Genomic DNA, 144,179 nt, shown 5'->3' with positions numbered 1-144,179 from the left:
TAAAAACCATGTAGTGCCAGGGTAAATTTGTGAAAACTGGATACTATTTCAAAAATGGTCCCTCCCGTGTATATACCATGACGAGTTAGGGAAATTTGCAAAACCAGGAAACTTTTTGAAAAAAGGCCCATACAAGATAATAACCATGAAGATCAGTAGGGGTAAATATCCAAAAACTGGATACTATTGAAAAAAATGCTCCTCCAACTTAATAACCTTGTGGAGTCATGGTAAATTGTCAAAAATAGGATATTATTTGCAAAAAGGCCTCTCCTACATAAAAACCTTGTAGTATCACTGTAAATTAGTGAAAATAGGATACTTTTAAACAAAGGCCCCTCCTATGTATTTAAGACGAGGAGTCAGGGATAATTTGCAAAAACATGATTTTTTTAAAAAAAGGCCCCTCCAAGGTACTAACCTTGTAGAGTTGGGGTAAACATCAAAAAACTAGTTACTTTTTAAAAAAAGGCACCTCCTAGGTAATAACCTTGTAGAGTTATGGTAAATTGGTGAAAACTGGATACTTTTTGAAAAAAAATGTCCCTCCTACTTAAAAACCATGTAGTGTTAGTGTAAATTTGTGAAAACCGGATACTTTTCCAAAAAAGGCCCCTCCTAAGTATATACCACGAGGATTCGGGGAAAATTTGCAAAAACAGGAAACTTTTGGAAAAAAGACCCCTCCAAGGTAATAATAACCTTGTAGAATAGGGATAAATATAAAAAAACTACATACCTTCGAAAAAAAGGCTACTCCTAGTTAAAGCCCTCGTGTAGTCATGGTAAATTGGTGAAAACCGGATACTTTTTGAAAAAAGCCCCCTCCAAGTCATGGAGAAAGCACAAAAACATGAAATTTTTTTAAAAAAGACCCCTCCAAAGAAATTAATTTGTAGAGTAGGTCTACGGATAAAAAAACCGGATACTTTTGAACAAAGGCCCCTCATACATAAAAACCATGTAGTGCTAGTGTAAATTTGTGAAAACTAGATACTTTTTTAACAGAGGCCCCTCTTAGGTATATACCACGAGGAATTAGGGAAAATTTGCAAAAATAGGAAACTTTTTTAAAAAGGGCCCCTCCTAAGTAATAACCTTGTAGAGTAGGGGTAAATATCCCAAAACTAGATACTTTCACAAAAAGGCTACTCCTATTTAAAAGCTTTGTGCAGTCATGGTAAATTAGCGAAAACTGGATACTTTTTGAAAAAAACCCACTCCTAAGTTTTTACCATGAGAAGTTAGGGAAAAAGTGCAAAAACTTGAAGCTTTTTAAAAAAAGACCCCTCCAAAGTAATTAACTAGTCGAGTAGGTGAGAATATCCAAAAACTATATACTTTTGAAAAAATACTCCTCCTTGGTAAAAACCTTGCGGAGTCATGGTAAATTGTCGAAAACTGTATACTTTTGGAAAAAAGAGGCACCTCCTACATAAGAACCCTGTAGTGTGAGTGTAAATTTGTGAAAACTAGATACTTTTTCAAAAAAGGCCCCTCCTATGTATTTACCATGAGGAGTCAGGGAAGATTGGAAAAAACAGGAAACTTTTTGAATAAAGGCCCATACAAGATAACAACCTTGTAGATCAGTAGGGGTAAATATCCAAAAGTTGGATACTTAAGAAAAAAAAAGCTACTCCTAGTTAAAAACCTTGAGGAGTCTTGTTAAATTGTCAAAAACTGGATACTTTTTGAAGAAAGGCCCCTCCTACATTAAAACCTCATAGTGTCACTGTAAATTTGTGAAAACTGGATACTTTTTAAAAAAGGTCCCTCCTATGTATTTAAGACGAAGAGTCAGGGATAATTTGTAAAATTTGGAAACTTTTTGAAAAAAGGCCCCTTCATGTTAATAACCTTGTCGAGTAGGGGTAAATATCCAACAACTGGTTACTTTTGAAAAAAAGGCTCCTCCTATGTAAAAACCTTGTGGAGTCATAGTAAATTGGCGAAAACTGGATACTTTTAGAAAAAAATCCCCTTCTACATAGAAACCATGTAGTGTGAGTGTAAATTTGGGAAAACTTGAAACTTTTTCAAAAAAGGCCCCTCCTATGTATATACCATGAAGGGTTAGGGAAAATTTGCAGAAACAGGAAACTTTTTGAAATAAGGCCCTTGCAAGGTAATAACCATGTCGAGTAGAGGTAAATATCCAACATCTGGATACTTTTGAAAAAAAGGTTACTCCTAGTTAAAATCCTTGTGGAGTCAAGGTAAATTGGTGAAAACCGGATACTTTTTGAAAAAAGCCCTCTCTTAAGTATTTACCATGATGAGTCAGGGAAAAAGCACAAAAGCATGATTTTTTTTGGAAAAAGACCCCTCTAAGGTAATTAACTTGTAGAGTAAGTGTAAATATCCAAAAACTGGATACTTTTGAAAAAAGGCTCCTCCTTGGTAAAAACCTTGCAGAGTCATGGTAAATTCGCGAAAACTAGATACTTTTTGAAAAAAGGCCCCTCCTACATAAAAACCATGAAGTGCCAGTGTAAATTTGTAAGAACAGGACAATTTATCAAAAAAGGGCCCTCTTATGTACATACCAAGAGGAGTTAGGAAAAATTTACAAAAACAAGAAACTTTTTGAAAAAAGGCCCCTCCAAGGTAACAAGCTAGTAGAGTATGGGTAAATATCCAAAAACTGGTTACTTTTGAAAAAAAGACTCGTCCAATGTTAAAACCTTGTGGAGTCGTAGTAAAATGGCGAAAACTTGATCCTTTTTTAAAAAAGGCCCCTCCTACATAGAAACCATGTAGTGTCAGTGTAAATTTGTGAAAACTGGAAACTTTTTCAAAAAAGGCCCCTCCTATGTATATACCATGAAGAGTCAGGGAAAATTTGCAAAAACAGGAAACTTTTTGAAAAATGGTCCTCCTAAGGTAATGACCATGTCGAGTAGGGGTATATATCCAAAAACTTGATACTTAAAAAAAAAAGGCTACTCCTCATTAAAATCCTTATGGAGTCATGGTAAATTGGCAAAAACTGGATATTTTTTGAAAAAGCCCCCTTCTAAGTATTTACCATGAGGAGTCAGGGAAAAAGTGCAAAAACAAGAAACTTTTTGAAAAAGAACCCTCTAAGGTAATTAACCTGTAGAGTAGGTGTAAATATCCAAAAACTAGATACTTTTGAAAAACGGCTTATCCTTGGTAAAAACCTTATGGAGTCATGGTAAATTGGCGAAAACTAGATACTTTTGGAAAAAAGGCCCCTCCTACATAAAAACCATGTAGTGTTAGTTTAAATTTTTGCAAACTATATACTTTTTCAAAAAAGGCCCCTCCTATGTATTAACCATGAGGAGTCGGGGAAAATTTGCAAAAATTGGAAATTTTTTGAAAAAAGGCCCATATAAGATAATAACCTTGTAGATCTTAGTAGGGGTAAATTTCCAAAAACTGGATAGTTTTGATAAAAAGGATACTCTTAGTTAAAAATTGGAAACTTTTAAAAAAAAGGCCCTTCTAAGGTAATAACCATGTCGAGTAGGGGTAAATATTCAAAAACCACGTAGTGCCATTGTAAATTTCTGAAAACTGGATTCTTTTTCAAAAGAGGCTCCTCCTATCTATATACTATGAGGAAATAGGGAAAATTTTCAAAAACAAAAAACATTTTTAAAAGGGCCCCTCCAAGGTAATAGCCGTGTAGAGTAGGGGTATATATCCAAAAATTGGATACTTAAAAAAAAAAAGCTACTCCTAGTTAAAAGCCTTGTGGAGTCATGGTAAATTGGCGAAATCTGGATACTTTTTGAAAAAAGCCCGCTCCTAACTATTTACCATGAGAAATCGGGAAAAAAGTGCAAGAACTTGAAATTTTTTGAAAAAAGACCCCTTCAAGGTAATTAACTTGTAGAGTAGGTGTAAATATCAAAAAACTGGATACTTTTGAAAAAAGGGTCTTCCTTGGTAAAAACCTTGTGGAGTCATGGTAAATTGGCAAAAACTGAATACTTTTGGAAAAAGGCACCTCCTACAAAAAAACCATGTAGTGTGAGTGTAATTTTGTGGAAACTAGATAGTTTTTCAAAATAGGCCCCTCCAATGTATTCACCATGTGGAGTCAAGGAAAATTTGCAAAAATAGGAAACTTTTCTAAAAAAGGCCCATATAAGATAATAACCTTGTGGATCAGTAGGGGTAAATATCCAAAAGCTGGATACTTTTGAAAAAAAGGCAACTCCTAGTTAAAAACCATGTGGAGTCTTGGTAAATATGTGGGAACTGAATACTTTTTGAAAAAAGGCCCCTCCTACATAGAAACCTTGTAGTGTCACTGTAAATTTATGAAAACTGGATACTTTTTCAAAAAACGCCCCTCCTACATAAAAACCATGTAGTGCTAGTGTAAATTTGTGAAAACTGGATACTTTTTCAAAAGAGGCCCCTACTATGTATATACCATGAGGAATTAGGGAAAATTTGCAAAAACAAGAAACTTTTTGTAAAAAAGCCTCTCCAAGGTAATAACCATGTCGAGTAGGGATAAATATTCAAAAATTGGATACTTTCGAAAAAAACGCTACTCCTATTTAAAATCCTTGTGGATTCATGTTAAATTAGCGAAACTAGATACTTTTTGAAAAAATCGCCCTCCTAAGTATTTACCATGAGGAGGAGTCAGGGAAAAAGTGCAAAAACCTGAATTTTTTTGAAGAAAGACCCCTCTAAGGTAATATACTTATAGTGTAGGTGTAAATATCCAAAAACAAGATTCTTTTGAAAAAAGGCTCATCCTTGGTAAAAACCTTCTAGTGTCCTAGAAAATTGGTGAAAACTGAATACCTATGGAAAAAAGGCCCCTCCTACATAAAAACCAGGTAGTGTTAGTGTAAATTTGTGAAAAGTAGATACTATTTCAATAAAGGCCCCTCCTATGTATTAACCATGAGGTGTGTGGGAAAGTTTGCAAAAGTAGGAAACATTTTGAAAAAAAGGCCCGTACAAGATAATAACCTTGTAGATCAATAGGGGTAAATATCCAAAAATTGGACACTTTTGAAAAAAAGGCTACTCTTAGTTAAAATCCTTGTGGAGTCTTGGTAAAATGGCAAAAACTGGATATTTTTGAAAAAAGGCCTCTCCTACATAAAAACCATGAAAATTATGATATTTTAATCCTTTAATATTTAGTCTTTTATACTTATTTAGTGTCTAAATGGACTCATTATTCTTATATTTTGATTTAGGACAAGAAATGGGGCGTTAAGTGAAAAACAAGGCTAATTAGGTAATTCTGGACAGTTTCGGCACCGCGTCATAATTTGGGCATAACTCTCTCATCCGGACTCCGATTGAGATGATTCAAGATGCACTGGAAAGATAAGGAAAAGTTATACAATACATTTTGAGTGTTTTGATATATACGGACCGAACCGAGCTCAAAATCAGGCCCGAATTATCTACAACCGCACTACTGACATGCTGGAGCCATTCCTTAGCCTGCAAGTTTTCATTTGGGAATTCACCACTCTCCCACTTACACGATAAATTGGTTTTTGAACTCTTTCTTAATGAGTCAGACTTGGAGACTGTTATCTCGAGAAATTTTAGGAAATTTTGTAGGCTTCTCTTGGAGGCTGAAGAGGAAAGGTATAAAAAGAAAAGAAAAAGAGAGGATTAGGGTTCGAACCCCAGGAAGAGAATTGGAGAAGAAGGACTGGTAGAGGGAAGAGAAGGCTGCTGAATGTGAACTAGAGAAGGATCACAACATGGAGATGAAGTATGATGCCAAGATTCATAAGTTGTCTTCTTCTATGGTTCTGCATTGGTAACCTAGATTTGATTAGGGTTTCTTGAGGTTTCTCTATTGAATCTTTCTTCTTTCTTTCTTTTATGCGAACCATGATGAGTTTTAATTCTGATTTGTAATTAATTTTTAGAAGATCCGATTGAGTGTGATTTAGTCTTGGGATTCTCGATTAGGGTTTTGATTTATAGAACAATCTTGGCCAAATTGTTCTTATATTTGTGATTACTTGAACTGCTTGAGAAAGAGTTAGGTAATTAGATCATCTAATCAAGAAACGGACTGAATGCACCTTAGAGATAAGTTGCATGGTACAGTTGTCAATCATTCATACCTGAATTGATGACCTATGAATTTTGTGTTCTAAATGCATCTATGGTGATTCAATTTCTGATAGAGATATAGGAATTGTCATCGTAGATAAGGTGGGCTGTGCTCGAGAGAGACTGCTCATAAATTAGGGTTTCGCCAACCCAAGACCGAATTCACTTCGGTTGGACAGCTTAAAGATTTGATTGCTGAATCAGTTCTGTCAATTTTTGTATGTAGTGACTCTTCTTATCATTAAGAGTGGTTTGATCTGAAAGTAATTAGAGTAGTTTGCTTGTTCTTAATTATATCATGGGGGGCTAGGTTTTTATTGTTAGGGACTAATGCTTGATCATGCATTGAATTTCATTCGTTAATAAAACTGATCCAATTCTTATTATATTGTGTTATTTGTGCTCATTACGTGTCATTGGCGCCATTGTCAGGGAGTGAATTTTATTTAACACCATAATTAATTTAGTTTCTCTTGATTTAAAGCGCAGTTTTTTTTTATTAGTTTTTGCTAACTTTGTTTGTTTGCATTCTTTCTTTAGGTAGTGTTTCGGCATATACGAAGAACTCGAAGTTCACAACCCGAGCTTCCTCCTTTCCGACTTGAAGTTGAGAAGTTTGTTAGAGAAAACAGGAGAGCTCAGCAAGGAAGGGTTCCAGAGATGGCGGAGGATAATGGAGGTAACCAAGTAGATCGGCATGATAATGAGAGAACTCTTAGAGATTTTTCTATGCCTAGACTGCATGTTGCACAATAGAGTATTGCAAGGCCGAACATCAATTCCAACAACTTTGAGATTAAGCCAGCTTTACTCCAAATGATCCAATCAAGTGTGCAATTTTATGGCATGGGCAATGAAGATCCTATGCTCACATTGCAAATTTATTGGAAATCTGTGATACCTTCAAATACAATGGAGTTTCAGATGATGCTATTAGGCAGAGGCTTTTCTCTTTCACCTTGAAGGATAAAGCTAAAGTGTGGTTAAATTCTCTACCAACAAATTCTATAACCACATGGGCACAACTGGCACAAGCTTTCTTGGCTATGTATTTTCCCCCAGCCAAAACTGCAAAGATCATCAAAGACATCACTACTTTTCAGACTTTCTACAATGGAGCCACTCGCACTACTAGAGATACAACTAATGCTGCTGCAGGAGGTTCCTTGATGAAGGAAAACTATAGATGTTGCTTTTGATCTCTTAGAGGAAATGGCAGCTAATAATTGTTTATGGCCAGTCGAGCGGCTGAATCCACCTAGATAGGGAGGCAAATCAGAAGCGAATTCCATAGCATCCTTGCAGGCTCAAATTTCAACCTTAATCAAGCAATTGGGCACCATGAATGTGCAGGCCAATGCCATCAACAATTCTATGCAACCAATTTGTGAGTATTGTAATGGTATAGGTCATGTTAGTTCTGATTGCTGTGTTGGAAATTTTAATTTTGCAGGTGAAAATTTTATGTAGCAATGCAACTTTGTGGGGAATCAATTCCAAGGAAGGTAGATCAACAACCTATACTCCAACACATATAATCCAGGGTGGAGAAATCACCCCAATTTTTCATGGAGTAGCAATAACAACAATGCAGGCAGTTCCAGTTTCCAAAACAACATGCCTAGATAGCAAGGACCACCAGGATTCCAGCCACATCCTTAGTAGGATAGGTCAACCTATTTTGGTGCCTAGCTGGATAAATTCATGGACATGATGAATAGTAATATGTGCAGCCAGGATGAGGCCCAGAGAAGGATGGAGGCTAAATTTGATCAAATTGCAAAGATCCATTCATCCTTAATTCACAACTTGGAGGTGCAGATAGGCCAACTAGCCAATGCTATTTCGGCTAGGAACCAAGGCAATTTACCAAGCAACACTGAGACTAATCCAAGGGAGCAGCTCAAAGCGATTTCACTAAGGAGTGGGAAAGTGCTGGAGCCAAAGCAAGATGTGCAAAGTAAGAGGACAAGTACAGATGTCGAGAGTCCTTCATCAACCAATGCTGAAATCTATGATGAAGCAACCGGTGATAAGTCAAAGGGGAACCAAGGTGACAAGGAGAATCACTCTAATGCCCAACCTTCGCCCTATGTCGCACGAATCCCTTTTCCTCAAAGACTGAAGAAGCAACAGACTGAACAACAATTTTCCAAATTTTTGGATATTTTTAAGAAGTTGCAAATCAATATTCCTTTTGCTGAGACTCTTGCCCAAATGCCTCAATATACTAAATTTTTGAAGGAGATCATCAATAATATGAGGAGATGAGAGGATGACCAAACTATCCAATTGATTGAAAAGTGAAGTTCAATCATCACCAGCAAGATGCCTGCCAAATTGAAAGACCAAGGGAGTTTTACAATTCCATGTGTTGTTGGTAGCATTGAGTTTCCAAAGTGTTTGTGTGATTTGGGTGCTAGCATTAATTTGATTCCTTTGTCTATTTTTAGGAAACTTGGCCTGGGAGAAGTGAAACCTATCTTGATGGCTTTGCAACTGGCGGATCATTCCATCAAGAAACCTCATGGCGTGATTGAGGATGTACTTGTGAAAGTGGACAAGTTTATACTTCCTGTGGACTTTGTTGTGCTCGATTTTGAGGAGGATCATGATTGCACCTTGATCCTTGAAAGACCGTTTCTAAACACAGGGAAAGCCTTGGTTGATGTGAATGAAGGAAAGCTGACCCTTCGACTTGGTGATGACAAAGTAGAGTTTAACATGTCCAAGACTATGAAGCATCCAATGGAGAAGAACTTTGCATGAGAATTGATGTGATCGATTCGTGTGTGAAAGAAGTATGTCAAGTTAGTGAGATAGAACAAGATTTTGAAGAAGATGTCAATGGTTAGCACCTCAAACCATATGTAGCGGATGAAGCATTGCCTGCCCCACCAACTGTGTACCTAGATTTTCATTGATCCCACTGCAACATCGAGCTTTAGACAGAAAACAAGCACTTATTGGGAGGCAACCCAATGCTGATAAGTAGTTCTTATTTTTATTTGTTTTCTGCTTTTCTTTTTCATATCATTTGAGTTTCTTTTCTAGGATGTTAATTTTGTAGATCGCTGATTTTTCTGAGTGTTTATCATTCTCTCCTCCTAATTTCTTTTGGTTCTTAGCAGCTAGAGGGTCCAAACGGAAGGAGCCATTCTAGATTTCAGAATGCTCTTCAGGGAAGTTCTCTAAACCCCTTCAATTACTTGAAATCCCACTGCCCTCATTGCTGAATTCATCTTCACATTCTATCTCTATGAATATTGAGAGCAATGTTCATGTTAGGTGGGGGGTGATTAGGTGCAATGTTTTATTAATAGCTGCATGTGTTCTTTATTAATTGCAGTAGTCTTTTCTATTTAATTTCTCTGTTCTAGGCAAAGCAAATTTTTTGCAGAAATTGTGTGAACTATGCTCAGTACTAATAGTGTTACTTTTTTTGAGAGTCAATGAAAGAATGCTACTCATGCTATTTTTAGGACGTATCAAGTTAAAAGAATTTAGGGTGAATTTACTAAGTTGTAATGTAAAGGCCATAAATTTAGGAAGTCAATTTAGTGTGTATGATACTTTTGAGATGCGGATTAATGGGTAGTTTAGCAAGGTAGCTGATGAATGAAGTTACATTTACTCTTTTGGATGCTATTGATTGTAACTGTAATGGAAGTTAAATTATTTACTTCAGAGACATGATTTAAGGTCAAGTAAAACAAAATGTGTCTACTCCAAGGTTTTTGGTTGCTTAGTAACCGGGAATCTTCATCACAAATGTCGATTTTTGCGTAAAACGGCGATTGAGAATAAGAGTATGCAAAGCATTCTAAGTATATTATTATGTTGAGTAACCAGGTGCATTCGCCACCCACGTTTGTATTTGCGTCAAAATACATATTAATAACTTAAGAAAGAATAAAATGCCCCACAAGTGGTGTGTTGAAAAGCTTAAGTGTAAAGGCTGACCTTCAAGATCTCATCTGTTTGTTGGTGACTCTAGGCTATTTAGTTGGTTAAATCCATGGCATTTGAATTTGCCTTTGTAATTTCTTTTGTTGACAATCTAGCTGAGTTGCTTATTATGAAGTGTTTATAAAGTGTTCATATACACATATTGATGTCTCTTGATTTTTCTTGAATTTACATTGTGAGTTGGTGATTTATCCTGGATTTAGTTGACTAGTGTAGTCTTAATTAAAACATGGGCAGTGCATTAGTGAGACTCCTGTGATTAACATAGTGAACCGAGTATAGTTGTGTTTAATTTGAATCTTTTGCAAAGATTTCGCTTAATTTGTGTCTTTGTTACTTGGGGACAAGTAACAATTCAAGTGTGGGGGGATTTGATGAGAATGAAAATTATTATATTTTTATCCCTTAATATTTAGTCTTACTTATTTAGTGCCAAAATGGACTCATTATTCTTATATTTTGATTTAAGACACGAAAGGAGGCGTAAAGTGAAAAACAAGGCTACTCGGGTAATTCTAGACAGTTTCGGCACAGCATCGTAATTTGGGCATAACTCTCTCATCCGGACTCCAATTGAGAAGATTCAAGATGCGTTGGAAAGATAAGGAAAAGTTCCATGTTTTTCATTTTGATAGATATGAATTGAATCCACGTACAAATTGGGCCCAAATTATCTGCAACCGCACTGCTGTCATGCTAGAGCCATTCCTTAGCCTGCAAGTTTCCATTCGGGAATTCACCACTCTCCCACTTACACAAGAAATTGGTTTTTGAACTCTTTCTTGATGAGTCAGACTTGGAGACTATTATCTAGAAAAAAATTTAGGAGATTTTGTAGGCTTCTCTTGGAGGTTGAAGAGGAAATGTATAAAAAGAAAAGAAAAAGAGAGGACTAGGGTTTGAACCCCTAGAAGGGAATTGGAGAAGAAGGACTGGTAGAAGGCTGCTGAATGTGAAGTGGAGAAGGATCACAGCAAGGAGATCAAAGTATGATGCCAAGATTCATAAGTTATCTTCTTCTTTGGTTCTGCATTGGTAACCTAGATTCGATTAGGGTTTCTTGAGGTTTCTCTAATGAATCTTTCTTCTTTCTTTCTTTTATGCGAACCATGATGAGTTTTAATTCTGATTTGTAATTAATTTTTAGAAAATCCGATTGAGTGTGATTTAGTCATGGGATTCTTGATTAGGGTTTTGATTTATAGAACAATCTTGGCCGAATCGTTCTTGCATCTGTGATTACTTGAAATGCTTGAGAAAGAGTTAGGGTTGTTTGCTTGTTCTTAATTATATCATGAGGGGCTAGATTTTTATTGTTAGGGAGTAATGCTTGATCATGCATTGAATTTCATTCATTAATAAAACCGACACGATTCTTGTTATATGGTGTTATTTGTGCTGATTATGTGTCATTGGCTGATCACCAATGAATCGTTCTTTGATCAAGATTTTTCATCGAGAGATGATAATTGAGATGGAACTTGATGCAGCGCAATCCGGGCACTCCTAGCTAGCAGACGTCTAACTCCTATTTGATGACGAACAGTACCTGAGAAGAGGAAGGTGAAGGATTCCCGAGGAGCTCGCCCGACGGGAATACTCCGATGCTTAAGTTAGAACACTTGAGAGAGCCGTAAAGGGTGCAAAGAGAGCTAAGAGTGCAGATAGCGCTAGATCAGTTAAAGTTCAAGACTAATTCAAGATTCATTCAGATCTCTTTGCCTCTTTGACACTGGGGCCTTTAAATACAGATGTCCTTGTCAAATCGGGCATAACCGCCACTGGCTCTCTGGCGCAGCCGTTATTTTCTAGGGCTGCGCAGGTAACCATTGTAGAGTATCGCCCAATCAGATGAGAGACACCACCCGGGAAGGATAGACACGCCACCACCTGTCGTTAGACGTGGGCATAGTCCGCTGGGCTGCCAGGGACTGCACCGTCAGTCAGGAGACGTGGTGCAGTCTGACGGGTACGATCTCATCAGATGAGAAGCTTCCTAAAATTGCCTCGTCGATTAGTAGCAAGCTACCTTGTAGCGAGCTCCTAGAGGTATCCCGAGGTGGCTCCGCTTGAGTTTGCCTTTGGGGTAGTGCTCTTGCCTATGTATTGGAGCGAGCTGGTTATCCGAGCTCGTGAGCTGGGATAGACTTGACCTGGAGTATTCCCTTTTAGTACACTGGGATCCTCGAGCTCGTGCTATAGTGAGCTCATTCCACGAGGACCTAAGTGAGCTCGTTACTCAGTTGTAGCCAGGCTATCATGCTGTGTTGTTGCTTATGCTAAGTCACATCCACGTGTTGCCTTCTTTGGAGGTCAGGTCAAATCACCCTCCATCAATTGCCCCCCACTCCTTGGGCTAAGGATTCTACTTTAGCGCGAGGAGTTCATGGAGTGTGACGGGTGGATTTGACCCAAAATTTAAACTTGATTGACTGATCGCATTAAATACACACGCGGCTGTCAGGCGATTTCTGGACTTTGTAAATGCCCAAAAATGCGCCAAAATGACTCTCAGTTCTAGAAGACGTGTAGCCGGCATTACCTTAATCATGGAAGACGTGCAACCAGTCACATTTCGATTTCAAAAGACGTGCGGTTAGCTTGTCTACTAACCGTCAGATTTGCCTTTATCTGAGTCATCGATTTGTGGGCATAGTGGCTATAAATAAGAGGGCCCCAGGCCTCATTTCCTTTACGCCAACTTGCTTAGATTTCGGATTTGAGGTCATGCCTTCACCTAGCTACTCGAGCCCTTCTCCTGTTCACACCATCTTTTCGGTTCAGCTTTTTCCTGGTGAGTCTTATCACTTTGTCAGCAATGTCTGGGTACCCATACAATGTCTTTTCCCGGGGCGGTAACCAAGATGAAGCCCCTTCGAGCTCAAGGGGAGCTTGGGGGCAGGCTCCAAAGGCTTGGGAGGCCTCGGGCGAGATGGCTTCCACCTCCCGGGACAGAGAGCCGGACAACTTTTTCCTTCCTCCATGTTGATGGAGAGACTTAGGACCTTGGTTCTTCAATTCAACCTTCCCAGAAACCTCATCTACAGTCTCCCATCCGGTAACAACCCTTGGGAACACAGTCACGATCAGATCGTGATTTTCTAAGAACAATTCATCGCTGGCCTTCGTCTTCCTCTGCATCCTTTGATAGTGGAGGTTTTAAACCATTTTAACGTTACCATAGACCAACTTCACCCCAACTCAATCCGAAATTTAGCTGGGACAATTTCTTTGTTTTATGAATATTGTCTTCCTCTTGACCGTGACATCTTCTCCACCATTCTTTCTATCAAGAATGCTTCCCCCGAAGTGCCTCCAAAAAGGCATTCCTATTACTTCTCTCCCCGTCCTGGCTTCAAGCTCTTACACGAGCTGCCGAACAGGATCCCGACTTGGAAGTTCAATCCAAAATGTAGTTGGGACAATTTCTTTGTTTTATGAATACTGTCTTCCTCTTGACCTCGACATCTTTTCCATCATTCTTTCTATCAAGAATTCTTCCCTCGGAGCGCCTCTAGAAAGGTGTTCCTATTACTTCTCTCCCCGTCCTGGCTTCAAGCTCTTACACGAGCTGCCGAACAAGAACCCAGCTTGGAAGCGGGATTATTTTGTAGTTTGCAACCCCGAAGGGTGGCCCTTCCCAACCCATTGGAGGGCCGCCATCAAGGATTCGGGGGCTGACTTGGATCCAAAAGTTTAGGAAACACAACAATCCTGGGCAGCGGTTGGCTTCCATTGGTCGGACTACTTGACCAAGGACAAGCTCGCGCAGGCCGGCCTGAGCCCCGGTAGGTTGCCTTTTAGGTCGCGCAAAGCCTTGTGATTTTTATTTATATTTTTAGTTGGACTAATGCCTTATGATTTTTTGGCAGCCAACATGTCTGGTGTAGATGTGCGTCGCCTTCTGTCGAGCAACCAAAAGCGCAGGGCGAAGAGGTCACGCCCTGATCGAGCTTCCACTTTTGGGAGTGTTGAGTTCGAGGCTGCTGATGCAGCCTTCATCCCACCAGTCCCGTTCGAGGGAGTAGCCACAGAGGGTGGCACAGATGAATGCGAGGTCCCGGCGCAAGGGCAGTACCCTCCGTCTGAGCAGTCCCTCCCCTTCGCCTTCCCGTAGTTCCCTATCGGAGGGTGGGAAAGTGTCACTGACTTCACTGTGGCTTCGCGAAGGAGTCAGAAGGCGGTCACCCACGAGGAGGTTTCCAGTTGGGGAGGGATGAACTCTAAGCAACTTGCCAGGTTGGCCTCAACCCATTGCATGGTGGTAAGTGACTGCTTTTTCCTTCTTTTCCCTTCTTCTCCTTCTTTTTTCTTTTTTGACCTCGGCCTTTTGTCGGCAGGTGAACTCCGTCATTCATGCCATGGCCCTCTAGACCAACATTCACTCCGACGATGCTCTCGCTAAGAGGTCAATCATGCAGAAGCTCAAGGGCGAGCTCGATCAGGCCCGAGGTGAAGTCCTTCAGGCTCGAAAGGGGAGCGAGGCCCAGGAACTGCTCGTCCAGGACCAAAGGCAGAGACGGACTAGGGAGCTTCTTCGCCAGTAGGTCCAGGACCTGGAGTCCACGCTTCAGGATCGGACTAGGAATTTCAACGCCATGGTGGAGGCTGAGCGAGCTAAGGCGGTGTGGGTCTTCAAGGACTCCCAGGAGTACCATGACCTTCAGGTGGAGTACGGATCGAGCTCCTACCATTCTGGATTCAAACTCTGCCATGGCTGGTCCGAAAGAAGGTATTCGAGCTCAACCTTGAGGGCATAACGATGAAGGGTTTGGATCCGGAGATGGCGGACTTGGCGGAGGAGGAGGAGCCTGAGTCTCCAGAGGATTACGAGGATGTGGAGGTGGTGGATCCTTGAGGCTGGCTGCTCTTGTTTTTCTTTTCTTTGAATGACTTTCTGAAGTGGTGGTTCCCGGGTGTCTAAACCCGGTTTTAAATATTTCTTCTTTTGATGCTCTCCCGGGCGGTTGGGCCCGGTTTTTTCTTTCTTTGATGTACTTCTCTCGGGTTGTTAAGCCTAGTTTTTTGTTTTTAAGAACTGGTAATGAGCTGTTTTTTCTTTCGGCTAAGTGTTGTATGCTCTTTACTTTCTACTGAAGCGATTTTATTACTTGAGCTGTTAGAGCTATGTACCCAAAGTAGGGCCTTTCAGTAGTTGTTACCTTGAACTGTTCCCTAGTACTTGGGGTAGTTTTATAGTATACCCCAAAGTGTTTATCATATATGCCCGAACTGTTCCTCCCTTATTGGGTTCAACTAGTATACCGAGGCGAGCTACACTCCATAGGGTCCACACCCAAGCTACCTGTGCCTTCGGTATTAATACTTAGTCTTTGCTGATGAAACAGTTGTCTTACATAGTGCCAAGGTCTTAGTTAGCTTGGCGTTTTAGCCCTTAGGTTGAGTCCACTCTTGGAGTTTGCCCATACCATGGAGGCAACTGGGTCTTATGCGTCGAGGCCTTCGTTAGATTGGCATTTTGGCCCTTAGGCTCTGGGAGTGACTCATGGTCTACCCAGTAATTTATAGGTAATATTGCCTTAAGTTGACAATATTCCATGCTCGAGGTACTTGTTTCTCTTCTAGGGTTTCGAGATCATATGTTCCTTCCCCGAGCACCCGCTTTACTCGGTAGGGTCCTTGGCTCCAGCTTACCAACACCAGGCTCAGGCACCATAACTTTATGGAGGACCATGTCGCCGACGCAGAGGTTCTTCTTCTTCACCCTAGCGTTATAGTACCGAGCTACTCTCTGTTGGTAGGTCGCGGTCCTAATATATGCAAGGTCTCGTACTTCGTCAAGTAGGTTGAGGTTGGTACACAGCTCGTCTTCATTTGCCTTGTCATCATACGCTTCTAGTTGTAGTGAGGGAACCTCGATCTCGGCTGGGATGATTGCTTCAGTGTCGTAGGTGAGGTTGAAGGGGGTCACGCCTGTAGCGGTCTTCACTGTGGTCTGATAAGCCCATAGAACACTAGGTAGCTCGTCTGCCTATAGTCCTTTAGCTCAGTCTAGGCATGTCTTCAGTCCACGGAGAATAGCTCTATTCGTGACTTCCGCTTGACCATTTGCTTGAGGGTGTGCTACTGACCTAAATTTCTGTTGAATTCCCATGTCTTGGCACCAGTTCTGGAATTTAATGTCCTTGAACTGCTTACCATTGTCGGAGATCAGTACCCGAGGTAACCCGAAGCGGCACACTATACTTTTCCAAAAGAAGTTTTGCATGTTCCGAGCAGTGATTGTTACGAGAGGTTTAGCTTCTACCCACTTAGTGAAATAATCAACAACTACCACTACGAACCTCTTTTGGACTGTTGCTGGTGGAAACGGTCCAAGTATATTGATCCCCCACTATGCAAAAGGCCACGGGCTAGTGAGATACTTTAGGTCGGCGACAGGTTGATGGTGGATATTGGCATGCTTCTAGCACTTGTCGCACTTTCTAACGAGCTCGATCGCATCTTCTTTCATTGTTGGCCAGTAGTACCCCTATCGTAGCGCTTTTGGGTGAGGGCCCTGCCCCCCAAGTGTCTACCACACAGACCCTCATGAGTGTTGCGGAGCACAAGCTTGGCTTTGGAAGGTCGCAAGCAGCGCAGGTAGGGGAGCATGTAAGATCTTTGGTACAGCCGTTCGTCTATAAGGACGTATTTGGCCGCCTGATGCTCTACCCTTCTGGCGGCATGAAAGTCTACAGGGAGGGTCCCATGTAGCAGGAAGCTCACGAGCGGATCAATCCTGCTTGGCTCCGCTTGAACGACAGGAGTGACCTCCTCTGCCCCCCCCCCCCCGAGAATGCTAGGCCAAGGCAGGTTCTCTATGTACACAATTCTCATGGTATTATCACTCGTGCTGGCTAACCAGGATAGGGCGTCGGCCTCAGCGTTCTCCGATCTCGGAATTTGCTTGATGAAGTGTGACTGGAAGTTGAGCAGAGCTTCTCTCACTTTGGCTAGGTAGGCGATCATGGTTGGTTCACGAGCTTCGTATTCGCTTGTGACTTGATTGACCACGAGCTGGGAATCACTACAGATGACGATATGCTTGGCTTTCACTTCTTTGGCTAGAGCAAGTCTGGTTATTAATGCCTTGTACTCCGCTTCATTGTTGGATGCCGCAAACTCAAAGCGTAGTGCGTACTCCAATTTTGTGCCGCTTGGGCCATACAGAACAATTTCGGCTCTGCTCTCCTGCTGGTTTGACAAGCCATCTACGTGAAGGATCCAGGGCTCCTCATCCCAGTTTGTGCTTGGCCTAACTAGGAGAGTTACCACACTGGTTACTACCTCACGGTGCTCGAGCTCAATCGGCTTGGGAGCTTTGGGCTCGCCCGAGCTGGGGACCTTGCGCTCGACCGGCTTTGGGACTTCAGAGCTAAAAGTGCATTCTGCGACAAAATCTGCTAAGGCTTGGGCCTTGATAGCAGTTCACGGCTTGTATTGGAGGTCGTACTCGCTGAGCTCAATGGCCCACTTCGTCAATCTACTGGAGACCTCGGGCTTGAGCAGAACTTGCCTCAGAGGTTTGTTGGTGAGGATGATGATAGTGTGAGCTTGGAAGTATGGAAGAAGCTTCTGGGCTGCAATAACTAGTCCATAGGCTGCAATAAATAGTCCATACGGACTAATCTTCAGATCTACCTCTTTTATCAGTACCGAGCTAACCACCTCGTCACTTTCTGAGAGGTACAACTCTAAAACATCGCTCTTTCGGGCCGAGTTAAGACTGGTATACTAGCGAGGTACTTTTTGAACTCGTCGAATGCGAGCTGGCACTCTTTGGTCCATTCAAAACCTTTGCTTTTAATTGCTTTAAAGAAAGGTAGGCAGCGGTCTACCGACTTGGACACGAAGCGGCTCAGAGCAGCTATTCGGCCATTCAGCCTCTGAACCTCCTTCAGTTTTCGGGGTGGTCTCATGTCTAGGATGGCCTTTATTTTATCCGGGTTAGCCTCAATGCCGCGCTGGTTAATGATGTACCCTAGGAATTTACCCGAGGTGACACCAAAGACACACTTATTCAGGTTCAATTTCATGTTAAATCTATGCAAAATTTCAAAAACTGAATGCAGTTCTTGTATTAAATCATGCAAAAATTAGGACTGGACTGGCCCTTACCAAGTGCATCTGGGACTGGAAGGCATCTACATGGTCATTCGGATCAAAGGATCCATCAGGCTTATCTAGAAGAGGGAGCTTGAAGTCCTTTTCCATAGGAACAACAAGAAGTTTTGGCGATAGAGGAGAAGGAACTGAAAGGAGAAGAGTAGCTTTTACTTCACCTGAGCTTACTTCTTCCTTATCCCTAAGCTCGGGCAGGATGTGGGTAGCAATTCGGTGAGCTCACCGGCGCCTCCGTTGTTGCTTCATCGGCTCAGTGTTGGTGCTGCTTGCGTCAGTATTACCAAGCTCAATGGGCTCGGACTGCTGATGATAGTTGTGAACCGAAGGGCCCTGCCTGTAGTCTACGACTAGAACCTCAAACTGGTTTTCTGCGAGTGGGAGCTCGAACTAAGAGTGTTGGGGTGATGCGGACTTGACCGAATGGGAGGCCCCCGACCTACCTGCAGGCTACTGGGCGGGGGTGACTGGTCTCTCCTTCCTACCATGGGATGAGGCTTGGCTCTTGGAAGGATTCTGGGTTTGAGAGGCCTCTCCCCGGCGGGGACATTCGCTCCGATGGGAGGCCTTGGCTTGCTTCGTGGCCGGATGCCGGGGAGGAAGTGACTGCTGGGCCTGAGGCAGTGAAGGGAACTGCTGTTGGTACCGGTACTGTGAAACTTGATGCAGCATTTGCTGCTGGTAGAGTTGAAACTATTGGAACTGTTGCATTTGAGCTTGCAAAGCTCGCATGCACTGCATCAGGTTTTCCAACTGGTTTTGGTTGGTCACTGGGGGAACAACGGAAGGTTTAGTGAAGGTTGCTCCAACTGTGGAAGGGAGTGGAGCGTTCACAGGTGTCATTGTGTGAGGCACATTCAAGCTGGGAACTCCGTCCATAGAGAGGGGGATGATGAATTATGGAGTGCAGACAGTGGGGAGCTAAGGTTGTTCCCTAGAAGCATTCTGGTCGGCACCTCGTCCGACGTTGCTAGAGGAAGCCATGAATGCAGAGTTCTTAGAGAAAGTTGTAGAGATTAGAGGAAGGCTTTTTGAAGCATTCCCACAGACGGCGCCAAATGATGCAGCGCAATCTGGGCACTCCTATCTAGCGGACGTCTAGCTTCTATCTGGCGACGGACGGTACTTGAGAAGAGGAAGGTGATGGATTATCGGGGAGCTCGCCCAGCGGGAATACTCCGATGCTTAAGTTAGAACACTTGAGAGAGCCGTAAAGTGTGCAAAGAGAGCTAAGAGTGCAGATAGCGCTAGATCAGTTAAAGTTCAAGACTAATTCAAGATTCATTCAGATCCCTCTTGCCTAAGTATTGGAGCGAGCTAGGATAGACTTGACCTGGAGTATTCCCATTTAGTACTCTGGGGTCCTCGAGCTCATGCTGTAGCGAGCTCGTTCCACAAGGACCTTAGTGAGCTCGTTACTCAGTTGTAGCCAGGCTATCATGCTGAGTTGTTGCTTATCCTGAGTCACGTCCACGTGTCACCTTCTTAGGAGGTCGGGTTAAATCACCCTCCATCAGAACTAATAACACTTATTTGGCCAATAATTAGGTAGAGATATCAATTGTTGGCAGGATTTCCATATAGGTGTATTGACAGCTTGTGTTTATGCAAAGGGGATTTTGATTAAAAGAATGAGAATTCATTGATCGTAATTCCATTTAATTGAACATAGATTTAGCTAATCGACTCTTGAGAAAGATCGATTAGTGCTTTTAGGTAACACCATGGAATATGACAACCCTCGTAAGATTTTATTGATGTTGAACCTTGATGATTGTGATAAGATTATTCCCTAGCAACTTTGTTATTGACTTTGTTCAAGGTACTTGTTTTTGTCATTTAATTTCCTTAATCAGTAGCACTAGTTTGAATTCCTAAATCGCAAACTAAATTGATTATTGCTTTAAACAAGTTGAGAAGAAATTAATAGGTGGCTAAATAATTCATTCCTCGTGGGAACGATTCCAAACTCCTTACTATATTACTTGCACGACTCTATGCAAGGTTACTCCTAGTTAAAAGCCTTGTGGATTCATGGTAAATTGGCAAAAACTGGACACTTTTTGAAAAAAGCTCATTCCTAAGTATTTACCATGAGTCTGGGAAAAGTGCAAAAACATGAAATTTTTTGCAAAAAGACCACTCCAATGCAATTAACTAGTAAAGTAGGTGTGAATATTCAAAAACTGGATACTTTTGGAAAAAGGCTCGTCCTTAGTAAAAACCTTGTGGAGTCATGGTAAATTTGCGAAAAATAGATACTTTTGGAAAAGAAGGCACCTCCTACATAAAAAGACCCATACAAGAAAATAACCTTGTAGATCAGTAGGGGTCAATATCCAAAAACTATATACTTTTGAAAAAAAGGTTACTCTTAATTAAAAACTGGAAACTTTTTTAAAAATGGCCCCTCCAAGGTAATAACCATGTCAAGTAGGTGTAAATATTAAAAAATAGGATACTTTCAAAAAAAACACTACTCCTACTTAAAATGCTTGTGGAGTCATGTTAAATTAGCGAAAATTGGATACTTTTTGAAAAAATCGCCCTCCTAAGTATTTACCATGAGGAGTTAGGGAAAATGTGCAAAAACTTGAAATGTTTTTAAGACCCCTCCAAGGTAATTAACTTGTAGAGTAGGTGTAAATATCCAAAAAGTAGATTCTTTTGAAAAAAGGCTCATCCTTGGTAAAAGCCTTCTAGAGTCCTGGAAAATTGGCGAAAACTAAATACTTATGAAAGAAAGGCCCCTCCTACATAAAAACCATGTAGTGTCAGTGTAAATTTGTGAAAAGTGGATACTTTTTTCGAAAAAGGCCCCTCTTATTTATTTACCATGACAATTCGCGGAAAAATTGCAAAAACAGGAAATTTTTTAAAAAAAGGCCCCTCTAAGGTAATAACCTTGTAGAGTAGGCGCAAATATCCAAAAACTGTATACTTTAGGAAAAAAGGCTACTACTAGTTAAAATCCTTGTGGAGTCATGGTAAATTGGTTTAAAACGGATACTTTTTGAAAAAATCCCCCCCCCCCCGTAAGTATTTACCATGAGGAGACAGGGAAAATGCGCAAAAACATGAAATTTTTTGGAGAAAGACACCTCCAAGGTAATTAACTTGTAGAGTAGGTGTACATATTCAAAAGCCAGATACTTTTGAAAAAAGGCTCCTCCTAGGTAAAAACCTTGTGGAATCATGGTAAATTGGCAAAAACTAGATATGTATTGAAAAAAGGCCCCTTCTACATAAAAACCTTGTAGTGTCATTGTAAATTTATGAAAACTGGATACTTTTTAAAAAATGCCCCTCCTTTGTATTTATGACGAGGAGGCGGTGATAATTTGCAAAAATGGGAAACTTTTTGAAAAATGCCCCTCCAAGGTAATAACCTTGTAGAGTAGGGGTAAATATTAAAAAACTAGTTACTTTTGAAAAAAAAGGCTCCTCAGTAATAACCTTGTAGAGTTATGGTAAATTGGTGAAAATTGGATACTTTTTGAAAAAAGGCCCTTCCGACATAAAAACCATGTAGTGTCACTGTAAATTTGTGAAAACTGGATACTTTTTCCAAAAAGGCCCCTCCTATGTATATACCATAAAGAATCAGGGAAAAATTCCAAAAACAGGAAACATTTTGAAAAAAGACTCATACAAGATAATAACCTTGTAGATCAGTAGGGGTAAATATCCAAAAACATCATACTTTTGAAAAAAAAAATGGCTCCTCCGAGATAATAACCTTTTAGAGTCATGGAAAAATGTCTAAAACTCGATACTTTTTGAAAAAAGGCTCCTCTTGCATAAAAACCTTCTAGTGTCACTGTAAATTTGTGAAAACATGATACTTTTTCAATAAAGGCCCCTCCTATATATTAAGACCAGGAGTCTGGGATAATTTGCAAAAATATGAACCTTTTTTAAAAAAGGCCCCTCCAAGGTAATAACCTTGTAGATTGGGGTAAATATCCAAAAACTACTTACTTTTGAAAAAAAAAAAAAGGCACCTCCTAGGTAATAACATTGTGGAGTCATGGTAAATTGGCAAAAACTGGATACTTTTTGAAAAAACCCCCCTCCTACATAAAACCATGTAGTGTCAATGTAAATTTGTGCAAACTGGGTACTTTTCCAAAAAAGGCCTGTCCAAAGTAAATACCATGAGGATTCAGGGAAAATTTTTAAAAACAAGAAACTTTTTGAAAAAATGCCCCTCCAAGGTAATAACCTTGTAGAGTAGGGGTAAATATCCATAACACTGGATACTTTCGAAAAACAAGGCTACTCCTAGTTAAAATCCTTGTGGAGTCAAGGTAAATTGGCAAAAACATGATACTTTTTGAAAAAAAAAAAACCTCCTAAGTACTTACAATGAGGAGTCAGGGAAAAAGCGCAAAAACATGAAAAAATTTTAAGAAAGACCCCTCTAAGGTAATTAACTTGCAGAGTAGGTGTACATATAAAAAAACCAGATACTTTTGAAAAAATGCTCCTCCTTGGTAAAAACCTTGTAGAGTCATGGTAAATTCATGAAAACTGGATACGTTTTGAAAAAAGCCCCCTCCAACATAAAGACATGTAGTGCTAGCATAAATTTGTGAAAATTGGATACTTTTTCAAAAGATGCCCCTACAATGTATATACAACGAGGAATTAGGGACAATTTGCAAAAACAGGAAACTTTTTAAAAAAGGGCCCCTCCAAGGTAATAACCTTCAAGAGTAGGGGTAAATATCCAAACACTGGATACATTCGAAAAAAGGCTACTCCATGTTAAAGTCCTTGTGGAATCATGGTAAATTGGCAGAAATTGGATACTTTTTAAAAAATGCCCGCCCCTAAATAATTGCCATGAGGAGTCAGGGAAAAAGTGCAAAAACCTAAAAATATTTGAAGAAAGGCCCCTCCAAGGTAATTAACCTATAAAGTAGGTGTAAATATCCAAAAACTAGATACTTTTGAAAAAATGCTCATCCTTGGAAATAACCTTCTAGAGTCCTGGTAAATTGGCAAAAACTGGATACTTTGAGAAAAAAGGCCCCTCCTACATAAAAATGATGTAGAGTTAGTGTAAATTTGTGAAAACTAGATACTTTTTCAAAAAAGGCCCCCCTTATGTATTAACCCTGAGGAGTCGGGGAAAATTTGCAAAAACAAGAAACATTTTCAAAAAATGCCCATACAAGATAATAACCTTGTAGATCAATAAGGTTAAATATCCAAAAACTAGATACTTTTGAAAAAAAAGGCTACTCTTAGTTAAAAACATGTGTAGTCTTGGTAAATTGGCAAAAACTGGATACTTTTTGAAAAAAGGCCCATCCTAGGTAAAAATATGAATTTTTGAAAAAGACAGGGATAATTTGAAAAAATGTGAATTTTTTTTGAAAAAGGGCCCCTCCAAGGACCTTGTAGAGTTGGGGTAAATATCCAAAAACTGTTTACTTTTGAAAAAAGGCACCTCCTAGGTAATAACCTTGTGGAGTCATGGTAAATTGGCGAAAACCATGTAATGTCAGTGTAAATTTGTGAAAACCGGGTACTTTTCCAAAAAAGCCCCTCCAAAGTAAATACCATGAGGATTCGAGGAAAATTTTTAAAAACAGAAAACTTTTTTAAAAAAGGCCCCTCCAAGGTAATAACCTTGTAGAGTAGCGGTAAATATCCACAAAATTGGATACTTTCGAAAGAAAAGGCTACTCCTAGTTAAAGTCCTTGTGGAGTTAGGGTAAATTGGCAAAAATCAGATACTTTTTGAAAAAAGACCCCTCCTAAGTACTTACCATGAGGAGTCAGTGAAAAAGCGCGAAAACAGGAAAATTTTTGAAAAAAGACTCCTCCTATTTAATTAACTTATAGAGTAGGTGTACATATCCAAAAACATGATACTTTTGAAAAAAGGCACCTCCATGGTAAAAACCTTGTGGAGTCATGGTAAATTGTTGAAAACTAGATACGTTTTGCAAAAAGGCTCCTCCTACATAAAAACCATGTAGTGATAGTGTAAATTTGTGAAAACTAGATACTTTTTCAAAAGAGGCCCCTGCTATGTATATACCACGACGAATTAGGGAAAATTTGTAAAAACTTGATACTTTTACAAATTTGTGAAAACTGGATACTTTCGAAAAAAGCCCACTCCTAAGTATTTACCATGAGGAGTCAGGGAAAAAGTGCAAAAACTTAAAATTTTTTGAAAAGAATCCCCTCTAAGGTAATTAACTAGTAGAGTAGGTGTGAATGCCAAAAATCTGAATACTTTTGAAAAAAGTCTCATCCTTGGTAAAAACCTTGTGGAGTCATGGTAAAATGGCAAAAACTGGATACTTTTGTAAAAAAGGCACCTCCTAAACAAAAACCATGTAATGTGAGTGTTAACTTGTGAAAACTAGATACTTTTTCAAAAATGGCCCCTGCTATGTATTTACAAGGAGGAGTTAGGAAAAATTTGCAAACACAGGAAACTTTTTGAAAAAAGGCCCATACAAGATAATAACGTTGTAGATCAGTAGGGGTAAATATTTCAAAACTGGATACTTTTGAAATAAAGGCTACTCCTAGTTAAAAACCTTGTGGAGTCTTCGTAAATTGGTGTAAAGTGGTTACTTTTCGAAATAAATCCCCTCCTACATTAAAGCCATGTAGTGTCAATGTAAATTTGTGAAAACATGATACTTTTTAAAAAAAGCCCCCCCCCCTATGTATTAACCCTGAGGAGTCATGGAAAATTTGCAAAAACTGGAAACATTTTGAAAAAAGGCCCATACAAGATAATAACCTTGTAGAGTAGGGGTAAATATCCAAAAACTGGTTACGTTTGAAAAAAAGGCCCATCCTCTGTAAAAACCTTGTGGAGTTGTGGTAAATTCGCAAAAACTGGATACTTTTTGAAAAATGGCCCCTCCTACATAGAAACCAAGTAGTGTCTGTATACATTTGTGAAAACTGGATAGTTTTTCAAAAAAGGCCCCACCTATGTATATATACCATGAAGAGTCAGGGAAAATTGGCAAAACCAGGAAACTTTTTGGAAAAAGGCCCTTCTAAGGTAATAACCATGTCGAGTAGGGGTAAATATCCAAAACCTGGATACTTTCGAAAAAAGGCTACTCCTAGTTAAAATCCTTGTGGAGTCATGGTAAATTGGCGAAAATTGGATACATTTTGAAAAACGCACCCTCCTAAGTATTTACCCTGAGGAGTCAGGGACAAAGTGCAAAAACCTAAAATTGTTTGAAGAAAGACCCATCCAAGGTAAATAACTTGTAGAGTAGGTGTAAATATCCAAAAACTAGATACTTTTGAAAAAAGGCTCATCCTTGGTAAAAACCTTCATGAGTCTTGGTAAATTAGCGAAAACTGCATACTTTTAGAAAAAAAGCCCCTCCTACATAAAAACCATGTAGTATTAGTTTAAATTTGTGAAAATTATATACTTTTTCAAAAAAAGCCCCTCCTATGTATTAATCTTGAGGAGTCTAGGAAAATTTGCAAAAACAATAAACATTTTGAAAAAAGGCCAAAGATAATAACCTTGTAGATCAGTAACTGTAAATGTCCAAGAACTTGATACTTTTGAAAAAAAAGGCTACTCATAGTTAAAAACCGTGTGAAGTCTTGGAAATTTGGCGAAAACTGGATACTTTTTGAAAAAATGCCCCTCCTATGTATTTAAGATGAGGAGTTAGGGAAAATTTGTAGAAATAGGAAACTTTTTGAAAAAAGGCCCCTACAAGGTAATTACCTTGTGGAGTTGGGATAAATATCCAAAAACTGGTTACTTTCGAAAAAAAGGCACCTCCTAGGTAATAACTTTGTGGAACCAATGTAAATTGGCAAAAACTGGATACTTTTTAATAAAAGCCCTTCCTAAATAAAAACAATTTAGTGTCAGCGTAAATTTGTGAAAACTGGATACTTTTTCAAAAAAGGCCCCTCCAAGGTAATAACTTTGTAGAGTAGGGGTAAATATCCAAAAACTGGGTACTTTAAAAAAGAAAGCTACTCCTAGTTAAAATCCTTGGGGAGTCATGGTAAATTGATCCAAACTGGATACTTTTTGAAAAAATCCCCCTCCTAAGTATTTACCATGAGGAGATAGTGAAAAAGCGAAAAGACATGAATTATTTTGAAAAAGACCCCTCCAAGGTCATTAACTTGTAGAGTAGGTATACGTATCCAAAAACTGGATACTTTTGTAAAAAGGCTCCTGCTTGGTTAAAACCTTGTGGAGTCAAGGTAAATTGGCGAAAACTGGATACATTTTTAAAAAAGGCCGCACCTACATAAAAACCATGTAGTGCCACAATAAATTTTTGAAAACTGGATTCTTTTTCAAAAGAGGCCCCTTCTATGTATATACCACGAGGAAATAGGGAAAATTTATAAGAACAAGAAACATTTTTAAAAAGGGCCCCTCCAAGGTAATAGCCATGTCGAGTAGTGGTATATATCCAAAAACTGGATACTTTCGCAAAAAAGGTTACTTCTAGTTAAAAGCCTTGTGGAATCATGATAAATTTGCGAAAACTGGATACTTTTTGAAAGAAGCCCGCTCCTAAGTATTTACCATGAGGAGTCCATGAAAAACTACAAAAACTTGAATTTTTTTGGAAAAAGACCCCTCCAAGGTATTTAACTTGCAGAGTAGGTGTAAATATCCAAAAACTGGATGCTTTTGAAAAATGGCTCCTCCTTGGTAAAAACATTGTAGAGCCATGGTAAATTGGCGAAAATTGGATACTCTTTGAAAAAATCCCCCACCTAAGTTTTTACCAAGAGGAGTCAAGGAAAATGTGCAAAAATCTTGAATTGTTTAAAGAAAGAACCCTCCAATGTAATTAACTTGTAGAGCATGTGTAAATATCCATAAACAAGAAACTTTTGAAAAAAGGATCATCCATGGTAAAAGCATTCTAGAGTCCTGGTAAATTGAAGAAACCTGGGTACTATTGGAAAAAAAGGCCCCTCCTACATAATAACCATATAGTGTTAGTGTAAATTTGTGAAAACTAGAGACATTTTAAAAAAAGTCCCCCCTATGTATTAAACTTGAGGAGTCATGGAAAATTTGCAAAAACTAGAAACATTTAAAAAAAAAGGCCCATCCAAGATAATAACCTTGTAGATCAGTATGGGTAAATATCCAAAAACTGGATACTTTTGAATAAAAGACTACTCTTAATTAAGAACCTTGTGGAATCTTGGTAAATTGGCGAAAACTGGATACTTTTTGAAAAAAGGCCCCTCCTACATAAAAACCTTCTAGTGACAATAAATTTGTGATAACTGGAAACTTTTTCAAAAAAGGCCCCTACAAGGTAATAACCTTGTAGAGTTGGGATAAATATCCAAAAACTGGTTACTTTTGAAAAAAAAGGCACCTCCTAGGTAATAGAGTTTTGGAGTCATTGTAAATTGGCGAAAATTGAATAATTTTTAATAAAAGGCCCCTCCTAAATAAAAACCATTTATTGTCAGTGTAAATTTGTGAAAACTATATACTTTTTCAAAAAAGGCCCCTCCTATGTATCACCATGAGCATTCGGGGAAAATTTGCAAAAATAAGAATTTTTTAAAAAAAGACCCCTCCAAGGTAATAACCTTGTAGAGTTGGGGTAAGTATTAAAAATCTTGGATACTTTTGAAAAAAAGGCTACTCCAAGTTAAAAGACCTGTGGAGTCAGTGTAAATTGGCGAAAACTGGATACTTTTCGAAAAAAGACCCACTCCTAAGTATTTACCATAAGGAGTCAAGGAGAAAGTGCAAAAACATGATTTTTTTTGGAAAAAGACCCCTCCAAGTTAATTAACTTGTAGATTAGGTATACATATCCAAAAACAGGATACTTTTGAAAAAAAGGCTCCTTCTTGGTTAAAACCTTGTAGAGTCATGGTAAATTGGCGAAAATTGGATACATTTTGAAAAATGGCACCACCTACATAAAAACTATGTAGTGCCATTGTAAATTACTGAAAATTGGATTCTTTTTCAAAGATGCCCCTCCTATGTATATAACATGAGGAAATAGGAATATTTTGCAAAAACAGGAAACTTTTTTTAAAAAGGCCCATATAAGATAATAATCTTGTAGATCAGTAGGGGTAAATATCCAAAAGCTAGATACTTTTGAAAAAAAGGCTACTCCTAGTTAAAAGCTTTGTGGAGTCATGGTAAATTGGAAAAAATTGGATAAGTTTTGAAAAGACCCGCTCCTAAGAATTTACCATGAGGAGATGGTGAAAATGTGCAAAAACTTTAAATTTTTTGAAAAAAGACCCCTCCAAGGTAATTAACTTGTAGAGTAGGTGTACATGTCCAAAACCTGGATACTTTTGAAAAAAGGCTCCTCCTTGGTAAAAACCGTGTGGAGTCATGGTAAATTGGCGATAACTTGATACTTTTGGAAAAAAAAAAGGCACCTCCTACATAAAAACCATGTAGTGTGAGTGTAAATTTGTGAAAACTAGATAGTTTTTCAAAAAAGGCCCCTCCAGTGTATTCACCATGAGGAGTCAGGGAAAATTTGCAAAAACAGGAAACTTTTTTAAAAAAGGCCCATATAAGATTATAACCTTGTAGATCAGTAGGGGTAAATATCCAAAAGCTAGATACTTTTGAAAATAAGGCTACTCCAACTTAAAAAACTTGGGAGTCATGGTAAATTGACGAAAACTATATACTTTTTGAAAAAAGGCACCTCCTAAATAAAAACCATGTACTGCAAGTGTAAATTTGTGAAAACTGGATAAATTTTCAAAAAATGCCCCTTCTATGTATATACCATGAAGAGTCGGGGGAAATTTGCAAAAACAGTAAACTTTTTGAAAAAGGCCCCTCCAAGGTAATAACATCGTTGAGTAGGGGTAAATATCCAAAAAACTTGATACTTTCGAAAAAAAAAGCTATTCCTAGTTAAAATCCTTGAGGAGTCATCGTAAATTGGCGAAAACTAGATACTTTTTGAAAAAAGCCCCCTCCTAAGTATTTACCATGAGGAGGTAAGGAAAAAGTGCAAAAACCTTAAATGTTTTGAAGAAAGACCCCTCCATGGTAATTAACTTGTAGAGTAGGTGTAAATATCCAAAACTAGATACTTTTCAAAAAAAGGCTCATCCTTGGTAAAAACCTTCTAGAGTCTTGATAAATTGGAGAAAAATGGATATTTTTGGAAAAAGGCCCCTCTTGCAAAAAAAAAAAAAACATGTAGTGCTAATTTAAATTTGTGAAAACTAGATACTTTTTCAAAAAAGGTCCCTCCTATGTATTAACCATGAGGAGTCAGGGAAAATTTGCAAAAACTGAAAACATTTTGAAAAAAGGCCCATACAAGATAATAACCTTGTAGATCAATAGGGGTAAATATATAAAAACAGGATACTTTTGGAAAAAAAAAGGCTACTCTTAATTAAGAACCTTGTGGAGTCGTTGTAAATTGGTGAAAATTGGATACTTTTTAATAAAAGCCCCCTCCTAAATAAAAACCATTTAGTGTTGGTGTAAATTTGTGAAAACTGGATACTTTTTAATAAAAGGCCCCTCATAAATAAAAAACCTTGAGTGTTAGTGTAAATTTGTGAAAACTGGATACTTTTTCAAAAAAGGCCCCTACAAGGTAATAACCTTGAAGAGTAGGGGTAAAGATCCAAAAACTGGTTACTTTTGAAAAAAAAACCACATCCTAGGTAACAACCATATGAAGTCAGGGTAAATTGGCTAAAACTAGATACTTTTTAATAAAAGACCCCTCCAAGTTAATAACCATGTCGATTAATGGTAAATATCCAAAAACTTGATACTTTCGAAAAAAAGGCTACTCCTAGTTAAAATCCTTGTAGAGTCATGGTAAATTGGCGAAAACTGGATACTTTTTCAGAAAAGCCCCCTCCCAAGTATTTACCATGTGGAGTCAGGGAAAAAGTGAAAAAACATGATATTTTTTGAAGAAAGACCCCTCCAATGTAATTAACTTGTAGAGTTGGTGTAAATATCCAAAATGTGGATACTTTTGAGAAAAGGCTCCTCCTTGGTAAAAACCTTGGGGAGTGATGGAAAATTGGTCAAAACTAGATACTTTTTGAAAAAAGGCCCCTCTTACATAAAAACCATGTAGTGCTAGTGTAAATTTGTGAAAACTAGATAATTTTTCAAAAAAGGCCCCACCTATGTACATACCACAAGGAGTCGGGGAAAATTTGCGAAAGCAGGAAACTTTTTTAAAGAGGGCCCTTCCAAGGTAATACCTTGTAGAGTAGGGGTAAATATCCAAAAACTGAATAGTTCCAAAGAAAACGCTACTCCTAGTTAAAAGTCTTGTGGAGTCATGGTAAATTGGTGAAAATTGGATACTTTTTTAATAAAGCCCACTCTTAAGTATTTTCCATGAGGAGTCAGGGAAAAGGTGCAAAAATTTGAATTTTTTTGAAGAAAGACCCCTCAATGATAACTAATTTGTAGAGTAGGTGTAAATATCCAAAAACCGGATACTTTTGAAAAAATGCTCATCATTGGGAAAAGCCTTCTAGTGTCATGGTAAATTGCCGAAAACTGGATACGCTTTGATAAATGGCCCCTCCTACATAAAAACCATGTAGTGTGAGTGTAAATTTGTGGAAAGTAGATAATTTTTCAAAAAAGGTCCCTCCATTGTATTCACCATGAGGAGTCGGGGAAAATTTGCAAAAACAGAAAACATTTTGAAAAAAGGCCCATACAAGATAATAAGGATGTAGATCAGTAGGGGTAATTGTCCAAAAACTGGATACTTTTGAAAAAAAAGCTACTCTTAGTTAAAGCCTTGTGGAGTCTTGGTAAATTGGCGAAAACTGGATATTTTTTGTAAAAAAGCCCCTCATACATAAAAACCTTGTAGTGTCATTGTAGATTTGTGAAAACTAGATACTTTTTTCAAAAAAAATGCCCCTCCAATGTATTTAAGATGAGGAGTCAGGGAAAATTTGTAGAAATAGGAAACTTTTTGAAAAAAGGCCCCTACGAGGTAATAACCTTGTAGAACAGGGATAAATATCCAAAAACTGGTTACTTTTGAAAAAAAAAAGGCACCTCCTAGGTAATAACATTGTGGAGTCATTGTAAATTGGTGAAAACTAGATACTTTTTAATAAAAGGCCCCTCCTAAATAAAAACCATTTAGTTTGAGTGTAAATTTGTGAAAACTTGATACTTTTTCAAAAAAATGCCCCTCCTATGTATTTACCACAAGTATTCGAGGAAAATTTGCAAAAATAAGAATTTTTTTTATAAAAGGCCCCTTCAAGGTAATAACCTTGTAGAGTAGGCGTAAATATCCAAAAACTGGATACTTTCGAATACAAGGCTACTCCTAGTTAGAATCCTTGTGGACACTCATGGTAAATTGGTTCAAACTATATACTTTTTGAAAAAATCCCCCTCCTAAGTATTTACCATGAGGAGTTAGAGAAAAAGCGCAAAAACATGAATTTTTTTGAAAAAATGCACCTCCAAGGTAATTATCTTGTAGAGTAGGTGTACGTATCCAAAAACCTTCTAGAGTCATGGTAAATTGGCGAAAACTGGATACGTTTTGAAAAACGGCCCCTCCTGCAAAAAACCATGTAGTGTGAGTGTAAATTTGTGAAAATTAGATACTTTTTCAAAAAAGGCCCCTCCTATGTATTTACCATGAGGAGTACAGGAAAATTTGCAAAATCAGGAAACATTTTGAGAAAAGGCCCATACAAGATAATAATCATGTAGATCAGTAGGAGTAAATATCCAAAAATTGGATACTTTTGAAAAAGGTATCCTCCTAGTTAAAAAACTTTGGGAGTCATGGTAAATTGTTGAAAACTGGATACTTTTTGGAAAAAGGCGCCTCCTACATAAAAAACTTGTAGTGTCACTGTAAATTTGTGAAAACTAGATACTTTTTCAAAAAAGGCCCCTCCAAGGTAATAACCTTGTAGAGTAGGGGTACATATCCAAAAATTGGTTACTTTTGAAAAAAAGGCACCTCCTAGGAAACAACCTTGTGGAGTCATAGTATATTCATGAAAACTGGATACTTTTTAAAAAAAAAATCCCCTCCTATATAAAATCCATGTAGTGTCGATGTAAATTTGTGAAAACGAGATACTTTTACAAAAAGGCCCCTCCTATGTATTTACCATGACTATTCGGGGAAAATTTGCAAAAATAGGAATTTTTTAAAAAAAGGCCCCTCCAAGGTAATAACCTTGTAGAGTTGGGGTAAATATCCAAAAACTGGGTACTTTAAAAAACAAAAAGCTACTCCTAGGTAAAATCCTTATGGAGTCATGGTAAATTGGTTCAAACTGGAGACTTTTTGAAAAAAGTCCCCTCATAAGTATTGACCATGAGGAGACAGGGAAAATGTGTAAAAACATGATTTTTTTTTGGAAAAAGACCCCTCTAAGGTAATTAACTTGTAGAGTAGGTGTAAATATCCAAAAACCGGATACTTTGGGAAAAAGGCTCCTCCTTGGTAAAAACCTTGTGGAGTCATGGTAAATAGGAAAAAACTATATACTTTTGGAAAAAGGCTCCACCTACATAAAAACCATTTAGTGTTAGTGTAAATTTGTGAAAACTAGATACTTTTTCAAAAAATGCCCCTCCTATGTATATACCATGAGGAGTCGGGGAAAATTTGCAAAAAGAGGAAACTTTTTTAAAAGGGGCCCCTCCAAAGTAATAATGTTGTAGGGTATGGGTAAACATCCAAAAACTAGATAATTTCGAAAAAAAGGCTACTCCTAGTTAAAATCTTTGTGGAGTCATGGTAAATTGGCAAAAACTAGATGCTTTTTTTAAAAAAGACCCTCCAAAGTATTTACCTTGAGGAGTCAGGGAAAAAGTGCAAAAACATTATTTTTTTTTTTGAAAAAAGACCCCTCCTAGGTAATTAACTTGTAGAGTATGTGTAAATATCCAGAAACTGGATACTTTTGAAAAAAATGCTACTTCTTATTAAAAACCTTTTGGAGTCTTGGTAAATTGGTGAAAACTGGACACTTTTTAAAAAAAGGCCACTCCTAAATAAAAACCTCGTAGTGTCACTATAAATTTGTGAAAACTAGGATACTTTAAAAAAAAAGGCCCCTCCTATGTATTTCAGATGAGTACCAACATGGAAAGGCCTGTATATGATCAAAGCGGCTCACTCATCTGGTCACTATGTGTTAAAATCTATAGATATAGGAGAGAAAACGAAATAATAAATGGCTATTGGTTGAAGCCTTACTTTGAGTAGTATTGTACAAGATGTAATTCTAATGTCTCATGTATTTGCTTTAAAGATATATGTATAAGAGTTATTGTACAAGTTTTCTTTTTTACTGAGCACTCTTATGAGATTGTACTTCGTTTATAAATAAATATGATGAAACCCTGAAGCATATGTTAACAGTTCATGCCTTACAATAAAATTAATTTTATTTTTTCAGTTCTGACAATAAAGCCCTAATGTGTCCATGTATATAATCAACTATTTGTTGTTACAATGCTTTAATCGGTATAATTTGTGTACTAACCCTTGAATATATCTCTCATATACTCCTATCTCCTGCCAACCTCGAGAAGGTCCTGGCAACCCCAGGTGTGCTCTTACCCCCTACCAACCCCAGGATTGCACTATAACTCCCTGGTAACCCCGGGAAGGCGTTGGCAACCCCAGGCGCACTCAGGTTCCCAGGCAACCCTGGGAAGGCCCTCGCAACCCTAGGCGCGCTCAGATTCCCTAGCAACCCCAGGAAGGCCCTAGCAACCCCAAGCGCACTCAGATTCTTTGGAAACCCCTGGTGCACTCATATTCCCTGGCAACCCCAGGCGCACTCATATTCCTAGGGAACCCCAGGCGCACTCAGATTCGTCGGCAACCCCAAGAAGGCCCTAGCAACCCTAGGTGCGCTCATATTCCCTAGAAACCCCAAACACACTTAGATTCCCTGGCAACCCCAAGCACACTCACATTCCTTGGCAACCCCAGGCACACTCAGATTCCTCGGCAACCTCGGGATGGCCCTAGCAACCCTAGGCGCACTTATATCACCTGGCATCTCCAGGCTTGCACTCAGATTCCTTGGCAACCCCGAGAAGGCCCTGATAACCCCAGGCGCACTTATTTCACCTAGCAACCTCATGCTTGCACTAAGATTCCCTAACAACCCCATGCAAACTCACATCCTCTGGCACTCCCAGGGAGGCTTCTACGACATCAGGAATGTCCCTTGCCTAATACAGATACTTTGTTAAACTTATAAATGCAATGATCTGAGGAAAAACAAACTTAAGCCATCACATACATAGACGATGATACTTTGCTAAGAATAACACTTATTCCAAGAGTTTTCTCATGTGATGACCAAGATTCATCGCAAAAGGCAACAGAGGACTCAGTATCGAGCCCTAACCATATCACCTACACAGAGACTTATTTTCTCTAGGCACGACAACATTTGTCTCATTCCTTGGGAAAGTCATATTCTCCCATGAAATGGTTTAATTCACCTTTCCTATGTGCATGCAAGGTTGTTTGCATTATATAGAGATAACCTTATCACACCTAGCAATGTTTCGAAAAACAGAACAATAGTCAATTTCTTTCTTCTCTCCAAACGTTTTGTGACTAGAGGCCAATTATGATTATCAGGAAACATATAGAGGCGTTCACTCACGGTGAAAGTTCACAAAACATTCGATTACTTGGGTTTTATTTGATACCTATAAATGTAATTTTTGATAAAAATTGCAACTCCGACGATGCTATTCAACAATCGTGTTGGGCCTTCAACCTGAAAGATCACCTAATATGTTTTGATATGTACCTACGGCGCGATGATGTTTAGTCTTCGATTTGTTTTTTCAGGATGGCATGGCTGAATATTAACATACATGTAGTATATTTTGGAGAATCAGTTCCTTTCTCTATCAGTCTACAATTAAAGTATGAATTATACTTATGTCAATACCCATTCACACTTACATTCTAATCATAGCCGTAGGTGATTGCGATAAAATTTCTCAAAACACCCAACTTCAACTTTAAATGACCATACCTTATTTTGACAATCACACAGAATTCCCTAGCATAGGAATACACACAATTTGGCACGCCAACACAAAGAGTGGCAATAATGTTTTCTTCTAAGATTTGATTCTGAGTGAACAGGGATCACTATAAGCATAAATACCGTATCTACAAAATTACAGAATTCCCTTAAAATTGAAATCCTTTTATTTGCCATTAAAGTTTCAGCAGATATTGATTATCTTTTCATGACCGACGACACCTAAATCTCGAAATGACATTCATAGACAAAGTTACTTGGGGTGCATTGAAATTGCTAATTGCGGTGAGGAATGCACTGAAGTATGATGAATCAACACTTAGCTTTTCGAAATATACCAATTTCATTTTGTGATGATACTTACCCCTCATACACAACGACATATTTTTCTCTCAAGAATAGTTACACCTGTGATAGTATCTCATCACGATTAAGGTCCACAAAGGGTCCAACCTCCCATACTCACATTGATTACCTACCTGCTTACACAACGGCACATTGGTCCACTCCTTCCTCAAAGCGATAATGGTCTCCAAGGCCTGACTACATTCTTCGAACCTCATCAATTCTTCCAATTCCACTTTAAATTCGGCAACGGATCTTCTTCTGTGCACATTTATCCATTAAAGCCTCGAGTTTCCCTATCACCTTCGCAATACTAGCCTCGACCACTACCTGGATAAGGCATGCATCTTTCATTGAGCAAAATAAAATGCACTGCGACACCCTAAGACTGGCCTTCCAAAACGCATGGGCTAACACAATAACTCGTTCCTCGATCTGACACATGTCGAAGCCCATAACGGAGAAGGATTTACGAGCCTCCAGCTAGCGAGTGAAGTCCGACAATGAAAGCTCTTCAATAGGATGGTTCATCATGCGGTCCATCATGGTCGTAATGGTATTCAGAGCAGGCCCCACGACCATCGATGAAGGTTTGCAGCAGGCAACCATCCCGCCCGTATGATTGTTGAAGTAAACTTCGCCACCGAACCAGAAATTGAATACTTGTCGCCCCTGTGACAACCCTAAACTTGAACAAGGTCTATGGTTGCATAACCCAAGGGAGGGATGTCATGTTTATTGTAGTACTCTGCGAGCTCTTGCCATACCTAAGCTAGCTCCTCCTCATATGTCAGCTCCTCAGCTAGTGAGACAATCCCAGACCCTGCATCCCTATCCCCGAGCTGGTCTTCTACATCCATAGAAGCCCCATATCCTTCCATGGGGATCTCTGGCTCAACAAGAGCCACGACCCTCTTGGCCCACATCAGAGACTCCCGAAGTCTCTACGTTGGGTTGAACCTCCTCGATCTCCACACGGTTCAAAACAAAAGACTGTACACAGGTCAGTTATGGTAACAGCACATGATCGCTGTGGAAAAAACTCAAACGCCTCAATAAATAAAGATTTGCTTACCAAATTCACCTCTTCAACAGGGGCCACTAAGATACCGAGTCACTGTCTGAAAGATCCCGCTTCGGCTGGGGAGGAGCCATCCTCTTCATTTGCCCGCTCGAGAAACGGATACAGGTAATTTAGCAGAGGGCACCACAACAGTCAATTCCATCGGATCCACGACTGGCGCAATCTCCTCCACAAGTGTTGGCGTTGGAGACTCTTGCCCGTACTCAGTGTGGCACTTCTGTGCCTGCGATGAGACCATGTCTGAGTCAACAGGCTTTGGCACAATTGGAGTCTGGAAAGAGTGAGGCACCCTTGCGGACCTTGGCCTCCTCCCGCGCTTCGCCCCCACCTTCTTTGGCAAATGCGATGAAGGAGCAGACGGAATGTCTCCCTGGTTAGTAGCATGACCTATCGGAGGAGAAAAAACATGACGGGGGTGGGGGGTTTTCCTCACAAACTCCTGAAAGCCACCAAACAATGTGCAAAGGTAGGAAAAATGGAGAAACTTACACCCCTGCATCCTCATAAACCCTGCGATAGGGAATCTCGAGCAACCAGGAAATGCACGGTCATGATGCCGAACCCAGAAAATGTCCTCCCCCAAAGACCTCAAGAATTGTCCACCAATATATACGTTACCACACCAAGCCATGTCACCAGTCACACCACACCGCAGCGGGGCTATCAACTTCCACATCACATTGTTGATCATTGTCCTCTGGAACAGGCATGCTGTTACAAAATGGCATGGCATGATGAACAACTTGAGTATATGGTCTCCATATAATCCCATCGAGGGAGGCCAGCCTCATGTTGATCTCGTTCATCTTGAAACTTTTGTGCCTGGCAGCCTGGAGCCAAAGCTTTCCCTACAAACTTCAAACACCTTCTCTTCAAATTCTTCACCCCTCAAAGTGGTAACGGCAACTCGCATAAGGAAAGACGGTGATGTGTGACACTGAGGTCGAGGAGCTCACATAGGAACATCCAAAGGAACGACGCACAAACGTAGCTGATGCGCCTCTTGTAGCTCGGGTCCACTATCTGTTGGACGGTGTCGTCCATTTGCTCGTAGAGGTAACCCAAGAACATTGAAGCTAGGGGTAGTTGATGGCCACTGGCAGCGAGAACAGCGAATGGCACCAAAGCAGTGTGCAAGCCATAGTCGGGGAGCTCAGGAATAAGGAATCGGGAAGCAGTAGAGAGAATAAAAGCAGCAAAATGGCACTGACTGTCCGTACCCCGCACCATTATGTCCCTTTCACCTTGTGATTAAAACCAGAACTCTAGCCATGGTTCTAATGGCATCTTCCCTCGAGCAGTGGTCTGATCCACTTGGACCTTGTAAGCAGCGATTTCGTGAAGGAGTTCGTCACAGAGCTCCCTAAAGTCCGCAGGAATAGATTTGATGTGTTGGAGGTGCTGGGCAGATACAGTGCCCCCGATTGGCAATGCCAACAAGGCAGCTACATCTTCCATAGTGATGGTGAACTCCCCAAACGCCCCCACGAAGGTGTGGGTACGACAACACCGATGCTCCAACAAACGACCCACATACTCCACGCCCTCCCTACCAGTAAGATTCATTTAACAATCCACGAATCTAAGCAAATTGGAATCCTGTAGCATCCAGCAATACATTGGATTTTCGAGGATATACTCTACCCAAGCAGTATAGCTATTTGGGGACTTGGAGTTATTGGTCCTAGATTGCTGACACTTATAGGACACAGATCGATTTGGTTGTCCACATAAACATAACAACTCTGTGCCATGGATGGGGTCGAATATACCCTCCACACCCCTTGACACCAGCACCGGAGGCCAGAAATCCTGTTCCCCTTCATCTACTATAGTTGTTTTCCTCTCCAGCAAAAGTTTTGCTTTGTCTACCTCCCTAACGAAATCGAAGAAAGGACAATCCGTCCCCTTCTCCCCTTTCTTCTCGCGAGGAGCCATGACGGACAGACAAGAGTAAGACAAAAACGAGAAGGTCAACATAGAAAAGAACGAAAGCCAAATGCAGACACGGCGTCGGGGAAGATGAACATGCGCGAGTACGGAACCCCAACTGAAGCTTAATGAAAAAGAAATACAGAGAAAATTACAACTGAACATGCGCGAGTACGTTAACTTAAAAGTATCGAATACCGGGTCCGTGGCACACACGCTAATTGAACGCATTGATTATGGAATGATGGGTAAGAAATCGATGATGATAACTGCCATGTGGCCATCGCCTAATGACTTGCTCGATTTCCATCAGGTGCCAAATATGATACCATATCAAGCCCCGCATCATCATTTGACATCGTCCACCCAGCGAGGATCGCATCTTAGCACATAAGGGGGCTTTCACGCCCACACCGGTACAAGATCGGTAGTGTCTTTTTCTAATTTCCTTCCTGCCAATGGCCAGGGAGGCTAAAACGCACAAATGTGGCGTAGAATTGCCAAAGGGAAACACCAAAAGACAGGGGGCTAAATCAGGGAGTATAAGAAACTCCGTCAAAGAACAATACTCAATGTATGCCCAAGGCCACAAACACACGATCCCTCAAGTAATTGACTCCCAATTTGTCAACAAACAAAGGGCTAACAAAAGCCAAAATCAAGTTTATATCATCCACACAAAATAGCAAAATATAGCAAATCCCGAGACCCAATGCATAAGCATCCATTGACACATTGCAAGACCTAAAAAAATGCCAAAGTAAAGTGCTTATGATAAGCTTCCACTTACCAATAACCAGGGGCTAATGTAGGTGTATAGTGCTCACTTAGAGCATAGTAAACATTGGATTGATACCACATTGACACTTGCGATCAACCTGTAGCCAATCTTTTTTCTCCGATGAACCTATAGTGCATCACAGGTCTGCGATGAATCCACGGTTCATCATGTGATCGCGATAAACTTTTTCTTAGCGCAAGCCCAAAGAAAACTTAGGTCGAACCTACAATGAGATTCACATGCACCCGGCCCTGCGATAAACCTTTAATTGCTACAGGATCCCGTTCATTAAGAACTGGGCCTGAATGTTATCCACACGTGTAACTTCGAAGTACGAACGTGCACCACATAACTCTAATTAGACGTCTTCTACCAGACAGTGACGTCACTAGCGCCACGTCAATTAAGTAAGACGCAAAAGGGTGGTAGCACATGTGGCGAAACCCCAACAGTGCTTCTTAATGATTGACAACGAATCTAATATTCCCTTTCCTAGTAGAAAACGAACACCTTTAGCTCATTCCTTTTAGGATCTCGGGATCACCCCATTAATAGAGATCCTTCTCATAATGAAGGTCATTCATTCAATCATTGATTTCCACGTTCAACCGTCTCATTACTCCTTTTTTGCCTTAGCCTCCCAGTTGATTCCTAGTTTTCGGCCTTCCTCTGTCCTTCAAGGAGACCACCTCCCTAGCCTAGCCACCACCTTACCTACAACTAGCCCTGTACTTAGTACGGGGGGTCATTGTCTAATGCTACATAAAGACCTAAACATGGCATTGCCCATGTTTATATTTTATAAAAAAAACTAGAGAATGACCCCTGATACTAAGTATGAGGCTAGTATTATAATATTTTTTATTTATGTATTAAAACAAATTTTGTTTGACACCCATTTTTATATTGCAAATTTAGGTTACTAATTTATTTGATGTTTTTCATATCTAAATTTGTTATTTAATGTAAGAAATTAAATCAAGTTTTATTTATAAATAATAACCCAGTTTGTGGATCATACATTATTTGTTTTTTGCTTCTTTTTAGTAGATGTAATTACCAATAACTTTTGTCAGAGTGGTGGTAACTACCATTTGAAGCTTATATTTTCTTGATGGGTAGACACATGTATGAGGAAGAAACTTTTATTTGCAAGTGGGTACAACCAATTCTGAGATGCTCTTTACTGAAAAAATAAGATGTCAGTTGTCTAAGGGAAATAAATGCCCTCTAATTTAAGATATATATATATATATATATATATATAAACATTTGCAGGTCTCTCATTGCCCTCTTGTTTTCTGCAACCGAACCAGCGCACCCATTGCTCTTCCTTTTGTTTTTTCTCCTCCTCCGCTTTTTTACCCCACTCTCATTTCTTCTTTCTCCTACTCCAGCGGTGATGCAACAGAGAGACCTGGTTGAGAGTGGAAAAAGGAATTAGATACTTTAATTTCCCTTATTCTGATAAAAGGCCCCCAGAACTATAGTAGTCGAAGGTCTCAGATACTTCAATTTCCCATATTTCGACAAAGGCCCTTTGAACTATTATTTGAGTTCTTCTCATGGCTATGCTGAGCCTCCCATAAAGAATCAAAACAAACCAACTAGGTCTAAAAAAGTTGAGTACCTGAAACAAGATCAAGCAGAGCTTTTAAGAAAGTTGGATGAGCTCAAAGATCAACTTAGTAGATTCATCCAAAACCTTATGGCGGACGTGCACGTGATCCCTGGTTTCCAAAGGGGTTGGCTGGATCAAGTAGTAGGTCTTCTGTATAGTTTTTGTTAGAATTTGATGCTCCTCCTCATCGATGAGCATTGACGAGGACGATTTTGGTGGCATTGGGTTTCTTCACCAAGAACCTTGATGACCAAGAGAGCCATTACCTGCCAGAGAATGATCCAGAAGAATCCCGATTTGTGCAAAATCCGAAGCAAGCAGTAGTCAAAGCACCCATTGCCTACCGTATGCCAACTACCAAAGTCCAATTTTGGGTCATTCATGAACATTAAAATCAAGGCCTTCCTAAGAGTTTCATCGAAGATTACGTAATGTTTTCTATGAGGAGGAGCATTGACGGGACGATTTTGGTGGCAGTGGATTTCTTCATCCGAAACCCGTGAAATAATAAAAGGGTAAAATGGGTATTTAAAAAATAATGCATCAGTTAAACGTTTTACGTTTGTGATAATAATGAAAGGGAGGCTTGTATTGAATTTTCAAAAAGTTCAGAGGTTTTTATATTTTACCCTATATATATTTGAGAGTGCTTACAAGATTAGTACTTATTAATAAGTGTGGTAAAAAAGCGCTTATGAGTGTTTGATAAAAAAGCGCTTTTTTCGGATGGGGGTAGTATTGGTATTTTAAAACTTATGTGGTTGATCAAGACCGACCATAAACACAATAAACACTTTTCAAATAGCACTTGAAGAAAAGCCAACAATTTTGAGCTTATTCAAAATGAGCGTTTTATTTCCTTAAAAAACACTTATTCGGGTTTATTTCCCAAATGTATATAATTGCTTATTGGTGTGGTCCTGATAAAAAATAAGCGTTTTTCAATAAATGTTTAAAAATAAAACTCCAAAACGAGGGCTTAGTGTACTCAAATGAGTACATATGCACAATCGCAGCTATAATAACTCTAAAAGGATGTAACTAAACCTTTTCCATCACTGTTTCACAGAGGTGCTTCCAAATGTAGCAAAGAAAGGTGGAGCCAATAGTGAAGAATGGTGGGAGTTACTTGAAAGACTTATCAAGTTAGAGCCAACTTGCAATTCAATATGAGCCAAACTAGGGGTGTTCACAATCTGATTCGGTGTGGTTTAGAGAAGACCTTAGACCAAACTAGTAAATTACGGTTTGAGAAATTTACAAACCAAAACAATCCATCTTGACATAGAAATTAAACTAGACCAAACTATTTTATTACGGTTTGGTATGGTTTCTAATATGGTTTGGGGAACTTTGGACCATTCTTTGATTTGATTGGTCTTAACCCAATTAGAAAGTCCAAATAGCACCCTCAAAAATTAAAACTTAAAACTTTTTTCTTATAAAATAAAAAGTTTATTATGTATTTATAATCTTATACTTTCAGTTTAGATATATTACATTGTTTTATATATAATATTTATACACCATTTACTTATATAATTATATTGTATACTTGTAGATTTATATTATATAATATAATTTTAGTTTACGGTTACAGTTTGGTTCAGTTTATGATGTCCAAGAAACCAAAATAATTTAGCAAAATATGTAAACAAACCAAACCATTTTTAGGTGTAGATCAAACAAAACCACAAATTTGGTTTGGTTCAGTTCGGTTTTGCGATTCAAACCAAACAATGAACACCCCTAAGCTGAACCACACTCTTTGGGTTGTTGGGCATAAAAAAAAAAAAAAAAAAAAAGAGATGCTCCAGTGTTTAAGTTGGAGCATTACAAAGATGAGATCTAAGGATCCACCCAACAGTGTTACCTTACCAACACTTGCTAGTAGCAATAGATGGCATGATGGCAACATTGCAGATGAAAGACAATGATTTTTTGTGTCAAAAATTTGTGTTTCCATAGGTCCTTCTCAAATGAAGCTAGTATGAGTTGGGCCGTTGATGAAGAAGCTACATCTCCAAAAACAAAATTTAAAAAGTACTTTTGTCTCATATTATATAAAACTGGAAAATCTGTATGTTGTTTTTGTATGACAATTTTAGATGATGATGATGATGATGATGATGATGATAGTATTAACATGTGCCCAAATTTTTATATGTTTTTAAATTTTATTGTATTTGTTTCTATTTAAAAATAATATTTACTATGACATCATGGGTTGACTTGTTTGACCCAGATGGGTAAATTGCTTAACCACAAGAAGATTTTATTTTTTGGTTGGTTTGAAAAGACATGGCTTATATATGGTTAAAAAGTATTGGATATATATCTCATTAATATAATTTATTAGTAAGAAAAATACCTCAAATGTAGGATTTAATGAGAGAAAATGTGAGTTAATACCATAAATATAAAACTTTTAAAGAAAGGGAATTAATTGAGGTGAAAAGTAGTTGTCAAATTGATTTTGCCCTTGCAATTAAAGAGGGATTGGATTCAAAAATAGGGTTTTTTTAGTGCAAAAAAGTTTTTAGATTTATATTAGACCGAATAGGGGTGGATCCATATTCAATACAATTATAAGTGAATAAAGTTTAGATCACTCTTAATGGTATCGAATTAGAATTCAAATTTAAATAATCAGTTACCTTTGAAAGCCCTCTAAAAGAGGGTATAAACATCAACTAACTTCAATTCCAGCTGGTCAGCCATTAAAACAGGGTTGCAACTCAAGTTGGCCCAAGTTAGCACTTTACACTGCTTTAGGGCTCGGGCCTTTGGTTTTGACCCACTTATACTGGTATATTCAAATAGAACCAAATAAGAATATATTGGATCAAATAGGAGTGGATCCATATTCAGTCCCATCATAAAGAAATTAATGGTATCGAATTAGAATTCAAATTTAAATATTCAGTTACTGTTTGCAGCCCTATATATACAATAGGGTAAAGAAATCAACCCAACTTCAATTTCAGCTGCTACCCATTAATGTAGGGGTGAAACTCAGGGTTGGCCCAAATTAGCATTTTGCTCTGCTTTGGGTTGGGGCCTTTGGAAGGGCCCTTCAAAAATTGACAAATGCCCAACCAGAGCCCACACAAGTTGCATCCCTGAGATCCCAATCTCACTAAGACACTACACTTATAAAAAAAAAAAAAAAAAAAAAAAACTCTTTAATAATAATTTCAATAAACAAGCAATAAAGTTATTTGGTTATTCAGTTCCGCATGTTTACCACAATATGAAATCCGGGTCACCTGCCAATTAAATAGAGACTCAATTTGGTCCTCACACCATTCTTACACCTTTTTATAGCAGTCCATTGGGAATATCTTCATATTTGTATATTTTTATTTATGGGAGATATTCCTAATGCACAACTACAAGTGACTATGAGGATAGTGTGAAGATGGTCTTGTAAGGGCCAAACCTAAATTGAACAAAATACATTCCGACACCCTTCCAACATGATATTATAATGCACATCTGGTGGGTTCCGGTTTTATGGTAGGGCCCAATTTCATGATGAGATATGTGGTGTTAGATCATGCTGGGTTGGACTTGGAGAGTTCAAATATGTGCCCCACAACTTGGTGCTTGAAAAATACCCCACTCTTAACATGCCTTGTTTAATCTTGACCCCTGCACCTCCTCCTCCATCCAAGCTTGGTGAGAAATCTGACATTGACAACTGTTCTAATAGACACAATGGAGGTACTCCTTGTCCCTCTCATATTCATTGACGTGCATGGATGTTTCAAAACTTCCTCCATCCATGAGTTCCTTTGCATAGAACTCATGAGAGAGACGAGGAGTACCTTTGTCCTTGGGTGTGTCTATTAGAATGGTCATCAACACCGGATTTCTCGCCAAGCTCAAATGGAGGAGGAGGTGCAGGGGTCAAGGTTACACAAGGCAGGCCGAGAGTCTAAGAGAGTATGAATAAGAATGGGGATAAATTTTTGTTTTGGGTGAAATTGGAAGCTAATAGGACGAGCTAATGGCCACCGTATTAGCTCCGCATGTATTGAGGAGGAATGCATTTGAGAGGACATTTGGCGGGCTTCCATTGTGTAGGGCATTTTTGGGCCGCCAAGTTGTGGGGCGTAGATTTGAACTCGGACTGAGTTCACATCTGCTCCACATAGAGCGCCCCCAAAAATTCCCCACATGCACATCTCAACATTAGGGGTGCAAGTTGGGCAGGTTGGGATAGGTTTATGGTCAACTCAAGCCTGACTCTAAAATTTGGGCTTAAGGCTTGAGCTCGAGGTCAAGCTTGATCTTCATATATATAGGTAAATATGTATTCAAGTGTGTGAGTGTGTGTATGTATATATATATTTACTAGTAATTAAGCACGTGCATTTGCACGTGAGAAATTTTTTTCATATTAATTACTTGAATTTTAGATATATCATAATTAAGATAAAAATTGAAAATTAACAAAGTAACAATATATGATTAAAAATAAACTCAAATGCTTGTAGTAAACGTGCATGTGCATTGCATGTGGAAATTTTAAATTACAATAATAATAATAATAATAATAATAATAATAAATTTTGTATTATTATTATTATTAAATTTTGTATTCCATTTTTGACATAAATAAAAATAAATTTTATCTTAACAATAATTTTTATTTATTATGATGAATATATAACATTATAAATGTTTCCAAATGTGATAGAATTTTTTACTTTTTCATTGTTTGTGTTCTATCTTTTTTTAAATATTTGTTATTCAATTATGACATCATGAGTTTCTTTGAAAAGTTGGATCACTGATCCATCATCTAGATAAAAAAATAGCTTTACTTTTGGATTTGTTTTAAATTATATATCATCTACATCATATAAATAATTTTTACTTATCATACTTAATTTTTGTTTGACATAGTTAATATATTTTTTTTATATATTCTTTTGATTACTTGTTCTTTGTTATTTTTTAAAGATTTATTATTTAGCTATCAAATCATCAGTTAATGCATTTGACCCAAACCAATGATCCTCAACCCAAAAAGGAAAATAATTTTATTTATAGGTTGACACTAAACTTTATATTACATTTCCATCATTGATAATGAATGCATATTATTAGAGATGTACCCAATATTTATTTTTATGAATATATAACATTAGATATGTGCCCAAATTTTTTCTATTTTTATTTTTGTTATTATTATTTATATTTTTAAAAGTTTTATTATTTGACTATGACATTATTTCTTTTATAGGTTGATTTTAACTTTGTCATTCCATTTTTATCATTAATAAAATTACTTCTTACATTTCATATGCATTTTTGTTTAGTATAATGAAAATGTAATATTAGATATATGTTCAATCCAATTTATTTTTTATATTATATATTTTATATATTTTTTTATTATGACATTATGACATTATCTATTAACCCATTTGACCCAAAATGGTTGAATTGCTTACCCACCATTGGGAGGGAAGAAAATAGTTTGTTTTTTCAAAATATTTATTTTATAATATTAAAATTAATTTTGTAAATTTAATAAGAGAATATACCTTAATATGAGATTTAATGAGAGAGAATAGGAAAATAGTTTTATTTCTAATTGGTTTTAAATTTACATTCTATTTCCATCATTAATAAAACATTTCTTATTTATCATATTTATTATTATTTAATATGTTGAATATATAATGTTAAAAATGTTCCCAATTTTTTAATTTCTATATTTATTTTATCTATTTTTTATTTTATTATTTAGTTGTGACAACATGGATTGGCCCATTTGACCTAAAATGGTTTAATTTCTTACCACTGTCTAGATGAAAACGCTATTTTTTTTTCAGGTAGATTTTAAAATTGTGTTTTATGTTATTAAAATTATTAATTTATTATGTATGGATTTAATTAATAGAATTTAATGATGAGAAGAAATAAAAATTCCTTAAATATATGATTCAATGAAGGTGAATGCAAATTAATGCCTCAAGTGTTGGATTTAATGTGAGGAAATCGAATGCATTGAATATCTTATAATTGTCTCTTTTCAACTCATTTAATATTAATAATTGATTACCCTTTTACCTCATTTTTTATCAAAAATTTAAACATGGAAGGGTAAATTTTGTTATCAGAAAATTACATAAATATTACAGAGGTTATTCATGCTTTTTAAAGTAGTATAGATTATAGATTATAGATTATAGATAGATATAGATTAATGCAATGGCTACAGATTAGAATCCATAAAATTACATTTCTTTACAATAGATTATATCTGAAGGGCTTGGCCAAAAACAATAAATATGTAAAATGAAGGCCATTCACAACAAATGGAAGGACCGAATGAGCTAATTAGTTTAAAACAAAGTGCCTTTATCAAAAGAAAGGCAGGCTAAGAAGGGAATGGTTTAGACTACAGGCTCTATACATTAACAAGAAATGTAGCTCTGAATAAAATAATGGTTATTGTGTACCTCTAACAAGGAACTTTTTGGGCTTTCAAAAAAATAAAAAACAGAAAGTTGTTGGGACAATAAATTCTTTTAGGGGTGCTCATGATTCAGTTAACTGAACCGTGGGGTGATTTTCTGGACCAAACCGACTTTTTCAGTTTTTATATTTAATCGAACCGATGCAACCAGTTAACCAGTTGACCGGTTAACTGCGGTTCGGTTTTTTGGTTTTTTTATGCCCTCAAAATTAAATAAAAAAGGGAATTGGGAGTCAGAGATAGGGAGAGTGGGAGTCTGAGAGATTGTCGCCAAAGTAGGAGGGATCGTGAGTGTCGAAGGTCGTCGGTGATTCGGTTAGAGGGTGGAGTATCGAAGGCCATCGGTCCGTTGGGGAAGAATGAAGAAGAGAACTAGGATAGTGGGAGTCTAAGAGAGTGAGAGTCTGAGAGAGAGAGAGAGAGAGAGAGAGAGAGAGAGAGAGAAAGAGGGAAAAGGGAAAGGCACGACGAGTGTCAGACAGGCTGTTGTGGAAGCAAGAGGGATCGCCGGTGTTGCCGAAGTAGGAGGGATTGCTGGTCTCGGAGACCGTCGATGATCAGTTGGAGGGTGGAGCACCGAAGGCCATTGGTCCTTTGGGGAAGAACGAAGAAGATAACTCATAACTAGAATTGGGAGAGTGGGAGTCTGAGAGAGAGAGAGAGGGAAAGAAAGGGAAAGGGAAAGGGAAAGGCACAGGTGTTAGTCTATCACACATGCTGTTGAGAGGGAAAGGGAGAGTAGCAGCCAGACTGGCGAACTGAAAAGTCTTCAGTTCGACAGTCTGAACACTCTCAGATTGCTGAACTTTTTTTATTAGATTTTCAAAAAAAAATAACATATAATATATAATATTAATATATATATATATATATATAGATATATATATATCGGTCGGTTTGGTTAAATACCATTTTTCTTAAATGGTTAACTAAAACTGGACCAATCGTTTCAATTAACTGATTTTTTGATTTGTTTTCAGATGGTTTGATTTTTCATTTTTTTTCTCACCCCTAAATTCTTTTACCTTAATCCAAGCTACTAGTTTAGGCCTTCTTGTGGTGATATCGTATTTCTTTACTTGCAGTATGAATGGGCAATAAATCTCATATTAAGGTAATGCATATAAGATGATTTGGAAAGTGTGTCTTCTAAGGTATATTCTCCTATTAGAAATAAAACTGAATTGGCCAATTCTGGGGACTATTTCATGGAGAATGATGGGATGACCATGGCGATGGAACAATAGAGCAAACTTGAAATGCCATTTTTACCCTTGGGTGTTTTATTAAAAAAAGTGTAAAACCTGCGGGCATCATAATCACATCTAGCCAGATTTATGGGGACCTCAAGGTTCATTGTCAAGACTGATTAAAATATAAACCGTTGAATGGGTAGTAGCGAGGTTCAAAGTATCGACACAATATGCCCAATACGGGGTGTATCGTATCATATCTTTTAGGTTAATATACGAGATATAGTAGGAATTCACGTGTCGTATCTTTTCTCCTGTATCAGTACTGTATTGATCATTTTAGTGCCTTATCGGTTGATACGCTATCAATACGGGGGCATATCGACTGATACGGGGCGAAAACGATACGGGCAAAAGATAAATTTTTTGAACTCACGAAAGAAGGGTTCTTTCTCCCGAAAAAAGCCTTCTCTCCCTCCCAAACCACTCCAAACTTCTCACAAATTTGTTTACACTGCTAGATCTGCATAAAAAATAAAAATAAAAATAATAACAACAACAACAACAACAACAAAAACACATTAAACTTGAAGATTTGGGAAGATTTTTGAAGTTTTGGAAAATATTGCGAAAACAGGTGAGTTTTTCAGCTTTTTTTCATCTAATCTCTTTGTTTCTTTCTTGTTTGAATGCTTGGAAATGCTCTAAACCTACCTGGTCTACATTTCCCATGTCAAAAATCACATTTTTTTTATTATATGTGTAGATCTATGGATGTTTAAGAAGAAATGTGGACAAATAAAAATAAAGAAAAAAATTTAAAAAAATTGTTTGCTTTTTTTATTTGAATGTAAGCACTTAATATGTTAGAAACCTATGGGTGAACTACCATATCCATGTAAGATTTGAAATTTTCTATGTAATATTTTTTTTTATAACTTTTGGAAATAAAAAATAAATATTAATTAATTATTTGTTATTATGTTTTGTCCATAAACACTGAATGTATTGTAGATCTATGGCTGATCTATCATATCCATAGATCATTTGGCATTTTGGCATTTATTTTTTAAATATATGTTTTTTTATTTTTTTATAATTTTCAGAATTAAAAATAAATATTAATTAATTATTTTTTAATATGATTTGTCCATAAATACTGAATATATTCTTAATATATGGCTGATCTATCATATCCATGTATTATTTAACATTTATCATTCAAATATGATTTTTTGAATTTTCATTTGTAATTTTTAGAATTAAAAATAAATATTAATTAATTATTTTTTAATATGATTTGTCCATAAACACAATATATTCTTAATTAATGGCTGATCTAGCATATCCATAGATTATTTGACATTTATCATTCAAATATGATTTTTGAATTTTTTTATCATTTTTAGAATTAAAAATAAGTAATATTTAATTACATTTTGTTATGATATAGCCCTAAGAACTTAACATATTTTTAATATATGGTTGATCTATCATATCCATAGTTTATTTGACACTTACCATTCAAATATGATTTTTTTAAATTTTTTTGTAATTTTTAGAATTAAAAATAAATAATATTTAATTATATTTTGTTATAATATAGCCCTACGGACTGCATATATTCTTAATATATGGTTGATCTATCAGTTTTAAAATTAAAAATGAATTTTAATTATTTATCTTTTATTGTAATTTTTTCATAAATAGTGAATATGTTCTTAATATATGGCTAATTTATCATTTCCATGGATCATTTAGTTTTTTAATTTAAATTTGAATAATAATTTGGAAATTTGGATCATGAATAAATGACATTTATATTGAATAAATATGAATATGATAATGAAGTGTTTTCTAATTTATTTTTATGGTTTACATGAATTATGAAGTTCTCTGTACCAAGTATTTGATATGGCACCTAAAAGGGAAGAAGACCCTGATATTGGATGGAGATATGGTACTAGAGTAAATAATAATAGACTCTATACCAAATGTAATTTTTGTGGGCAGATTATGAAAAGCGGTGGTGTAATTCGTCTTAAACATCACTTAGCTAGAGGGTATCCAAACATTTCTGATTATCCGAAGTGCCCAATGGAAATTTCCAAGGCAATGAAAGAACATCTCAAAGAACAGGAAATGTTGAAGAAGCAAAAACAAAGAAAGAAAAAATTATAGGAGGAACATTGAGGTCCAGAAGGGATGATGAGGATAAGGAAGAAGAAGATGATGATGATGAAAGGTTGGAATATATTAACATTGATGATGATGATGCGGAGCAAAGGGCATTCAATATGGGCAGACATGCATCACAAGCTTCTCAATGGGAACAAGAACAATTACAAAGATTCCATAGCATTAGGCCCCAATTTAGAGAATCACAACACCAAGAGGGGGTTCTTCACAACAACAATTATCTAAAAGCAAGAGTAGTATCTTTCGAGCAAAGAATTGGAAAGAAGCATTTAACATATTTAATCCCTCTAAATCCAAAAAATCCTCAAAAAGTGACACTCCTAATATAGAAGAGATGGGCAGATTTTTGTATAGAGACATATATGTTGGGCAAAAAAAAATTAAGGAGTGTTATGACCATAGATCTGGAAATGATGTTAGAAGAGTTGTTTCAAAGTTTTTTCTATACAATCATATTCCTGCAAATGCATCAACCTCTCCGTATTATAAAATCATGATAGATAAAATTACAAAAACAGGAAAAGGTGTACGGGGGCCTACACCTTATGAAATAATGGGGAGGTTCTTGGATGAAGAAATTGAAGTGTTGAAAAGCCATTTCAAAACATTCTTCCAAAAAGTTGAAATATATGGGTTCACTATTATGTGTGATGGTTGGACATGACCAAATAGATTGTCGATCATCAATTTTATGATGTATTGTAATGGACAAACAATGTTTCATAAATCTATTAATGCATCTAGTGATCAACATAATGCACGGTATTTATTTAATTTGATGAATGCAGTGGTTGATGAAGTTGGTGCAGAAAAATGTTGTAGAAGTTATGACTAATAATGGAAGTGCTTATAAAGCAACTGGCAGAATGTTAAAACAAAAAAGAAAGCACTTGTAAGCACTTGGAGCTCAATTCCTTGATTTAATGTTACAAGACATTGCTAAAGTTTTTATGGTGTCTAGAGTGATTGAAAGGGAAAAAACGATTACCAATTTTATTTATAATCACTCAATTGTTTTCAACTTGATAAGGAGTTTCACAAATAATAGAGAGTTAATACGTCTATGGCCAATTCATTTTGTTACTCATTATATTGCTCTAAAAAGTCTAAATTCTCAAAAGACAACATTGAGATGCATGATTGACTCAGGTGAATGGAAATCACTACCGCAAGCAAAAACAAAAAGGGGAGAAAAAGTTGAGAAAATTATGAATGACAACAACTTTTGGAAATTAGTTCAACAATATGCTTTGATGACTGAGCCCCTTATAAAAATGCTTCGAATTGTTGATGGTAAAAAAAGAGCAACAATGGGAATTGTATATGAGACAATGCGTAGAGTGAAGAAGATGATTGAAGAGAAGTTTCCAATTTCAAATAAACACATCCTAGACATTATAAAAAAGAGATGGAATGCACAATTCGTTCACCATTTGCATAAAGCAGGTATTTTTTGCTCTATTTAATTATGTCATTAATTTCCAATATTTTATATTTGTATGTTATTTGCTAAATGAGTTTTTAAGATGTTAATTATCAATATTATTTTTTTCTTAAATTTCAGCATATTATTTAAATCCAGCTTTTCAATATGATCATGATCTTACTGTGAATGAGGATTTATTATCATATTTGAAAAAAGTCATTACAAGGCTGGAGCCAGATGAAACCAGAGCTGCCCTTGCCTTACAAGAGGTAAAGTGTAATTGTGTAAGTTGATAAATTATATAATAAATATATTTTGATAATATGATAGGAATATCTATTATTTTCAATTTAGGCAAAAATTTCCCATGAAGCATTAAGTGGCTTTGCAGATCCTATGGCCATTAAAGCAAGAACAAGAACTAACCTAGGTAAATCAAAATTTTAATAAATTCTTGATTTCTCTATTCTTTAATGTTAATTATCAAGTTGTTAACAAGTTAATTTTATTTTTAATATTATACATTTTATATTTATATTAAAATGTATATATATATATATATATATATATATATTTTCAGCTGAATGGTGGTTGATTTATGGCCAATATGCCCTACATCTTCATAAAATAGCAATACGAGTATTATCACAAACAACTTCTTCTAGTGGTTGTGAACGAAATTGGAGTACTTTCAGCCTTATTCATACAAAGCAGAGGAATCGTCTATCCTATGACACCTTGTAGAAGTTGGTATATGTCCACTATAACATGAGATTGAGAGTTAGACACCTCATTAGAGATAGAAGACATCCAAAAGGCTACTTCAACCCAAATGATCTTTATGATATATATGATAAAGAAAATCCAGTGATATCTTGGTTGGAAGATAAAGACACAGAAGCAAGGGTCTTAGATGAACTAGGTAATCCTCCAAGATCTAATCCCTATATTACAAATCAAATGGGGATAAATGTTGATGATTGGGTCAGAGACTAGATAGGCAATAGTGGGATTGGTAATGGAAATGAGTCTACTGATGATGGTAGTGGTGGTGATGGTGATGGTGGTGAATATGATAGAGTAGGTGGTCACAAATGAAGGTGATGCTACTAATAGTTTTGTCAAATATATACCACCTATAGATGATTCAATGCCACCTAGTCAAGAGAAATACCATCCAAGTCACAGAGACATGCAATTAATGGATAGTTCCAGTTATGGTTCTTATAATTATGGAAGATTAGATGAATGGAACCAACATTATGGAAGACCATGGAAAGTAATGAGATGATGCTTGGATTAAGTAGGATGAGTTTGAGTTCAACTTCTAATTATGGCTATAGCTCTTCTCAATATGGATATGAGTCATATGACACGAGTCATACAGCTACAACCCCTAGAACTACAATGAGTTCTTGGCTTTTTGGTGGTTTTGTTGAAGGATACGGATCAAATTATCAGACTCAACATTGTTATTAACAATGTTGTACTAGGGAGCAATTTGAGCATTTCAGACAGATATATAAGCAATTATGTAGATATAAGCAATTATGAGCCTGCAAGAAACACCCTATGGTATTGAATTATTGGTTGTCATCACATGATTTCAGGTATATAAGTAAATAATTTATCAAATAATTAATTTTTATTATGATTTTAATATTATTTATTAATTATTTTTGAACTATATGTTATATATGTTATTAATGGACATCATCATTCATGAAGGTATGTTTTACACTTCTATTACTAAATGATTTTTCTTTAATTTTAGACAATATTGTGTGTTGAATTATGTTGTATGTGTTGAATTGAATTATTAAATATGGATGTGATTATAATTTTAATAAACATTGTTTAGATGTTTACATATGCTGAGTACTTGAGTATGATGCGGTTCCTTAGATATATGCAAAATTCACACACACACATATGTATATATAAATGTATATAGTTGGGTTAGGCTTGGATTGGATTTGGACTACTTAAGGGATAGGCCCAAGCCCAGTCTGAAAAATAAAAAAGCCCAAAATCTTGGGCCTGAGCCCAGCCCATGTAAAATTTTGGGCCGGGCCCGCCCAAGTTGCACCCCTACTCGATGTGCATTGGGAACATCTTCCCTAGTTGTCATTGGGAGATGTTCCTAATACACGGTTGGCTGCTCATTGGTCATTACAGTGTGTAAAACTCTATGCAACCAATTATGAGTGAACGCGTAGACACATATGGGACTCTATATGAACACTGGCATGTCAACTTGGGATTGGTATGTGGCATTTTACACACAGAATTGCGAATTTACATATGCCCCCCAAAAACGACTTACAGCACATCCCAACTTTGTATTAGGAGCATTTCCATTCACAATTACGGGAGATGTGAAAGTGGGGCGTTTTTGAGGCGCGCGTGTGGGCGTAGATGTCAATTCCATAATGGCTTCACATCGTTGAGGAGGATTATTACGTGGGGTCTTTCTGCTGTCCAACATGTTGCCACGTGGTAAGATTTAAAAATCGTTCAGATGTACCCGCCTAGTAAAGTTGACGTGCCGAGAGGTGGAAGAAATGTCCACAGTCCAGCCCATGTCCCGTGAAACGCCAGACGCGACCAAACTCTCCTCCCGTTCAAACTTCAATCGTGCATTGACTTGACAAAGAGTAGGCAGGCAGAGCCATCCATCTGTTATAAAATTCAGGGAGTGTCGTGTCTCGTGTCCCGTCCTTGCCATTTCTTCCCTTTCTCGTCCTAAACCAACCACCGAAGACCGAACCAACGTTGCGTAATTCCGCAATCACGCGACCCGAATCTGTGCGTTTGTTTTCTCTCATTCTATCCATCTTGATCTCGTCAAATCCGTCTTAGTTTCTGTAATTCACGGCTCCCTGTCTGCATGGTTTTTCTATTGCTTCTCACAACTGAGAACAGACTGTAAATCATACGAAGAAGAAAGGAAAGGGGCGAACCCTAAGAGCTCATTGGGGCGAGCATGTCAAAGGGTTTACCTTACTCGATGAAAGATGTTGATTACGACAACGCCAAGTTCCGTCATCGTTCATTCTTCAAGGTCTGTACTTATTTCATTTTGAAGTTGCCGAGTTTCGTGGCAGATCTCGATCTTGGTACACTTGTTTTGTTGAATTGAGCTTGCTGTAATTATTTACTTTCGTTGTTTTTCGTGAATTTGTGGGAAATTTATCTAATTTTGTGCGTGGGGTGAATAATTTTTGGCTGATGTTAGTGCATTAATTGGATTGGAGGTCGGGGTGGATTAAATAATTTGCAGTATGATGTCGTTTGAAATTTGGATCGTCGTTGGTGTTGCTTATTTTTCTCCAATACTTGAGACTTGGGGAATGACCACACTCACTGCTATTTTTGTGTTAGCGCAAAACTGTAGATTGTATCATTCCAGCCTAAGCTAATTTTGACTACCAATAAGGCTTTAACTACCAATTTGATGACTTATAGATGATGGCTTAAATGTTTGTGGGCCCATTAATTGAAGGTTTTTGGATTGATGTGATGGATTAACATGGAAGGCACTGCAAATTGGATGGGAGACAGTGGTGCGAAGTAAACGAAAATATAACTTTGATGGCTGCTGTATAGGCAACCCGGGACCATCTGGTATTGGAGATGTTGTTCGGGATGTGATGGAAACATGTTATTGTATTTTCTGGGCCAGCTAGTGTTGTGTCTCTGTAAAAGCTCTATTATAGGGGTTAAAATTTCCCCAAATGCTGGTTGGACAGAGTTATGGATGAAGAGGACTGCTAAGTGGTCATAAATTGGACAATGTCAGAAGAGGATGTTCCTTGGAATATAAGGTATCTGGTAATTGAAGCCAGAACTTTGCGTTCTAATCTGAATTGCTTGTTCATGTGGATAAACAGAACTATAAACAGTATGGCAGACTCTCTAGCAAGATCAGGGGTTAAAAGGTATCTCCTATTGTCGGGTTTACCAGGGCCAGGGGGAGAATCATAATTACTGACGTGGTGTGAATGTGGAGGGTTGGTTAAATGATGTTTCTGTTGTATTCCATTATCCAATTTGGTTGGTAGAGGTACATTCTTTCCATTCATAAAACTTTGTTTGTTATTGTTTATCAGCATAAATTCTTATTCTGAATACAGTAAAAATGTTAAGAAGCTTCTCGGTCTCATACTCTTACGCTGAGAGATTTGAGCCCATGAGCTCTTTGTATATCAAAATTTCCTTCTAAGGTGCTTTATTACTAGCCTGCCATTTTAGGAACTTCCAGAGAAGTTTCATTTGGTATGAGGGAGAAGTGTAGAAATTGATCTGTTGCAGTAGAAAGATCTACAACTCTATACAAGTTGTTTTGAAAACTTTCTGAGTTTTTAGCTGAATTCTAGTTGTACACTTGTACCAAAACCTGTTCTGTTTCTAGTCTTGGAACAATATTTGGAGAAAGGCTGGAAGTCTTATTGGAAATATGATGCTAGTCTTGCTAAATAAGCATAGGCCTAACCACCTGAGAACTTGTCTACCTTGTCTCCTGCCCATAGAGATTTTCGCTAGTTTCTTTGGTTATTCAAGATTCTTTAGCTGAGGATCCGAATTTTCTGGGGATGTTGGAGTACATGTAGGGTCCATCGATTGGTGCAATGGTAAAATCCTGGGATAACAAGTATGAGAACATTGGTTTGAGTCTGTGAGCAGCCAGTTTATGCAAAAAATGCCAAAGGTTAGGTTCGTATCCAGTCCACCAGTCCACTAGTGCAACATTTGGACAGTTGGGACCAACTAATGGGAACACTGGCCCAACTCAGGCCATGGACCTAGGCCACTCATCACTCAGATCTACCTTAGGAAGAATAAGAAGAGAGAAGCTCTGGCTCGACCTGCACTTGAGTCCACGTCAGCCACCCTGCAGTTGAGACAGTTACAACCGTGTGATTAGTTAGGATTCAATGCATGTAATCATCCTAGCAATATATGAGGCTATTGGCTAAGGAAGTCAATAATGAAAAAGCATTACCAAGATTCTCCCCCCCCCTCTCTCTCTCTCTCTCTCTCTCTCTCTTCCTCCTTGTCCCCTATTAATCCTCTCTTCCATTTCAAGAGGTAGAGTCTCCCTCCTAGAGACTCCAGACGTAAGTTGAACTTACCGGATTGGTATTAGAGCTGTTGGTCTGAGTAGCAATGATGAACACCCAGTTAGTGATTATCGACGAATAGCCTTCCAAAAGGAGAAATCAGTAGTAACCGCTGTCAAGGGTAGTGACAATGAAGAATCAAGCTGGGATGCAATCGATAGGGTTCGGTTGGTTCTGACAGGGTAACTAAGCTTGATTCCCAACCTTCTATGGAGGAGATTCCATCCCCTGGATATTCAAGGTCAAGCGGTACTTCGAGTACCACGTGATTTTGGGCCACTGATAGGAATCAATCAGCACCCTTGAAGACTTATTCTAGAAAGAAGAAGGCCTTACAACAGGTCTTGAACTCTTGATATGGCATAGTGATGGTGCTTGGGGTTTGGACTGAATTGAACACCAAGGGTATTTTTGCCATTTTATAATTTTTCTATAGGGTCCAATAATAGGGTTTGGTTTTCTAGTTATAGTTTGTTTATGTTTAAAATTTCAGAGTCATTGCATAAATAGGATTAGAGTTATTGAGTCTTCTTTGAATTGAAATAGGATATGACAACTTAGTTTGAGTCCTATTAGGAATATTGAGTCTAACAATTTGACTCCTAAGACTATTATGAGTCTAACAATTTGACTCGTAGGATTATTATGAGTTTAGAGTCTATAAATATGTATGGACGTTTTACACAAAGGCAATGAATCATACAAGCTGTCCATGAAGATGATAATAGTGAAGATGAAGGATCTGTTAGTCTTAGAAGACGACAAAGAGTTGCAAACTGCACAAGGGTACCACCTGCACAAGCTAATTGACCCGAAATACCCATCAAGGGATTGATCAAGAAGCATCACTCACAAATCTATTGATGAGATGATGGAACAAGCTGAACATGGTGGTTATGCAGATGATGAGATGATATAACCAAGAAGGTAAAGGTGGATGTTTCTGATTTCAATGGAGATTTAGACCCTCAATCTTTTCCAGATTGGCTGGCTACTCTAGAGGAATATTTTGACTGGTATGACATGACTGATGATTGGAGGATGAGATTTGCACGTATGAAGCTTGGTGGTCATGCTAAAGTATGGTGGAGAAGCATGGAATGACGATTGGAGAATAGAGGTGATGGTCCTATTTCTACATGGTCAGAAATGAAGAAACATTTGAGAGACAAGTACCTCCCAATGGACTTCCAAGATGAGTTATATGAGGAATTGACTAACCTCAAGCAAGGTACACAATCTGTAGTTGAATACATGTGTAGATTTGATGAATTATCTATTAGATGTGATACTATTGAAAGTGAGAGGCAAAAGTTGGCTAGATTCAAGAATGGACTACGGGCTGTAATCAAGAAAGAGATGGTAACTGCTCGAGTCTTTAACTTAGAGGATGCCTACGAAGTTGTTGTCAAAAATTAGAAGATTTTAAAGCAAACAAATACAAGGCAATTTGTATCACAAGCCGGGAAGTATGCACCTCGTAAGCAAGCTGATGGGGGAAAGACTACTAGGCCAGTATATTCTAATGCCAGCTCTAATAAGCCTATTGGGTCTAGACCTTATCAAGGGGCTGACTATAAGAGTAAATCAGTTGCTAGTGGTGTTACTTAGAAAAAAACAACCTGATACTAGTTGTTTTAGATGTGAAGGAAAGGGCCATATGGCTTACCAATGTCCTATTGAAAGCCTTAATATCATTTATGAAGATGGCATTGAACCGGTAGGGGTAGGTGACCCAGGTGACGACTTAGCTGGAGAAGAGGATTATTCCTTCACTGGTTATGATGCTTTAGACGAAGACAACAACTATTTTGGTGTAATTTGGCATATCTTACATCCTCAAAGGAAGAAATCAAGGAAGATTGGCTTCGTACAACAATATTTCAAACTACAGAAAAGAGTGGAGACAAGTATTGTAAGCTCATCATAGATGGTGGCAGTAGTATGAATGTGATTTCTGAAGTCATTGTGCATCGACTAAAGTTGACACCACAACCACATCCACAACCATACAAGATTGCTTGGGTTGATAAGACAACAATTCTGGTAACTAAACGAGCCCTTGTAACTATTTCTTATGGTAGTTATTCTGATTCTATTTGGTGTGACATTGTTCCTATGAATGTTACACACATATTGCTTGGAAGGCCTTGGTTGTATGATAGGGATATCTACCATTGTGGAAGGGAGAACACCTATCACTTCCAATTTAATGGGAAGTGAGTTATCATGAAGCCAATGTCACCAGAAGTTTTTAAAAGGCATGTTAGACCACCTCAAAAGGAGACTACAGCCCAAGATCCTGTTGCTGAATCTAAGAAAAAACAATTGCATTTGCTCTCCAAAAAAGAGTTTGAAGTAGAAAGCAAGGGGACAGGAGTTGTATATGTTGTAATATCCAAGGAGGTAAAGCAACCAGATGTTCCACCTACTGAAATGCCTAAAGAAGTGGTCCAAGTGTTGGATGAGTTTTCAGATTTGGCACCAGAAGAGCTGCCTAATGAGTTACCGGCTTACCGCCCATGGGAGACATTCAACATGCTATTGACTTGCACCCAGGGTCACAATTGCCCAACTTACCAGCTTATCGTATGAATCCTATAGAGCAAGATGAACTTAAGTGACAAGTTGATGACTTCCTAAAGAAAGATTTTATTAGAGAAAGTGTTAGTCCATGTGCTGTTCCAGCTCTTCTCATTCCAAAGAAAGGTGGTTCTTGGCGTATGTGCGTTGATAGCATAGTTGTCAAGGCGATACCTAGGCAGGCGCCTAGGCGACAAGGTGCCCTTTGAGGCTTGCCTTGCCTAATTGCCAAGCACTTTTTTACTTTCTACTATAAAGTACTTTTATTGTTCATTCATTTTTTGAGATTATAATTATAAAATAGACATTATTAAACTAAAATAATCATTTTGTGAGTTTATATATTAATTTATTTTTATTATTTTCTTATTTATTAGGGTTTAATCAACACGAACATTGCTAAATGCTGTAATGAACCCTCAAAGACTTCAAAACCTGAACCAATAAGTAAGGAAGAACTTAAAATTTTATTTAATCAACACATTTTCTTCTTCCGTATATTCTTTTACTTCTTCTTCTTCTACTATTACTACCAATACTTTTTCTTTTCTTCTTTTTCTATAACAAAAATAAGGGTTCAGCCCCTATATTTTTTGAGTTTTGTTTTCCTTCTTCTTTGTCTTCTCATAAATATGTTGATTTTCTATACTTTAATATGGACTTTATACTTTTCTTTTGAAAATTATGAATAGTTATTAAGGAAATATGGTTATGGTACCTAGGGAACTATCCTAGGATCTATGTTTTTAACATAAAAAATCCATCGCCTAGGTGGTGCCTAGGCGACTAGGTGACAAGGCACCCCCTGTCGCCTAGCCTCGCCTTGGCACCTTGAAAACTATGGTTGATAGTAGAGCAATCAACAAGGTTACTGTCAAGTATAGGTTCCCAATTCCTATGTTTGATGACATGCTTGACATGATAATTGGAGTGACCATTTTTTCTAAGATTTATCTAAGGAGTGGCTACCATCAAATACGGATTAGGCCTGGTGATGAGTGGAAGACAACGTTTAAGACAAAAGATGGCTTATATGAGTGGTTAGTTATGCCATTTGGACTAACCAGTGCCCCTAGTACTTTCATGAGGATGATGACTTAGGTACTTCGATCCTTCATTGGTCGTTTCCTAGTTGTTTATTTTGATGATATTGTTATATATAGCCATAGTCCAGAAGAGCATATTGAGCATATAACTCCTTGTTGTTTCTATTGAAGGCATAGTGTTGATCCTGAGAAAGTAACATCTATCTTAGAATGGCCCCTACCTACCAATCTTAAAGAGCCTAGAAGCTTCCACGGCCTAGCAACTTTTTATAGAAGATTTATTAGACTATCATGGCTCCAATTACAGATGCAATGGAAAGAGGTGAATTTAATTGGACCAAGGCAACAACAAAGGCATTTGAAACCATCAAGAAGAAAATGATAGAGGCACCTATTTTACAACTTCTAGACTTCTCTAAAGTCTTTGAAGTGGCATGTGATGAATCCGGTGTAGGAATTGGAGGGGTTCTCATGCAAGAAGGCCATCCCATTGCATTTCATAGTGAGAAACTAAATGAATCCAAGCACAAATATTCAACCTACAACAAGGAGTTATATGCAATAGTGCAAGTTCTATGACATTGGCAACACTACTTAATATCCAAGGAGTTTGTGCTCTATTCAGTTCATGAAGCTTTAAAGTACTTGAATTCCCAAAAGAAACTAAACTATAGGCATGGGAAGTGGGTTGTTTCATTCCTACAAGAGTACACCTTTGTTCTTAAGCACCAAGTTGGAAATGAGAATAAAGTGGCAAATGCGCTAAGTCAGATGACTTACATAATTCATTCCATGAATGTCCAAGTCATTGGTTTTGATCAAATAAAACAAGACTATGCTGGTTGTAAGGATTTCGGCATCATCTATACTGACTTACAAGATGGGAAGCAAGATGAGTATCCTTCCTTTTCACTGCATAATGGTTATTTGTTTTATGATACCTGCCTATGTCTACCAAATACCTCTTTACATGACTTTGTTATTTGGAAGTTACATGTTGGAGGTGTAGCATGTCATTTTGGTAGAGATAAGACCATTGCTATGGTGGAAGGTAGGTTTTACTACCCTAGTTTGAAGAATCATGTTGCTCGTATAATAAAGCAATGCGTGACATGCCAACTTGCCAAAGGAAGAAAGTAGAACACTGGGCTATATACACCCCTACCTATTCCTCATGAACTGTGGCAAGATCTATCCATGGATTTTGTCCTTGGATTGCCGAAGACAGCTAGGGGTCACGATAAAATCTATGTTGTGGTGGATCGTTTCTCCAAGATGGCTCATTTCTTACCTTGCAACAAAACACATGATGCTTCATATATTGCTACTATATTTTTCAAAGAAATGGTTTGACTTCATGGAGTACCTTCTACTATTGTATCAGATCGGGACACCAAGTTTATGTGTTATTTTTGCAAGACACTTTGGTAATAAATTAATACTTAGCTGAAATTCTCTACATCGTTTCACCCCCAAATAGATGTTTAGACTGAGGTAGTAAATAGAAGCTTGGGAGATCTTTTATGGTGTCTAGTTGGTGATCATACTTCTAGATGGGATCTAGTGCTTCCAATAGCTGAGTTTGCTTATAATAGCTTAGTAAATAGATCCACAGGAGGAAGTCCATTTGAACTGGTGACTAGTATTCAGCCTAAGCGGCCAATTGACTTAGTTACCTTACCACCAGATACACGTAATAGCATTGAAGCAAAAGCATTTGCTAGGCACATAAGAGAGATACATGATGATGTTAAGAGAAAAATTGCATTGAGCAATGATTTATACAAGGCTAGAACTGATATTCATTAACGGTTGGCAAATTATCAAGGAGACATGGTTATGGTATGTATACGACCAGAACGTCTTCCTAAAGGTGTCTACAAGAAGCTCTACTCAAAGAGTGCGGGTCCTTACAAAATCATAAAGAAGATAAATTCTAATGCCAATGTTCTAGAGTTGCTAGATGACATGGGAATTAGTCTTATCTTCACTGTTGAGGACTTGACTCATTACCATGGACATGTGGATTCTTTTAAGACTCATATACCTAAATTTTCAACTATTGCAACTCCAAATGACATTCTAGAGGATATTTTAGATGAGGAAATAATATCTACTGCTACAGGAGGGTATCAGAAATTCCTTGTCAAGTGGAAAGGCAAGCCTATGTTTGAGAGTTCTTGGGTCACTGTTGAAGACTTTCATCGTCTCAACCCAGATCTTTATGAAAGGTACCATGCTTTTAACTCGCCGAGGTCAAGTTCTTTCAAGTTGGGGAGAGATGATAGGAATCAATCAACTCCCTTGAAGACTTACTCTAGAAAGAAGAAGTCCTTATAACAGGTCCTGATATGGCATAGTGATGGTTCTTGGGATTTGGACTGAATTGAACACCAAGATTATTTTTGCCATTTTATAATTTTTGTGTAAGGTCCAATAATAGGGTTTGATTGTCTAGTTATAGTTTGTTTATGTTTAAAATTTTAGAGTCATTGCGTAAGTAGGATTAGAGTTATTGAGTCTTTTTTGAATTGAAATAAGATGTGACAACTTAGTTTTAGTCCTACTAGGATTATTGAGTCTAACAGTTTGACTCCTAAGACTATTATGAGTCTAACAGTTTAACTCTTAGGTTTATTATGAGTTTAGAGTCTATAAATATATATGGACGTTTTACACAAAGGCAATGAATCATATTGAGTTTTCTTCAGCTTATGCTAGCTATGGTGAGTGATTCCCATGCCCTAGAGTGATTCTAGGTACTCTGTGAGTGATTCTAGGTATTTTCTCTCTTCTTTCTCTCCCTATTTTCTCTCTTTTCCTTCAAGAAGGCATTACAACCATTGACAGCCATAAAACTCTGATCAAGAAGACCATTCAATATTTTCTAAGGACTAGAGCTGAGCTGGTCCTACATCAGCCACTAGCATGTTATGATTGCTTCCTTTCATCTTGAAGGCGAAGCTATGTTGTGGTTCCAATGGTTCAGGTGCTCAAAGCCCTAGATTGCCTGGATAGAGTTCAGTGACGCTCTTTGCACCCGATTAAGCCTGATTGGGTATATGATGGCTACGATGATTTGCTCTTTAGGGTGAAGTAGATAGGTACAGTAAGAGATTACTGGGTTGAATTCCAGAAGCTCACTACTAGATTTTATGGGTGGCCTGAAAAGGCTCTAGTAGGATGCTTCATTGGAGGACTTTTAGATTAGAGGTTAAGGCCCTGCAACCCACGTCTCTCTCGGTAGTTGTTGGGTTTTCCCAACTTTAGGAGGAGCGGTCAGAGTGCATTAAAAAGGTTCATCACCTTGGGACCAGCTTTGAAGCTACCCCCACAAACCAATGTGCTTTTGCTTAAGCCTCCCATAGAGCCTCTATGACCAGATGGGCTTTTTCCCTAACCCATTGCTGAGCCCACTTGAGCTGCTGTGCCTAAAACTATAGTTCCCTTCAAACACCTCTCATGGGTTGAGATGCAGGCTTGGCATGAGCGGTGCTTATGCTATAATCTTGATGAACTTTTTGGGTGGGCCATAGGTGTAAAACCCAACAGATGTTTTTTCTGTAGTTGGAGGATGTAGAGAACACTGAAGTGGGCCCCACAGCTATGGTCCCACTGTGTTCGTAGGGTAGAAGATATTCTAGTCTGCCTAGGGTTAGCTATTGGTCATTTAGTTGTTTCAGTTGTTATTTATTTTAGTCTTTGTTTTACTCTATTTGTTATGTAAAGACTAAGGGCAGATCTGTCCTTTCCATGTAATGAGCATAACCTATAAATATTAATTAAAGTGGCGGCGGCAGAATATGAAGCTTCTGCTCCTCCTTTCAACCCTTGTGTTCTACTACTTCTTCTCCCTCTTTCTCTTCTCTCCTCTCTCTTTCTGCTTATCTTCGATCCTGAGATTCATTAGGGTTCAAGACTGATAACAGTCCTGAACTTCTAGTTGGTATCAGAGCCAGGTTCTCTCATGTGAGCCTAGTCCAGCCGACCACATGAGAACCATCTAAGGCTGGAAGATTGAGAAAGCAGAGTTCGTTGACTGGTTCTTGGAGATCTCCAGAGGATTAGCAGCTGTTTGAAGAAGTATCACAGTTGTAGCAAGTTGGTGATCGGGAAGAATCAGAGAAGGCTAGGGTTCGGGTAACCTTGGTAGGCAGCGAACTGCATTCTACTGTAAGTTTTTTACTTTCTGAGAGAAGTAACATCAGAAAAGATAGGTTGGACCTATCCAGTAAGGGTGGCCGAACTACTCTAGGGTTTTATCTCTCTATTCTCTAGGGTTTTGTTCTATCCCTACGGCAAACCCTAGTATTAGGCCGAAACTTGTGATCTTATTCCTGCAGCAAACCCCAAAATTCTCCTCAACATTGATCAGTTTTAGGGTTTCATATTAACCCTAATACAAACCTTATCCGTAAGGCTCTTAGGACTGATTAAAACCTCGAATTTGCTTCAGCATGTCAGATTTCCCTTCAAACTGTGTTTCAGTCTTTTTTTGGGGTTTCAAACACTTTTGAAGGGGTGAAAACAGTTCAGACTGTTGCTGTTGTGTGTGGTTATTGATTTCAGATCAGTCTTATATATATTTCATGCACATCTATCGTGAGTACAGATTGGTTCTCTACTGATTTTGTGACTATTGTTGGGATTTCTAGTGTTGGTTTTGACTGTAGTAACCATAATCTTTGATACTTCTGGTTCTTGACTGAAATGGAGCTTAAGAATCAGGCAGAAGGCAGTTTTGGGAACAACAGTTATGGTGGTGGTTTTGAGACAGGTTTTCAGATTACAACCGTAAAGTTTGATGGATCAAACTACTTGGAATGGGCCCAATCAGCCATGATGGCTATTGGGGTAAGGGGCAAAGTAGGGTATCTCTTGGGAGATGTAGTAGAACCTTCCAAGGGAGACCCTACGTATACCAAGTGGGTCCAAGAAAACTACTTGGTTATGACATGGCTCTGTAATTCAATGCAGCCCCATATTAGCCGAAATTACTTATGGGCAAAGACAGCCAAGGAGATATGGAATGTGATGAAAGAGACTTACTCCCAACCCCTTAATGTTGCCAGAGCATATGAGTTGAAATGTGAGGTGAATGCCCTTAAACAAGGAGAGAAACCGGTGTCGGTCTATTTCTCTAACTTGCAGTCCCTATGGCATGAGATTGATCACTTAGAGACTCTTGAGTGGGAGAGTCCCAAAGATGCTCAGATACATAGAAAGCACATTGAGACAAACAAAGTGTTTGAGTTTCTGGCAGGACTGAATTCAGAATATGATATTGTGAGGCAACAGATCTTGACCAGAGATAGTGTGACCCTCTCTCAGGCATACTCCTTAGTGCATAGTGAAGAGACCAGGAGGAAAGTCATGATGCAACCTCAGCCGCTTACACCTGCCTTGGTAGCTGTCAAACCCAAAACAGAGGGTGATTCAGAGAGGGACAGAAAGAAGGAAGATAAAAGGGATGTGGTGTGTGAGCATTGCAAGAAACCTAAACACACAAAAGAAACATGTTGGAAGCTGCATCCACATTTGGTCCCGGCAAAGTTGAGAAATAAAAGGAGTAATGCTCATGTGGCTACGACTACTGATTCAGCATCCTCATCTGGCACGAGAGGCACACCATTAGAGACCTTAGCTGCAGTTCGGGCAACTCTAATACAATTGGAAAAGGAAGTTGGCAGTTCAGCTCAGTTACCGCAGTCATCATCAGCTCCAGCTACATCGGCCTTTGCACACTCAAGTACTCGAGCCTCAGCCTACCATGCCTCCGCTCCAGGTACTACTGAACCGTGTTGGGTAATAGATTCAGGTGCATCTGACCATATGACCAGCTTGCCCTCTCTGTTTACTACTTATCACTTATCTTCTGGTAGGGATAAAGTATCTATAGCTGATGGCTCTCTTGTCCCTATTTCTGGCAAGGGTGACATCAAACTGTCAGATACTATATCCTTGTCCTCTGTCTTGCATGTTCCTAAACTGGATGCTAACCTCCTTTCCGTCAGTAGCATTACCAAACATTTGAACTGCTCAGTAACTTTCTTTCCTGACCGATGTGTTTTTCAGGACATGGAGACGAAGAAGGTGATTGGGACTGGCTGTGAGACGAATGGGATCTATCTGCTCGGGGAGAGTTCTCGTCGGGAAGAGTCAGTGGATAAGAAGTTATTGGTTTCTCAAGTTGTGAGTCCGGTTATGTTGTGGCATAACCGATTGGGTCATTTATCTTTTCGGTCCTTGAAGAGTCTGTTTCCTACTTTGTTTGAGTCTGTTGAGTTATCTCAGTTGAAGTGTGAAAGTTGTGAGTTGGCTAAACATTGTAGAAACTCTTATTCATTGAGTAATAAAAGGAGTAATAGTTCTTTTGATATTGTGCATACTGATGTTTGGGGGCCATATCACATTCCTTCTATGGGGGGGGGGTACAGGTATTTTTTACTATTTGTTGATGACCACACCCGTTTTTCATGGGTTTATCTTATGCGATCACGAGATGAGGTGCCCGTCCTGACCCAAAACTTCCACCAAATGATCCTAACACAATTTGATGCCAGGATAAAAGTACTTAGATCTGATAATGCAAAGGAATACTTTGCTAAGCCATTGGCATCGTACCTCCTTAATCATGGGGTTATCCACCAGAGCACGTGTCCTCATACACCTCAGCAGAATGGGGTTGCAGAGAGGAAGAATAGGCACATCTTGGAGGTGGCTAGAAGTATTATGTTTACCTCCAATGTCCCTATTCGCTTCTGGGGTGATGCTATCCTTACGGCGGTATATCTTATTAATCGGATTCCTTCTCGAGTTCTTGATATGAAACCTCATTTTTCCCTTCTATACCCCAATGAGGAGTTGTTCACTATTCCCCTCAAGACATTTGGTTGTACTTGTTTTGTTCAGCTTCTTGGTCCCAATCACTCCAAGTTTCAACCCAAAGCCTCCAAATGCATCTTTCTTGGTTATGCACAAACTCAAAAGGGTTATTGTTGTTATGATCCTGTCTCAGGGAAGAAGTTTGTATCCATGGATGTCACTTTCTTTGAGGAGACCCTACTATTCTCGGGTCTCTCCTCAGGGGAGTGAGCGTGGAGATTTGGGTCTTTTTCTTCAGGGGGAGGAGTGCAGTGAGGACAGGGTTAATACCTTTGGGGCTGTTCCCTTACCTATTCCAGTTGATGATGAGGGCTGTAGTAGCGAGGGTGGTCAAAGGGATTAGGAGTTGAGAGTCTATCATAGGCGATGCAAGCAGATTGATCCTGGTCATCAGCAGTCCCAGCTAGCTACAATCTCTTATGCGGCTCCAAGTCCAGATATTACAGTCCCAGGGCCCACAGAGACTCCTTCCATTGTTGCTACCTCACCCTCTGTAGATGACCTTGACCTTCCCATTGCCCTCCGTAAAGGAAAACGACATTGCACCACATCTACAGCCCACTGCATCTCCCAGTTTTTGGCCTATGATCGCCTATCTCCCTCCTATAGGTCCTATCTCACCTCTGTTGCTGATGTCCCTATTCCGAGAACAGTGCAAGAAGCCCTATCAGTCCCGGAGTGGAGAGGTGCAATGCAAGTTGAAATGGATGCCCTGTTGAAAAATAATACCTGGGAGCTAGTTGACTTGCCCAAAGGAAAGAAACCAGTTGGATGCAGGTGGGTATTTACTGTGAAGCATAATGCGGATGGTTCCATTGAGAGGTACAAAGCTCGGCTAGTTGCAAAGGGGTTCACTCAAACTTATGGTATAGATTACTTGGAGACATTTGCCCCGGTAGCCAAGATGACCACTATTCGGGTTCTATTATCTCTTGCAGCAAGCTACACTTGGCCTTTGTACCAAATGGATGTTAAGAATGCTTTCCTGAATGGGGACTTGCAGGAAGAGGTCTACATGCAGTTGCCTCCTGGATTCTATGATACAGAGGCAGGTAAGAAAGTTTGTCGGCTCAATAAGGCTTTGTATGGTTTGAAGCAGTCACCTAGAGCTTGGTTCGATAGATTCAGACTAGCCCTTGGGAAGTTCGGTTATGTACAGGCCCAGTCAGATCATACATTATTCATCAAGAGGGTGGAGTCGTCACTGACACTACTTGCAGTTTATGTTGATGATATTGTGGTCACAAGAAACGACAACCATGAGATTGAGTCCCTCAAACAGCTTCTTCATCAAGAGTTTGAGGTGAAAGATCTGGGTACACTACGGTATTTTTTGGGTATTGAGGTTGCTAGATCTAAGCAGGGGATCTTTGTCTCTCAGAGGAAATATGTGTTAGATCTCTTGGCTGAAACTGGAAAGCTAGGTGTCAAACCTGCAGATACACCTATTGAACAGAACCACAGGATTAATGCAGAGAGTGGGGAGCTGCTTGAAGACAAAGTTATGTTCCAGCGGTTAGTGGGAAAGCTCCTATATCTATGCCTTACCCGACCAGACATCAGTTATGCCGTTAGTGTTATCAGTCAGTACATGCATTCTCCTAGAACCACACACCTTCTAGCAGCAGAAAGAATACTAGCATATTTGAAGAGATACCCGGGTAGAGGTATACTGTTCAAGAACAATGACCACATGAAGGTGGAAGTCTATACAGATGGCGATTGGGCTGGGAGTGTTGATGACAGAAGGTCTACCTCTGGATATTGTGCTCTTGTGGGAGGTAACCTGGTTTCTTGGCGGAGTAATAAACAAAGTGTTGTCTCTCGATCCAGTGCTGAAGCTGAGTATAGGTCAATGGCTAATGGAGTGGCTGAAATTCTTTGGCTGAGATCACTACTTGAGGAGTTGGGCGTTGAGTATGAGAAGCCCATGATGCTGTATTGTGATAATCAAGCGGCTATTAATATAGCACACAACCTAGTGCAGCATGACAGGACTAAACATATTGAAGTTGATCGACACTTTGTACGAGAGAGGGTCTCATCACAAGAAGTATGTCTCCCATACATCACCTCCAATATGCAACTGGCAGATATCCTCACTAAAGCTGTATCACAGAAGAAGCTAGAGGCAGATAAAGTTGATCGACACTTTGTACGAGAGAGGGTCTCATCACAAGAAGTATGTCTCCCATACATCACCTCCAATATGCAACTGGCAGATATCCTCACTAAAGTTGTATCACAGAAGAAGCTAGAGGCAGATCTATCCAAGTTGGGAATGATAAACATTTATTCCCAACTTGAGGGGGAGTGTAGAGAACACTGAAGTGGGCCCCATAGCTATGGTCCCTATTGGTCATTTAGTTGTTTCAGTTGTTATTTATTTCAGTCTTTGTTTTACTCTATTTGTTATGTAAAGACTAAGGGCAGATCTGTCCTTTCCATGTAATGAGCATAACGTATAAATATTAATTAAAGTGGCGGCGGCAGAATATGAAGCTTCTGCTCCTCCTTTCAACCCTTGTGTTCTACTACTTCTTCTCCCTCTTTCTCTTCTCTCCTCTCTCTTTCTGCTTATCTTCGATCCTGAGATTCATTAGGGTTCAAGACTGATAACAGTCCTGAACTTCTAGTGAGGAAACTGGTGAAGAAGGGGATCAGATCAAGTCAGTGGAGGAGTCGGAGGCCAACAACATCACTTATGACAGCCTAGAAATCTCTTTACGGGCCTTGACTGGACTGACCTCATCCAGAGCCATGAGAGTGAACGGGAAGATCATGGGCTGGTTGGTGACAGTCCTCATCAACAGTGGGAGTACCTTAAACTTCATCACTAGAGTTCTGGCCCGCCAACTAGGTATGGTCATCCATTATACCACTCCTTTTTATGTTCGAGTAGCTAATGGAAATCAAATTGAATGTGAGAGCATTTGTTTGAGAGGCTGGTTATTCAATGCCATACATTTATCATTGACATGCATCCTCTAGACTTCAGTGGAGTTGGCATTGTGCTCGGGATACAATGGTTATGGCAGTTCAGCCCTGTCCTTTGTGATTGGGCAGAATGACCATGGATTTCTATCAGGAGGGCTGACTTTGCCATTTCCAGGGGTTAGAGACTCCTGGGTCCTTAGTTGAAGAACTTCACTCTATTCTCTGGACTGTCAATGGAATTGAACACTTATTGCTGATGCAAACAGGCCCACATCCCACTACTCCTATACCGATCCTTAAATAGGTCTTGGTCTAGTACGGGGATGTCTTCAGTGAACCTGAGCACCAACCCCCCAATGATATCAAGAACACCAAATTCCCTTGCTGCCCAGGGTAGCTCCCACTAATGTGCGACCATATAGGTATCCGCACTACCAAAAAACAGAGATAGAGAAAATTGTGGCCAAGCTTATGGAGAAGGGCCTTATACAGCCGAGCACTAGTCCTTTTTCTTCATTGGTTCTTCTAGTTAAGGACAGGTCCTGGCATTTTTGTGTGGACTACAGAGCACTAAATCAGATAACGGTTAAGGATCAACTCCCAATTCTTGTTGTTGATGAGCTATTAGATAAACTTGGGCAGGCTTGCAATTTTTCCAAAATGTATCTCAGGTCAGGGTATCATCAAATAAGAATACACTTGGATTATGTGTCAAAAGTGGCCTTTAGGACCCATGACGACTGTTATGAAATTCTTGTTATGCCGTTTGGGCTATCCAATGCCTCCTCGACATTCCAGGCAATTATGAATGACATTTTCAGGCCTTACCTTAAGCGTTACATCTTGGTATTCTTTGATGATATTCTTGTCTATATCAAAGTTTGGGAATCTCACTTACAACATCAAAGGCATACCCTGGAAATTCTTGGAAAACACAAAATTTTTTTCTTGATCAATAACTGTGAATTGAATTAGGATTATGAAAATTACAAAGCAAGGGAGCTAAACAATCTTAGCTCCCGAGTACAACCATTGAAAACACAAAATTTTTGCCAAACTCTCTAAATGTATTTTTGGACGGACATAGGTGCAGTACTTGGGGCATGTGGTTACAGCTGGTCAGGTCATGGCCGGCCGTGACAAGATCACCTATATTCAGTCTTGGCTGGTTCTGGGTTCAGTCAAGGCCCTAGGAGGCTTTTTGGGCTTGACCGGCTACTACCAATGGTTTATTTCGGGTTATGGTCAGATGGCAGCACCACTTACTACTCTTTTGAAGAAGGGCTCCTTCAATTGGACAGAAGAAGCCCAACGGGTCTTTGAAATCCTCAAACAGGCCACGTCTTACCCACATGTTTTAGCACTCCCAGATTTTGGGGAGATCTTTATCCTTGAATATGATGCCTCCGGATTGGTGTTGGGGCAGTACTCATGCAAAAGGGGAGGCCTATAGCCTATTTCAGCAAGGTGTTCTCAGCCTAGGCTCAAAATCAATCAACTTATATGAAGGAATTAATGGCCATAGTGTGGGCTGTGCAAAGCTGGCGACCATACTTGCTGGGCCGCTGTTCATCATACACATGGACTAGAGGAGCCTTTGCTATATCTTAGAGCAGCGGGCCGAGTCTCTGGATCAGCAAAGGTGATTGCTAAACTTATGTGCTTTGACTATTCGGTGGAAAATAAGCCATGCCCAACCAATAGAGCAACTCATATTCTATCGCAACAAGCCAAACTAGCCATGCTGGGGGAAGGGCAATTTCATTTAGATTTGAGAATGTGGTTGACTTATCCAGGTTTCATGAAGAAAGTGAAAGATTGGTGGGAAGGGGAGGAGATTAAAGTTTGGCGGGAAAGGATAAGATATTTTAAGATGCTTCAGTTGTTGAAAAAAAAAATGGAAGGAATGGAAGAGGGAACACTTTGGTAGAATTGGGAAGAAGGAGGAGCTGATTTCTCAGATTGAGAAAACTGATGATAAAGAAAAAGCAAGGATTCATTTAGGAAGATGATAGAAGGAGAAGATGGTCTTTCAAAAAATAATTGGAGAAAACATTAATAAGGTGGAAACTGTTTGGAGATAGAAATCTAGGGTTAAATGGATAAAATAAGGTGATGGCAATACTACATTTTTACATGCTGTGGCAAATGGGAGAAGGATGAACTTCATTTCTATGTTGGAGATGGAGGGTAGAACTATTACCATTTAGGAGGAAATTGCCAAGGCTTTTGTGAACCGTTTTAAATCAATAGAAGGCTTATCAAGACCCTAGATGGCTGGGACCAACATTGGGTAATGGCCTATATAGAAGGCCTTTGAATACAAGGTTGGAGGTTGATGAACTTGATTGGTCTAGGGTGGGGGAAGATATGATTTGTTCTTTGGAAAGAAGTTTTGAATTAGAGGAAATAAAAGAAGCAATTTTTGCTATCAAAAGATCAAAATCCCCAGGACCAAATGGGTTTACCATGGTATTCTATTAGGATTGTTGGGAGGTTGTGAAGGATGATTTATTTATGGTGTTTAAAGAATTTTATGAGAGATGTTTAATCAATTTGGGGGCTAATACTAAATTTGTAGCAGTGTTACCCAAAAAGGTTAATCTTGTCATCCCAAAGATTTTAGGCCGATCAATTTGGTGAGAAGTAGCTCAGTTGTAACTGTAAAAACAAAGTGTTATGGGATCACAAACTTTTGTTTACAGGGGTAACCGAGGCTACCCTATATGTACCTGTTTACTTTTAAATTAATTATTAAAATTTTCTGTTACTGATAAAAAATTTGGTGAGAAATATTTATAAGCTAAGATTTTGTCCCTTTAGGCTTAGAAAGGACCTCCCTCCCATTACTTCACAATCTTAGGGTGCCTTTGTAGAAGGTAGGCTGATCATGAATTAGATTTTGGTGCCTATGATTTCGTGGATTGGGATTTTTTGATAGAGATCATGAAAAGTTGTAGCTGTAGAGAGAGATGGTGCAAATGGATTAGAGGATGTTTACAATCTTGTCATTTCTCAATAATAATTAATGGAGTGGTACATGATTTCTTTGAAGCTCATAGGGGTCTTGGGCAAGGGGATCTGCTAACACCGTTTCTCTTTACCCTTATAGCTGGTGTTTTGAGAAAATTAATTTCAAAAGTGGATATTGCAGTTGTTTAAGGGTTGGAGAGTGGGGAGGAACAATGTGGTGGTAACTTGTTTACGATTATCACTTTTAGGAATGGGGAAAATGATCACGGAATTAGCAATTTGAGGTTGGTGGTTAAAATATTCCAAAGAATTTCAAATTTAAATTTTGAAGGTCAATTTGGAGAAAAGTTTGGTGGTAGGAAATAATATGGAGAAGGAAGAAATTGATCTAATTGCTGAATCTTTGGGGTGTGTCGTAACATAACATCATGGCCAATGACCTACTTAGGACTTTCTTTAGGTGCCAACCCTCGATCTAATACTTTTTGGATGTCACTTTGGAAAGGATTGCTAAGAGGATGGCTGCGTGGAAAAGAAATTGCACTTCGATTGGTGGAAGGGTAACTTTCATAAAGCTGACTTTAGCTAATCTTCCAATTTACTATCTGTCGGATTTTAAAATGCTTTTGTTGGTGGCGAAGAAAGTAGAAAAAAGAATGAGGGACTTTCTTTGGGATTCTATTGAGAGAGAGATCATTTGATTAGGTGGGAAAATGTGTGTAGAAGGAAAAAGCATGGTAGACTGTGGATTGGGAATTCAGAAAAGAAGAATGTGGCTCTATTGGGAAAATGGCTATGGAGATTGCTAATCGAGTCATTGAGAGAAAAATTGTGGCACAAGGTGGTGGTAAGCATTTATGGGCTGAATGGGAATGGATGGGATGTTGGACTCTAACCTAGAGCTACTCTTGCCTCTCCTTGGAAAGCAATTTATGATATCCTTATTTTCTTTAATTTTCTAAGACATGATGCTTATTCTAGTAATAAAATTAACTTTTGGGAGGGTTTGTGTGTAGAGAAAGTACCTTCTAAGGATCTTTTTCCATCTTTGTTCTCTCCTTCTTTTTTTAAGGCTAAGCCCATTACTGATATTCTTGTGCATTCAAATTTTCCTAAAGGGTTTGATTGGAGTTTGGGTATTATGGCAAGAGAGGGATGCTAGGATTTTCCAAAATAAAAGCAGCTCAATAGATACGTAGTACAAAAGATAGTGAGAAAGCCACATTTATGGTTGGTGCCTTGGTGGTTCATAGACTATTTAGAGGAAGAAACTACAACTCATTTTTTGTTGGGTAAAATACAGAGAACTACCTTGTACTTTGGGGGTAGTGACACTTAGGTTCCTAAACTTTCAATGTGAATCAGTCCTCTAAAACTGATATAAACTTGGTTAAAATTAGAGAAGAAAGAACAAAAGTAGAAAACAGCAGTACAAAGGAAGAAGATGGAGAATAGAAGAAGAGTTCGATCATCTCCACTCTCCCTTCTCTAGTCCTTTTGTTAAACATCATTCATTAGGCTAATTATAAGTATGCCCTTAAGTGGGCGGCCAGCTAGGCAGAAACATAAAGTAAGCTTACAAAAAGAAATAATAGGCCCATTAACAAACAAATAAGTAACACACTACAAGAATAGATACTAGGGCCCATTCGGCCCAGACTCTCTACAATTTCATTTGTGACAGAGAGCTATCCTGTACTTTCAGATTTCAACATTCTGCTCCTGCCATTAGCATTCTGCCAGTTTTGAACTTTTATGCCATTTTACCTTCTCCTTTATTGCATCTCCAAAACCCAAGTTTTGAATTTTTTCTTTCAATTCTCCTTCATTTCTCTCTTAAAGAGATTCAATATGGGCCCATACCCCCTAAAGTTGGAGTTCTTTGTTGGATAGTTTTTCATGAAAGTATGAATACTTTACCTCTTCTCAGAAAAAAAAAATTTTATGAAGGTGTCAATACTTGTGACTTATTGCAGAAAAGGAGGCCTTATTGGTATATCTCCCTGTATTGGTTTGCGCTATGTATATGCCGGGTCTGTTCTCCTGTGCGTTTGCTCTTAGTATTTGGGAAACGCTCTTTTCTTTTTTGGGTGCAGGTGGAATACTCCTACTTGTGTGGCTAGCTTGTTCTCAACAACAATCTTTAGATGGCCAAAAAGAAGGGGGAGAATTATGTGGGGATGTGAAAGGGCAGTGATGGTGTGGATTTTATGGGAGGAAAGGAATGCTAGAATTTTTGATGGCAGGAAAGAAATAAAGAAGAAATCTTTGAATGTGTCACTTATAGGGCAGCTTTGTGGCTAAAAACTGTGGAGCTTTTTACATCATTCTCCATGGAATACGTTATGCGGAATTGGGCTGCTGTAGTGGGGTTGCCTTCAAAAACAGAGGAGGGAGATATGTGTGGACAAGGCTGAGCAGGGATTTCTTAAATATTGAATTTTGATGGCAGCAGTGTTGGAAATTCGGGCCCTTCTAGAATCGGATATTTTTTTTAGAAATGAGGAGGAGGATGTAGTTGCAATTTTTTCAGGTTCAATTGGAAATGGGGATTCGACTAGAGCTGAAATTCTGGCAGCTATGTTTGGAATGCAGAAGGCTATGGAAATGGATGTGACTAATCTAACTATGGAAGGTGACTCAAGTGGTAATAAGCTGGTTACTGAATGAGGAAAAAGCTCTCTGGGCATACAGAAATCTGGTAAAGAAGTTCAAGTGTTTGACAATAAATTTACAAATTAGGGTTGAGTGGGTTAATGTGACAGCAAATGGAATGGCTGATATGCTAGGTAAGCAAGGGGTCATTAGAAACCAATGGGATAGCTATCTGTTTTGGGATTCTTTAAAATTGTGTGTTTCTTGTAAACATTAAATTAGTGAAATGTTTCCGTTGCTGACAAAAAAAGAATCTAAAAAACTGATGCAAAATTTGCACCACATTCCTAGTTCCTCCTACCTTGATTTTCTCTGATATAAAGTGGGAACCACATCATTTTTCTTCCTACCTTACAACTCTCAGATAAATAACCTTCATCCTGCCTACGTTGTCTTTCACATCAAGTGGGGATCACAACATTTTACTTCTCACAAACAAGCAAGACAATCAAATCTGAAGCAAAAGTAAATCAGAATTTGCAGTCCCATGCATTTACACTCGAGAATGAAATTGGAATTACAAACAAACTGAGCCTAAGGATTTTTTTTTTTTTTTTTCTGATGATCATTTAGTTTTCAACTGTCCACAAGGGAAGCTTTTTTAAATTTCAGTTTATCACTAAAGTGAAGACATAGGCCGACTCTTGGATGCTGATCGGTTTAACTGAAAGGATGCTTTTCTCTTATCTCAGACGTGTGAATACTGCATGCCTCTCAATGTGATGAAGTTCAGTTCCTTCAGGCCACAGGAACATGGCCTAAAACCATAAAGATTCATGGCTGCATCCCCCTAACTAGGGTTCACTGATCAAGCTGAAATTTAAAGAATGAAAAGTGCAAACACATCTTCCATTGCTTTACAATCATTTGGTTTGGCTGACCTTGAATCATTTAAATATCAGTTAGAAATTGCCATTTAGGTTTCATCTAATAAATAACAGATATGCCTAAACACTGCAGTTCCAACTTTTGCACAATCTAGCATTAGGGACAATTCTTGTATTTCTTTCTTGTAGCCAAGCTATTTCTTTTCTATGATTAGTTCTTCATGGACATCCATGATTTATACAGGGACTGCACTACTGTTGAAGCCACTTGTGACTTCAACATTGAAAGAAGCAGTTTAACTGTAATTGGTAAACTAATGGATAGGTAAAGAGTATTTGAGGAGGATAAAGAAGTGTCCTTTGGTATTTACAAACATCTCTATCGTGGCTCATTAAACTTATCTGACATGTGAGTCGATCAGATGCTATTACCTCACACATGCGCGTTATGATCTTCTTTGCCTGTTTCTCCCTTTTTCAATTTCTTCTTTTCACTAATTCCTTAGCACACATTCTTTTTGTGCATTGCTAGCAACTGAAATGTGGCCTATGCTATTGTTTACATTTTGTGGTCTTTGTTTTTGCTTGTTCTTTCTTTCAGAGATCTTTTCCATGCATGGGATTCTTTACTTTGTTGGAAATGTAATATTTAGAATGTGGCCTAATGCCCTAACTTTTTAAATCTTCTTATGATGGTCCATTTTACATGTTTTCTCTTTTGAAGGACCATTTATTATATGGCATTCTTTTGGTTTGTATGCTGCTAATCCTTAATTTTATTAAAGATTTGAAGTAACAAAAATATCTGTTCTGAAAATTCTCATTTATATGTTTTTTTTTGCTTGCCTAGGTGATTAGTCAAGCCTTACTTACCAGTAACATGAGACGTGATTGTGTAAGATGTAGTACAGGGAAATTTCTATTGTTGTTGATGATTGGTGGTTTAGCATGTCTAATGCTAATACATACAAGTCCAATCCATGCTGCTTCTGATGGACTAACAGAAGGTAGCATAAAAGAAGAGAAGAATGTCATGGGTGGTGGTGGCAGACTTGGAAGGCTTTGGAGAAGAGCACCAAGGCTTCCTCCACGGTTGTCTCCTGATGAGGAAAATTCAATTAATAATTCTGTTTGGAAATCTAGGCAAAACGGTGTTAAGGAGGCATTTATCCATGCCTGGTCTGGCTACAGAAATTATGCAATGGGTTATGATGAACTTATGCCATTGGGCCAGAGGGGAACCGATGGTTTAGGGGGTCTTGGTGCTACAGCTGTGGATTCATTGGATACAGCTATGATAATGGGTCTTGATCAAATTGTCTCTGAAGCAAGCACATGGATAGAAAACAATCTTCCAGAAAGGATTAATGAGAAAGGTCAAGTCAATTTATTTGAAACTACCATACGTGTTTTAGGTGGACTTCTTAGTGCTTATCATCTAAGTGGGGGAGAACATGTAATATACTCTGTAACAAACAATGGGACTAAACCAAATGTTTATCTAGAAACTGCAAAGAACTTGGCTGATCGTCTGTTATCTGCATTTACTTCAAGTCCAACACCTATTCCTTATAGTGATGTAGTCCTTCGTGATCGCTCAGCACATCCAGCTCCTGATGGATTGAGTAGCACTTCAGAAGTTTCTACTCTACAACTTGAATTTAACTACCTTAGTACCGTTTCAGGTGATGCAAAGTATGGGGTTGAAGGAATGAAAGTTCTGGAACACCTGAAGTCACTTCCTAAGGTGGAAGGACTAGTGCCTATCTACATCAGGTATAAATCTTATGGAAGAGCTACACTTCAATTGAGAAAAGTTGTTTCTTAAAATAGTTACTCAACTTAATATGCAACAATTAAGTTTTTAGTGCCAAAAGTTGTTTCTTAAAGTTTCCTGTTGCTCATGATCATCAGATAGTTTTTAGTGCCAAAAGTGTTTGAGATTCTTGCTTTCTTAAAATGAAGCCAGATCATTGCTTTTCTTGTTGTTTTTTTCCCCTTTTCTGAGTACTAATTCAAAAATAAAAGGTTGGAGGGGAGTTTTTCTTACTTGAGACCATGGTTAGCAATTTCAATATGGATGGACATTCCACATTTCACCATGCAGAGATGGGGAAATTTAAGTGATATTTCACTAATTCCATTATGATATTTTGAAAATCTAAAAAATCAGGGAAATTTTCTAGAAACATGGAATTAGTTAATAAACCTACAAATCATTGGAAGAAGTATAATTGCAAATTTAAGACTCAAAAGCCATAATAAGTAACTGTATAAATCAAATAAGAAAATATTGAGAGACTTACGTAGGTATCTTTCTCTTTGTTTCCCTTGTAGTTTTTTGCTATATTTTCTTCTTTACATATGTCAATTGCGATTTTGACTTTTCCTTTTTTGTTACTATATATTTGATTTGGTTGAGAATACTCTTTTATAGTTGTGTGCAATTTTCATTTTTTTTTATCAGCAAAGGATGATTTTTATTAATTTAATAACAGATTAAAAGTACTTCAGCTACTCTGCAATCCAGAGTATAACAATATAGAAAGGTCCCAGAATACAAGGATATCAACCCTCTGTTTTAACACAGCTATCTACAGTGTGCAATTTTTATTTTTCTTTGAATTATAGCGACTTAGTAAGTGAATCATATTAAATAGTAAGCCAATCAGCCAATCACTGACTCCCATTGGTTCTTTTAGGAAAAGATTTTTAAAAAAAGTTATGAATTTTAAATCTTAAATGTAATATTAGTCTATCAATGAAATTTGAAATGCTGCCGACATATCAGCAAAATCTTGGAGATATTAGGAAGAAATGATTTTTTTTTTGAAAATTTTGTACTGCCACTGAGCAAAATGGGGATCATGGGCTGGGTTCCGGGCTTATGGCTTAAATATAAAATTTTAAATATATATTACTTTATAGCATATGACATAGAATATATGTATAAAATTTATGTTATACATTATATGGTATAAAATATTTATATATATTATTTATTAGGTGTCATATTATACTATTTTTTTATCAGCAAAAGGATTTCATTAAAATTAACTAATAAAGCTTAATACGACTGTTGGAAGATTCCAACACCCTTCAGTAACAATTTTACAAGTTTCCCTAAAGAGATTTGTCCTGTCAACTCCCTGTTTAGCTAGTACATCTGCTGCCCCATTGGAAGTTCTTCTCACCGAGATGAAATGTGAATTTAATTTCTTTGCAATAACATCAATTTCCCTGAAAGCATGTCTATATTTCCAGAAGCTGCTTTGAATTGATTTGCCAAATGAATTACTAGTTGTGAGTCACCCTCCACTTCCAAATCTCTAAGACCAAGCTGCTGTGCTAAATCTCAAACGTTGTAGAAGTGCCAAAATTCCTGCCTTAATTGAGTCTCCTAAGCCCACTGGACCTGAATACAATACCACCATCAATCCTTGATAATCTCTAATCACTCCCCAATGCCTGCTCTTCCCGGGTTGCCCATAGAGCTACCATCAAAGTTCAGTTTCAGTTTATTTACAGCTGGGGACTTCCAATCCGTTCTCACCTCTTCAGTGTGTGTACCTGTTTGCGCCACTTTAGACCAAGCTCTAATAACGCCATTAACTGAAAAGACTTTGAACAGCTCCAATGTTTTTACCCACTGCGCAGCTCTCACTAAGATAGCTTCCAATAGTTCCTCCTTAGACCTGCTTTCTCATTGAAGATTCTATTGTTCCTTTCTTCCCATATCGTCCAAACCAATATAGCTCTTACTGTCCTCCACATGATTTTCCGGCTCTTTTCCTTGAGCCTTGGGAAGTTGGGGTTGAACAGGCTTACCACTTCTTGTGGGGGGACCCATTTGCAACCAAAGAGAGAACAAAAATATTCCTAAATGAAAAGCACAAGGGGACAAGAGAATAATGAGGAATGGTTTCATCACTATCCTTACAAAGCACACACATGAGGAGAGAGGTAGGAATTTGGCCTCCTTTTCTATAGCATGTACAGAGCTTGTACTTTAGGTGGGATAGGTTTACACCAAATTTCCTTCACTGGAAAAGACAAACCACTGAAGGTGGAATGAACTAAAAAGTTAAAGAAGGAAGCATCAAAGAACAAACCATCAGGGGAGGGGGTCCAAACCCTAGCGTCAGGTGTATTTTGGTCCAAAGGAACATTATCCAAAGAGGAAAGTAAAGAAATGAGTGACCCACATTTGTTATCCCTTAAGCCCCTCCTGAACCCAAAATCCCAATCGATCCCAGTTGGGGATAGAGCACCAAATTTGGAAATAGGTTCAAACTTGTAAGTTGACAGGGAGTAAAGGATTGGAAATTGTTTGCAAAGGGGCAAATCACCTACTCAAAGATCCTTCTGAAAAAGAACTTTATTTTCACACCCCACATCAAACCGAATGGAGTTTAGGGAAGCAGGGAGTACCTCTGTTATTTGCTTTCTACGACGATTTTGATGAGGTATGAGAGTCCAACTTCGCATCCTAGCTATTCTCCTCTAAATCATGTATGCTTTCAATGACTTTATGCCAAAGTCTATCTCCTTCTAGGGGGAATCTCTAAATCCACTTCCCTAGTAGAGCCATATTCCTCTAGATCAGATTCCCAATACGTAAACTACCCTGCTCCTTTGATTTACATACCTGTACCCATTTTATCAAGTGATCCTTCCTTTCATCCCTTGCTCCCAAAGGAAGCCCCTCATAATCTTTTGTAGCTGTCTATTTTGACCGGGATCCTAAAGGTGGACAGGTAATGCGCTGATTCGCTAAGGTGGACTTAATTAATATTATTCTTCCCCCTAAAGAAATATAGCTCCTTTTCCATAGAGCCAATTTCTGCCAAATCCTTCTAGGATTGGTTTCCAAAATCTTTCTGCTTTCGGGTATCCTCCCAATGGTAGGCCAAGATAATCTGGGGGCCACTCTTTCACCTCACAACCTGGGGTTTCTACCAATAGGTGAATGCTACCCTCTTTCAAATTGATTCCCGCCACATAGCTCTTACCATCAAATCACCCTTTATAATTTCCCAACAATCATGGTAAAAAGCCATTTGGTCCTAGAGATTTTGATATTTCCATCGAAAACACTACTTCATGGACCACTTCCAAACTAAAACTTCTTTCTAAGAGAGTTGATTGAATTTTAGGTACCCTGTTCCCATTCAAGTTTCCAATTTTCCAAATTTCTCCTTCCTAAAGTGGCAAAGATTGCTTTAAAATGATCCACAAAATCCTTAACAGTTATTTTTTGATCAATAACTGAAATTATATTAATAGGAAAGATATAATAAAATACATGAGAGAGGTAAGCACTCTTTAACTCTCCCCAAGATAAGGATCAATTACAACAATGCCCAAAATATACTTTCTCTTCCCATCCATTGTTTTGCAATGGAATTAGCAGTCCTCTTTACCCATAGTAGATTTATCTCCATGTCCTCTGGTCAACCACCTATACTTCTTTTTTTTTTCATTAGAAAAAATGTTAACAATTTCCTCCTCTTTGCTAAGAATTTGCCTTGCAACCTCAATACTGGAGATCAAATTCTTTCTTCTTCTTCTTCCATTTGCCAAGGAGTGAAAAACTTTTGTGTTGCTATCTCCTTCTAAAGCCAATTACATTTCGATTTTCGTTTCCAGGAAATTTCATCTTTTCTAAGAATCTCCTCTAACTCCACCTTTAATCTCCACCTTTCTGATCTTTCCTCCACCAAGCACTCTCTTTGAGTCTATAGTCTGTTTAGGGTTCGAAACTTCTAAACTTCGAAGGTTTTTTCAATCACTTTTCCATTCTCAAACGTCTAGGGTTTGAAGTTTTCTATCAAGCCTTTCACCTTTGTTAGCTCTCAGGTAGGTGAAGCTTGAAGCTTCACTTGATCATTGCCTCTCTTCTCTTAATCTTGTCAGTTAGGGATTGGTCAAGGATTGAAGTTTCTAAGGGTTAAGGTTTGGATGCTCGAAGCTTCACTCAATCTCTACCCCCTGTTATCCTCTTGTGCCCCCTCAGATGTTGGCACGTTGTATGGTCTTTTGCTTCGACCAAGAGAAGATTGGATCTCTCTCCCAATGCCTATTTGCAAAGAAGACAAGAAGTAGGGTTTGCTAGTTTGTAGCTTCTCCAATCACCACCGGTGCTCCCTCTGTTCTCCTCTTTCGCCTTTGTTCACCAATCACCTCCAAGTTCGATCACCGCCTTTGTACCACCGATGGCCCTTGTCTCTAGTTTTCTTAAGGCCTTTTCTCCATTCTCTATAACTAAGGCCTTTCAATAGTGGATTTTTGCTTAGTGGAAGGGCGTCTTCCTCCTCCTCCCAATTTTGCATTTTCTACATTTTTTTGCAAAAAATTCTGCATTTTTTTTTATATTTTTGCATTTCTAATTTTTTGTAATTGTTATACATTTTGTGCATTTCTGTATTTTTTTACATTTTTCTATAAATTTTTGCATTTTCTGATTTTTGGCTCAAATATATATTTTTGAAATTTTTATCATTTTATGTTGTTTTTTGCAATTCTACTTTTTTTGGTATATATATATATATATTAAATTTTTATTAATTTCTGTATTTTTCTGCAATTTGTGCATTTTGAAAATGAAATATATATTTTTTGGCTTTTTATCATTTTATGCAAATTTCGGATTTTTTGCTGAAATATGTGTTTTGAATTTTTTATAAGTTTATGTGTTTTTCTCAATTTTTATCATTTAATGTATTTTCTGTAAATTCTACTTTTTTGTTATATATAATAATTTTTTATCATGATGCATTTTTCCTACAATATTTGATTTTTTAGTTAAAATATAATTTTTTGAGTTTTTGTCATTTTATGTACTTTTTGTAATTTCTTTTTTTGGCTGAAACGCATTTAACAAAAATCTGCATTTATAGGTGAGGGTAAGTGAGTCAGTATGGATGAGGGTGGGTAACGGTTGGTATGGATGGGTAGGTGGGTCAATATGGGTGGATGAGGGTCAGGGTGGGTTGTGATCCATAAACAAGGATTGGTGATGGCCTGATGGGTCATGGTGGGTTGGTGGGTCAATATGAGTGGGTTGGTATTCAACCCTTACCCAACCCACTCATTTGCCACCCCCTATCCTCTAATCTTTCAAATTCATGCTTGTTCCATTCTTTTATTCTTTCTTTTAGAAATTTTATCTTTCTGGTGAAATTGATCCCCTTGTTATCATAATTGATCTCTTTCCGACCACCAACCTTTATTTTTTTTAAAGAAAATTTGAGTCTTCCATCCACATATTTTCAAACCTAAAAGGGGTGGGCCCCCTTGGCAAACCTCCTCAAAAAACAAAGGGGATAGTGGTCTGAGGTTACTCTAGGTAGGATGTGCTTTCAGGACTAAGTTTCCCCAGAGATCCTCCCAGTCTACTGAGTATAGGATCCCGTCTAGTTTAGAACACACCGGAACCTCCTGGAAGTTAGACCAAGTAAAGGTAACTTGCAATAGAGGAGATTCCTTTAGTTGCAAAGACTCCACCAAACCATTAAATTTCCTCATGCTTGTGGTTATGCATTGATTGGAGTTGTTTGTTTCACTTGTGTATCTAAGAACATTGAAATCACCTCCCACACACCAAGGACCCTCCCAAAGAACCCCAATTACAACTAATCAAGGTTCTAAATATCAACACAGGCCGATATGCAGGTAGAGCATATTGCTCTGTGTCGGTGCTATTTTTTATGTTTTATTTATTTATTTTTTCAAAACCGGTTCAGAGGGGTCGGTTTAAGTCCCAGCTACCCTCTGAACCATGGTCTGACCCGATACAACCCCTGTAGGGGTGTCTCTTGGACAAGTAGTAGTTGTCATGTGCCTTGGATATACAGGCATGCTGTTAGGGAAATAGAAAAACCTGTCAAAGGAGTTGAATACAACCTTTAATTGGGCAAGAGGACTTCAAATGTGATGGTTGATACATAAGCAAAACAGGGAGTTTATAGACAGCAGTTGTTTTGTGCATCATTATATGTCTGTTGTACCTTTGGGTGGCAGGATATCCAGATATTCCATAAACCTCCATTTCTCAACTTGTTATTAAACCCTTTCCAAATGTGAAACTATTGCCTTCCTTATATTTTAGATCTAAATCATCCCCTAGCTCACCATTGTGGAAACCAGTGTAGGAAACCGGACTGGACCGGCAGGTTAGATCGGTTAAACAGTGACCAGGACCTTGACTGGTTCGGTCGTACCCTAATAACCGTTTTTGCTAAAAGATCACTCGGAAAACCAGTGAACCGGTTCTAGGTTCATGAAACCGCCTGGGTCCTTAAACAATTGAAATTTTAAAATGTTATTAACAAGACTTGAACCCATGACCTCTTGTTTTTATATATTGCTTACTTACCACTAATCCACTTCTTTATTTGTGTTAATTAATGACCTTTTATTGTAAATATTACTTTATTGCACATGTATTTGCTTTAAAATATGTGCCATCCATCCACCATATTTAAATATATTATATATTTATATGTATATGTTACGTCATTGTGGTTTGACCCCAATTGAACCTCTGACCTGTGAACCTCTCCCTTCTCTGGTTCTATGCCTCGGTCCAGTTCTCTGAACATTGGTGGAAACTGTGATACTAGTTTCTTGTCCTACACTCTGCTTAAGTAGGGGTTCAAGCATTCTTCCTTTCTTCGACAAAATTTGTGTGTTCCATTATTTCTAAATTGATTAGAAAAATAGCTGCCCTTGAACTTCTTCATATGCTATCTAGAGAAACATAGGCCTGGATAAATTCCTACCATCAATTGGCTGCTTTGTCTGGGTACCAAATGAAGGAAAAATGCTTCAAAATGCCAAAATCAAAGTTAAATGAGATTAATAAATGAAAAGTAGTTTAAAATTTTTCTCATGATTCATAAATGCATTCATGCAGATATTATAACCAATGAGAATGTGATATGACAGTTAGGGGTGCTCATGGTTTGGTTAATTGAACCATGGGCATATCTCAAACCGAATGATCCTTTGGTTTTTCAAATATCCCAAGCCAAAACCCAACCAAATCAATCAGTTAACCGGTTTGGTTCTTTGGTTTTTTATATTTATAGTATATTATAAATAAATAAATATATATAATAATACAGTATATAGATAATATAATCTAATATATATATATATATATATATATATATATATATATATATATATATATATTGGTGGGTTTGGTTTTTTTTATAAGTAAAAGATTATTAAATTTCATTGAAAATCATAATGATAGGCATTGCTACAAGTACGAGATGCAGCTTCATTGTTAGAACAGAGCTAGTACAGAATTACAGTTGTGCCCAATACAACCGTTTCCTAATTACCCCTTGCTTAGCTAATGAATCAATCAATGCATTAGCCTCTCTCCCCATCCACTGTATCCTTAGATTCATCTGCTGTGTTAACCACTGAAACTTCTTTATTTCATTTCTGTAACACCAAATCACTGACTCTAGATCTCTTGCCCAACCTACCACCACCTTGGGAGTCCCCTTCAATAACCGGGTTCTCCATGTTCAAGACTTTTGCAATCTGAACACCTTGTAATACTGCAACTAGTTCAGCCTGTAAGGAGTCTCCAATCCCCAGTGATCCTGAATAAAGTGCTAGTATGATCCCTTCTGTGTTCCTTATGACTCCTCCAATTCCTGAAGGACTTGGATTGCCTTGACTGCTCCCATCAAAGTTTAATTTCACAAAACCTTCAAAAGGAGGTGTCCATATTGGCCTTGGTCTGATCTTCTGCACCGAACTAGATGCCATTGGAAATTGGTTCCTACAAATATCATCAAAAGAGAACTGTCTAAATGAATCCAGAGTTAGTAGCCAATGTATAACCCTGGTCATTACACAGTCCAAAATCTGTTGTTTGCTTCTCTCCTCTTGAAAGATTCTTGCATTTCATTCTTGCCATAGCGTCCAAAATATTGCTGCTTTAGTACACCTCCACATTATTTTTCCCGTACTTTTTGGCCAAGAAAAAGTAGCACAGTCAAACAGTAACTTAATCTCCCTTGGCATGTTCCACCTGCACCCAAATAGAGAAAAAAACCAATCCCAAATGTTTGCAACAAAGGAATAGGAAATTAGTAAATGATAACAAGATTTACCATTGGATTTGCAAAGAGTGCACCAGTTTGGGGAAATACACAAGAAAGGCCTTTTTCTTTTGCAGGTAGTCCAAAGTGTTAATCTTCCCATAAGCCACTTCCCAGCAAAAAAGCCTTAATTTTAGGAGGAACTGGCTGATACCAAACTTCCTTAGCGGGAAATAGAAAGAGGGGTAGGGGATTTGCAAAGAGCAAGAAAAAAAGAAGCACAAGAAAATAAACCTTTAGAACTTGAAACCCAAACTCTTCTATCCAGTTTAGAAGGCTCTAGATAGATTTATCAAGGATAAGTAAAAGCTGTGACAAGCAAGTGAGCTCTTCAATCCTCAAACCCCTTCGAAACCCAAAATCCCAATTATGAACCAAAGGCAAAATAGGAGGTATTAGAAATTTCAAAATCATCTCATTATTATACCTGGGGAACTGATGGCGAAAGCTATGGATTGCTTAACAGGGTGCTTTAGAGTAGTCTGACGTGATACACCTGCATCCCAACCATTCTCCAACCTCCCATGTGAAGGGATGAGAGATCCATCATATGGATGGCCGAACCTTGCAGGAAGGTTGGGCGAAATTTCAAAAATTTCTTTCCCATGTGGGAATCGCATTCCCTATTTTAGAAAACTGCATTTTCAAGGATCAATCTTGAAACCAAACCGGACCAGATCTGAAATTAAAAGGGAGGAGAGGGATATAACTGATACAGAGTAATGGCAAACCCTCAATGAAGGTGTTCACGCCCAAGGAGGAATCCAAAGACTGCTTCCACCAAAGATGACACGGTGCAGGATGAAGCAAAATCAGCAGGACGACTCTTCAGCAAGAACTGAATTCTTCAGCAAGAATGTGATGGAGGGCTGGTGAGCACGACTTCAGATTACCTTTTCTACCAAAAGGTAATATGAAGAACCTTTCTTGATCACTCCCACAGGTGGAGATCGAACTGGTAGGGCAGCAAGAGCAGGAGAGAAGAAGACAGTGCAGTCAAACTGTGTTGTCTCTCTTTGGAATTCAACAGTCTGTTAGATGATTTTGAGGTTCGCCCTACTCTTCTATATATAGCCTTAAAGAGATGTTCTCCTAATCCCATTAGGAGTTTCGTAATCCAAATCTTTTATTTGGATTTGGACTCTCTTTAAGAGATAAGGATAATCCCTTATCTTATTTGCAGATAAAGATCACCCTTCTAATCTAATTAGGAGTTTCCTGATCCAAATCTTTATTTGGTTTTGGACTCTTTGAGTGGATAGGGACAATCCCTTATCCTATCTACTGATCTAAATCACAGAACTGCCCTCTTTTAATTAATCTTATTAAGCTAGTTTGAATTGGGCTTTAGGCCCATTAAGTCTATGTGCTCACTTAACCTCCAAACTGCTGCCTAGTTGGCTATCCTTGTATGGCGTGGGACCCAAACATTGATCTACATATCAGCCATATGGGTTCGGCCCAGCCTCTGTTACAAGGCTTGGTCGAATTCACTATAGGAAACAGTGAACCCTAGAGTCCATCATCATGGGCTCTTAACGGGCCCAACATTTACACTAAATGGTCCTTGGGTCAAGCCGCCTTATATAAACCCAAGAACCGTGGGCAGATGCAAGATTAGCCCATCAGGTATTACCCTCAATGGTCTTACACAAAATCTCTCAGCCCATAATGATCAAACACTGCCCGACAAGAGAGGACCTCTCCCTCGGCTGCAAGGTACAGTGCTGCACTCTCTACTCACATGGATCCTGGGAATTAAAACATTTTGAATATATATATATATATATATATATATATATATATGTATGTATGTATATATATATATATAAATATATTTTGCAAAACAAATTTCAACGGTTGAAATCAACTGCCGGCAGTTTAGGTTTCCATCAGAGAGAGTGTATCCCGATCATTCACTTTGTCCGACAAAGGGGCTGATCCTGTCACTATGATCACCCACTCAGATGAATTCTCGGATTGTCTCAACATACCCAGGTTTTGACCCCCTTTAAGGATCTCACTGATTGGCATATCAAAGACAGGCCAATCTGATACGTAGTGAAGTATCATAATCGAGTCTAGGGGTCAGGTGTAACATTCTAGTTTTGCCCATTTATCTCCAAGGTCCAGGGCAATACTGGAATTCTGGTCCAGTTCAAGGTTTCTAGAAAACCCACACTGCATGTACCTCAGGTCTCACACTAGCAGCTGAGACAAGCCACCCCAACCAACTTGGCGGCACATCAGTGTCAGCCTTGGCAAGATAAATCTCCGCAGATCTATCCAACGGCTGTGAAGATTCTAAACTAACACGAGTCTCATATGTGTCCAGTTTAAGGGTATTACACAGAAACACACCATAATAACATGAATCAAATATGTACTTTATTCATTTACATTAAATTTCAAAATGCACATCATTCTGATTGGAGCTAAGGGCATACACTGTCTAACACCATGAATCATCTACAAACTGAAGGTGAGTAATTGGAACATTGTTTCTCCCCACTCTCCAACCCCTAATCTCATCTTCCCTGTTAGCCTTAAAGAGGAGTCTACTAAAAACTTCCGCCAGTAAGGTAAAAAGAAAAGGTGAGAGGTGATCACCTTGCCTTTAACCCCCTACAGGCTGGGAAGAACCGAAGAAGTCTCTCACCACTCCATTAACAAGAATAGAATAGTGACAAGACCGAATACAACCAAACACCCAATTGCACCATCTCTCCACAAAACCACACTTTTGCATCACCTCTATTAAGAAATTCCAATCCACCATATCATAAACCTTTTCCAAGTCCAATTTGCACACAAATCCTTCTCTATTAGATCTCTTCATTTCCTCTACACATTTATCAGCTCGAATATATATATATATATATATATATATATATATATATATTATAATATAATATATAATATTATATATAATTATAGAAAAAATATATAATAAAAATACTATAATTCTTATTTTTTTTAAATATTAAAAAAATATTTTTTATATATAATTTTTAATTTTTATAAGACATTTTTTCTCAAATCGAGCTTGAGCTTACGAGGTTATGACTTGATCTGAGCTTGAGATCAAGGTTTTAGCTCAAATCGAGCTCGAGCTCGAGCTCGAGCCTTATACTTCCTAGGAGAGCCGAGCTTGAGCCTCATACTATTTGGCTCGGCTTGGTTCGAATCCACCCCTAACTCCAATTCCTTTGTCAACTTCCATCTCAAGTTCCTTTCTTCCGCATTAAGGTTTCTTTCAATCTCCACCTCATCTAGTTCTTCAATGTGAGAGATTAGGATTATCTTCTTTTCTTCTATCCTTCCAAAATGTTCCCTATTTCACTCCTTTATATTATCTCTCAAACGTTGCAATTTTTGGTCGGTTTGGTTAACTGCTGGTTTTTTCTAGATTAACCAAAAACCAAACTGGTCCTTCGGTTAACTGGATTTTTTTGGTTCAGTTTCCTTGGTTTGGTCCAGTTTTTCAGTTTTTGATGAGCATCCCTAAATTGAAAGTATAACATTTCATGCATAAATAGGATAGGAATTATTCATTCTTATGCATGGTTGCTAATGGTTGTATTTGTTCTATTGCTAACTTGTGCGTCTTAGTTTTTTAGGTACTGTTTATTGCTTCCTGTTTCTGTGAAACTTCTTAAACTGATTACAGCTTAGGTTTCAATCGTTGTGCATGTGTTTTGGATGACTTTGTTTTCTTATGAGTGCAGCCCTCATTCTGGCGAGTTCAGTGGAGAAAATATTCGGTTGGGTTCCCGTGGTGACAGCTACTATGAATACTTGATAAAAGTTTGGCTTCAGCAAGGACCAAATCGAGATAGTAATTTGAAGTATTTGCATGACATGTATGAGGAAGCAATGAAAGGCGTAAGGCACCTTCTTGTTCGGAAATCTGTGCCAAAAGGATTGGTTTTTGTAGGGGAACTGCCTTATGGATCCAAGGGTTCTTTTAGTCCAAAAATGGATCACCTGGTATGTCATACTTCTGAACTTTTGGACACTTAATAGCTACCTTATTGAAAATTCATGTCAAACTTGCCAGTAAAATTTAATTCCCCTAGTGGCCTTTTCGAAATCAGTCAGCAAGTCATTCCAAGGAACTGTATAGTGGGTCTATACTAGTAATTTGTGAGTTTGGTTTGTTTTATATTATGTGACAACAGATCTGACAAAAGAACAAACAAAAGAGTAAAAAATATAAATCTTTTTTTTTTTTTTTCCGTAAGATAAGGTAAATTTATTAAAAAGAAAACAGAGTATAGAAGACGTATACAAAAATAAAAAGAAAAAAAATAGGGGCAAAACAGATTCCACAAGCCATTCCAACAAAACAAACGAGCGGGCCTGAGAATGCATGAACAAGACCTCCCACAAACAGTACCCCAACCTAGAAACTCTTTTGAAGCTTGATTAGAACTTGTTAGGGTCGGATGTTAAGGGGTAGTTTGGTCTTTTTATCTTATATTAGTAGCATGGTATACTGTCCTTTATGTTTTGATTTAAGTGTTATGTCCCATACTTAGGGGCATAAGAGTCGTTGTAACTTAAACCAGAAACCTTTAAATAATACCTGGCCGACTAGAGAGTTAGACTTTCTCTCTAGTTCGAACCAAATTTTCTTCTCTGCCTCTCCTCTTTTTTCTCTCCTCTCTCTTCTCTCTTCTCTCTTCTTCTCTGTTCTGTTTCTCTACTGTTCTAGGACTGAAACCAGTACAGATTAGATCTGTAACATGGTATCAGAGCGGCTGTGGTTGAGTCATATGTTAACCCAGAATTTTAGATCTCCTTCTACCCTAGTTCTCTGTATAAATCTCACTGATCACTTGGAGTTTCAAAAAAGGGCTGAAAAGGAGTGGTCGTTTTCTTCCTTTGGAGGTTTTCATGCCTCCAGTTGGTGGTGCAGCGAGTGTTTCATGTGGTTGGTAGGAACCCTCTAATCGATTGATCGAAGAGGGCTGTTTTAGGTGGTGTAGTGGCCAGATTGGTGCAGGACTGATTTGTGTGGTTTAAGTAGGTGGGTTTCATGGGTGTCACAGTGTGAAACAAGTATTGGTTAGTTGCAGACCTAGTGGTATGCATGTGGAGTGTATCTGGGTGATTTTGTGGTGCTGAAAGTGTATGACAGCAGTGACTGTTATTTTTGAAATTGTGACAGTAGATGTTTTCAGCAATAATCAGCCATTAGTGGTGTAGTGTGGTGGTTAGAAAGTGAAATGCTGTAATATCCTAGTGAGTGGGAAGTTTGTTTTTACTATGACAGCTATGGGAGATAGCAAGGAACAAAAGTCTAGTTTTATGATTCCCCTTGATTACCTGAATGTGCAGATGACTTGTATTAAACTAAATGGTGGGATTTATGTGCCTTGGGCTAAGTCTGTATAGGTCTTTCTTAGAGCTAAGAAGAAAGTAAAGCATGTGAGAGAGGAAAAGCCCTGAGTTGATTCTTAGGGGTACAGTGGTTGGGAATAAGAAGATGCACAAATTATGACATGGTTGTGGAATAGCATGGAACCCAAGATTTGTGTAAACTTTATGTTCTTAGATACAACCAAGGAGATTTGGGACCATGCAAAGAAGCTTTACTATGGACAAGACAATACTACCTGAGTATAAAGAAGCTTTACTATGGACAAGATAATACTACCTGAGTATATTAGCTTTACCAAGAGTACTTCAATCTACAACAATAGAGAAGGAAGCTTGATGTAACCAGATTTTTAGTAGGGTTGAAGGCTAGAGCGTAGATACTAGGTGGATTTGCCCTTCCCTCTCTAGAGGAAGTGCTTTCTCGTCTCTAGAGGATTTCTATTGGACTTCCGGAGCATTCTGTTGTGTTTGATAGGTTTGCTTTTGCAATAACAAGAAGTGGAGGTCGTGGTAGTAGAGGAGGAGCTCGAGGAACTCAGCCAGGTGGTGGTGGTGTAGTGGTCCCCTGTTTAATCATGGTGGTGGGCATATTGGAGGTTGAGATTCAGGGGGAGCTTGTGATTGAGGATGTGGTAATTGTGTGAGGAAGTGTATGCACTATGGAATGGAGGGACATACTATCAATTTTTGTTATGATCTACATGGGTCACCCTCTACCTTGGCCAATCATGCGGTGGTTAGTGGTGATGGCACGAAAGATGAAATTCAACAAGTTGATTAGACACGTTCTACATCTACAAATGTCTCTGGGAAAGAGATGATGAGTGTTCCATGTAATGAGTATGAGCGGTTCCTTTAGGCTACGTCTCAGCATAATGCAACTACTCTTGCCCACTCAAGTATGGCTTGTTTGGCATCCAAACCCTCTCATTGAATAATCGTCTTTGGAGCTTCTAATCATATGACTGGGATTCTAGATGTGTATCTTTCTCTTTCTCAGTCCTCTACATCACATTTTTCTCCCATGTGAGGCTCTCTCCAAAACTGAGTGGAGGACAACTATGCAGAAGGAAATGGAATCCTTGATAAAAAATTAGATATTGGAAGTTGTAGATCTACATGTTGATAAGGAGACAATTGGATGTAGGTGGGTGTATACTGTGAAGTACATGGTTGATGATGGAAGCATTGAAAAGTCCATGGAAAGGCTGGTTACAAAAGGGTATACTCAGACCTATGGGATAGACTACTTGGAGATTTTTGCACCAATGGTAAAAATGAGTGTAGTTCAGATTCTCTTGTCTCTAGCAACCACCGATTCTTGGCCCCTTTTTTTATCTTGATGTGAAGAATGCTTTTCTCAATGGAGATTTGCAAGAAGAGGTGTACATGGACCTTCCAACTGGTTTCTATGGTGATGTAGGCAAGGGAAATGTATGCAAATTAAAGAAGCCTTTATATGGATTGAAGCAGTCATCTAGATCTTGGTTTGATTGGTTTAGGGGAGCATTGACTTGTTTTGGATACACTCAAACCCAATCAAATCATACCTTGTTTGTGAAGAGAAGGGGATCAATGGTGTCAATGCTAATAGTATATGTGGATGACATTATGGTCACAAGGAATGACTTGAGTGAGATTGATGCCTTAAAGAAGAACCTACACCAAGAGTTTTGAGATTAAGGACCTTGGGGAGCTATGGTATTTTCTAGGTATTAAAATGGTAAAATCCAAACATGGGATCTACATTTCCCAAAGAAAGTATGTGTTGGTTCTGCTTCAGGAGTGAAAAATTTGGAGTCAAGCTAGTTGATACACCTATGATGCTCTACTATGATAATCAAGAAGCAATTAACATTGCCCATAACCTAGTTCAGCATGATAGAACAAAGCATATATAAGTAGATACACATTTCATAAGAGAAAGGGTGACATCTGGGGAAGTTTTCTTGCCATATGTTTCATTTGACTGTAGCTTGTTGATGTACTCACCAAGGGGGTCTCAAAGAACAAGCTTGAACACGATCTATGCAAGTTGGGGATGTGTGACATCTATTCCCAACTTGAGGTGTAGTGTTGAGGTTTAAATAGTTATGTTTTATGTTTTTAAATTAGTGTTATAGGGCCCAAGGCCCAATAGTTTAATGCTTTCTTTTATGTTATTGACAGCAGCCACCCTATTAAGGGCAGATTAGTGGTTGTCTTTCCTTTTAATTAATGAGTATACAAGTTAATGAGTGGGGTGGACAGATGATTATTGGCTTCTCCCATCTCTTCTTCCCTTCTTTCCAAGAAACTCTTCTTCTTCTTTTCTTTCCTTTCTGTTATAAATCTATTTTTATTTTCTGATTTTTCTACTAGGCAGGCGCCTAGTTGCTTGGTTACCTTTTTTGTACAAGTTATGACATTCAGGCCAGGTGCCCCATCTTCTTTAATTTACCATCCTAAGAACTCCACTGAAACGAGGGAGACTCTAGAATCACAATAGGTTGGGCTAAAAAGAGTAGTGCAGGCCCTTGGAGGATTGCCCATTTTTTGCTTGAAATTCTTGATATCTTGGCTTCCTTTCAATGTTGTTTCAGATGGAAACCTAAGAATCTTGACTTTTTGGCTGATGCGTTAGCTAAAAGTGGGGTCAGAAGGAATATGTTGTATAGTAAAATACTTTTCATCTTCTTGAGCAGGCTTTTGATTTTCTTTTTTTTTTTTTTGTTTTGGAAGCCCTGTTGTACATCTTCTCATGTACATCCTTCCCTTTTCTTTTTGAATGAAAGTTACCTTTTCTCAAAAAAAAGCAAAAAAGGAATTCCACTGAAACAGTACGAGGAAATTCCATTTCAAAAGTATTGGATATTATATTTTCTCTCTAGAAATTTCTGCACATTGCAGGAATTTCATCACTAAATCATCTCTTTAATCAAATCTTATAGCCCTATAGCCCAAGATAACCCCTCATTTCCCTTAGATCTGCCTATGGTCCTATAAACCAAATCTTGGACTTAAACCCTCAAAATCATCAATTTGCTTTTCAGTTTTCCCTGAAATTTGTTAACTGTCCAGCCTTATATCATATCAGTCTACATCATCAGCCTTAGACCAACCTGATTTAACTTCAGTTTGGCATTTTTCAATCTTAACCATAATGCATCCTTTAACCCAACTTGGCCCAACCTGATTTTGTCCCTGGTTGGTTTGGAATTATACCAAGTTATATCTCCGACTCCAAGGATGCAGTTGGGGACACACACAAGCAATATAGTTGTAAGAATATTAGGACTACCACTTACCCTCCACCTGTCCACCTTGTTCATCTGTTAAGGATCCTTTTTTGTGCATGCAGTTATTAGTGTTTCTGCACAAACTATCAGTCCTTAAGTAAACTAAACCTTGTCCCAACTATGTGGGGTTGGCTACATGAATCGTGTTTCGTTATTCCAATCTGTTTCGTGCTATCTATTGTTAAAATTACTCGAGTACTACTTGTTCCTAAAATGGCTAATCTACTAATGTGGAGACATCTGATATTTTGTTCAGGTGTGTTTCTTGCCAGGAACTTTGGCGCTAGGTGCTACTAAAGGGATTACAAAGAAAAAAGCTATGGAAGAAAATTTGCTCACCTTTGAAGACTTGGAAAACTTGAAGTTGGCAGAAGATCTAGCAAAGACATGTGTTGAGATGTACTTTGTGACTTCTACTGGTCTTGCTCCAGAAATTGCTTATTTTAATGTAGAGGTGAGTTTGGTTACTAAAAAATTATTGTGAATCGTAGTGTGTACATGTAAAATGTGAATGATTTATGGTTTTTATGAAGCAGGGAGCTTCCGAAGGAGGACCTGATGGTGGAAACAAAAGTTCTGAATATTTGAATGATATCATAATTAAACATGCTGATCGTCACAACCTTTTGCGCCCTGAAACTGTTGAATCATTATTTGTTTTATTTCGTATTACAGAAGACCCCAAGTAAGTTAAGAAATGCTTTTAGGCTTGTAGTTTTCTTATGCTATGTGAAGGACGTCTTTTAAGCAAGCTCTTCTTTGTACATCACCAAAAATATAAATGATCATGCTCCATATCTTCTCCCTTTTAACTGCTTAATGTCTTGAACCTCCGCAGATATCGAGAATGGGGTTGGCAGATCTTTGAAGCATTTGAAAAATATACAAAGGTGGATTCTGGGGGCTACACTTCTCTAGATGATGTCACCACGATTCCCCCTCAAAGAAGAGACAAGATGGAGACCTTCTTCCTAGGAGAGACATTGAAGTATTTATACCTGCTATTTGGGGACAGCACAGTCATTCCTTTGGATAAATTTGTTTTCAACACAGAGGCTCACCCTTTTCCAATTACTGGCACTATTAAAGAGGAATGATACTATTATGGAACTCTTACCGAGTAACAATGTGAAGAAAGTGTACAGAGACTTCACGTTATCATTGGATGGAAGTGAATTTCATTGTGTTTACTTGGTTTGAAGTATCCTTACATGCTTCTTCTGTTACCTCTTCCAATAGAGTCAGGCCAGCAGGTTCAAAGGAAGATTTTAAGTGGCCTATCGGTGACAAATATCGTGCCAGACATCATATTTTTTCTTCTTGTTACTTTTCCTTTTGCAGTGCATCAGGGACTTGTTTACTATCCATTGTATCACTCTGAAAAACTATAGAATGGAAGATCTCCTTGAATTTTCCCTGCCTACATAGCCCACCAAATCATTGATATTCTTAAAGATGTAGTTTCTTGTATTATTATTCTTTGAGTTTTATTGATGGATGGTTTTTTCTGTGGTTATCATGAGTTAACTGTGATCAAATGTAATTCTATTACTCAATTTTCCAGTATGATTGTTGGCTTTGAAGGCCAAGTTTGATTAACATGTTCTGTTGTTCCTTTTATTCCTCATTATAATTGCCTACAAATTATAAACTATTTGTATGTCTACAATCCACATTGTATCTATATTCTCCTAAATAATGGTTATGCTACATTGCGATCTCTATTTCATGCTCATTTTGAAGGAAAAACAGGTGATCTCCATCTCGAATGACACTGATGTCTTCTATTTCTGCATTCTGTGCATTGACAACTTTTGTTGGATGGTAGCCTGCAAACTTTTGACCTGCAGTTTCACATAGTAATTGTGTGAGAAAAGATATAGCCTAATTAAGAAAGAATGCTCCTGATTTACATGGATTATTCATTTAAATTCATGGTTGGGAGTTTCTAGGAACGTGGTCCAGCTAATATTTCTTTGCTATATTTACTTGAGAGTAACTTTAACTAGTTCCATAATTTTACCTTCGAATTTTCAGGTTTATAATGAAATGCTCTTGAGTTAAAAGAAGACTTACCAGCTACCTTCAATAGATCTTCTAGGGAATCAGGCAGGACAATTAACTTCCCAAATTGTTCTTGAGTTGTACATTCCTTTCGAAAGGGCATGTGGATTGTGACTCTTATGTTTGTCAATTTTGTAACTTGGCTCTCACAGGTACTGCAAAATTTGGATTTTCCATTTCTCCCATCTTTTCTTTGATCATTCTCAATGTTTTTGATTGTCTCTTTCTCAATGAATTCTATTTTATGTTCTAAATTTCTGCTCCTGTTCTCATAACATGGTAAGAGGTTATAAATGTTTTTTGGTCCTTGTTGCTCTGCAATAACCTTTGGCGTCCACCCTCTAGCATCTAAGTTGTTTATATTTGCTCCTAGTAGAATCTTAATTATTTCAAGATTCCCATTGTGAACAGAAATATTCTGGACTGTTTGGCCATATGTGTCAGTTGAATTAGCATCAGCTCTCCATCTAATGAGATCATAGACTGTGTTTTCTTTGTCCCTTTCTGCAGCCTCTGACACTAGAATATTGCTGTCTCTTGTATCCTGGTTTGAGTTTGTGTGTGGACAAGGTTCTTGACATCCCACATGAAAACAACTTTTTTCCTTTTGTGGTCCTTCATGGAGCCATTCTTTGAGGTTCAGGCGTGAATATGCACATGTTTCTCTGAAGCCAAAGCCATCAAGTTCTTTCAGTTTCTGTGAAAAGGAACATAGAGCATTTAGCTTTTATTACCAAAAAACCCATCCCCCCTCTCTCCTGAACACATTTTTCCAAAAGAAAAGGATTAACCATTAGAAGGATTCTTTAAAGTATAAAGGTCTATCTGATATAATATATACCTGGAAGAGGTTGCTCATTATAATGCTTCCATCTTCTTTATTTGCCTCAATAATGTTCATTAGTGAGCTCCTATTCAACTGTAGGATTTGAGAAAGCTCCGTGGTTCTAACAGTGAATGGTTGTGGCCTGTGACATAAAACCCCTATTTCTCCGAACATTTCTCCTGCAATTGCTTTTCCAAGGACCTGTATATAATATTCATGAAGAATTCAAGTTAGGTCTGTTCCATATCCTTTATTGACAGTTAATATGAGAAGCAGAAAGATCATACCTGCTCATGCCCGTCAACATATACTATAAAATCCTGAAACCATAGAACAATCAGCAACCAGATTAAATTAGTTAGCAGTGGGCATTATAGAGGATCAAAAGATAGTGTCTCGTAAATGAATATGCAGCTTCCAATAAAAAAATTAATATTAGATCACTGACCACTGCTCCTGAGACCAGTATATAAAGATCTGTCGGGGTCTCATTCTGCAGAATTATATCCTCTTTGGGTGGAAAGTATTCAGCCTCCATCTCTGAAACCTTATTATGGAAGGAAAAAGTTCATTTACATAACATGGAACTTTGAGGAGTAACTCAATAAACAGATATTTCTAAGGAATTATGCAATTCTTGGCTGGGGCTATTGCTCCATGACCCTTGTTTTTTGGGACAATAAATCAGTATTCAATCCTAGCAGATAAACAAAAAATAAAAAAAAAGTTACCATGGAAGTTTGTGAACTATGTTAAGTAATTACCAATTGGAAAAGAAAATCACTGGAAACTCCTTGGAAAAGATGGACTTTATGAATGAAAGGGAAGAAGAGATGATGTGCTATGCTTGAACGAATGGCCTTTGGTAGACCATTCAAGGTCTCGTTCTGTTTCAATCCTTCTGTTTTGAACTTGAGGCATATGTGAGACAACATTTGATCGGCAATGTGTGAGGGCAATTGATTTCGTGCTGCAAATTCAGAAGCGGTATGGATGGTATCCCTCTACAGCATTGAAAACAAGTATGCTTAGCATTGATCATAAAGTGAGAGATATTTTTTCCCACAAAAATGTAGGATATGCTACTGAATGTATAGATAAGAACCTAATTTTTAACAAACAATAAGAAGTGATGCCTGGTTTTCAGAATTTTTATGCAGTTCCATTTGTAAATAAATTCTGCTTTGTTTTTGAACTTGTTTCTCATGACATTATTTATATATAAATGTCCAAATGTGGTTATAGTAACAGTTGGTAATTGGATTTATTATGGCCTGCTTACCAAGATTGCTTATATCTCTATAACTATTTTAGCAAGCAGAGAAAAGTTCTTGAAGTGGAGAACATACGAAGTTTCTGGTGCGGCTGGTCCAATGAACAACAAGGTTTGTCATGTTGCCAATGAGGTACGATGTCAATCCCAAGTTGAATAGCATATAGAAGATAGCAAACAGCATTTCTCTTGGATTCTGAGAATGTATATCACCATAACCAGTTGTAGTTAGTGTTGTGATAGACCAGTATATTGCTGTTACATATCTGTCCCATAGGCTCTTTTCTTTAAAATTTGTCATTACAGCACCTATCCAGGTTCTATTTTCATTGGGATATCTGTCAGCAATCAGATAGTTAAAGCATCCAGCACAGTGTACCGCAAACAGAGTGACCTGCAGTTAAGAGGAAAGGGCGTATAATTTTGATAGAAGTAGCGGGTCTAGGTAGGAGTCCAAGAATGGAGAAGGCAAAGTCTTAGAGGCCTACCAAGATGAGCTTTGCGCACCGAGTCCAAAAATAATCAAAACGAATGTCCTTCTCCAGTCTGGAAGAAAGTAAACCAGCTTAATGAATATTATTGTTCTTCCACCCAAAGCATTTGAAATTTCGAGGGAAAGAGATTTGAATTTGGCCATGGACCTTTCGAATAAGGAGCTGACCCGTTGGAGACGCCACAGACGGAGCATACTGAGTACTTTAAAACCAAGTTCATTGCTGTTATCTGTGAACAGGAGGCTAAGAGGTTGAAGTGGTGCTGTTGAGCAAACGTCAAAGACAAGCCAGGTTGACATGTACCTGCATGTAAGCTCAGAGCATTTAAGAAAAAAGATGAGACTAATGTGAAAAAGGCTAAATTATATACTGGTTCGTTCATAAATACTACAGAACTATGAAACTGCTTATTTACCTGATTGCGATTTTCTTGGGATCATCAACCAGAAGATAAGATCTCCGGTCAAGATATGCAACAAAGAAGGTGAGAATAATGTCAATGGCAAAGAAGCCATCGATAATGTAGTCAACGATGAACAGTGTGTCCTGCTTGTATTTTAGAAATGCAAATTCAAATGGGCAGATCCAGGCTGAGTAAATGACCAGAACAATGAGAAACATGCCCCAGGCCCTGGCATGAAGAAAAAATTTGATTGGTGTGCTTTGACAAATGATAACCACATTTGCTTCAGAAGAAAATAACAACACTAAGAGAACAGGTCCGAAGTTTTGTCACCTATAATGGGTATTGAAAGGAGAAATGATGTATCTCCTAAGCTTGGTTTCTTGGTTAAGCCTGGCTCCGAGAGATGGTAAGATATCACTGGAGAAGAAGCCATAGCTGCCACTCTCCATTCCAAGGTTGTTGCTAAAAAACCGTTGTAAGAAAGATTTTGCATATGAAAATGACATCTTATTGTTAAAAAATCCTGGAAGAGTACCACAACTGCTGAGAATGTTGTAAAAACTTTTCGTGACTTTAAGGCTTGGCTTTGGGGGGTTGGTTATAAATAGAAGAACTGGTGGCACGAGTTAAGGTCTGTTTCATCATCTGCTTTGAACATAAGTGAAAGGATTAAGCAGGAAAAGCGGAGATTAAGTGGGTCACAAGAAAAAAGAGCAAAGAAAAGGAAAAAAAAAAAGATGTTATACTCTGTTTGAACAGAAAAAGTAATAAGCGGAAGAAATTTTAAGACGAGAGTTGATCTGGTGGGAAAACACTGAAAGTGGCAGACATGAGGCTTTCTCTAATGCAATTGCGGGGATTTTTTGATCTTCGAGTGGTGCAGAAGGTGATGATGGCGGTGGTGGGCACTCCATCATCAACAAATGTGGTGGTAGTGGTATGAATGATATATGAGAAACTTAAAGACAGTGTAAGAGAAAATACTTTGGTGCTTTCGTTTCAGATCCATACTGAACCAGGCAGGAGTCTTGGAACCCGCTGTGCTGGGAGAATGGGGGTTTGGAGGGATAAAATTGAATCATGGATGCCATGTGGCCCAATAGGAGAATTGCTTTGAGGGTTTGTACCTCTAATCTAATTCAATTTCAACTTACTCTCTTCTTCTTTCTTATCAATAAAGCCTAGACTAGACTGATTTATGAAACACAATCAGGACCATAAGTGTGGGAACGCTCCACACCATAAAAGCCAACCACCTATTCTGTTTGGACGTATAATATGACGGTACGCATGAGTTTGGTTTGTGGCTTGATCAATCTCTATTCGAAATTGACATATGGGACCCTTTAATCTGCGACGTCCAATCTATATTTTGCTTCAGTGTTTAACCTCTTACTCCATGTTAGTGTGGTAGAATTGGAGGCATTTGGCTGTTACCCCATCACTTGGACCCTCTAGATCAACATGATTTATTGTTCAAAGTTTGTTAATTTTTATGAGGTGACGTGATGTGCATGGCTTGTGAAGCAGAAAACATGTTGTTAGTTGTGACTTACCTCTCTACATTCGCATTAAATGTGTCTAGCAAATGAAGTCACCGAGAACTTTCTTGGTGAAAGAAGTCAACCAGAATAAATAAAGAAAAAGATTTGAGTTTGTAGGTTTAAAACACTCCCAACCCCACCCCAAAAGAAGGTTTTTAAAACTGAACCGGACAGTTCTGGGTCCGGTTCCAACAGTCTGACTGTTGAATCGAACAGATTTCTGATTAAAAAAATATAATAAAAAGTAAAAAATGACTAAAAACTGTTGTTTGGGTTGATGGTTTGAGTTTTGACTGTTTGGGTCAACGGTTTGTTGACTAAATCAAATGTTTTTGGCCAAAAAACAGTACTGGGCTAAAACGGAACCAGGTTAGGTGACCGCTTCTCGTTTTTCCAGTCTGACCGTGCGGTCTGGTCTGATTTTGAAAACATTGCCCTAAAAAGGGTTGGGTAGAAAGAAAAATCTTATTAAATTAATGTCTTAGAGAATAAAGAATAGGGTTTATGAAAAATTATTTTTTCAGCTCTAAAAAATTTTATTGGAAACTCAAGAAAATCTAAGAGATTCACAAGAACCCAAAGCCTGTTCCATGCCCTTTTCAGATTTTCTAGTCATGGGTTGGAAAATTTGGGTCTCCAAATAAACATGGTTTTGATAATTTATCCTTACTGTTGAGATAAAGGTTAAAAAAACTTCAACAAATGAGCAATTCTATGGTACAGAAACATGTGGTGCAGTACAGCACCGGAATGTGTATCGGGTATTTTTTATGAAACAAAAACTATTTCTTTTCATTTTTTTTTACTTTGATATTTCCACTGGTGGGGGTTGATAATATTGATACTTATCATTAAAAACAAGACTTTTTTTTTAATGAACAAACCCTTGAAATTTGCATTTTGGGACAGTTTTTTAAGTAAATTATATCAAAATTTTGAATCTTGATTGTAACATATTTTTACTTTTTTCTCTTTTTTTTTTTTTTTTTTTAGTAGGCTTCACAATAGAGGTAGCCATCCTTCAAACCCCTAACCCCCTCCCACAGTTTAAGCCGGGTGAAGACGGGACTAAATGGGACTCGATGCCAGATCTCTGTTACAACCAGCTAGAGACTTTACCAGCAGGCTAGCAGCTAGTTGACGCCTTCAAGCTGTAGCATGGTAAATCTCGCACAATAAGACTATTGACATTGCACCTGAGACAAACTAAGCCTACTTTAATTCACTTATTTGAGTTTTAAGATATATATGAATGCTTAAAAAGGTTTATCAAGTGAGAAGTTCTATGGTATCGATGTCATATAAAACATTATAGAGTTGGTAACTCATACACAGTCCAACTATAAATGTTGCACTAAAGACAACTGTTGCCCAATCTAATTGTGTTCATTTATTTTGTTCATACTGCTCTGGTACCATAAAAGCACTGTAGGACTGTAAATCTTGCATAACCAAGCTATAAATGTTGCACCTAACATCAATATACACTTGACTGTAAATCTTGCATATGCAAGGAGTAATCTTTACATTCTTAGCTGCAACGTTTATAATTCATACTTAGGACAGGGCTTAGATCATGATGATACCAACACCATAAAACATGCTTTTCCTGTGCTTCATTTCATCTCCCAACCTGCATTTAACAATCAGTTTCAGTATGTTCGATGTGTGGTGGAGAATGGAGAAGTTACACAAGTAACAGATTAAAGCAGGACCACGTGTACCATGTGTATAATGAGTCTGGATCTCCTGTTCACACAAACTCTGCCCACGTCTATCCACATAAAGTTGCAGTCACACATGGATAACATCTCATCCTTTTACATAGTATTATGCAGGGGAAGATGTTCTCAATTCATGGGGGTAGTGTGTTGTGGCTAAACGTGGGCAGGTGATCCGGAGTCGTGTATAATAGCAAGTCTTGTTTAGGAATTTGGGTAAATTACTTAACCTCCCTTGTGTTTTATAGCAAATGTTTTAACCTCCCCTGTACTTTGACTTCTCTAAATTAGTCTCTTCATATTTTTCGGAAAATTATAAAGATCCCTTACCTTCCTTTAGTTCAATCCCCATCCGGTGGATTGCATTATCAACAAAACCTGTAAAAAGCGATTTGTTGTATGTTGAAGGGACTAGGAGTAAGGGTAGATGAAAAAGGACAAGGGTAGAACTAGTAAGAAATGATTTAAGTGTCAATAATTTAACAATGGATATAACTTGATGGAATAGTAAATCATGATTCATATAGTTGACCTCATATAGTTAAGATAAGGCTTGGATGATGTTGATGCTCATGAATGACAATATTGGAGTTTCTATTGATCAAAATACCACTAAATAGGCTTGTTTACATGTTTCAATAATGAATTTATATTTCAAGAAGTCTCTTTTCTTATTTATTGAAATATATATATATATATTGTCATTGGAATATGCCCATAAATTTTTGTATCCAAATTTCCTCTTCACTAGGATCCTAATACCCACCTCACAGTACTTGCAATCATGCATTGGGAATGTTTCATTGTAAATGAAAACGTCCAAGTATGGTAGATGTTTATTACATGTAGTTGCAATGTGCAGTGAGGTGGGTGTGAAGACTAGGGGTACAATAGAGGAGACCTGATCAATTCGACTAACATTACTCTTAACTACTAAGCTCAAATTTTAGTTCAAGTTCAATTTGAACTATATTTCTTGATTCGAGCTCAGTTTGATCAAATATTTGATGAGTTCGAGGCCAACTCGAAAGCTTGAAAATAATATTTTTATAGTATATATATAATATAATATATTTTTATATTATATAAAATATAAGAATATATTTTCACAATCTATATTATAAAACATATTTTTATATTCTATATAATATATGTATGTATATATTAATCGAACCAGGCACACAAGTTTTTGAGATAAACTTTTTTATTAATGGAATTATAGTTTGAATAACTAATTGAACTTGAGACTCAAACTCAAATTGAACTTAACAAAGTTGAGCCTGAACAATTCAATTAGATTCAAAATTTCGATACAATATGTCCCGTAATGGACGTCTCATATCGTAGCAGTGGCTTTACGATACACCTTTTTAAAGGGGTTTTGGAAACCACTCTTTTTTTTTAATAACAAATATGATTAAAAATATGCCCCAAAAATAAATTTTGAAAAAAATTAAAAAATATAAAAATACATTAATTTAAGTACTGATACACCCCTACCAAGGAGCATATTGATATTTTGAACCTTGGCCCCAGTAAATCTAAATTATAAATTTTAATCTCCACTAATTATTTTTTTTTGGGGTTTTACTATTCCGTCTACTCCTAAAAATCTGAACTCTACTGAACAGGTGGAATGTACACAGCATGATATCAAGTGATATCACCATTCCGTACAGCTTTGTAAGTTTATGATGTTTAAGGGTTTTTTTTTTTTTTTTTTAACATTAAAAAGAGGAAGAAATCGTTTGGTTTTGGGTTCACTTTGGTGGGTCAACAGATGAGCCATGCGAGTGGATTCTTTGTTTCTAGTTATCCCTTGTTTTATCTATTGCTAATGGAATATCCTTTTCTCTCTCTAAATCAATCAATCAATCAAAGTTCTAGACAGTGAGGTAGCGTTGGTTCATGGAAGTGTTAGGAGAGAGAACAATCACATGCTCCAACGGTAAGGCTTAAGGCCTCTGAACCACATATATACTTACAAAAGTTCATACAAGTTGATGGAATCATGGTAACACAGCAGAGAGAAAATGACAGTTATGTCAGTTAAAATAGTGAAACATTCTGAAGGCATTCTTCTCCAGTTAAAATGCAAAATTAGCTGTTTTTGCTTCCAATTAAAACAGTGAATCATTTGTAGTTAAAATTTGATGAGTTAAGAATACTTTAAAACAGTGATTCAGTTTCTTGTTTGGGTTGGGTACAGGGCAAATGTATACCGTGGTCCCTTGGGTGGATTGGGTGTTGTTCTTCATAACTTTAGCTTACAGAAATGCTCCAACTGTGGTCCTTCATTAGCTTTACTAATAATTCTGGACTGGCCCTCTAACTGCTTCCTCATTACACCATGCTTTCTCAAATGTCAGAGCTCAATAATGCAGAAATCCACTTGGCATTATCATCTTGATAATTTGGCCGAGTTCCTGTTACATTGGTAATAAACCAATTGCTGTCACTGACCTTGCATGCATATGGAAGCTTACAACTGCTATCACAACATTGAATAATGAATATATATACAAGAAGCATTAATTCTATTTCAGGGATACAGCAGGCTGATACCTTCAGCAAGGCAAGATTGACATCAAAAACTAGGCCAGTCCTCACATGCTGTGAACAAATTAACTGATGTAATAATATAAACCTAGCTAAAACCTTTGTTTGGGAAGGGTAAATTCTTTCTAAACCCAGCTTGAATTCCTGGTTGCATTGTTTGAGTCATCCAACCTGACCCATCAAAGGAAATGTGGGTCAGGTCAATAATTTTCACTTGTCTTCTACTAAAACATAATTTAGATGGTCGGCAGGTGTAATTAAATCAAGTCTCTAACTCTCTCTCTCTCTTTCTCTCTCTCCACATGCACACAGATACACCCAGAGGTAGTGTCTGGTAGACAGCCTTTGTGCATTATTGGAAGCCTTTCAAGTGACCTATTAGAAATAATATATATATAGGCGGAGATAGAGCACATGTCTTAAACCTTGGAAAACCATAAACACCCTTGTGAAAATTACTCCCTACCAATCTCTTGTCATCGTTGAGAACCCACTACTCATCCAATTTGAGGCATTATTTAGGTCTACCAGGTGAGTGGTTGCTATTGAGACCTAATCTCTACAAATGAAGTTTCAAGATTTTGATTGGTTAACTGCATAAGTGGCTTTCTGTTTCAAGAATTTATTGTTTTCACTTGTTCACATATACAATGTTTGCCACGTTTCTTTTGGGTTTAATTGCCAAAACCTTTTAGTAACTGATCAGTCCTGATTAGATCTGTTCCTGAGCTGGGCCGGGCTTTCATTCTTAATTAATAGATTTTTTTAAGGCCCAAGCCCGAGTCTGATTCGACCATCGAGCCTACAACTTGGGCCCAAGTCCAGGATTGGGCCTGAGCCCCAAGTCTAAAGTTCATGCCGCTGCTATCACTGAAGTGGTAGAACAGACACACAGAAAGAGAGAGAGAGAGAGAGAAATTATAATGTATATATTAAATTATTAATATATATGTATATTATAATAAATATTATATATTTTATATTATATAAATTAGTCAGGCCGGGCTGGGTTTTTTTTGGGCCCGAGGTCAAGCCTGCGGGCCTAACTACATGTCCAAACCTGACCGGGGTGTGGGCTGAGCCAGGGCTACCTGGCCCATGAACAGGTATAATCCTGATTAGCTGCACTACTCATGGCTGTGTTAGGGGGTTGTTCAACCAATAATAACGCCCCACCAGTGGTTATGGAGTATAATACTTGATGGCTGACGTACGTGGGGTGTTATTATTGGTTAAACAGTCCCCAAAACAGCCATCAAATGCACTACTTTGCATTAGAGACACAGTTTTCTCACACTTCCATGATCTGCAAAGAGATGCACCAAAAAGTAAGGTTTTTAAAACTGGATCGGACAAGAAACCGTTCTAAGGACTGATTCTCGGGTTGAATGATTCAGCCATCAGGTCTGAATGGATAGCCCGAGTCAGTGATTCACTGATTAAATCAACGATTTTGAGGTAAAATAAAACCGATTCCCGGTTTTTCTGGTCCGTTTTTTGGTGCAATACTCAGATATATAACTTTAATGATCATTAACTGTTCTAGTAGTTAGAATTGTGAACATTTGTATTAGTGAGCTTCACGCGCGGCTATATATATATGGCTCTCTAGCCCCTATAGTATCCATAACTGAAGAGTAAAGTTAGCATTTTAGTTTTTACTGCCCTGTAATTGATTTCTTTAGAAATAACATCAACGCTTCATGACTGCTCTATTTGTATCCAGTGTGAACAAAATAAAATTCTCTATGTTGCCAAATTAAAGAACTTAATTTGTCTGTTTGGTGGGCAGTTTGTGAGCTTCCTGTGCGCATGACACGTTAATTCCCTGTTTGTCTTTCTAGCTAAAAGACTATGTGATGTAAATACTCTTTTACCCCACACCCATGGAAACGTGGTCATGGGGAGGAAGCTCCAAAACAGCCAAGAGCTGAGGTTTTCCCTCTTGTGTCTTGTTGCACCTGGTTACGTAATCGAGATCCACATTATCCCATTCCCATATGCTTGATCAAGGCTTGACTCAGTCATCGATGTCGACAGACCTGAACTTAGTGGCTAGTCGATTCTGAGTTACAGGTCCAACTTTGCATGCAGCAGGAGTTAGATTTCCCGATCAGCAAATTTGTGGTCGCAGGCGGTACTGGCCATAACAAAACCCACCTATGACCCATCACAATAAAGGTGCATGAGAAAAGGCGTTTTCCAGTTATATTTTAGGAAACTACAAAGCTAATAATGAAAAATGCTTTCATGTATATGTCTCAACATGCTATTGTCCCCTAGTTAGCTTGCGATTTAATTGTAGCGCCATACACATATCTATACTTTATTCCATGGTTTTCGTACCGCCACTGATTCGGATGGTGGGATCGTTCAGGTTAGGAATTATTCAGGCAATCTATTTTGTTTTTATTTTAAATATAATTTTTGGATAAAAATCATTAAAAAAATCAATAACCTGTTGATTTAGACAGTTGAATTATTGATCTGTTGACCTGTTTAATAATTTTTGACTATTTTTTTATTTTTATAATTTTTATTTTTTTATCAGAACCAACCTGGACCATCCATTCAAACCAGATGATTGGGTCATTTTTCAAAGCCATAACTTTATCTGGGGGTGTGCATGAGCCCAACACCAACAGATTAATTGGACTGATCCTGCTGGAAGCAGCAATCAGAATTGCTCAAAGATTACTAACTAGTATAGTTGGCCAGCTCAGAGCCATTCAGATGGGGAAGCTAAGGATTTGGGAACCAGATGGATTTGTCTCCTTGCCGCGGAGAAGGGGTCTGCAATGAAATGAAATGATGATAAGGCGAGACTGCTGGTTGCATGTACCAAACCAAAGAGACCAATGGGAGATGTTGCTTGTTCTGTTCTCTCATCTCATGTGAGGAAAAGCTTTTATGGGGACCTTAATCATCAGTGGTTGGAAATTGGATTTGAAGTTAGAAGATATATGAGATAAAAAAAGGGTTGGAAGAAGAGAGATGGGTTCTCTGAATTGGTGCAATTAGGCCTTGTTTTGGGCACCAAATCGTGATGAATTGGGTGTTTGTGCTTTTGACAAGAGTGAGGTCTCCAAATTCTTCATGCAAAGACAAAGCAAAGCAATATTGCATATCCCCTAGCGCGCTAATATCCTTATTATCTGGGTAAAGTTGAAGATAGTGAGTGGCCACTGGCCAGTGGTTCAATTCCCCTGGGCCCCATTGTGGTCCTCATCAACTACTTATATAATGCATGTACATTATATTCAGCTATACTTGGAGTGCAGTACAAATGTACAATTATTACTATATTATTGTGCTCAGCTACAAAGCCTATACCCTCGGGACCCACCATATGAGACCTGATCTTTTATCTCCCAACAAGTTTATTTCTTTTTATTATTATATATATATTTTTTAATTTTGTGGGGCCCAACAAGGGTTCATCCCTTGATGCACATGTGGTGTTATTCTGTAGTTATTGATGTCTGAGTTATTTTGATGGTAACCAGCTGGTTCATCTTTGCTTAGATATTTGTTCAGTGGATATTGAAGGGAAAATTTTGCCCAAAGCAGATTGGATATGGAAACGTTTTGGGACCGATTTTTGAGTTAAACGGTTTGATTGTTTGGTATGAATGGATGGTCCGTTATCTGAGTCAGCGGCTAATTGACCAAATAAACAGTATTTTTGGCCTATAAATACTTTTAGGATGAAAAACAACTGGTTACCTGATTCATTCCCGAATCAACCATTTCAACCGTCTGACCAGTCTGGTTCGGTCCAATTTTCAGAACTATGGCTTAACATACATGATTAGCTGGAATAACTCATGGGTGTCTTAGGAAATCAACTATGGTTATATTAATATTCACAAAGATGACAATCGACTCTATCACCATTTAGGGTTGGAGAAATGCATGCATCGCCAAAGTAACTTATGGAGGATGATTTGACCCGATTTACTGAGATGATGACACGTGGATTTGATTCAGTACGAACAACAGTTCAGCATTATGGCCTGACCACAACTAAGTAATGAGCCTGTAGAGCAGTTCGCTACGTCATAGCTCGCTGTAGGGGGAGCTCGCTACAACGCGAGCTCCAGGTCCCCCGAGCTATTAAGAAGGGAATACTCCAAGACTATTTCAGCTCGCGAGTTAGGGAAACCAGCTCGCTCTAGCACCTGGGCAGAAGAACTGCCCCAAAGACCAACCTTGATGAGGGTTACTTCGAGGTACCCCTAAGAGCTTGCTACAAAGTAGCTCGTGGCAAGGATAGCTCGCTACGAAGTAACTTGCGACTGAGTGATGCGACGCTCTCAGGAAGCTTCCATCTGACAATACCGTATAGGTCAGATTGCGCTACGTCTCTCGACTGGCAGCGCAGTCCTTGTCCTTTCTACAGTCTACACCCACGTCTCTCGACAGATGGAGGCGTGCCTGCCCCTTTGGGACGTGTCACTCAGCCAAGCGGATAGTACACTATAACGATCACCTGCACAGACCTAGCAGGTAACGACTGCGACAGAAGCCCAATGGCGGTTACGCCCGATTTGACAAGAACACCCCTATAAAATCCTTTTAGGCGAAGGGGAGAGACACATTCACTCACTTTGGAATTTTCATCTGAACTTGAATTATCTTACTTACTCACGAGTTAACCTCGCGAATACAGTGATCTAGCGCGACCTACACTCTTAGCCTTTTACACTCTTTTCTTCCTCTCTAGCGTTCTAACTTAAGCTTCGGAGTATTCTTGCCGGGCAAATCCCCGAGAATCCTTCTTCTTCGTCTTCTCAGGTGCCATCCGTTGCCAACAAGGAGCCAGTCAGCAGCTAGCTAGTAGTGCCCGGATCGTGCCGCATCATTTGGTGCCGTCTGTGGGAAAAACCAAGGTGGCCGATGACCTCAAGTTGAAGCGACCTACGGAGCAAAGCAAAGAGCGAGCTGCACCCACAGAAGAGACCGTCTCCATCCCGGCCTTGGCGGAAGACCCAGCCCGAACTCTTCAGATTGGTCCTTCCATTAAGGAGCCCCTGCGATCTAAACTGGTACGTTTTTTACTTGAAAATTTAGATGTTTTTGCATGGTCTGTGGCAGAAATGCCCGACATAGACCCTAGCATCATAACTCATAAACTTAATACTGATCCTGTAGTTAGGCCCGTTAGACAGAAGAAACGCAACCTAGCCCCAGAGCGATGGAGGGCAGTCGACGAGGAGGTCGGGAAGCTCCGTGCAGCCGAATTTATCAGGGAAGTCCATTACCCGAGCTATGTGGCCAACCCCGTCCTGGTGAAAAAGGCTAATGGTAAATGGCGCATGTGCGTCGACTACATCGGCCTGAACTGAGTTTGCCCAAAGGATTGCTTCCCACTTCCCAGGATCGACCGCCTAGTGGATGCGACCTCGGGGCATGAGTTGCTGAGCTTTTTAGACACCTACTCGGGCTACAATCAGATCAGGATGGACCCAGCTGATGAAGAGAAAACTGCCTTCATAACTGAGCTCGGCCTGTACTGTTACAATGTCATGCCCTTCGGATTAAAAAATGCCGGGGCAACCTTCCAAAGACTTGTAAATAAACTGTTTGAGCCATTGATTGGTCAAAAGATAGAATGTTATGTATACAACATGGTCGTCAAAACCTAGCTTTCTTGTGACTTAATACAAGATTTGAGTTTAGTTTTCAAAATTCTGCGTAAATTCAATATGAAGTTGAACCCGAATAAGTGTGTCTTTGGAGTCACCTAGGGTAAATTCCTGGGGTATATGGTGAACCAACGCGGCATTGAGGCCAACCCGGACAAAATAAAGGCCATCTTAGATATGAGACCACCTCGAAAAGTGAAGGAAGTTCAGAGGCTGAACGGTAGAATAGCCGCTCTGAGCAGCTTCTTATCCAAATCGGCAGATCGCTGCCTACCCTTCTTTAAGGCAATTAAAAGCAAAGGGTTTGAATGGATCCAAGATTGTCAGCTCACGTTCGACGAGCTCAAAAAGTATCTCGCTAGCATACCAGTCTTAACCCGGCCCGAGGAGGGCGATGTTTCAGATTTGTACCTCTCGGCAAGTGACGAAGTGGTCAACTCGATACTAATAAAGGAAGTAGATCGGGTCCAACGACATATCTACTATGTTAGTAAAGTGTTGCAGGGAGCATAAACGAGATATCCAAAGATAGAAAAACTGGCATATGCACTGGTCATTGTAGCCCGAAAACTCCGTTCGTATTTTCAGGCTCATACTATTATCGTCCTCACCAACAGACCTCTGAGGCAAGTCTTACTCAAGCCCGAGGTCTCTGGTCGATTGACGAAGTGGGTCATTGAGCTCAGCGAGTACGACCTCCAATATAAGCCGTGAACTACTATTAAGGCCCAAGCCTTAGCAGATTTCATTGTGGAGTTCACTTTTAGCTCCAAAGTCCCCAGGTCGTTTGAGCACGAGGCCCCCAGCTCGGGTGAGCCTAGAGCTCCCAGGCTGGTTGAGTCCGAGCACTGTGAGGTAGCAGTCAGTGTGACATCTCTCCTAGTTAGGCCAAGAGCGAACTGGGATGTGGAGCCCTGAATCCTTCACATAGATGGCTCCTCGAACCAGTAGGGCAGCGGAGCTGGAATAGTTCTGCATAGCTCGAGTGGCACGAAACTGGAGTATGCACTATGCTTTGAGTTCACGGCATCCAACAATGAAGCAAAGTATGAAGCATTGATAGTCGGGCTAGCTCTAGCCCAAGAAATAAAAGCCAAGCACATTATCATCTACAGCGACTCCTAGCTCGTGGTCAATCAGGTCACAGGAGAATACGAAGCTCGCGAACCGACTATGATTGCCTACTTAGCCAAAGTACAGGAGGCCCTGCTCAACTTCCAGTCATACTTCATCAGGTAAATCCCAAGGTTGAAGAACGCTGAGGCCGATGCCCTGTCCCGGTTAGCCAGCCCCAGTGATAACACCATGAGGACCGTGTACATAGAGAACCTGCCTTGGCCTAGTATTCTTAGGGGGGCATAGGAGGTCGCTCCTGTCGTTGAAGCAGAGCCAAGCTGGACCGACCCACTCGCGAGCTTCCTACTACACGGCTGTACTGAAGATCCTACACGTTCCCCTACCTGCGCTGCTTGCGACCTACCAAAGTCGAGCTCGTACTCCGCGACACTCATGAGGGCCTGTGCGGCGGACACTTGGGGGGCAGGGCCCTCGCCCAAAAAGCACTACGATAGGGATACTACTGGCCAACAATGAAAGCAGACGCCATTGAGCTCATCAGAAAGTGTGACAAGTGCCAGAGACATGCCAACATCCACCATCAGCTCGATGCAGACCTCAAGTATCTCACTAGCCAGTGGCCTTTCGCGCAATGGGGCACCGATATACTTGGACCGTTTCCACCAGCAACAGGCCAAAGGAAGTACCTAGTGGTCGCAGTGGATTATTTCACCAAGTGGGTAGAAGTTGAACCCCTTGTAACAATCACAACCCGAAATGTTCAAAACTTCTTTTGGAAGAACATAGTGTGCCGCTTCGGGTTACCTCGGGTATACATTTCTGATAACGGTAAGCAGTTCGAGGACATCAAATTCTAGAACTGGTTTCAAGACATGGGGATCCGACAGAACTTCACTTCGGTCACACATCCTCAAACAAACGGTCAAGTAGAGGTTATGGACCGAGCTATTCTTCGCGAACTCAAAGCGCGCCTAGACCGAGCTACCCAACGTTCTATGGGCTTACCGAACCATAGAGAAGACCGCCACAGGAGAAACTCCCTTTAACCTCACATACGGCACTGAATCAGTCATCCCAACTGAGATTGAGGTTCCCTTGTTACGACTGGATGCATATGACGACAAGACAAATGAAGACGAGCTACGTACCAACCTCGACCCACTCGACGAAGTAAGGGACCTCGCATATATCAGGACCACAACTTACCAACAAAGAGTAGCTCGGTACTATAACCCTAGGGTCAAGAAGCGGAACCTCTGCGTTGACGACCTGGTCCTTCGAAAAGTTATGGTACCTGAGCCTGACGTTGGTAAGCTTGGACCGAATTGGGAAGGACCTTACTAAGTGAAACGAATTCTCGGGGAAGGAACATACGAGCTCGAAACCCTTGAAGGGAAACAAGTACCTCGGGCATGGAATATTGTCAACTTAAGGCAATATTACCTATAACTACTAAGTAGACCATGAGTCACTCGCAGGGCCTAAGGGCCAAAGTGCCGAGCTAACACGGCCTCGGCGCAATAAGACCTAATCGCCTCTATGGCACGGGCAAACTACAGAGTAGACCATGAGTCACTTCCAAAGCCTAAGGGCCAAAATGCCGAGTTAACATGACCTCGGCACAATAAGACCCAGTTGCCTCCATGGCATGGGCAAACTTCAAGGGCAGACTATAAGTCACCCCCTCAACCTAAGGGCTAAAACACCGAGCTAACAAAGACCTCGGCATCAAGAAAGACTTAGCCACTTTCGTGGCGAAGGAAAAGTATGAAATATCAGAGGCGTAAGCAACTCGGGTTTAAACCTCACGAAGCATAGCTCATCTCAGTACATTGGTTGAACTGAGGAATAACCAACAAATATATAGTTCGGGCATACAAGGTAATCACTTCGCAGTATACCATAGAAATGCCTTAAACGTTAAATGACAGCTCAGGATAACAACTACCGAAAAGTCCTACTTCGGGCATGTAGCTCTAAAAGCTCAAGTGATGAGATCGCTTTAGCAAAAATAAAGGGAGCACGCCATACTTACACAAAAAGGGAAGATTCATTACCATTTCAAAAAAAAATCAAGCTAAACAGCTCGAGAAAGTTTAACAAAAGGTAGAAAGGGCACAACCGCCCAACAAGATCTTTTCAAGATCGGGTTTATGGTACCCGGGAGCCACCAGAAATCAGAGCAGAAAAACCAATGCCGCCAGCCTCAGGGGTCCATCTCCTCCACCTCGTCCTCATCCTCCGGGGAGTCAGGTTCTTCCTCCTCCGCCTGGTCCATCGTCTCGAGAGACAGGCCCTTCATGGTGATGCCGTCAAGATTGAGCCCAGAAAATTTCTTTCGGACCAACCAGCGATAGAGCTTGAATCCAAAGCGGTACGAGCTCGAGCCATACTCCACTTGGAGGTCATGATACTCTTGGGAGTCATTGAAGTGCCAGACCACCCTCTCCTGCTCGGCCTCCACCATGATTTCGAAGTCCCGAGTTCGGTTCAGAAGTGTGGACTCCAAGTCTCGAACCTGTTGGCGAAGGAGCTCCCTCTCCGTGGCCACCCTCGACAATTCCTCCCTGTAACGTGCACTCTCGTCGGAAAGCCTGGCGATCTGTGTCTCCTGGTCTCGGACGAGCTGCTCATGGGACTCGCTTCCCTTGCGAGTGTGAAGGAGCTCACCCCGGGTCTGGTCAAGCTCGCCCTGGAGCTTCTGAACGATGACCCTCTGATCGTGAGAATCGCCGGAGTAGATGTTCATCTGGAGGGCCATGGCATGGATGGTAGAGTTCACCTACCAACAAGAGACTAAGGTGAGAAGGTAGCAAAAGGAAGCAAAAAAATGAGGAGAGGGGAAGGACCACTTACCACCATACAGTGAGAGGCGGCGAGTGTGGCGAGATCCCTGGGCTCCATCTCCCCCCACTTAGCGATCTCCTCATTGCAGATCTCCCTTCGGCTCTTCCGCCTGACCACTACATAATCATTAACACCCTCCTAGTTCCCCACTGGGAGCCGCGGGTAGGGAAATGGATGAGAAGGACTAGGAGGAATCACCCCTTGCTGTGGGAGCTCGCCCTCCTTGAGGCCAACTCCGCTAGCACCTCCTTCAGATGGAGGCAGCGAAACTTTAGGCGGTGGAGAAGTGAAGTCTGGCTCTGTAGACTCGAACTCAGTACCCCCAGAGGTGGGAGTCCGTTCAAGACGCGATCTCTTCACTTTGCGCTTTTGGTTGCTTGAGAGGAGGCGGCGCGCGTCAACACTAGACATGATGGCTGCCAAAAAAACCATAAGATATTAGTTCAGTAAGAAACAAAATGTTTGAACACACAATATTGTTACAAGGCTCTACGCGACCTAAAAAGGCAACCTACCTAGGCTCAAGCCAGCCTGCACGAGCTTCTCCTCGGTCAAGTAGTCCAAACAGAGGAAGCCTACTGATGCCTAGGACAACATCGTTTTCCGAATTTCAGGGTCCAGCTCGGCCCCGAGGTCCTAGATGGCGCCCCTCCAAGAAGTTGGGAAGGGCCACCCCTCGGGGTTACGGACCACAAAATAATCCCGCTTCCAGGCGGGAATCTTGTTTGGCAGCTCGTACAAGAGCTTATAGCCACGCCGGGGAGAGAGGTAGTAAAAATGCCTTTCCGGAGGAACTCCGGGAGTGACATTTTTAATACAGAGAATAGAAGCAAAAATGTCAAGGTTCAAGGGGAGGCATTTCTCATAACACAAAGAAATGGTCCCAACCATGTTCCGGATAGCGTTGGGATGAAACTGATCGGTGGTAACATTAAAGTGGTTTAAATCTCCACTATTAGGGGGTGTAGGGAAAGACGCAGGCCAGCCTCAAGTTGTTCCTAGAAAATAACTATATCGTTGGGACCATGCTCCCCAGGGAAGTTACTAGTGGGGAGGCTATAGACATGGTCCCTAGGAAGGTGAAAATAGCGGATTAGGGACTTGAGTCTCTCCGTCGTCATAGAGGTGGGACCGAAGGTGTCAGGCTCCATCCCCCGAGAAGTAGAGGCCACATCACAGGAGGCCTCTCAAGCCTCCGGAACCTGCTCCCAAGCTCCCCCCGAGCTTGAGGGTATTACGGTATGGATATCCAGACATGATTGACAGTGATTGAAACTCACTGGAAAAGACGAAACGAAGTGAACAAAAGAGCTTGGGTAGAGTAGATGGATGTGCAACCTCAGAATCTAAAGACAGCAAGATAGCAAGAAAGGAAATGAGGCCTAGGGGGCCCTCCTATTTATAGTTACTGTGCCTCCGAATCAACGGCCCAGATCGAGGTAGATCTGACGGTTCATAGTCAAGCTGACCGCACACCTTCTGAAACCGAAATGTGACCGGCTGCATGTCTCCCATGATTGAGGTAATGGCGGTTGCACGACATCCGGAGTTAAGAGCCACTTCAGCGCATTTTTGGTATTCAAAAAGTCAGAAATTCCTTGATTCCCGCGCACGCATTTAATATGAGCAGTCAATCAAGTTTGAATTTCGGTAAAATCAACCCTTTGCACTTCATGAACTCCTCACGCTAAGGCAACACTCTTAGCCTGAGGAGTGGAGGGCAATTGATGGAGATGATGACACATGGACCTAACTCAGCACGAACAACAGCTCAGCATCATGGCCTGACCACAACTAAGTAATGAGCCTGTAGAGCAGCTCGCTACGTTATAGCTCGCTATAGGGGATCTCGCTACAACGCGAGCTCCAGGTCCCCTAAGCTATTGAGAAGGGAATACTCCAAGACTATTTCAACTTGCCAACTAGGGAAACCAGCTCGCTCCAGCACTTGGGCAGAAGAACTGCCCCTAAGACCAACCTTGATGAGGGTCACCTCGAAGTACCCCTAAGAGCTTGCTATAGAGTAGCTCGCGGCTAGAATAGCTCGCTACGAAGTAACTTGCGATTGAGTGATGCGACGCTCTCAAGAAGCTTCCATCTGACAAGACCGTACCGGTCAGATTGCACTATGTCTCTCGATTGGTGGCACAGTCCTTGTCCTTTCTATAGTTTGAACCCACGTCTCTCGACAGATGGAGGCGTGCCTGCCCTTTTGGGACGTGTCACTCAACCAAGCAGATAGTACACTATAACGATCACCTGCACAGACCTGGCAGGTAACGGCTGCGGCAGGAGCCCAGTGGCGGTTATGCCCGATTTGACAAGAACTCCCTATAAAAGCTATTTGGGCGAAGGGGAGAGACACATTCACTCACTTTGGAATTTTCATATGAACTTGAATTATCTTACTTACTCACGAGTTAACCTCGCGAGCACAATGATCTAGCGTGACCTACACTCTTAGCCTTTTACAATCTTTTTTTCCTCTCCAACGTTCTAACTTAAGCTTCGGAGTATTCTCACTGGGCAAATCCCCGGGAATCTTTCTTCTTCGTCTTCTAAGGTGCCGTCCGTTGCCAACAAGGAGCCAGTCAGCAGCCAGATAGGAGTGCCCAGATCGTGTCGCATCAGATGCCATATTTCTGAGTATACCCTTTCGCCACCAGACGAGCTTTGTAGGTCTCAACCTTACCATCGGGGTCCTTCTTCCTCTTATAGATCCATTCGCAACCAATTGCTTTTACCCCGGAGGGCGGATCCACTAAAGTCCAGACTCCATTGGTTTCCATTGAGTCCATCTCAGCTCTCATGGCATCTACCAATTTCAAGGAATCTATGTCCAACATAGCTTCCGTATATGTCACGGGATCCTCCTCACAAGTCATAGCTTCCACCAGGTAACTATCCTAGTCATAGCCAAAACGGACTGGAGGCCGGGAAACCCAGGTAGATCTTTTAGGTTGGTCACTACCTGGAACTTGTGGGACACCTCCTATTACTCTTGAGCTCTCCTCATCAAGAATAACTTCCTGACGATGATTGTTCAGGATGTAATCATCCTCCAAGAAATGGACATTTCAGCTACAGAACACCTTCTGTTCTCCCAGGCCATAGAATAGGTAACCCCAAGAGCCTTTGGGGTAGCCTATCAATAGGCAACGACTGGTCTTGGATTCCAATTTGTTCGCACTTGTTCTTTTAATGTGTGCTGGACAACCCCAAATCTTCAAGTGTCTCACACTTGGTTTCTTTCCGGTCCAAATCTCATAAGGAGTCTTCAGAATTGATTTGGTTGGAACTCGGTTCATCACGTATATTGCAGTCTCCAATGCAAAACCCCAAAAGGATGTGGGTAACTCTGAGTGCACGAGAAGTGACCGGACCATATCTAATAAGGTCTTATTCCTCCTCTCTGACACACCATTTAGTTGTGGTGTATCAGGAGGAGCTAGCTGTGATACTATCCCGTTGACCTTTAAGTAGTCCCTGAACTCATCAGTGAGATACTCGCCACCTCGATCCGATTGAAGGGTCTTAATTTCTCTCTCTAACTGTTTCTCGACCTCTTGTCTGAACTCCTTGAACTTTTCAAAGGATTCAGACTTGTGTCTCATTAGGTTCCCGTAACCATACCGAGAATAATCATCGATGAATGTAATAAAATACACGTGCTGGTTACAAGTCCTAACACTCAGGCCCCACAAACACCAGTATGTATAAGGTCAAGTGTGCTTGTACATCTTTCAGGTTTACTATTAAATGGTTGTTTCATCATCTTACCCTAAAGGCAAGGTTCACAAGTGGGAAGATCTTCTACAGTTAGAAAACCCAAAGGACCATCATTTACCAACCTTGTAATACGATCTATATTAATATGGCCAAGTCGGTAATGCCATAGGCACATGGGATTAACTGTATCACAGATTCTTTTCTTGGGGATATTATCTGACGTAGTTTCGGCTATGTTAGTTTTCAAAGAAGGATGAAGAACATAGAGTCAATTCTCAAATTCTCCGTATGCGATGAATTTATTATTTCTTTTAATAGTAATCGTATTACCAAAAAGAATAGAATATCCATCCGCACACAATTTTGAAACAGAAATCAAATTTCTTCTCAAATTTTTTACATAAAGATAATCTTTCAGTACAATTATTCATTCTCTAAAAATTAACTCTACGGTTCCTATAGCCATAGCTGCAACACTTGTATAAGTCCCCAAGTAAAGAGTTACTTCTTCGTCACTCAGTCTTCTGCTTATCCTGAACCCCTGTAGTGAGTTACACACATGAGTTGATGCCCCAAAGTCAATACACCAGGAAGAATAAGTCATCAACAAATTGGTTTCTATGACACATGATTCGAAATTACCTTTATTGGATTCCAGGTACTAAAGATAATTCCTCTTCCAGTGGCCGGTCTGTTTGCAGAAGTGACAAGCATCCGATTGTCTATCATTCTTCTCCTTCTTGGACTTGGTGGCTTTCTTCTGGGCATCTTCTTTGCCTTCCTCTTTTTCTTGCCCAACTTGCCAGCTTCAACAAGCATAGCAAGAGGCTCATCCTTATTAATCAGTTCTTCAGCCCTCTGCAACATATTGCTTAGTTCCTGAATGCTAACATTCAGTTTGTTCATGTTATAGCTCATGATGAACGGATTGAAGGAAGGAGGCAAAGAATTTATGATGGCGTCTACCATAGTAACATGGTCCAGCCTGGATTCAAGAGCCTCAAGTTCATTGATGTAGCCCATCATCTGAAGACAATGGTCATGAACTTGCTAACCCTTGGACATCTATGTAGTCATGAACTGCTTCAAGACCTTCTGCCGAGTAGAATAATTATGCTCTTCGTACATTGTTTTTAGACTATCCAATATGTCATTGACCAGCTCGATCTAATCAAACTGCCTCTATATTGGATTGTCCAGGGAGGCAATGATATAGCATCGTGCCAGCAAATTTTTCTCTTCCCACTCAAGGTATTCCCTCCTATGGGTCTTAGAAGCCCTATCACCCGAACGCTTCGGGGCAGGGTTTTTAGCCACCTTGTCCAACTTCTCAAAAGTTAGGACCAACATAAGGTTACAGTACCTGTCAGCATAGTTTGGTCCTTTAAGTTTGTTGTCATCCAACAGCTTTGCAAATTGTCCGTTTGCCATTTCTGATAAAAAACAAACATCAGTCTACAACCTAATTTGATTCATGTTATCTACATAGATATGGCTTTTAATCTATGTTCCATTTCCATTTATTCATCTCTAAGATTTCCCTCCCATCTCAGTGACGGAGACAACAACTTATGTCTCTGAAAATGTGGGAAATCACATAGGGTGCATGGAGCCAACTGTTTCGGGTGCATAACCCCACCACCTTTCTGTGAAGGATCATATCCACTCATCATATGAGCTTTCCCTTTGGCCTTTGTCAAACAAGGTTCATTGCCATTTTAGGTTAAACCTTTCTGTCCAGTGAGTGCTCACCCATCATATTCGTGAACGCCAAGGTACCGTGAAAGAGTCTTCCATTTTAGGATAGGCCCCTCCCACATCAGTCTATGATGCCACTATCATCTTCTGAAACATTCCAACAGATCCAACAACACATGGATAGCCTAATTTTGTGGTGTGTCTCCTCATAACTGAATGACCAATCTTCATGCTAATGATGGAAGGCCTTCAGAGAGTTCATCCTATGAATCTCCCAATCACACGCACTCATATTACAGGAGGGAACAAAGTTATTACGCCCTAGTTTAATTTAGGTCAAACCAAAGTGGCTCCCACTGACTTTCATAAAGCCAGATTTCTGGTAGGCCCTAAACGGCTAGGGTTTCACACGGATCCTTTTCAGGGGTGTGGGGCCCACCACTGAGGAAGGTCATCCAATGACCCATAGGGACACCATGGCAATGATGTGCATTCAGCCATGGTGTGCGCATGAGCCACTATCGTATCTGCTTGGGCCAAGTACTTATGGCCCATGTACGTTGCACATCACACATCCATACATCACATGCAAGGATATAATTGATCCAATCAATTAATATCTGTAAAGCCCATTATTAAAGCCCAAATTAATCCATAATATTACTGATTAATATTATCTAGGTAGTTGGTGGGCTTTAGCAGTTTTAACTCCTTAAAATTGGGCCTTACAAGTGTGGGCCGAATTAAGCCTTACAATTAAACATCAATCCCTTGACCCATAAGTGGGAAAATAGGGCTGAGAACAGCCCCCATCGAACCACAGATTCGGTCCAACCAGTTTGGTCCAATCTGGTTCGAACGGGTCTAGGGTTTGATTTTTAATTCAAGAATTAATTCAAGAAAATGATTTAAAATTAATTACTAATCAAAGACAATAAGAAATCAGTAGCAGGGCTGTTCGCACATCTCAAAACTGCAAAACATATATTAGATCACAGTTTGTAGTTTCATAAACTGCAAACCGTAGTCTAAAAATATTAAATCTACGAAATCTCCTTCTCTTGCGCATCCAGCTTCGATCTTGAATAAAACAAATAGAAAACCCTAATTTTCTATTAATATTACATCAGATCAAATTCCTATACACTTAGTCTAAAAATTAAAAAAAATAATTGATTACAGACCAGAATGTAAAAATCTACAAATCGCAGATATCCTGCGCCAATAAAGAGTTCAATCTCCTTTGTACGAACAACCCATAAATCAAGAAAATTATAAAGAACAATTCTAAATAAAATTTAGATTTATAAAGAATTAATTTTAGATCATTCGCCCTTGATTTGGGAAACAATTTCCTAGAAAAACCACAATCTGCGCAAATCAGGTAGAATGCCTTCTTCCCATTTGCGCAAGTTCAGATCTAGTATATTTCGGTTCAAGATTTGAACCTGGCTCTGATACCACTAAAGGGATGAGAGATCCATCATATGGATGGCTGAACCCTGCAGGAAGTTAGGGTGAAATTTCAAAAATTTCTCTCTCCCATATGGGAATCACATTCCCTGTTTTAGAAAATCTGCATTTTCAAGGATCAATCTTGAACCAAGAACCGAATCAAATCTGAAACCAAAAGGTAGGAGAGGGATATACCTGATGCAGAGTAGAAGTAACTCCCATTGAAGGTGTCCACACTCAAAGAAATCTCCGAAGACTGCTCCCATTGAAGATGACACAGTGTACGGTGGAGTAGAATCAGTAGTGTTTTTCCCAAGAACCGAATCCTTCAGCAAGAATTCGATGGAGGCTATGAGCACGACTTCAGATCAGACTTTCTCCAAAGACTGATATCAAGAAACTTTCTTGATCGCTCCTACGGTGGAGATTGAACTTGCAATGGCGGCAGTAGGAGGAGGGCGCAAGAGCAGAAGATGGCGCATTCTCAAAAGACTTCAAGCTCCCCCGTCTCAACAAGTATCGCCGGTCGTTTGACCCAAATGACCATATAGACGCCTTCCAGTCGCAAATGCACCTGGAGAGGGCCAATGAGTGTTGCATGTGCATGGCCTTCTCCACCACTTTCAGAGGAGTGGCCCGCACATGGTATCAAAACCTGACACCCAGATCGATAAGAAGTTGGGCGCAGTTCGCGCAAGCCTTTACGTTCCACTTCGTTACCAACAAACGGTGCCCGCGAACTGAGGAAAGCCTTCTCAACATAGTCTATAGAGAGGGAGAGTCCAGTCGGGGCTATATCAAGCGGTTCAACGATGCGTGAATGAAAATATCGGGCTTGAACCCTGTCGTGCGCCTCGTAGTAGCTAAGAAGGGCATGACACATAAAGAGTTCAAATGGTACATGGTCGTCAACCAACCGGCGACCATAACTGAATTCCTTAAGCTCGCGGACAAGTTCATAGCCACGGAGGAAGAGATCAACCAGAAGGGCGAGGGCGTGCCCGAGAAGAGGAAAAGAGAAGGAGAGTTTTCCAGCCAAGGGGCAACCGAAAGAAAAAGGATGCAGCTCAGGGAGCAAAGCCGGGTTAGTCGTTCCAAGTCCTTGTAGCGGACCGAACTTATTACACCCCACTGAATGCAAAGTGGGCCGAAATCCTGATGGCATTCAAGGACGCCCCGTATGTGAAGTGGCCACCCCGCCTAAGGGGGAATCCCAATGAAAGAAATAAGAACTTGTACTGTAGTTTTCATAGAGACCACGGTCACAGTACCGAAAATTGTTAGAACCTCTACGACGAGATAGAGGAGCTCATCCGTCACGGATATTTAAGGAATTTTGTACAAAATAATAATAATAATAATAATAATAATAATAATAATAATAATAATAATAATAAGGCAGGTTGGCAAGGGGAGCACGGTAAGGATGCTCCCGAGTCCAACAACAAACCGGCTGTACAGTCATGGAGGTAGCCTCCGGAAGAGAGGCCGGTTCGGGGCACCATCCACGTGATAGTGGGAGGATCAATCGTCGCAGGTTATACTTCAGCAGCAACTCAGACGTCAGTTCGTGAAGCTGCCCGGGAAGAGCAAAATCCTCCAAAGCGGCCAAAGACAGAAGAACCAATTTTCTTCATGGAGGACGATACGTGAGGGGTCCACTACCCCCACGATGACGCGCTTGTGATAAAGCTAAGGATCAACGACTTCGAGGTCAGGCGCATCCTCGTTGATTCAGGTAGCTCGACACATATTCTCTTCAAAGTCGCGTTCGACTAACTTCAGTTGCAGGGAAGTGACTTGAGGCCTATGAACACTCCTTTGGTGGGCTTCAGTAGAGAAGAGGTCAGGCCCCTTGGGAAAGTAATTGTACCTGTGGAAGTCGACACATGACTCTCCGTAGTCAGACTCAACCACAACATCCTGGTGGTCATGAACCCCTCCCCATACAAGGCCATAATAGGTCGGCCGATCACCCACATCCTACGGGCGGTGGTCTCCACTTATCATTTGGCAATGAAGTTCCCTACAGACTTTGGTGTAGGGGTAGCACGGGGCGACCAACTCAAGTCCCATAAGTGCTATGTCGCCGCCCTAAAGGTAAAGACCAAGGTGGCCGACGACCTTGAACTGGACCGGCCTACGGAGCAAGGCGAAGAACGAGCTGCACCCACGGAAGAAACAGTCGTAGTTCTAACTTCAGTAGTAGACCCAGCTCGGATGCTTCAGATTGGTGCTTCCATCTAGGAACCTCTACGATCTAAACTGGTAAGTTTCTTACTTCAAAACTTAGATATTTTTGCATGGTCCACGGTAGAGATGCCCGGTATAGACCCTAACCTTATAACTCACAAGCTCAATACTGATCCTGTTGTTAGGCCCGTTAGACAGAAGAAATGCAACCTAGCCCTAGAGCGGTGGAAAACGGTCAATGAGGAGGTCTCGAAGCTCCTTGCAGTTGACTTCATAATAGAAGTCCATTAGCCGAGTTGGGTAGCCAACCTCGTTCTGGTAAAGAAGTCTAACGACAAGTGGTGCATGTGCATTGACGACACCGACCTAAACCGAGCCTGCTCGAAAGATTGCTTCCCGCTCCCCAGAATCGACCGCTTGGTGGACGCGACCTCAAGGCACGAGTTGTTGAGTTTCTTAAATGCCTATTCGGGCTATTACCAAATCAAGATGGACCCGGCGGACGAAGAAAAGACCACCTTCATCACAGAGTTCAATCTATACTGTTACAAGGTTATGCCCTTTGGGTTAAAAAATGTAGGGGCGACCTTTCAAAGGCTTGTAAATAAATTGTTTGAGCCATTAATTGGCAGAAAAGTACAATGTTATGTAGACGACATGGTCGTCAAAACCCAATTTTCTAATGAATTGATTCAAGATTTGCATTCTATTTTTGAAATTTTGCATAAGTTTAATATGAAGTTGAATCCAAACAAGTGTGTCTTCGGTGTTACCGTGGGTAAATTCCTAGGGTACATCATTAATTGGCACGGCATTGAATCCAACCCGGATAAGATTAAGGCCATCTTAGATATGAGACCACCCCGGAAGTTGAAGGAGGTTCAGAGGTGAATGGCCGCATAGCTGCCCTGAGCCGCTTCATGTCCAAGTCGACGGACCGTTGTCTGCCGTTCTTTAAAGCAATTAAGAGAAAAGGGTTCGAATGGACCTAATACTGCCAGCTCGCGTTTGACGAGCTCAAGAAATACCTCGCTAGTGTGCTGATCTTAACCCGGCCCGAGGAAGGCAATGTTTTAGAACTGTACCTCTCAACGAGCGACGAAGTGGTCAGTTCGGCACTAATAAAAGAAGTAGATCGGGTCCAACGACCCATCTATTATGTTAGCAAAGTATTGTAGGGAGCAGAGACGAGATACCCGGAGATAGAAAAGCTAGCATACGCACTGGTAATTGCAGCTCGGAAGCTCAACCCATACTTCCAAGATCATACTGTTATCGTCCTCACCGAAAAACCTCTGAGACAAGTCTTACTTAAGCTCGAGGTCTCTGGTCAGTTGACGAAGTGGGTCATCAAGCTCAGCGAGTACGACCTCCAGTACAAGCTATGAACTGCTATAAAGGCCCAAGCCTTAGCAGATTTCATCGTTTAGTGCACATTCAACTCCGAAGTCCCTAGGCCGGTCGAGCACGAGATCCCCAGTCCGGGTGAGCCAGAAGTTCTCAGGCAGGTTGAGTCCGAGCCCTGTGAGGTAGCAGCCAATGTGGCATCTCTCCTAGTTAGGCCAAGCACGAACTGGGATGAGGAGCCCTGGATCCTTCACGTAGATGTCTCCTTAAACCAATAGGACAGCGGAGCCGGAATAGTTCTGCACAGCCCAAGTGGCACGAAATTGGAGTACGCGCTACACTTCGAGTTCGTGGCATCTAACAATGAAGCGGAATACGAGGCGTTGATAGTTGGACTAGCTTTGGCCAGAGAAGTAAAGGCCAAGCACGTCATTATCTACAACGACTCCCAGCTCAGGGTCAACCAGGTCACTAGCGAGTACAAAGCTCGCAAACCAACCATGGTCGCCTACTTAGCTAAAGTCAGAGAGGCCCTGCTCAACTTCCAATCACACTTCATCAAACAAATCCCGAGGTCGGAGAACGCTGAGGCCGACACCCTGTCCAGATTAGCTAGCACCAGCGACATCACCATGATAGTCGTGTACATAGAGGACCTGCCTCTGCCTAGCATTCTCGGGGGGCAGAGAAGGTTGCTCCCGTGGTTCAAGCAGAGTCGAAATGGATTGACCCACTCGCGAGCTTCTTGCTACATGGGACCCTCCATGCAGATCGCAATGCAGCCAGAAAGGTGCAGCGCCAGGCAGCCAAATACGTCATGATAGATGAACGACTATAGCGTAGGTCCTACACGCTCCCCTACCTGCGTTGCTTGTGACCTACTGAAGTCGAGCTCGTACTCCGTGACACTCATGAGGGTATGTGCGGCGGACACTTGTGGGACAGGACCCTCACCCAAAAGGCACTTCGACAGGGGTATTATTGGCCAACAATGAAGGCAGATGCTAATGAGCTCGTTAGAAAATGTGACAAATTCCAGAAGCATGCCAATATTCACCACCAACCTGCTACCGACCTCAAGTATCTGACCAGCCCGTGGCCTTTCGCACTATGGGGCGTTGACATACTTGGACCATTCCTGCCAGCAGCAGGCCAGAGGAAATTCTTAGTAGTAGCAGTGGATTACTTCACCAAGTGGGTAGAAGTCGAACCTCTTGTAACGATCACAGCCTGGAACGTCCAAAACTTCTTTTGGAAGAACATCATGTGACGCTTCGGATTACCTTGGGTACTAATTTTTGACAACGGCAAGCATTTTGAGGAAACGATCAAACTGAAGTCACAAACAGAGCCATCCTCCACGGACTAAAGGCACATTTGGACCGAGCTAAAGGATTGTGGGCAGATGAGCTACCTAGTGTTCTATGGGCTTACCGAACCATGGAGAAAACCGCCACAAGAGAGACCCCCTTCAACCTCACCTACGGCACCGAGGCAGTTATCCTGACAGAAATCGAAGTACCTACGCTACGATTGGATGCATTCAATGATAAGACGAATGAGGACGAGCTACGTACCAACCTCGATCTCCTTGACGAAGTAAGGGACATCGCGTAAATCAGGACGGTAGCTTACCAGTAGAGAGTAGTCTGGTACTATAACGCCAGGGTCAAGAAGCGGAACCTCTGTGTTGGCGACCTGGTCCTGTGTAAAGTTATGGTACCTGAGCCCGGCGTTGGAAAGCTCGAGTCCAACTGGGAAGTATCGAGTGAAACGAGTGCTCGGGGAAGGAACATATGAGCTCGAGACCCTCGAAGGGAAACAAGTACCTCGGGCATGGAATATTGTCATCTTAAGACAATACTATCTGTAACAACTGAGTAGGCCACGAGCCACTCCCCGAGCCTAAGGGCCAAAATGTTGAGCTAACATGGTCTCATCACTATAAGACCTTGTTGCCTCTTCGGCATAGGCGAACTCCAGGAGAACGGACTATAAACCACTCCTCCAACCTAAGGGCTAAGACGTCGAGCTAATGAAATACCTCGGCACCATATAAAGCCTAGTTGCCTCGTCGGCATAGGCTAAGTACTTGTAATTCCTAAGGCGCAGGTGGTTCGGGCACAAACCTTGTGATGTATAGCCCGCCCCGGCATGCATCAAGTTGAACCCATTAAGGACAACTGATATCAACCTAACCCGGGTGTAGACAGGTTGGGCATGTACCCTGCTATGTTACTCACCTCGGTGTATGCAAGGCTCCCCTACTAAGTATAGGAATACGGTTCGGGGTCACGACAGTGGAGGAACCCTCACTTCGGGTAATTAGCCTGATAGCCTAACAGTTCAGAATAAAATAACCACTTCAGCAAGTGAAGGAAATTACACAAGTGTTTATCAAAGTGGATTTTTTATTATGAAATTTTCATTACAAAAGGTTTTGTTACAAGAAAAAGAAAAAGAGAAGATTAAGCTTGCAAATACAAGGACAGAGCTATTTTGGAGGCTCGTTGTCTTTGGTAGGGACCTCTTTGGGGGTAGTAACTAGGCCAGCAGCCTCTGCTTCATTGTCGGCACCTTCGTCCTCAGAGTCCGGATCATCCGCCGATTGACGCACTATGTCATCGATGATCCAGAAAGTGGTGATAGCGCTTGTGTCCAAATCGGGGTAGAGGTGCCTGATCAGCCACCAGCTGAGCTTGAAGCCCTTGTGGTAGGCCTTGGGCATCACGCCGTCAAACTTTGATGACTAGACGTAATCAATAACAGCCTGCTCCTTGGTCTCCTGGAGGGTGTCCTCAAAGATTTCTGTCTTCTCTTTGAGGTCGGCTCGGAGGTACTCCACCTCGCGCTCTAGTTTCCCTTTTGCTTCCTTGAGGCCCTGCACCTCGAGCTTCAGGGAGTCCCAGTCTGCCTCGAGACCATCCCGATCTACCTTGAGACTGTCTCGGTCTACCTTGAGACTATCAACCTCAAGCCTCAAAGCTTCCTGGCCAACCTTAAACCCATTCACTTCGGCCCTCAGTCTGTCCTTGTCTCGGGCCAGCTTGCCCTTCTCCGCCAAAAGCACTTCAATAAAGATCTTCTAAGCTGAGGCATCGCTCTGCAGGTGGTGGATTTGACCGTGAGTTGCCCTCAGCTCGATATGGGCTGCGCGTAATGACTTCTTAACTTCCAAGGCTCGTCTCAAGTGCTTATCAGATTGAAAGGTCACGGCACGATTGGCTGAGTTCAACTACAAGAAGGACACCAATCAAAAAAAAAAGAGAAAGAAAATGGAGAGTCTTTCACAAGGAACTCACCACCATGGTATGAGAAGCAACCCAGGCACCGAGCTGACTAGGAGTGAGATCAGCCCATTCCGTGACCTCCTCCAGGTACGCGGCCTCCTTGCTCTTCTGGAAACTACACCGGGGGTTCAGAATGCTTTCACCCCCTTGGCTCTCCGAGCTAGACGCCGTCATCTCTGCCGCATGGGCGGACTCCTCGAAGGCCTCAGCGGCGGCACCAACAGGGCAGGCCCCGACTGTAGCCCCTACAGAGCGTGCCTCAGGAGCGGCTTCTATAGCACCTCTGGCAGTTGTCTCGGCAGGTTCAGTGGCGGGCTCTGCCGTTGTCTTGGGTCCCGGAGGCACCATGTCCTCCTCCAGATCGATGACGGGTTGAACGCCAGTGAGCTCGGGCTCCGAAACTGGAGCCTGTGAAGGCTGAGCCTCGGTGGAGGCCTACGGAGACTCAACGCGCACCTTCTTGGCCACACGCTTCTTTCTCTTCATTTGGCGAAATAGCCTCTGGCCGTCAATCTTCTCCGACTCCATGGGACCTGCAATGAAGCTCAGCGTTAGTAATCCCGAAGTAAATATGTGGACAAAAAGCTGAAGTGAAGGAAAACCTACCCGGGCTCAAGCCGACCTGGATGAGCTTCTCCTCGGCTGTGAAGTCTTTGTAATTTAATCCGAGTTGAGCCAATGACTGGAGTGCCTTCTTGGCCTTCCCCTCTAGGATGACACTGGGGTCTTGAACGGCCACCTTCCAGTCAGTAGGGAAGGGCCCCCACGTGCTGCTCCGAACTACGAAGTAGTCCCGCTTCCAGGTTGGGACTTTACTCGGGAGCTTGTGCATGAGTTTAAAACCCGGGCGGGGAGATGGGTAATAAGCCCATCTGTGCCCGAAGCACTCTTCTTTATGGCCAAGACAGTACTGAGGACATCTAGATCAATGGAGAGAGAACGATCAAAGCAAAGAGAAATGGTCCCCACCACATTCCGTATGGAGTTCGGGTGAAGTTGGTCCAAAGTGATGTTAAAGTGCACCAGCACCTCAACAATCAGGGGGTGAAGAGGAAGTCAGAGTCCGGTTATCAATTGCTCCCTGAAGACCACAATCTCGTCAGGACCATGCTCCCATGGGAAGTTGCTAGTAGGAAGATTGTATGAATATTGCCTAGGGAGGTTGAACCTCTGTATGAGATCCTGGAGCCTCTCTGGAGTCATGGTGGAAGGGCCAAACTGATCTGGCACCCGACCTCAGTGGGAGGTGGATGCCAGATGACCCAAAGCCGCACGTACATCAGACGGTTGGGCGGAAGAGGAGCCACCCTGAGCCGAGGTACCCACCTCGGGCTCATCGATGAGACTATCTACGCTAGACGACATTGCAAGGCAAAAAGGAAAGAGTACTCGGAAAAGAAAGAGAAGCTCGGGGACTCACCACAAGAAACATGAACTGACTAGAGGAACAAACCGAGCTAGAAGACTCAAGCTGGGAACCTCAGACATGAGCTCAACACTGACGCTGGAGGCTTTGTGGCGAAGAGATGGCCAAGGGTCCCCCACTATTTATAGCCGTTGCGCCCGAGCATTAACAATCAAGATGAAGATGATCCAATGGCTCTCAGAAAAACCAGCTTCGGGTTCCTCGAGGTGAAATCAGTTTAGCGCATTTTTTTTGCGTTCGTGAAGTCCAAACCGCATGACGTCCGCGTGTAAGCTGAACGCAACCCAGGTTCCTTTTGACTGAGTCGGGAACTAGACCGGTCCAACTGGGCGAAATGCATGACGAAGCGGCATGAGTGCCGAAGCCAAATCCACCCGGCGCAACATGAACTCCCCGCGCTGGGTCAACGCCGCTAGCGTAGGGAGTGGGTGGCAATTGATGGAGGGTGATTTGGCTTGACCTTGTAGCACAGATACACGTAGGCGTGACCTTGCTCAAGTGATGACTCAGCGTGACAGCACAGCGGGCACAGCTGCAACTCGATGGGAAAGTCACACCGAGTTCAGTCCGGCAACTGGACGGGATAGACTACTCGCTGGGAGCCGCCTAGCCCGCGCCTCCTCCCTGGGGCTAAGGCACCCCAGCTGCCTTCGAGCTCGGGGCTCCCTGACCTCTCCTAATATCCGAGCCCCACCAGTGAACCTCAGGCCACTCCCAGACAGGAACACACCGACCTGCCTCTAGATGCCCCGAGGTGAAGACACCTCGGGTCAGACAGCTTGGCATAGCTTGCCACAGGCAGCTCGCCGCTTACGGGATAGCCTGGCATAGGGTAACTCGTGAAAGAGTAGTTTGGTATATCGCAGGAAGATCTCCTGCCCGACCACCGTACTCGACAAATCTGGGGACAACAATCATGTCCCTCGTCAGACAGCGTCGTGCCTGCCACCTTTAGAAGGTGTCTTACACCTGACAGGCACGTACCCTGCAATGACGGCCCCGCGCGTGCCACCTCAACCCTGCCTGTAATGGCTACGGCAAGCTGACAATGGTGGTTATACCTGCCCTGTCAGAGGCCAATGGGCCTGACGCAACGGAGTTCTGTTATAAGGAGCCTATTCTCAAAGAACAAGGTATCTTCTATCACTTGCGCTATCTGCACTCTTAGCCTTCACCTTCTCCTTGCTTCTTCCACAGAATACTAACTTAAGCGTCGGAGTGTTCCCACTGGGCAAGCCCCCGGGGATTCTTCTTCTTCTTCATCTCAGGTACCCTTCGGGAGCCACGCAAGTGCCAGCTAGGAGTGACCGGATTGCGCACCATCACTATCTATTAGAAATAAAAGTCCACCCAAGCTCATTTGGGTTTCCAATTGCTTCAAATAACAAAGAAGAAACCAAGTCCAAGAATCTCTTACCTCTGACTCCACCATAGCAAACACAATTGGACATATACAATTATTCCCATCTAATGCAACAATAGAGAGTATGCACCCAAAGTTAGGTTGCTTTAAATGGCAGCCATCAAGCCCTATAAAAGGGCTACAACCCTCTATGAAGCCAATCTTCATGGCATTGAAATACACAAATAACCTCTCAAAATGTTGAGGAGTCCCATCCTTGAAGAGAATTTTTACAATATTTCTTAGATTTGAATTCAATAGTATATGAAAATAATTAAGCAAACTTATTATACTACTTTACCTGGATCCCCTCAATGTTAATAATTGCCTTCCTCTTGGCTCTGTAAACTATAGTCCTGCTAAATCCAAAATATTAATGTATTTGTTTATTCTAATAAATACATAAAGCAATATATACAAAAGCAACTAAAACACTCAACTAATCCTTGTCCCAACTATATGGTCTCCTTTGTTTGCATTGCAATTTCATTTGTGTTAGTGTAGAAGTATGGGAGTGGAAGTAAGTGTAGTGCATATTTTGATTTACTCTTGTTATAGGTTTTACTTCTTAGTTTAATTTGTTAGCAAGACATATGAAGTCAAATAAAACCTGAGGCAATGTAAACATAAGCCAAAGTGAACCAGGATTTGTTCAATGCCATATGGGTTGGCTAACATGAATCCTGTTCTACCATCCCACTCTGTTTAATGCCATATCTAGAAGTGAGTACAACAACTTAATTAGATATTGTTGCTTGTTCATATATTGACACACATAATATAGGTTCTACAATCCATATGTTTTGGGCAACAACAAAAGTTCACCTAATGACCTTTCACTTTATCTTTGTACCTTCAAGAAAAGGACCACTTTAAATACCATAGATGTTGGATTAGGGTTAGGCCACTTTTTAAATACAATATATTGGTTTCCTAACTCTAATATGGTGTAAGTTGGAAACTAAGTACTAGTGACTTGACACTTAGAGGGGGTTATTTTTTTAGATTTGGAGAGAGGGGAAAGTTGGTCAATGGGATTTTGGTTCCCATTAACCAAGAATTCCATGTTCTTTTTTCAACTTTATGTGGGGACTGGGGAGTGATACCCATCTTATAGGTGGGTAAATAACTTTCCCACATAGGAGAAAGTTACCAATACTTGAATGAAACAAAAATGCCCATTTTAATAATGGATTTCTATGGATAAAATGGTCATTGCCTTATTTACCTGGGAAATAAAAAAGAACATGGGTAAATGCACTTACTCTTGTAAGTGTTTCCCAGGAAAAACTCACTCAAATAATTGCATTTACCTGGATAAATAATTTATAGAAAAGCGAGTGGGGCCTTAGTAAGAGACTGGATTAACTAAGGTGAAAAAGTATTCACCGAACTATGTTTTATGTAAAAGGCACTATAGAAAATAACTACATAAAAATTGGAAGGGTCCCCCTTTTATCTTACACAATGTTTTTGAACCATCGTTGACCAAGACGGTCGGACCGTTTAGCCCGAAAATTGTCTGGACAACTGGTTCCGTTCCACCCCTAACCCATTATTGAGTCAAAACCCATAGATTTCATTCAAAAACCACTGACCCGGGCAGTCGAACTGTCGACTTATTTGACCCGGCCAACGGTTCACAATATAAAGTTGTAGAGAGGAGAACTCATATATGAGATCCAATCTGAGACACGAACTCAAATATGGGATCTAGAACAAAGAGAAGAAGAAGAAGAAGACTTTCTTCTACAGGTGTTTTAGAGAAATCAATCTTAGATCTGAGATCCGAGAACTCAGATCTTAGATCTGCATGTTTTGCCGCCACCTCGCCGTCACCATCGCCGCTTTCGTTGCTAGTGAGCATCCAATCATCCTCCTCCTCTTCCTTCTTCTTCTCTCCTTCTCTCCTTCTCTCCTTCCTTCTTCTTCTTTCTTTTTCTCTTTCTCAACCGACAACAGTTCTCCTTTCTCCTTCTGCTTTCTAGCTTTCTCAGCCGATATCTCTTTTTTTCTATATGAGGTTTGCATATTAGGACAAATCTCATATAAACATTTTCCCTAATATGCAAACCATCCGAACCATTCGACCCGAACGGTTGAACCGCTGACCCAAAAATCAATAGCTAGAACGGTTCCGTTTCCAGATTGATTTTTAAAACCTTGGTGTTACATATGAGTTAGCGATGAATAATAGTGTGGGGTCTCACTTTAGAGATACAGGACAATTACTTTCTGCCCCTCCTCTTCTGCCACAGATATCTATCACACATAAAGAAATATCTACCACACAAGGTGGGGACATACCAGGGGACCACTATGAACAATAACATATACACTCATGAGGCAACCAACCTAACATTGTCAACACAATGACAGTCCATAAAGAAATCGACCATCGAATTAGAAAGAACAAATATATAAACAATAGAACAAGACAAAGGCGGCTACTTAATGACAACACCAAACCCTAATCGAATGAAGACAAGCATGAATCCTAACTGAATGAAAAGTAAACCCCAATTAAATGGAAGCAAAAAAATGCATCAAAATTAACAAACAATATATCATAAAAAACAAGATCCATAGCACAAAGAATGGACAATGAGTATTTGTAATCTAGAAACATTTAGTTCCCATGGCATCATTTCTATCAAACCGAAAGGGACAATAGACAAAGAATATCAAAATAATGAAAATTTGTGTATTCACAAAGATAAAAGAAAAATACAATTTTTACCTTGATTGTCTTCCCCAACGATGACAATAACTACTTGTCTTCTTCGACAGTGATGGTAGTGTAAACAGTAAACACCCGTTTGTTATGGATTGAATAACTGAAAATTTTATAATAATGACGACTATCTAAAATCTCTCTTCTTCGGCGATGGCATCATCTTCTCTGGCAACGTTTTTTCATGTATATTATCTGGTGGGAAGCACAAGCACTCGTTCTTTAGAAGAAAGGTTAGGGCATAACGTTAACAGTGGTTCCCAATCACTATGAAAAATGATTTAAGTAGGGTTATTTTGTGTCTTTTCATATGCCATCTAAGGTTGGTTAACGATTTTGGACTAAATTGGTAGTTTTCGAGAGTTCATGTATTATAGTGGCACAAAATTATGCTTCTTTTGCCTATTCAATACCTGAAGGGCATTTGTGTCCTTTTACATGCCATCTAATGTCGGCTAACGATTTTGGGTTAAATTGACAAGTTTTGGGAGTTCAGGTACTGCAGTGACACGCTTTATAGTTTGGGGGTACTAAAGTAAGACTAGTGTCGAAGTATAGGGTATTAATCTACAAAAATTGCCAAGAATATAGAAAAGTGAAAGAAAATTAGAAAGGGAAAAATATAAAAAACCTTCCTTGATGTTTTTGAAAATAATATAAACCTCCCATGGAGTTTCATTTTCACAAAAACCTCCCCTATAGTATTGAAAAAACCTGCAGTTACCTCCCTTTTGTTATTGTCTTGGACAGAAAACATTGGCCAAATCCATTAGTTTTTCAAAAGTGCCCATTTTACCCTTCAATTCAGATGGAAATTATTAAAATACCCTTAATTTTTTTCACTTTTAATTAAAAAACCTCGAGTTAGATTGAAAAGAATAAAATAATTTTACTCTATAAAAATGTTAGGTCTAGTGAGGTCTAGGAGGGAAAATCTGATATTTTGAATTATGTTGAAGGAAAATCAGATATTTTGAAAATCTGATATTAGTTGTATGGATAATTCCTAACATTGAAGTCTCCATTACTGGGACAAAGATGGAAGGGAGGTACTTGCAAGCTTTTATGAAACTATAGGGCAGGTTTTTGTCAAAGTGAAACCTCAGGGAAGAAGGTTTTACATTTAACCCTAATTAAAAGAAGAAAAAAGAAATTCTAACATGCTTGATTGGGCATAAAATATAACTTTTGAATTAGCGGCTGATATGCCAAGCCACCAAATTTTCACTATCTATTTAACTTTTATGCAATTTTATTTTTCAAATAAAGACCACAACCCACTACCCGGCTACACCTCAACACATGACTTTCTTATTTTTCTAGAAAGCTAGACACATGACATTTATTCAGAAATTGCATCTAAAGCCCACAACCTACTATCACCATTTTCAATCCATTCCTAAAAAATGCAAAAAATGTAAAAGTGGTTATCCACAACCACTTCTCCTGCATTTTATCAATCTCAGTTAATCATTAACCCTCTATGTATCATAATAAAAGAAAACTATCCATATTCTAATAATTATTGAAAATCTATTTTTTTAATTAATATTGTTTAATATTTTAATAATTATTTAAAATATTAATAAATATAAATTTAACATTATTATTTGTATAATATAAATTTTTCCCGTATTAGTTAATACAGGGTCATTATCATTCACTAGTGTTATACGAAATGGCAGACCGATTGGACAAGTCTAATGTCCCTCAACCTTTCTTTTGTAAATACAACAAAATAGCATCAAGAATTTGAATTTAAACATGGTAGCCCATACATGTTTTAGCATGTGCCAGTAATTCAATGACTACCGACATCTTAAACTTCCATTTCAAAAACAAACATCATAAAATGTTATTATCATTTGGTTTGTAGTCGGAATCAGGATTGGAATCCGAATTCGAATGGTCTATTCCTATAGTGTATTTGGTTCAGATAGGAATAAGAATGAAAATTGGACTCAATAAGAATGGGATTTCATTCCCAAAGGAGGCGCAAGGAATGATTCTAGTAGAAATGAAAATAAAATTTCAACTCGAGATTTTGATTTTACCCAATCAAACAGTTGGAATTGGAATAGCCCTTTCCATTCCGATTCCGGACCCCTATTCCTGTCAACCAAATGGAGCCTTAGTATATTCATATGTTCTAAGAGCAACGAGAATAATTAAAAGTCTTAGGTTGCATTGGTAAGATTGCTAAATTCGGTTTAGTTTTACAGATGTTTGGTAAAGTGTATTTTGTATAGTCTTCAACACCAGACCGGACTGGATTGTTGGACCGGAGATACTGGGACCATTTTATCTTAGAATTTTTATTTCACCAAAAAATCGTTGATTTGGTTAGCAAACTACTGATCCGAACAGTTGAACCATTCGAACCGTCCAATGATTTTGACCGTTTTTTTTTTTTTTTTAATTTTTATGTCAGAATGGGCCATTCGTTCAGTTCAAACGATTCATTGTTCGGTTCGATTTTAAAAACTTTGATATTTTGTACTACAAATGAAAATAGATTTCTTTTTATCACCATTTTTGCATTCAAATTGGGAGGAAATTAAAATTTGCTTTCCAAAAGTATATCTAAAATTTGCACTCAAAGTTGGTCTGGAAGCGAAAATGCGGGTTTAAATACTAAAATGGTTAACGGCCCCAATGGGTGATTTAGGCATTGATTAATACCCAAAAAAGGATTTAAGTTTATCGGTGCAAAACCTAAGCAACTTTGCACGTTGACCACATTTGCATTTACATCATTAATATACTTTTTGCACTGTAGACAAATACAACCTTAAGAACTACGAACTTGGTGCTTCTTGCATTTTGCGTGTTGATTTTTAATTAGAGCTTGTTGATCACTTAGTACTTCCCTATACTCTATGTACTATTCTTGCCTTTGCTATCTCCTCAAAGGTGGGTTGAATTTTCATTCCTAATTAATTAGAGCCTATTGCAAGTTGAAGAGGTTAGAAAGAGAAAACCAAACGGAATGCAAGGTTTTTAAAATTAAATCGGACAATAAACGGTTAGGGGTCCGGTTCCGAAGTCGAACAATTTAATCGTTTGAACCAAATGGATAGTCCATTCTAACAAAAAATAAAAATTTTAAAAAATAGAAAACAGCCAAAACTGTTGAAAGGTTCAAACAATTCGATCATCTAGGTGAACAATTTGCTAACCAAATCAATGGTTTTTGGCGAAATAATGATTCTGAGGTAAAACAGAATCGATCACCTATCCGGTTCCTAGTTTTTCTAGTTCGACCATCCAGTCCGATCCAGTTTTGAAACCATGCTTAGATGATGATGATGACGTTGCCCTTTTTAGCCTTACTTAAGCTTGAACTATATAAATTACATGTAACCGACCCCATGCAATGACTGATATGGTGTCAACCGGTGGATGTGTATCCTGTAATATGTATCTGTTTTGGAACTTGGGTTTGGTTCGATTTCGTAGAGGTGGTTCCATACTTCGTATCCAGTAGAGACTGGTAAAGTTATATAAAAGAAACATTAAAATATAAGCTTACTGCATCAATAATACAATTGGACATATAGTAGAAGAGACCTAATTAAATCCTGAGTTTAAATATCCTCATGTTTTGTTTTTCTTTTATTTTTTAAAAATTTAAAAGCAAACTACAAAATTCCAATTAAGGTAGTTGGGAAGCAATATCATGAGCAAGATTTAGGGTTTATTTGGTTTGTAAATGGAATTGGAATTGGAATAATTTATTCCATAGTCTGTTTGGTTCAGACAGAAATACAAATGAGAATTGAAATCAGTAAGAATGAGATTTCATTCCCAAGAAAAGAACAGAAAATGACTATTCCCTCAAATGGGAGAATGTCATTCCAGCAGGAATGGGATAAGATTCTGATTCTACTCAACCAAATACATAGAACAGGAATAGCCATTTTAATTCTGATTACAGACCCCTATTCCTGTAAACCAAACATGGCCTTAAAATATAATCGATATGACATATTCCTTTCACATTGATCGTTGTATACACTGATAGAAAATCTTTTTAGAAACTTTAAAATTTAAAAGTGGAAGTGAAACCCTCTAATACCTAGGAAAGTATTAAACTTAGAAAAGTATAAGAAACTAAAAAAAACTGTGCATTGGTCATATAAATACAAATCAATACCCACTTAAATGTATTGGACATGTCATCGATATTTTAATCCTTATCACGAGGATGAGTTAGGAGAAGGGCATTTCACTTTTCAAGTAAATAGAACAAGGAAAATAAAAGAAAAAAGATTTACATTTTTCCTTATAAATTTGAAGATTCATACACAGTGTTTTGTACATGTTAACTAATAACCAGGTTCAGAGTTGGACGGGATTCTTCTTGGGTCTTACAACTATGGATTTGAATCAGGCCCAATTATGATTAGGTGTTCATAATTTGTTGGATTATTGGATATTCCTTGCCTACCCAACGCTTACAAGTCATGAGAGAGCACTACCTGTTTGTGTTTGGCACTCAATTACTTCGGAAGTTCAGAGAACAAATAATTGTGATTTTTGATATTTTCTGGCGCTCATGGCTTTACTCGAAACGAGGGTTTATCTTAAAAAAAGGGACTCAAATGTAGTAAATGTGTGTGATCATGTCAAGCATCAAGATCAAACTCAGTGGCACCACATTCGACCTCTTGGTCGTTCCAATAATCAAGCCTCTCCGCTGGAATGCAGTAATGCGTGGCGTGTCGCGTTGGGTTTTCCACCCTGGCTGTTCCCTGCGAGAGCAAAGGTCACGTCCCAAAAGTCTGAATCTTGTTCCACATTTTCAGGCTCAGGCCTTCCACTTAAAGATATGCAGTTAGATATGTATCAGGGTGTTGTCAAATCTCTGAAATAACGTAACCTGAGCAAAATCATCTCCACCCTTCCATTACCTACTCTACCAGATAAGCTTCCAATCTTCAGTTTTTGTGCTTCATATCCTCATCATAGCTCAGCCTTACTCCGGCCTGAGAGTTGAGATGACCCATTGACCCCCCAGGTCTCAGCAGGTTGATATGGTCCAGGCTCTAGGTGCATTTATTTGCCAGCTGCTATCTGCCAAGCATTGGGCTTGGCTCATTCAAAACCAAACCCAGAAAATTCCCAGAGCCCAGGTTGAACTTGCACTAACTAAAGCTGAAAAGAATATTTGACATGTGCCTTAATTGATAGAGCACAAGGGAGTAGGACCCACCATTGAATGATCCAACAATTATCATAGCCAGATTGATCTCGACCATGAATTTTAGCATTTCAGTTAATGGGTGGTGAGGAGAGATGTGTCATCTCAAATTAATTCTTCAAAGATGACAGAAAAAAATAATAATCATCTCATGTCGCTTATGGCCTTGTGCTTTGGAAATGAAGATAAGGGTTATTCGGATGGACATATGTCTACTTGAGAGTTGAATCCTTTGTTTGACGCCTTCAATAGAAGTTCTGCTGGATAATGGGATTTGATAATTTGGTACCTTTTATCTCAGTTATCTTGTTGAACCGTCTCTCTTTCTCTCTTTCTAGATTTCTGTAGATATCTCTCTCTATAGTTATGTGTGGTCGATGCATGATTAGGACCCTGGAGGTTCCAATTATTGAGGCTAAACAGACCACCCAGAGTTGGGAAATGCCCTTAATTAATAAACTATCAATAGTATTTCTCAGCTTCCAAATTAATAAACTATCATTGGTTCTACATTGGTTAGGCCCAATTTTACAAGATATTCATATCTATAACATATCAAAAGTAGTAGAAAGAAAATGAAAACAGCATTAAATACATAAATATCTTATGTACATCTAAATATCTCCATATGTCATACATATAAATATCACAGCCAACTTAGAAAACGATTAGAATTTTTGGAAAATGATATAAAACCTCCTTTAATTTGACTTTATTAACAATGTTTATTAAAACTTCTCCATGCTTTTAATCCAAATACCCCCTGTTAGAGGGTGCCAAATTGTTACATTAAGATTAGTTCTCTAAAAAAATACTTTTTAGATCAATTACACAATTATTATGAGACTAGGTTGTGTTGGTACCATTGCTGTTAGCCTGTTTCTACTTGAAATGTTTTGGGTTGATTAATACATATTGGTGAGAAATATGTATTATCACATCACATATGAAAGTCTCTTCAACTAGAAAAATGAACACCTGGGACTCATCGTGAAGGTTTATAGTTGAAATGTTAAATTGATGTTTTAGGTACAATAGAAATTTGTGTTGATCAATGCAAAATGTTTTAGGTAGAAGTAGCAATGGTATCAAACATAACCAAAATGGCCACTAAATAGAAGAGAGGAATGTAAACCTTTTGACAAGAAATTGTGGAAAGTTTTAGACATTGTTAGTGAAGTGTAGAGAGGTTTTATATAATTTTTTTCTGTTTATGTTTCATTTTTTAATTATTTCTTTTTTGGTGAAGGCCATAAGAAATTTGTCTTATTTTCTGCACAAATGATATTTGCACTGACACAAATATACGGGAATGCAAATTGGCTGATTGCAAATTCTGGTTCAGTTTGGTTTCATGTTTTACGTTGTTTTGTTTGTTTAGGAAGAGTAAGTGGTATGATCCTCACTTTATATTTTAGAAAATGGAAGAGGAATTCTGTTTGTTTAAGAGGGGTAAAAATGGGAAATAGAATGGCATGACCCCCATTTTATAAGAGGGAATGAAAGTAAAAAGAAGATGGTACAAATATTGCATCAAAGTTTGGGATGCAAATTCCCACTGCCAATGAGTGAAAATGAGATAAGAAGTATAAACTTTGCATCAGGTAAATGTGCAAATCATGGTTACAACCAAAAACATGCAAATCTAAACCAGGTGACGATTTTACAACTGGATTGGATTTGCATTAAAACAAACAAGTCCAAAGATTACAACCTTTAATTGTTAATGCATGACCAATTAATTGTGAACCACTGATCATGTAGATCTAGATCCCTCTAGATTCATGAAATATCCATTGCCTAGTCCACATCAACTCTATATGTCTTGGACCTTTCCTAAGTTAAATTATGCTATTTCAACACAATTTGTTATTGGTCTGGGCCAGAATCATTTTGCATAGGCAAAATTTGTTATTGGGCTTGACTCCAACAAAACTAGCAGACCTAACATGCAAGATAGAAAATAAGACCTCTAATCATGTAGCATGTATGCATGTATATATGTATGTATGTATATATGTAAATATGTATGTATGTATGTATGTATGTATGTATGTATGTATACATTCAATTATAATCTATGAATATATGTATTCATATATGTATATATATGTATCAACAATTATGGTACATGGGTTTAACTTTCAATAGTAACTCAGATTTTTTTCTTTTTCATTGGGCTATACAGTGAGAGTAACCCATCTCTCCCATACTCATAACCTCCCAACCCATGGTGGCAGTTCCCATAAATCACTGCTGGAACAAACCAATAACAGTACCAATTAAGGCTGCGTTTGGAAATGATGCAAATAAGTGTGAATGCAAAAATGTAGAGTATAAAATAGTTCATATAAATTATAAAAGTTGGGTTAGTTTTGTACTGATAAATTTATCTTCTTACGAAATAGACTTTAAGTTTTAAACATGAATTTCAATAAAGCATATGCCTTTTTTATCAAAAGCCTAAGTAAATGCAAATTTACTTCTTTTTTATTGATGTACTTTTGCATCTTATTATTAATGTAAATATGCATTAAAAAATGTATTTTCTATCATTTGTCAATACATAAATGTAATATTGCCAAAAACAAGCAAAAATAAAACAGAGTACAAATTTACCCTGAACCGATATTTATACTCCATTTGCATCATTTCCAAACGCAGGATAAACCACCCATCAGTTGGTACTTGGTACAACAGCAACTCAGATTGGGTTTTAGAATTGACCTCAGCCCAATTTAACCGGGCCGATTTGCACCCTTACTACAGGCATGCATGCAAATGGCGGCCCACACATTCATTTTTATTATTATTACATGGACTTTATATATGAGAAAACATTTCTGTAACATATATTTATACGTGCATACATAAAGCAACAGATAATCTTTTCATGACAGGTTCTCTTGTCAAGGTATACAAGTATTTTTCATTCTGTGTATACCCAGAGATTACATAAACGAAGAAATTGAATTAAGAATTGGCTTGAGATTGTAATTTGCTTAACTTCTTTTAAGTGCTTACTTAGCCAATAAACATGGGAGAAAGGGAAATCGTACAAGTCCACATCTGGTTTCAAGCCCACCCTAATCCAACTGCCCAG

General features: G+C 39.4%; 3 protein-coding genes across 5 annotated transcripts; 2 read left to right on the top strand and 1 right to left on the bottom strand.

Annotated features, from left to right (window-relative positions):
* The first annotated feature begins 8,412 nt into the window (after positions 1-8,412).
* On the top strand, positions 8,413-8,853 carry LOC148866849 (uncharacterized). The gene has a single exon (XM_088976430.1). The coding sequence runs from the start codon at positions 8,413-8,415 to the stop codon at positions 8,851-8,853; it is 441 nt and encodes a 146-aa protein (XP_088832556.1).
* Positions 8,854-54,887: 46,034 nt separating this feature from the next.
* Positions 54,888-97,741, top strand: MNS3 (alpha-mannosidase 3). 3 transcript variants are annotated; one of them, XM_088978658.1, is made up of 7 exons: positions 55,034-55,385; positions 78,201-78,726; positions 79,036-79,126; positions 91,206-91,467; positions 96,397-96,594; positions 96,677-96,825; positions 96,979-97,741. In XM_088978658.1, the coding sequence occupies exons 1-7, from the start codon at positions 55,308-55,310 to the stop codon at positions 97,235-97,237; spliced, it is 1,563 nt and encodes a 520-aa protein (XP_088834784.1). In that variant the 5' UTR covers positions 55,034-55,307; the 3' UTR covers positions 97,238-97,741. The 3 variants fall into 3 exon arrangements, with proteins under 3 accessions (XP_088834782.1, XP_088834784.1, XP_088834783.1); XM_088978656.1 differs by having other exon boundaries at positions 54,888-55,385; positions 78,201-79,126; XM_088978657.1 differs by having other exon boundaries at positions 55,078-56,387; positions 78,201-79,126.
* On the bottom strand, positions 97,707-102,245 carry LOC148866847 (potassium channel KAT3-like). The gene is made up of 11 exons (XM_088978655.1): positions 101,534-102,245; positions 101,213-101,428; positions 100,945-101,100; positions 100,792-100,849; positions 100,380-100,697; positions 99,795-100,034; positions 99,479-99,577; positions 99,318-99,350; positions 99,046-99,231; positions 98,217-98,901; positions 97,707-97,984 (listed from the first exon to the last, which is right to left on the bottom strand). The coding sequence occupies exons 1-11, from the start codon at positions 101,707-101,709 to the stop codon at positions 97,848-97,850; spliced, it is 2,304 nt and encodes a 767-aa protein (XP_088834781.1). The 5' UTR covers positions 101,710-102,245; the 3' UTR covers positions 97,707-97,847.
* Between the last annotated feature and the right edge of the window lie 41,934 nt (positions 102,246-144,179).

Source organism: Nelumbo lutea, chromosome 3 (genome assembly GCF_056320005.1).
Source record: "Nelumbo lutea isolate HS-2025 chromosome 3, American lotus-T2T, whole genome shotgun sequence".
Classification (NCBI taxonomy): domain Eukaryota; kingdom Viridiplantae; phylum Streptophyta; class Magnoliopsida; order Proteales; family Nelumbonaceae; genus Nelumbo; species Nelumbo lutea.
The sequence above is the reverse complement of the archived record's forward strand: the minus strand, read 5'-3'. Positions and strand labels throughout refer to the sequence as shown.

What these genes read in the sequence shown, in the direction of transcription:
- MNS3 (XM_088978656.1), top strand. Translation starts at nt 55,308, where the DNA reads ATGTCAAAGGGTTTACCTTACTCGATGAAAGATGTTGATTACGACAAC. An exon ending in CTAGTGCCTATCTACATCAG is followed by an intron (nt 79,127 to 91,205) that starts GTATAAATCTTA and finishes TTATGAGTGCAG; the next exon opens with CCCTCATTCTGGCGAGTTCA. An exon ending in TTGCTTATTTTAATGTAGAG is followed by an intron (nt 96,595 to 96,676) that starts GTGAGTTTGGTT and finishes TTTATGAAGCAG; the next exon opens with GGAGCTTCCGAAGGAGGACC.
- LOC148866847 (XM_088978655.1), bottom strand. Translation starts at nt 101,709, where the DNA reads ATGTCATTTTCATATGCAAAATCTTTCTTACAACGGTTTTTTAGCAAC. An exon ending in GGTGCGCAAAGCTCATCTTG is followed by an intron (nt 100,698 to 100,791) that starts GTAGGCCTCTAA and finishes TCTTAACTGCAG; the next exon opens with GTCACTCTGTTTGCGGTACA. An exon ending in CCAGCCGCACCAGAAACTTC is followed by an intron (nt 100,035 to 100,379) that starts GTATGTTCTCCA and finishes TCAATGCTGTAG; the next exon opens with AGGGATACCATCCATACCGC.
- LOC148866849 (XM_088976430.1), top strand. Translation starts at nt 8,413, where the DNA reads ATGCCTGCCAAATTGAAAGACCAAGGGAGTTTTACAATTCCATGTGTT.